This window comes from Molossus molossus, unplaced genomic scaffold (genome assembly GCF_014108415.1).
Source record: "Molossus molossus isolate mMolMol1 unplaced genomic scaffold, mMolMol1.p scaffold_m16_p_1, whole genome shotgun sequence".
NCBI lineage: Eukaryota > Metazoa > Chordata > Mammalia > Chiroptera > Molossidae > Molossus > Molossus molossus.
This window is the reverse complement of record NW_023425344.1, coordinates 208,998,478-209,142,656: the sequence shown is the minus strand read 5'-3', so window position 1 is coordinate 209,142,656 and position 144,179 is coordinate 208,998,478. Positions and strand designations below refer to the sequence as shown.

Sequence of the window (144,179 nt, the reverse complement as noted above, 5' to 3'; positions counted from 1 at the left end):
GAAACTGGTTACCATCTCATGAATCAACACATTTAGCCGCTTTTCACCTTCTCCATAGCTCTATCACATGCTATAGATCTTCGTTTAGCACTTTCCGGAGCAGCCTCACAGAAAGATTGGCAAAATTTCTCTCCTTTTTCTGAATGTACCGCATTGTTGATTCATTAGCATTGAGCTCATAGCCAGCAGCACTAAAAACTCATGCCTGAAAAGAGCTTATCTAGCACGTGCATTCTTCCATCAGCCTTCTTTGCTTAGGACCACAAGACAGCACCTTAGTACTACACTGGGGGGCCTTTTAAAACATCAACATCACCAATAAAAAGCAGAAAAATGCAAAATAATGTATGCTAAATAGACCACCAAAAGAGCACTTGTCTTTAGTATGAAAGTGTTTCAACATTAGCTGGAAATGTGTGTGTCCAGCAATTCAAATTTTTCACCACTCTGCACAAGTCCATGAATGATCAACTGTACAAAGAAAATCACTGAGTTTTACTCTTTAAAAGTGAACTTTATAGTACGCACATTTTTAAATTATAGCTTAATAAAGCTGTTATTTTTTAGAAACTCTAAAAAAGAAAAATAACAAGTGTTTCAGTGGGTCGTTCTACATGCAGCATGAAACTCGACTATTTGTGCCTTCTTTTCTCCTATATATCCTGTGAAACAAAAATACCACTCTGTTCCATGAGAAAAGAATGAGACTGGCTAGCAGAGAGAGGCAGATGGAGAAGAAACCCAGAAAGAAGAATTCCCAGGCTCCTTACGGTGCTCCAGCCCTCGTTTCTACCCTCTTGAGGCCTACTTGTCCAACTCCTTCTTTGATCCCACTATAATCAATACCCCCTTTTTGCTGAAGTTAGTTCAAGTAGGTTTCTATTTCTTGCAATGAAAATAATTCTAATTAATACTGTCAAAGAGAAGACCACAGGCCCAAAATGGCATCACTTGTGCTAAAAATCTACCAGTCTTAGATTTAATACTTGACCTAATTGCTGTTTTAACCTTTCCCAGAAATATGTTAATCAACCAGTCTGGAATTTTCTGGTCAACACTAGTAAGTTACTCTGTCATATAGGGCCTCTCCATCCTGCACCGCCCCCACCCCCCCATAAGAGGCAATCTGCATGATAAAAGCCCTGGTCATTCCCTTCCCCTAAAAGATGTCCTAATCTAAAAGTAATCCTTAGTTTTCTTTCATTAGTAGCTCCCTTGTCCAACCCTTCTTTCTATAAAAACCTTCCATTTTGTACAACTCCTTGGAGCACTCTTCTGGTTGCTGGATGGGATACTGCTTAATTCATGAGTAACTTAATTAAGCCAATAGATCTTCAAATTGACTTGGCTGAATTTTGTTCTTTAACAATATAATAGATTTTTAGAGAAGTTTTTGGAATCTTTTTATAATAAAATAAATGAGTATAATTATTGTTGTTGGCAATGTTGGATTTCTGTTCATAAGTTTGGCAAAGAGAATTCAGAGCCAAGAACTCTATTGCAAAAGGAAGTTTATTTAGCAAGCAAAGTGGAAGTAAAATAGAAGAGAGGAATCATGTGGGCTGCTTAGAGAGTTGCTTTTGCCTTTTATAAAGAAAGTCACAAAGGCAGAAGAAGTGAGCCAGATGGGCTGCATGGACTCAGGAAACAAGTTACAGAGGCAAAATAAGGACCCTTGGAGATAGATTCAGGGGGTTAGCCCAGGATGAGCTCCCACTGCCCACTACTCCCCTGGTTGCAAGTTTTGTGGGAACCTTTAGAGCTTAGGAGAAAGAAAACAAAGATACAGATCTGAAGAAAGAAGACATGAGCATGCTCTAGAGAGAGAGTACACACTGGGTTCTTTGTCTTAAGGGTTTTTATCTGTTTTCTAAAGGTGGGAATTTTAGGGGTGGTCTCAGGGGAGGATCTCAGTCATTTTGTCTGGTTTTGCTGCTTTTCTGGGCCTGGATCTGAAACACAACTGAGACCTAGATGTCATCTCTAGTTTGACCAAAACTCTGTCTCTGTGGTCAACAGACCCAAGGTTTTGTTCCTAAGATTATTTGATGCTGATCAGAATCTCATTATCCTAAGGACTTAATGCTTAAGGAAGTGGTCCTACAAGAGAGAAGGAGGAAGATGAGTCAGGGTGCTGGATGAGGCCAATTTGAATCAGCTATCTGTTTCAGTTTCCCCATTCCATTTGCCAAAGAATTTTCCTAGCTTCTTACTATCCTGCCTCAATTACTCTTCAACTAGAACTTGGATATAAAGATGGTTGTGAATCATCAGACTAAATTTCTTGAGGGCAGGAATATTATCTAGGTCATTGGAATACCCAAAATTTAGACCTGCCATTCATTCCATGTAAGGAAAATGTTGAAATGTAAGTGCTGAGTGGTATAAGGTATTTGTTACTGTAGATGGTATATTACAATCCATAGAACAAGCACTCCTTTGTGAATGGTAACGGCTTGGTTTGTGGTCCTGGCTCTATCACTAACTAGTTATGAGACCTCTGTAACAAAGAGATCAGAAAAATAATCATTTCCTAAGGCCTTCTGCAACTCTGTTATTTTTGTTATGTAAATTAGACATATTTCTTAAAATAGTTCATACTCTATTGATGATCTTATTGAACCCCTCCTTTGTGGCCATCAAAAAGATAAATGCCAACTCAGGCTGGCTCAGCCCAGGTCATGCAGATCAAGTCACAGTGTCTAAGAGCACTATTCCCACTCTCAGCTGAATTAGCAAGTCCCTTTAAGATTAGAATTGATAATGTAAGTGTTATTTTGGTGGAGAGACCATCAGGATATTTTTATTTTAATAGGACAAAAAAGGGAGAGTAAATTTCATTCATTTTCTTCCCAAGGCCCCACGGAGCTTTCCCCAGGTGATCTAGGCCACTAGCAAGTAGCAATGGGGAGGGGGAGGGTGGAGCAAACTGTAGCCTGAAGCAGAATCACCCAGAGAGCTCATTTAAAAACAGGCTGCTAGGCTCCACCCCAGAGTTCCTAATTTAATAAGTCTCAGGAGAGTCTGAAATCTTACATATCTAGCCAGTTCCCAAGCACCATGAACCATTAGTTGTTGGTTCAGAGCTACTCTTTGAGAACCACAAAGGTGGAGAAGCTCAAGTAGTCAATACTTGGAACCAGGTTATATTGTCTCTAAGAGGTTGTCAAGTTGGAATGTTATTGTATCAGGGATTGCCGGTGAAGAGAGCCTCCATAAAGGTTTTCTTTGTGGCCTTCACCTTTCCTATTTTTAGCTTTCCTAGAGAGGTAGGGAGCTTCTTCTAAGAGCTTTCTAAATTATTGGGTGTATCTCCTTTCAAAGTCCCATGACATGACAATTGAAAGAAACCTGTTCCCTCTTGAAGCATCTATCTAATTGCTATGTCATATGAGAATAGTTCTTTAATGAAACTGGGTATGTTGAAGCCTTACATTAATGTTTTATGCCACATCCTTTATCAAGTAGTGACTCTCTTCCCCTTAGGTTAATCAGTCTTCTTGTACTACTTTTTGAATGCCTAGGGGCTATGGAAAAAGTAGACATCTAAATGTAAGGGCCACAATGCATTTACATTGCACCGTAGAATTAAGGGTATAAAGTAGAAAGCACAAAGATGGCATGTGGCATTAGTAGATCACGAACAAAATTGTATCAGGGTGTATAAGGGGTCACATTTTGAGAAGGGAATCATGGATAGCTTCATAGCATGATTTTTTATTTGTCTTAAGCCTTTGAGCTTCTGGCCCTTTGTCACTTTCTGTTTAATGCTTTTTATGGTAGTAGTAATAATTAATTAATGTAACATTAGTGGTATAACATTGTCTCTCTAAGAAATAAAAAGAGAGCTAGCTGCATAGGACAGGAAAAAGTGAGGGGCTAGTTACCAAATGGGAATTTGGAAGTGATAGTAGGCAACGGGTTACCCACAGTAGTTCAGTAGAACTCTCTTCTCTCACCTTGTTTCCTCTCCTTTCACCACACACACACACACACTGGTGCACACAGACCTCCACCCACACTGCCCCTTTTTCAGCTTACTCATGGGCTAAGTTAGCTGTGCAATTTGCAATTTTAGAAAGAACACAGAAGAAGAGCATAAAAACAGGTTGCTCACCTTATAATTTGGAGCTTCAGAGTTGTTGAAACTAACATACTTGCAATGCCACTGGGACTTGCATTTCCAATTAATATTAGAATAAATAGCACTGTGCATACTAATCTCTTCAGTATTGCAAAACAGACACAGGTGAGAACATGTGAACTCCAAACTGTGATACAACTTTCCATTCGATATGTGTTTAGTTTGGTTAAATACAAGTTTCTGATCATACTTGAAATTGAGATGGAAGGAAAGTATCAAAATTTTAGCAGCGGGTCAGGAAAAAGGGTACCTATACCCAAATTATTATATTATAAATAAGTTTTAATGTGATCTCAATACACAATACTATGAGTTTCTTATTTTATTTAACTACTTTAGTATATTTTATTTAATAAGTCAGAGTAGAACAAAAGAGACTATATTGTGATATAGTTCTGTTTTTCAAACCAAGTGAATGATTTTTCAGTTTCCTTTTCATTCCAAATCCTAGGACACTGCACCAGTGTAACTCTATCTTTTATTTAAATGATTGTCTGAGGCATTATTATCATACTTGCTAATTGCTGCTGGTGCTTAGGCATACTGGTCCGTTCAGAGCTAAGCTTCCCTTTTATACAACATCCAAGAAAAACATTTTTTTAAATTATTTAGAGATCAAAGACTGTGGCAATGGAATTGAGACTCTGGTAATATTAGCATGAATATGGATATCAATGTGATATAATAGGAAGTACAATATTAAATTTTGTTGTTAGCTATGAGACTTTAAATAACTCACTTCAAATCTCTGGGTCTTAGTTTCTTCATCTACAAAATAGAGTGATTGGACTTGATCAGAGGCTCTGAATTAGAATAGGCATCAGAATCATCTGGAGAGCTTCTACAACCGTTCGTGCCCAAGTCTTATCCTCCAGACCTCTCCATCTGAGGCTCAGCAGCTACATTTCTGAAAAAACTCTCTAGATCAATCTGGATGGTCGGGATCCTCCCTCCCTACCCCCCAAGTCTAAAATTCTCTAAGGCTATGAAATATATCTTTCATTTAATCTCAAAGTAGAGCTGATACCATTGTAATTAGCTAGTTATTAATAACAGGAAAAGAGCAAAGGAAGGCCAGACATTATAGGAATGTCATTTGAGCAGCTTCACCAGGAAGCTGCAATTTCCCACTCCCCAGGGAACCACCAGCCCATTCCCTGAAAAACTCTGCGGAAAGAGTCCAACAAAGGGGAGAGAGACACAAGCATATTGAAGTTGGGGCAACATAGGAAGGTAGTTGCCTGTCAGTCAAACCTGGAAACAGAGGTCATTGGCCAGAATAGGTAGGGCCACTGCAAGCCTGGGAATACATAATCCCCTAACCAAAGGAGTTCACTCTCTTGGCTGTCATGCATTCGTCCGTGTGGCCCACGGCCATGTGGACCTCGCACACAGTGGACTGACGGACTGCAGTGGGGAATACAAACTAAGCCAGCCTTATGCTGAGCTAGAGACTGCTCCAATATTGGCAAAAATTCTGGACACTGGCTTTGGTTCTAGCCCTATTGAAGCCACAGCTACACTTCTTCTATGGTGGGGCAAGGGAAAATGGGACCTTGGAAACTCAGGGGTGTAATTCCACATAAATAATCCTTCCTGCAATATCTCATTCTCCCATGCAAGTCTCAGAAAACTCCTTTTCTCAGGATATCACAAGAAGCCCACTCCCACTAGCAAGGACCTCTCTCTACTGATAGAGACAAGGACCTCTCTCTACTGATGACAGAGCCAAGTAAGAAAAGCATTTAAATCAGTTCAATGAAAACTTAAATATTTATTAAACAAAGATGGCTTCTTATCTTCTTCTGGTTGAAATCTTAGAATTTCAAATTCCCAGAGAATCATAAATGTAGACTACCCTCAGAGTTTAAAGTTAAGATATGATTTTATATTCTTTTTAAACTTTCAAAACTTTAATGACCTTGACACAATCTGTTTCAATACTGGAATGTCCTTAAAAAAAAAAAAAAAAACTTTGTTCAGAAAAAAATAGTATCGTTTCTAGCTTGGAAAGAGTCATTTAATCATAATCAACATAACATTTGTAAAATGCCCATTTGTGCCTGACACAATGCTAGAGGATACATAAAACAAATGAAAAAGAAATAATTGCTGTTTTATGAAAATACATTCCAAATCAGTAGCATAAATAGCAAACCTTGAAGGTTTTCATGATTCAAGGTATAGACTTTTCTTTTGACCCATCATAGATTTTTTATTTTCCAAAGCACTTGAATATTCATTATCTATTTTTATCCAGAAGGCATTTATCCAGAAGGTATATTTGAAATATACTCAGAAGGCATTTTTACTCTGATTCTTTTTTTTAACTTATCATTATTGTTCAATGTATTACAGATGCCTCCCCCCCTCGTTTTTCCGTTTTGACCCCACTCCCGCCCCACACTATTGTCTGTGTCCATTGATTATCCATATATATTCTGATTCAATAAATAAAACTAAAAATCAGATTAGATCCCTTGTCTTCTCTGAGCAATTTGAGTTCAGAAAATGTGGATGATCTTTGTGTCCCCAATGCCTACCACGCTGCCTGGCATAAAGTAGGTGCTCAATAAATGCTTGGATAAATGATCGGCCAGTGTGGCTCAGTAGAATGAGTGTCATCCCATTGACTAAGGGGTCCTGGTTCAATTTCCTATCAGGGCACATGCCCGGTTGCAGGCTCAATCCCCAGTGGGGTTGTGTAGCAGGCAGCCAATCAACGTTTCTCTCTCGCATTGATGTTTCTATCTCTTTCTCTTACTCTCTCTCTAAAAAATCAATAAAATATATTTTTTAAAAAATGTTTGGATAAATAAATAAATGGATGTGTTGCCTCCTTTCTCTGGCCAAGTCTCCCAGGGAAGGGTAAAGAGAGCAATCCAAGCTGGAGTCTGCCTCAACTGCTCCGAATTCTCACATGGCATTACTGGGAGAATAAGCATCTATCCTTCCTGGTTCGGGGTTCCTGATTTCTAGGGTTTCCTTCCAAGTGGTAATGTAGTGAAAAGACCAGGTAAGACACTGCGGATATGCAACCACATGATTTATTATTTTTGCTGACTTTCAAGTCAAGGATTCTTTTCATTGCCTCCTGGGGCTGATCCAACCTCACTGGCCTTGTGTAACAGCTACAGAAGCTACAACTTCTGAATAGTTCCCAACTGCTATCAGCTGTTTACATCATCTTTGTATGCAGGGGGTCTAACATAGTGCCTAGATTTAGAATCAACGGGGTTTTAATAACTGTGTGTTAAACTGAATTGCAGAGGCTTCTGTGTCTAAAATATATGGATGCTTGGTTCTCATGCTTAGAGTTTCTGACTTAATTGGTCTTGAATGAGGCCTTGCATTAAAATAGTTTAAAGTTTTTCAGGTGATTCTAAGGAGCACTCAATGCTGAGAACTATTGGACAGACTTCACACACACTCTCCGTATTAAGAGGGAGATGAGTGGCTCATCGAAACCACAGGTGTTAAAAAGAGAATGGTACGTAATAGAACATTTCTCTATGATGTAGTAAGAATTCAATGAGTAGAAAGAGAGGATGCTACAGAGAGAAATGAACAGAGTTGTCACTCCCTTTATTTATACCCCTCAATGGCATCACATTGCTCCTGTGATAAGATCCAAAATCCTTAGCATGGCCTACAAAGCCTCCACAAGACCCCAACCTGGCTCTCTAACCTCATCTGGGCCTACCTCTTCCTTCACCTCTTTGCAGAAGCCTCTTTTTTTTTTTCAGTTCTATAGACCACCAGACCCCTTCTCACTTCAGACTCTGCCAGCTGTTGTACCCTCTTTCTGGAATAATGCTCACTCCTCATCCTTAGTCCCATCCCACCCACGCAGCCATCCCTCTGCCTTGCTCACTCCCAGATGCTGTTGAAGTTCACAGTTGAATGTCACTTTGTCAGGGAAGAATGTTTTCCTCGACCCTTCAAGCAAGAGGTTATGTGTTCTTAGCGCCTGTCATGGCACTCATCATAGCTGTCATCGATTATATATTTGATTAATTGCTCAGTGTCTATTCTCTGTGCAGGGCTGGGATGGGATCTACCCTATTCACCTCTCCACAGGGCTCTGCTTCTGAATCATTCTGTAACTTTGGGCATATCATTTAACCTCTCCAAGCTTCAAGTTTCTAATTAGTAAAATGGCCATATCAACAGTACCCATCTCATAGAACGGCTGTAAGAATTAAATGAGACCATTCCTGCAGAAGGCTTGTGGCCCAGTGCCTGTCACGGTAAGTGCTGACAAAAATGTTAAGGATGATTGCTCTGTAGAAATGTTTAGCTTAGATGTGGTTCCAGATGACTTTTTAACGTTCCCTTCAAACTCCATTTTACAATTGTATGATGTCCCACAGATTTCGATTTTAGGGACTAAATAAATATTAGCTCCTTTCTTCCCTTCCAAAATCTGCAACTAAGTAAGAAATAAAACACAGGAGACAGAAAATCTGTTAAGTTTATAACAGAAAAAAAAAATCCTATTGGATAATGTGACTTTAGATAGAAGCCAAAAGTGCTTATAACAACACCCCCCCCAAACTGAATTCACCCCAACTCCAAAATAGCAGGCCTCTTCCTAGAGGTAGGGCTGCCTCAGTAGGCCAACCACAAGGAAGAGCAGAGGAAGTGGGCATCTTGGAGATAGTTTGGATCTGAAAGATAAACCCAAAAGGCACAGAGCCAAGCAGATTTACCAATGAGCAAAGTTATTTTATTTCCCTGGAGGAGGAGAGAGTGAGGAAGCAAATATAAAAGGGATGCTGGCAGGCCTGCCCTTCTGGGAAGGAAGTGGACACAAAGGCTCCACATGGAGATAAGGAGGAGTGGGGAATAAGCGCCCTCTCCCCCATGATGCCAGTAGAATGACGCTTTTGACAAGGTAATTACAAAATTTACTTTGAAAAATATCAATTCATAGTGCACTGCTGGTGGTATGTCTAATAATAGTAGAAACAAATTTGGTGACTTCCTTGTTTATCTTTGAAACCAGTTGTTGTCTCTTTGTGTCTATATGTGCAACAATATTTGAAGATAACATCAAAAGTCTAAATTTGAGGCCTCTCATGAAGCTAAGGCCCAAGCCTACTCTAGACTCCCACTCTGTCCCTTCTTCTAGAGATACCCTGATGTGCAACTAGTGCAGGTCTGTGACCAGTTTTTCACCTGTTGCTACCAAAATTTTAAAAATAAGTTATATAACTATTATTTTTAGTGAAACTAAATGTATATAAGGCCTTAGTAAGGCTAATCACATAGTTTTGAAAACCATGGACTATGGAGAAATGAATCCAAATACTACCATTACTAACTGTGTTACATTAAACCATTGCCTCTTTGTACATTAATGTCCTCATTTGTAAAATGGGGATAATAACAGTATCCATCTTACAAGGATATATGAGTAAAATGGTACATTCAAATGGCTTAGAACTGCACCTCGCACATGTTCGATAAATGTTAGCCACTATTCTTCATCTTGAAAGACTATTCTTTATTCTGAAATTATAGCCACCCTTTAATTTTGGTATTCAAATGTCTTTCTTCATGGTATTATTGCAACAGTTTATAGTAAATCTGTTTTTTAATTTCCTTACTTGACAAAATTTGCAAAAAAGTTGGCAACCTTCTTTTTGTCCTTCCGACTTTTATTTTGAAATCATGACAAACGTATTTAGAAACCACTGAACTAGTACACTACCTCCCATTCTCCTTTGTTTTTAGGACCTTAAAGGTAAAGAGATAACAATATATTTTTTTATAATTAAATATGTTTTAGAATATTAACAACTCTCCTGCCCTTTTATTTATATAATTTGCCTTTCTTGCAAATTACCATCCTCTCAAGGTCCTGTTGTGGTATTTCACAGGGGTCTGGAGGGCTCTGTCAAATGATCTGTGTATTAAACAGTCTTTACTCCGGGGCAATGATTCCACCTATCTGCCTTCCCTTGGCTTTGTGCAGTGATGCATTAATGATGAGCACTACTCGATGATGATAATGTCTGTGTTGACGATGATTCTAATACTCTCCGTGGCTTGCCTTGAGGCAGTAGAGGCACTGAATGCACAAACCATTCCACTTGATTGACTGAAAGGCAGTGGAAGAGACCAAGTGCAAACAAACCTCATGACCGTATGAAATCGCTGTCACTCTGACGGTCACTAGCCAGGAGGTTATCAAACAAACATATAAGTCTTTGCTTCAAATTAATATGTAAAAGTACCTTTTTTTTTTTAAAGAATCTTTTATTATTAAAATAATCTGAGCTCACCCTGGCCAGTTTGGCTCAGCGGTTAGAGCGTCGGCTGGTGGACCAGAGACACCCGGGTTCGGTTCCTGCTAAGGGCACATACCTTGGTTGCAGTTTGTCCCTGGTCCTGGTTGGGGTTGTGTGGGTAGCAGCCAGTTGATGTGTCTCTCTCACATCGATGTTTCTCTCTCTCTCTCTCTTCCTCCCTCTCTCCCTCCGGCTCTATCTGAAGATAAATACAAAAAAATGTCCTCAGGTGAGGATTAAGAAAATAATAATAATAATAAAATAGCTGGGCTCTTCCAGCCTGTTCCTTCAAGCTACCTGTGAGCACCAGGCACATCTCTGTGAGTGGGCAAAGGAGTGATGCCAAAGGGGCAGTCCCTTGTTTGTCTGAACTCTTGATTTGCCTTCCCTGGCAACCCTGTTTGAAGAGAAACAGGGAGATTAGGGAGATGCCTGGCTCCTGGGAATGTGACGAATGACAGTTTCCATCAGCATTTATCTCTACTTGGCAAAAATAAGGGAAGTCCGGAAAGGGCCTCTGTGAAAAAGGTTGGCAACCACAGACCATCCTGAGCGGGGCCTTCAGATCCAGTAATATATGTGAATTATCCAGCATGACCCGATAAACAGCCTGCCAGCTGTGAGGGAACTAGAATTTAATTTGCCTTCACTGAAATAGGAGCAATCACTGAATGACCAAGCGATTTCTATGCATTGTCTTTGATCAGTACAATACCCCTCAGATGAATATGAATACCCCGGTTTCATGGTTGAAGAAAACCAAAGATGAGAACGATTTGGTCATCTCACAGTTGGTAAATGGAAGGGCCTTTCTGGCTCTGAAACTCAGGCTCTGGCCCTTGTGCTAATTGACCTCCTATTGTCTGAGTAACACCAGGTAAGGCGAGACTGCTCTCCCCAGGATGGGGCTGTGTTTGTGAAACTGTCTTTCTAATCAACCTCTGCCTAGAAATGTCTCTCAGAAAGAACCACCCCACTAGGGATTCTCAAGTGTTTGGCTTATTTGCTCCTGTCATTTTTCCAAAATCTAAAGCTGGGAATAGTATGTGTATTTGTTTCAGTGCATTAATTTCCTCTTTGGTCTGAAGTGACTCATCCTAACTTTCTCTTCACCCCAGGAAAGGCTTCCAGGCAAGCTTTGTTAACTTCGGCCGGTCATTCTTTTTTTTTTTATCCTCACCCGAGGACATTTTTCCATTTTTTGTTCAGGTAGAACGGGAGGGAGAGAGAGGAACAGAGAGAGAGAAACATCGATGTGAAAGGAAAACATCGAGTGGCTGCCACCCGCACAACCGACCAGGGGCACAACCGACCAGGGGCACAACCGACCAGGGGCACAACCGACCAGGGGCACAACCGACCAGGGCCGGGGACAAACTGCAACCGAGGTACGCGCCCTTAGCGGGAACCGAACCCGGGTCTCTCAGGACCGCAGGCCGACGCTCTAACCGCTGAGCCAAACCGGCCAGGGCCAGTCATTCCTTTTGCTAGTAATTCTTAAGAAGCCATCTGAGCCCTAGACGGTTTGGCTCAGCGGTTAGAGCGTCAGCCTGTGGTCCAGAGAGACCCGAGTTCAGTTCCCACTAAGGGCAGGTACTTCATTTGCAGTTTGTCCCCGGCCCTGGTTGGGTCATGCGGGTGGCAGCCACTCGATGTGTCCCTTTCACGTCAATGTCTCTCTCTCTCTCTTCCTCTCTCTCCCTCCCGCTCTATCTGAATAAAAAATGAAAAAATGTCCTCGGGTGAGGATAAAGAAAAAAGAAGCATCTGATTCTAAAGGTGTGATCTGCTGGCTTGTCACCTAGAAAAATGGAAGCGTAGAAAAGTATTTATTTTATTTCAATTAACTAACCATCAGTGATGGTAGGACTACAAACAAACTACAAAAACTGAAAAGTTTTTATGGCGTTATGTTTAGTATCCAAAATATATTATCTTTTTTCTGTTTTAATTTTACTTTTCATTCACAGTTTATATTTAATATTATTTTTGTATTAGTTTCAGGTGTATAGCATAGCAGTTAGACAGGTATATACTTTACAAAGTCTTCCCCTTGATATTTCCAGTATCCACCTGGCCCCATACATAGTTATTACAATATTACTGACTATATTCCCTAAGCTGCACTCTACATCCCCATAACTATTTTGAAACTACCAATTTGAACTTCTTAATCCCTCCTCCTTTTTCACTCAGCCTCCTGACACCTCTCCACTCTGGCAATCATCAACTGTTCTATGTATCTAGGAGTCTGTTTCTGTTTTTATCATATCTTTTTCAATAAATAAAGACAAGCAGAGGAAATTGGATTATAGCTTAAATGTCTATATTTGGGTTCTACTCCCAATCTTGCCCCCCCACCCCCACCCTAATAACCTTAACTAAAGTCCTGATGTCTGGGCAATAATATATCAAAGGGAGGTCCTAGGGGTTGGCGTTTGGGTCCAGAATCTAACAAGAGCGGAGACCTGTGATCAGGAAGGCAAGGGAAATGGTGCCAAAGTCCAGAATCACAGCCAGCCAATCACTGGGAGGGATGGCTAAACAGATGCAGGTGCAATGAGACAAGCTAAGCCTAGTAAGGAGGCATTGAATCAGCTGTGGGCAGGGCAGGCTGGACAGTGGGTGCCTGAGAATATTCTAGGTGATTCCATTTGCACTAACCCTGGCCCACTTTGCTGGGTCAAAGGGGGAATGAAAGGATCTAACTATGTTGGAAGATATTAGAAGACTGTGTTATGGACTGAATGTTTGTATCCCCCTAATATCCATTTGTTCACATCTTAACTCCCAATACGATAGTGGTAGGAGGTGGGGTCTTTGGTAGGTGATAAGGTCATGAAAGTGGCACCCTCGTGAGTGGGAGTAGTGCCCTTATAAAAGAGGCCCAACAGAACTCCCTTACCCTTTCTGCCATGTGAAGACACAGCAAGAAGATGGCTATCTATGAGTCAGGACAAGGTCCCTCAGCAGCCATTGAATCTGCCAGTGTCTTGATCTTAGACTTCCCAAAATACTAAACTGTGAAAATAAATGGCTGTCATTTAAAAGCCACCCAGCCTATGTTATTTGTGTTATAGCTGCCCAAATGGATTAACATAGGCTTTTTACAGCTTTTGTACTAAGACTATAGTTAATAAGAAGATGCACCCAAAAGCCATTATATTAGGATGAACTTTGCTTGGTACTTAAGGAGTATGCCAAATAGTAACTCTTGAAAATAAATTCTGACTGCATTTCAAAATGCAAGAAACAGCACGTTTGCATGGTAGGGACTTTCCAAGAACACTGAAGAGAGTCCACTTCCCTTATCATATTACATGACCTCTAACCAGTCTTGCTCAGTGTCTTTGAGCCCACAGCACACACCAAGCACTGCATAAAGCAAATCTGCTTTTCTGTTCCCTGTAGCAGACCGAGCCTGGGAAACCCTCATCCCCTTCCATATGTCTCAACCCGTCCTAACGGTCCAGCGAAGCAGCTGGGTTCCATGCCTGTCTCTAAGTGATTCCTTCTGACGACAGCTCTGCATTTCTGCTCTTCACATCCTTGCAGACCCTCTCACACATCAGCTCACTCTGCCTGGGGACACTCCTTTAGTTGTCCCTCCCTCACCTGATTTGTCTCAGCCTTTCAGGGGAGGGGACGAGAGTACCCATTCCTTTACCTGAACCATGGAGTGGTTATTCTAGCTGTGAGAAAGAGGTAAAAATCTCTCCCCTATAATTTTCTTAAATTCCACTTTAAGTGTGTTAAACATTGAGCTACCCCTACTACCCTCTTTTAAAAGTGAAATACTCCTTTAGGACAAAGACTTTTAGCATGAATGAATTTATCTCATTTTTCTACCCTGTTACAGAAGAAACCAGGATAACAAAAGCAACACCAGGAAGAGAAAGCATTAAAAGACAGGAAAAACAAACAAAAATAGAAGCACCAGGCAACATCACTCCTTTCCATTTTCACTGTTCATATGGACAACATTGGACTTTGGAAAATGATATCCTATCTTAGCTACATCTTTGGAATGAAAAAGTCAAAATAATTTACAGGTTTATTATTGCTGTCGTGTGCCAATAATCAAGTATTAGATAGAGACTCATTATTATTGGTGTAGGCAGATAATATTTTGAAATATTAACCAGGATTTCTCCCCCACTTCCACCCCACTCTTTACTTCTCACCCCACACCTAGTATAGTTGATCCTTGAATAATGTGGGCGTTAAGGACACACACACACTCAGTTGAAAATCCATATGTAACTTATGATTCCTCAAAAATTTAACTACAGTTGGCCCTTCGCATCCATAAATTCAACCAACCTCGGTTGGTTGAATAAGCTATATGTAACTGTAAATAAACTGTATTCATTGAAAAAAAAATCCATGTATAAATGGACCCACACAGCTCAAACCCATGTTGTTCAAGGGTCAGCTAATTCCTGGTACCCCGGTACCCTTCCCTGGGCCCCTCAGATAGGATCTTCTTCATTCATTGTCTGGGAGGAGCGCCCAGGGGGCCTGCTAGGACCTGTTTCCGCCCACTCAGTCTAGCGGTGAGGGAGCAGAGAGGGCCGCACAGTCTCACCCTTGCCCTGAAGGCCTGAGACATCTTCACAGAGTTTGTCATTGTGGTGCTGGAGCTGAACAATGCTCAACATACAGCTGAGAGAGGGCTAGCAGGCTTGAGGTGGGGACAAGGGGGACACAATCGTGACTCCTTGATCAACTATCGAATATATGATGGGAATATAGTCATAGATGCTGAATTTGAGAATATAGAAAACAATCATAAAAGGTCATAACTAGAATTAACCTTAGCTCAAATTTCTCATATTACAGATGAGAAAAGTCAGACCCTGTGAGGTTAAAGGGTATCCAGAGGTCACGTGTCTAATTAGTGGTTGACCTGAGTTTGGAATCCAGGTTTCCTAACTTCCTGTTCCATACTTACACCACTCCTTGATTCCCACGTGCTGCTCTTTGCTAAACATCTTGAAACACATACGCTTGCCCTGATCTCTGTCAACAGTACCAACATTTTTTCTTTTATTTCTATGAAGGACACAGTTAAGGACAACTGGGATCAGCAGGGCCCACTGTACCCACAAAAAAGTAAGAGAAAGTTACTATAGCCCAAATATTCTGTTTTTTCATATCTAGAGTTCTGCCTGGGAAAAGTTCTGAAAAATACTTTCATGCAATAGTAATAAACAATAAAAACTATTAATTAGCTCTAAAGTGACTTGAACACAGCTGATGGTCTGAATGACAGCAGACCTCAGTGGGGGAAAGGGTAAGCCAGCATTGCTTCACCATGTCCTTAGTGAGTTCTGGGGAACATGGTTAAAGCACGGGAAGTAAACAAGAAATCTAGGTAGGAAAGGGGGGGGGGTGCTCAATGTTATTGCCAATTAAACAGAATTGTTGTTCAGTTCTTTCTTTGAAAAAGGAAACAATATGCATGTCTATTTAGAGAATTGCATCTTCTAAGAAGGTTGCAATATTTTGAAAAGCATGTGCCAGAAAACTCTTTGCCCTGGGAGTAAAGCCAAACTTAAGGAGGCCTCATTACAGTAGGCTGGCTCTGCAGCGAAGCAGGCCCATTAAAAATGGATGGCACAGTCATTCTAAGGAGGCTGAGAAAATTGTTCCCCATGGGTCACAGATATTGAGAAAAAAGAAAAATAAAGCACTTTCTGAACATGGAAATGGCCTAATTCTTGATGCTAATGCCCCCTAATTTTTGTGGAAAGACAAAGTTTCTTTAAAAGGACACCTCTGTTCAATTTGAAAATGAGTTCTGGGCTGTTGTTGTGTGAGACCAATTTATAGAGTCTCATGGTACATTAGCATCATTTATCGGGCAGCAAAGTCTACTGAGAGAAAGTGTAATGGATGAAAGAAGTCAGTTCATAATTCAGTACTTTCTCATGGGTTTTTCCAAAGCTAGATCTCCAACAACATACCCGCTCAGACCATTTCTGGAACTGTTCCCTCATCTTGACAATTATGGCAAGCAAGCTAGTCTTTAATCCTTCCTATACCCCACTGACTAATTAATCTTCCTTTTTTTTTTTTTTTTTAAAGGGAGGGAGCTGAGATGATGTTACTCTCCTGCTAAAAATATCTGTCAATGTCTTTCTGTTATGTACATATAAATTCCAGCCTAATGAGCATGGTCTTCCAGGTCCTCTCACAATCTGGCACAAAATAACTTCCGTTGGCACAAAGTTATATGCAATTATTATTTTACTTTATATTTTTTGTTAATGTGCCAAATGAACCCTCTATCCTATTCTTTTTTTCTTTATTAATTTTTATTAATTTTAGAGAGAGAGGAAGGGAGAGGGAGAGAGGTAAAGACATTGATGAGAGAACATTGACTGGCCGCCTCTTGCACACTCCTCACTGAGGATCAGGCCCACAACCTGGGCATGTGCCCTCACTGGGAATCGGACCGGCAACCTCTTGAGCATGGGTTTATGCTCAACCACTGAACCACACCAGCCGGGTCCTTCTATCCTATTCTTTTAACCATTTTTTAAGTTTTCATTTCCTCTTCTGCCAGGTTTCTGATAGAGGCTTATTAATTTTTCCAGTCTATGACTAAGAACTCTTTACCTATTAAGATTTATAATCTTATGTCAGTCACATGCATGACAACTTTTTCAGAGTTGGTTGATGAAATTAACCCACTGGTGATTTAGAAAGATAGAATATTTATAGTTTAATTGATCAGGCCAGAGTTTGTCTTTCACACAATTCATGTCTAGAATTTCTCTTTGGAAGATTTCCCTGTCATCCTCTGCCTTTTTTGTTTTCTACCAGATTCATATGGTACTACCAGTTTTTTGTTTCCAGTTACTTCATACATTGACATTGACTGGTCTTTTTTATTTTTTCCAAGATACCTTTTTAAATTTTTATTTATTTACTTGTTTATTTTATTTATCTGTATTGATTTTTAGAGAGAGAGAAACATCGATGTGAGGGAGAAACATTGATCGGTTGCCTCCTGTATGTGTCCCAAATGGGGATCAAACCCATAAGCTGGGTATGTGCCTTGACTGGGAATCAAACCCACCACTTTCTGGTGTATGGGACAATGTTCCAACCAACTGAGACACACTGGCCAAGGTGACATTGACTGGTCGTAAGAATTCTGTGCTTCTACCAATCTAACAAACTATTGGGGATTTACTGGGTTAATGAAAAAGCTATCATTGTCCTTCTGGATCGCAGAGCTTCCTTGGTTTGTGTTCAGGGTTCCCCAGCTGGGCCTGGGCCTTAAGATTTTTGAAACCTGGGTGAATGAATATAAGTGAGGAAGTTGTCATTTAAGAGTTACAGGTTCTTTTTTTACCCAGAAGTAGAGACTGTTTTCTTCTCCTTTGCATGAGACTATTCCTTTGTTCTTGGGTAAAACTATTAAGATGTTTTTACTTCTGACTCAGACTACTAAGTCTTCAAATCAGAAAACTCCAAGGAAGTTGCACTACCTTAAAACTCATTTAGCTCTAAAGGGGTTCTCATAGTTTTCATGATCTTTGAGGAAGATGAGAAGTTTGTAGGTACCAAAGAATCTCCTGGGTCCCTGGACTCCTCAGAAGATTTCAGAGCACTTTGAAAAGTGTTTTCAGTTTTAGTTCTTAACCCCACAGGTTGTGCCACTGGTATTAAGAAGGCCAGCAGTATTTTTTTTTATCCTTATCTGAGGACATTTTTGCATTTATCTTCAGATAGAGCAGGAGGGAGAGAGGGGGGAAGAGAGAAAGAGAAACATTGATGTGAGAGAGACACATCGTGTGGCTGCCACCCACACAACCCCAACCAGGGCTGGGGACAAACTGCAACCGAGGTACATGCCTTTAGTGGGAATCGAACCCAGGACTCTCTAGTCCATGGGCTGAAACTCTACCACTGAGCCAAACTGGCCAGGGCTAGAAGGCCAGCAGTCTTTAGCAGGGGAGAGGGCAGAGTTGCAACAAGGACTCCTTGTCACCTAAAATTTGGGCTGATGGCCTCTCCAATGAGTTGCACTAAAGCAGAGAAGTCAAAATGGGATTATGAACAGCTCCAGAGAAGACAACAGGAGCAATTACAGGCCCTTTGAAGACTGAGGTTGAGGCCCTTTTCTTGACCTCTGTGTGAACTGGCCAACAGTTCTGAGAAGCACAAGGTTAAGAAACTGAGGAATTACAGGACTCGTTGAAATGTAAGTAAATAAGGTACTTATTATAATTAATGTACTTAATATAAATAAATAAGATGCTGAATACCGCTGCTTGTACTTCATAAGACTTATGGATGGATTCATGAAAAGAAAACAAAGGCAAAATAATAATAATAATAAGGAAACCTTTTGAAATATAGGAGGGTCTTCTGTTGCCGTGTGTTTGCTATCAGCTATGGCAGGTGACAATAGCGGGAGGCTCCATAAGAGCTTTTATATACTTTATCTCATTTTGTCTTAAAGAATCCTCACCACAACTAAGTGAGGTAAGTATTGTCATTATTCTCACATAACTGATGAATCTGAGGCTCAAAGCTAGTCTTTGACGGGACTGAGAATGGAACCTACGTGTGACTGCAACCTTTGTGTTGTTTCTATAATAACTGTAGGTAGTGGTTTTATTCAAATATGCTAATTAACTAGGTTGATATGGAAAAGAAAAACCTCTAACACAGGTGAGAGTAATCAATACTAAACAATATTGTTCTCCATTTTTGATCCTTGTTTTGAAAGTTATTTTTAAATTACAAATAACATTACAAATGTGACCTGATCACATGAAGTTCAAATAACAGAGAATTTAAAGTCCAACATCATTTCTTCCTCACCATCCAGAAGTAACTACATGGATAATTTGTAGTAATCCTTTCAAACTTTTACCAATGATATACATAAATGTACATGGATATATGCAAATATGTGTATGTATTCACGTAGAACGTGGGTTTGTTTGCATTTTTAATGTAAAAATAAAATCAAACCACAAATCATTTTTCTGTAACCTGCTATTTTTACTTAATAGTATGACTTAGAGACCTTGCTGTGCCAGTATATTCTTTTTAACTGCTCTTTGCATAGATGTGCAATTTGTTATTTACCCATTCTGCTATTTTTATTCCAATGTTGATATTTCCTACTAGGGACTGTTTTTTATTGTGTTTGTTTGTTTTCAAAACAGACATAATAGAGGCAGACACACAAGGAAGGCCATGTGGTGATGTAGGCAGAGGTTAAAGTGGCAGGGCTGTACACCAAGGAGTGAACGCCAAGAACTGCCAGCAACCATCAGAAGTTAGGAGAGAAGCACAGAACAATTTCTTCCTCAGAGCCTCCCGAAGGAAGCAACCCTGACAATACTTTGACTTTGGACTTCCAGTATTCAAACTATGAGAGAATAAATTTCTGTTGTTTTAAACCACACAGTTTGTGGAAATGGTAACCCTAGGAGATGAATACACTGTTCCCCTATATCTTCATTAAAATGAGCTCAAGAACACCTGTGGGTTAGTTTCTAACCTGGAAAAACAGTAATATGAATGACAAGATTTATTATTTCTAACTTGAGAAGAAAAGCAATATGAATAATCAGATGGACTGTTTATAAGGTATTGATGATTAAGAATTTGTTTGAATCTGAAGCACTGAACTTAAGATGAAAGAAAGCTATAGATGCAAGGCCATTGTTACTCATTTCTTTTCATTTAAAATACAGGTTGTTTAATCTTGAAGAAGATTAAATTTCTGAAGAACTTTGCTTTCCTACCATCCTATTTTAATTTATTAATGATATGACCATAGTGGCTGTCTAGTATTGTTCAAAAAGCCAATGAGAACTGTGGAAAGGGCTGTGGGCTTTTGAGTCCAGAATCTGTTCAAGCTGAAACCTTACATTCAAAATGCTGACTGTGTAGATAAATATGCTTTCTTAAGCAGCAGTTGCAAAAACAGCGAATCAATTCCACCATTCAGTCTTTTAAAAACTCATCAAATTATCCAGAGGTGGACTAGTAGAAATCTCTTTTGAAACATAGCTTTTTTTTTCTTTCCTTTTTCACTTATATGAAAGTCAGAATAGACTACACACATACCAGATGGTACTTCTAAGTCTTTCTCAGCACAATACTATGATTATATTTTATTGAAGGCCCATATGAGTTACATACTTTGTGACTAAATAAAGGTGTACTTTCAGTTTATCTCTGGGGTGAAATAGGAAAAACTCCTGGAGCATAAAAAGTCATCAAATGCAGCTACAATGGATGTATAATGTGAACCTTACACCAGCCTATGCTATCATCTAACTCACTTTTTTACAATGAAAGTTCAGGAATATTGCCAAATCTTCTCTTCATGATAAAAATAACTTAATGAGGATTCTGTGGCTGCCTTCATAGAGTATGCATCAATATTGTATTGATTTACATTTTCTTTCATTTAAATGTATACCTTTGATAACCATTGACCTTTATTTCTAGATAGAATATTTTAAAAATTATGGGGTTTTTATAAGTACAGTTTTGTGGGCAGACCTCTTACAAATCTTTAAGTAAATGCATTTGATAATTCTACATTCTAAGTTATTTCAACATAAAAAACAAAACACCCATTATCAAGATAGCACTAAACAATAAATATTTGTTGAGTGAATAAACAGAAGTAGAAATTACTTTATTCATTATGTACTCCTATGTTATTTCTGCTCACCTAGCTACCTTTTGATTGTAATTTGGCTTCTGCTATTGTTCTGTCATTAGCAAAAGAATGACGCCTGTTGTCATTCTGGCATTACAATTATATTCCTCATCAGAACTAAAAAGTTGGCATTCTGGGTTTATTTAAAGACACCTCTAGACTGTGAGTGCTTCACTGTATGGCATAGCAAAGTACCTGAAACTTAGTAGACATCTAATACATGTCACAGAATGCTCCCTGCTTCAGTCTAGGTTATCATCCCATTTAGTCTGTGCACCAAAGAAGATACTCTATGTGTCCCCCTAAAAATTCACATCTTGGAATCCTAATCCTCAAGGTGATGGTGTTAGAAGTTAGGACTTTTGGAAGGAGATTAGGTCATGAGGGCCCTCATAAAAGAGGCCTCAAAGAACTCTCTATCTTTTTCTGACATATGAAAACCCAGTGAAAAGATGACCATCTCTTAACCAGAAAGCCCTCACCAGACATCAAACCTACTAGCACAATGACTTTGGACTTTCCAGGTTCCAGGACTACTGTGAACAATAAATATTTGTTGCTTAGTTTAGTTTATGGTATTATAGTAGGCATTTAGTTTATGGTATTTTGGTATAGCCAGAGGAACAGACTAAGACACTCATTTTAAGAAACTGGATAAATAGTAATACTAAAAATAAAAAGTGAAGTGAAATGTAAAATGTAATGGATGTCTTATCAAAAAGGAGACACAACAGATGGGCATATGGTTATATGAGTGTCCTCTTTCTTCATTCTAAATATTCCATTACATACTTTAGGTAAAGCCATTTCAAGTGTAGGTGTGGGTTATTGGTTCAGAATAAATTACATGGCATAAGGCTACCCCTAACATTTTTATCCATGTAAAACTGGGTTAAAATGAACAACTGGGAAAATTTTATGGAGAAGAAAATGGAAAGATGGCACAAAATTGCACCCTGTAACTTTGGAGAGGTGGGGAGGGGAGGATGGCTGCTGTTGTGAGCCCCTGCCATATGCCTAATGGGGAAGGAAGGATGGCAGGATGTGCAGAAGAGCTGCTTCAGTCTTTTATAGTACAGACCAGCTGGCTTCGCCTCTTCTTCTCTCCTGCACCACGAAGAACGCCCTCAGGTTTAGTTCTACACCCACCTGGTTATTGCAGCAGCATGGATCAATCATACTTATTTGGGTTATATGAAGGGGAGACTTGGTCTTGGGGAATTGGTAAAATTTAATAGAATGCTTTACACATAACCACAAAAGTTCAGATAACTGTTGTGTCAAATGCATACACTAATGATATAGTGGTGAGAAGCCACCTGACACCTGTTCCAACAGGTGGGCACTGTAATAGAGGAACACTTCCCCTCTCTTGTCAGGATTATATGACTTGAAAGATGCTCTAGAAAGCAAAAGTAGGAGAATAGTAGCAGGAAGAATCAGATAAAGAACGACTTTAAAGTAGAAAAGAAAGTTGAGAGCAGCTTTGTGGACTTTGCCTTGATATGGCTAAGGAATAAGAAGGAAATTAACACATATAGTTAAGTGAAACTAGATATTATACTTTCAAGTATCTTCTATTCTTTGTCAGCATGGGACTGACTACTTGAATCTATTCTTCTAGCTCTAGCTCACATTCAAGGGGCAGAAGCAACACTGATTTACATCTCTCCTCATCAAGTTCTATACCAAGATAGGTCAGGAGTGAATCTGGTGTTCTCTTCTACCTGTGGTTTGTTTGAGATTTTTTTGTTTTTGTTTTTTTTTTAAATTATCTTTGAAGATCAACATCTTCAAGAATGATTATGCTACCTAAAACAGTGTGGCCTTATGCAATGGACCACAAGATAATCTTCTCAATATTACCTAAAAAGCACAACATTTAAACAATGGAAACTTTCATCCAATACACAGCAGGAAGTAACTTTTTTTTTTATAGAGGATAATATTCATTGATGGAAATTATACTATACTCAATAGTTAAAGTTTGGCTAAAGTAATCTGACCAGAGAGCAAACAGGTAGGTTACATTTCATCAAGAAACCTAAAGGAGGCCCTGGCCATGTAGTTTGGTTAGAGCATCATCCCAATGCATAAGGTTGTATAGGTTTGATCCCCGATCTGGATACATAGAAGAATCAACCAATAAATGCGTAAATAAATAGAACAACAAATCAATGTTTCTCTCTCTCATATAAATAATTTAACAAAAATTAACCTAAAAAGGTAGAGATGTTTTAAATACTGTGATATCGCCTGGCCGGTGTGGCTCAGTGGCTGAGCATCGACCCATGCATCAAGAGGTTGGCAGTTCGATTCCCAGTCAGGGCGCATACCCAGGTTGTGGGCCAAATCCCCAGTGTGGGGGGAGGGCATGCAGAAGGCAGCCAATTGACGTTCTCTCTCATTGATGTTTCTCTCTCTCCCTCCCTCCCTTCCTCTCTCTCTCTCTAAAAAAAAATCAATAAAGAAAAATAATTAAATATTTTGATATCCCTTATTTTAAACTCTCTTTATAGTACTTTTCACACTGTACTTTAATGTATCTGTTCACTTTTCAGTATCCCCCACTAGGTTCTAAGACCCTTAAAGAAAGAACTAAGTCTCTCCCATTTTCTTTTGCAACAGAAACTAACACAGGGATGCCTGACATATTGGTGATCATCAAAACACTAGAGTGAATGCTTTCATCAGTAGTAAATAAATCAAAGCTCATACCCAATTTTATATTGTGCACATTGTCAACAGAAAGACAGGAGAAGAAGTTGATAGGCAAATAGTCAGAAAGCAGTATACATGGAAACACAGACTCTGATCTTAGATGCAGAAATCCAGTCCATGAACACAACTCTGTGTCTGCCCACAGGAAGCAATGCCTCCCCCCCACCCCACCCCAAACTCATACAAAGACACGTATAAGCTTGAGACTGTCCTGCTTTAAATAACTACTTAATCTGACATGTTAGATCCCAGCAATAAAAACTGTCATACAAATCTGATTCCACCACAAAGGGGGGGTGGGCAGTGAATATTGTCTGATCTTAAATTAAGAACACTGAGGTTGGAGATTTTCTCTGGATTCTCAACATAAGTTGATAGAGTTATAAAATAAAACATTTTTTGTAATATAAAAGAACCACACAGGGGAGCCTCAGCATCCCACCTGAACCCAGAAAATGAGTTACAAAATCAGACATACATAAAGAACAGAAAGAAACCTTGAAGGTCACAGAATTCCATTGCTAGAAGAGACTTTAGAGATCATCTAATTAAATGACTTTATTTTACAGATGAGAAACCCCAAAGAGATCAAAGAGATAAGTGACTTGCCTGTGGCTAGTTAGCAAGAGTTAAGTATAGAACCTAGTTGTTTTCTGGTTTTCAATCTAACGATCTTTCAATCACAGCTGGCTGGACTTGCCAGCATTATAATAAAGTGTGTACCCACTATGTGGGAAAGGTTGAGGCATACAGACTTTGTCACCATCAAGGGCCTTACAATGAGGTTGAGAAAACAGGAGCCCTGGCCAGTTTGGCTCAGCGGTTAGAGCGTTGGCCTGCTGTCCAGAGAGACCCAGGTCGGTTCCGGCTAAGGGCAGGCACGTTCCTCCGTTGCAGTTTGTCCCTGGCCCTGGTTGGGTGGTGCCAGTGGCAACCATTCACCTCCATGTTTCTCTCTCTCTCTTTCCCACTCTATCTGAACAAAAATGGAAAATGTCCTCGAGTGAGGATTTAAAAAAAAGAAAAAAAAAAACAAACCAGGAAATAAATATTGAAAGAGAAGCAATAACATGAAGTGGCATATAAAGGGAGGTTTAGACTTGGGTTTCTGAGTGGGAGTGGTGACGCCAACGATAGGAATTGGCAGGCAGGAGGAGTGGGGCGGAGTGCCTTCCCCTGAGCTGACAATTCTGGAAGGACCAGAACCAGCCGATTGAGAAGGTCCAGCTGAGGCCGCAGGTGTGTCTAGGGTCACAAAACCAAGGTCAGGAGAATCCAACTACCAGGGCCCGATTGCTCCGTATCAATCTGCTGTCCCAGATTGCAGGACTGGTGTGAAGCCTCTCCACATTTGGGCTCTGGCCCCCAGAAGGGCGGGCGCCGAGGCAGCTGTGCAAGGAGCAGAGAGAGGAAGCAGACGAGAACTGAGGGATCCGGAAAGCCGCCCGGTGCCCTGAGCTGGGTGGCCAGATGGCCTGAGCTGACCCCGAAAAGGCCGCTAGAGGAGAACCAGGCACAGCTCGCCCACGGCGCGCGGAATGAGCCGGGGCTTCCGGGGTGGAGCACGCGGCGGAGGGGCGGGGCCAGGGCCAAGCACCGCCTACGTCGGGCTGCGTGACAATGGGGCGGGGGCGGGGGGCGGAACGCGGCGGCGGCAGCCGCGAGCCTCGGAGGGGCGGAGCCACCGCCGCTGCCGCCGCAGCCCCGGTCGGGATTTGAAAGATTAAAACGTCCGGGTGGAGAGGGCGGCGGCGTTGAATGTGTTGCGGAAGCGCAGGGGGCCACGGCTCGGCGCGGGGCCGGACAGCGGCAGCGTTTCCACAGCATGAATTACCCGGGCCTCGGGTCCCCGCGAAGCCCCGAGCATAACGGCCGGGGCAGCAGCGGCGCCACCTGGGAGCTGGGCTCGGATGCGGAACCGGCGTTCCGCGGCAGCGTCTGCTGCTTCGACCACCTGCCCAGCGGGGACCCGGACGACGGCGAGGTGTCCCTGGCCCTGCTGCGCGGGGAGCCCGGGCTGCACTTGGCGCCGGGCGCGGAGGATCACAACCACCATCTGGCGCTGGACCCTTGTCTCAGTGACGAGACCTATGACTTCAGCTCGGCCGAGTCCGGCTCCTCACTGCGCTACTACAGCGAAGGCGAGAGCGGCGGCGGCGGCAGCTCCTTGTCCCTGCACCCGCCGCAGCAGCCGCCGCTGGTGCCGTCGAACTCGGGGGGCGGCGGGGCGGCGGGAGGAGGTCCCGGAGAGAGGAAGCGCACCCGGCCCGGCGGCGCGGCCGCCCGGCACCGCTACGCGGTGGTGACGGAGCTGGGCCCGGAGGAGGTGCGCTGGTTCTTCAAAGAGGACAAGAAGACCTGGAAGCCCTTCATTGGCTACGACTCGCTCCGCATTGAGCTCGCTTTCCGGACCCTGCTGCAGGCCACGGGCGGCCGACCCCAGGCCGAGGACCCGGACCGTGACCATGTGTGCGGCCCGGCCTCCCCCGCGGGCCCCGTCTCCAGCTTCGGGGTGGACGACCACGAGGACCGCGTCTGCGGCTTCTGCCCTCACACTGTGAGGCAGGAGCCCGAGATGGAGCAGCTGGTGAACATCGAGCGGGTGTGTGTGCGGGGCGGCCTCTACGAGGTGGATTTGACCCAAGGAGAATGCTACCCGGTGTACTGGAACCGTGAGTAGCCGGCCGGGGGAGGGAGCGGGACGGGCTGCCTCTGCGGGGGCCGACACGCACCCGGGTGGGTTTGGGACTGGACCCTCGCGGAGGAGGAGGCGCGTGAGGCCTGGTGTTCGGTAGGAGCTGTTTGGAGACTGTGCCCGCAGCGACGGCAGGTGGAGGGTAAACAGGCTGATGGCACTATCCAAGCTGCGTGGGGTCAGGAGGAGAGGATACTGCTGGGGTAGCGTCTCCTGAGTGAGGCGGTGCTTCTGCCATCCCCCGGAGACGATCCAGGAACGGATGCCCAGCCCAAAGGTTTAATTTCGTGATTCTACCTGAGCTTTGTCCACCGGGGATCTGATTCGGTCTCATTTACCCAGAACTGCCTGTGATTTAAATAGCAGCTTGTCCTCGAGTGGGAATGTTGGAGAGGATCTGCTCGAGAATCAACAGTTCAGTTATGGATTTGGGTACAGAATATTAATCCCCGGCAGGAGAGGAAAAGAGATAGGTTGTTCCCTCCGGGTGCTTTCGGGAGAGGTTCAAGTACTGGGTGAAGCAGTTCTGGCAAGTGCATCCGTTCACTCTATGGAATACCTGTTTTGTTTTGTTTTGTTTTGTTTTTTGTTTTGTTTTGTTTTGTTTTGTCTCTTAGGCCCTTGTTTGCATATTTTTATTTTTGTCTCGACTTTGAAAAATTATAAGGCCTGTGCCTTGGTTTCCTCATCTGTAAAATACAGATATCCACCTCATAGGGTTGTTGCAGAGATTAAATAAGATAATACACCTAAATGGCTTGAAACTGCTTGACACATATGTGTGATATGTGTTAACAGTGGGTCCTTATTCATTAGAAAACAACACAGTTAGGTATATATTAAGGAGGAAGGCTATTAGAAATATCTGCCACTGCATGTAGCAGAACAGGTAGTATTCTATAGTAAAAGAAGCTATTGGTCACCAATAATTTGTAATATAGTTTTAATTTTTAGAGCCCAGTGCCCTAACTCACACGTCCTCATTGATTATTAGGTCCTCCATGATATTACAACATTCTGCCTTCTATTAATTATATATTGGTGACTTAGCTTTCTTTCTATATATTTAGCATCTATGGGCAGAGTCCATCACCTTTATCTCGTACTGTTACAGGGCTTAGTGCAGTAAATATTCATTATGTAGGTATTGAATTGTGTAACTGATTCAGATAATATAGAAATAGTCATATGTTAAGTGTGAGTCACTATAATAGCAATTATAATGAATAACAAATCCCCAAATAAAATAAGCATAGTAAGAAATTTAATTTAAAATTAAGATGGCATTGACGGCCCAGTTGGTGTGGCTCAGTGGATTGAGCATGGTCCTGTGGACTGAGAGGTGCCGGTTGGATTCTGATCAGGGTACATGCTGGCGTGATCCCCAGTAGGAGGTGTGCAGGAGGCAGCTGATTGATATGTCTCTCCGATGTTTCTGTCTCTCCCTCCCTCTCTCTCTCTCTCTAAAGATAAAAAATCAATAAAAACATTAAAAAAAAAAGATGACATTGACGGCATTCACCATTTTCATAAGGCCAGATTGGTAATGGGATCTGTCACGTCACACACTCCTTTTGACTATAAGCGTACTAAGGACAGGATATGCTGTATTCACTCATTTATTCAGCTGTTTCATTTTACTGACTATTTGTATGTGCATAACCTAGTACTCTTGTGAAAGCATTAGGAAAGGTGGGAAAAAGGACAATTCTTACCCTTCAGGAGTTTTCCACTTAGTCCTTTCGTCAGATGACCTAGACGTCACTATAGATATTTTTCCTTTGAAGGTAGAAATACAAGGACATAGTGGAGCCAGAAAGCTGGATAAAAATTCAGGCATCCTTGGAGAAGGGACTAGAAACCAAGAAATGAATCTTATCCTTAGGTCATCTGAACTATATTCACCTAGAACACTGTGTGCTCTTTTGGCTTATGATAAAATAATTAATGCATGCATAATGCTTTACTATTTACAAAGCCATTTTTTTATAGTGATAAATTGATACTAACATTCTATGTATGAAGAAGTGGGCCCACTGAAATTAATGAACTTGCCCAAGGTCACACAGCTAGAAAGTGGTAAAGCAGTTCATAGTCCAGTGTAGTCAGTGTCCAAGGAGCATTTGACCCACCAAAGGGTGAGGTAGGGAAAGCTTCCCAGATAATGTAAGACTGAGTCCTAAATGATTAATTTATCGGGCAGAAGAAATGGGGAGATGGAGAGAAAGTAATTCCAGGTTGGGTAACATATGCAAGGACACAGAAGCAAGAAACTACATGGCATTTTGAGGAAATTAGGGCTGCACAGAGTAGATTTAGGATTTGACCACAACAGAGGCAGAGGTGTTGGATCAGGGACCGGAGGAGCTTGAGAAAAAGGAGCACCTGTGTATGAATGGCACATTTGGGAAAGTAGCTAGAAAAAGAATAAGGTTGGTCCTGTCTGGTTTAGCTCAGTGGTTAGAGCATCGACCCATGAACCAGTGAGTCATGAGTTCACTTCTTGTCAAGGGCACAGACCTCGGTTGCGGTTCATCCCGGCCCTGGTCCGGGTCATGCAGGAGGCAACCAGTCGATGTGTCCCTCTCACATCAGTGTTTCTCTCTCCCTCCCACTCTATCTGAAAATAAATAGAAAAATATCTTCGGGTGAGGATTAAAAAAGAAGAAGAAGAAGAACAAGGGTGTATACATACACAGTGCTAAGGAGTTTGGACTTTGTTCTGGAAGTAAAGGGGTATCAATCAGTTGAAGACTATTACTTAAGTAATCAGTGACAACACAAAGGTTGAATTGGGGAGTTGGAGACTATCTTAGAATGCTAATATCATAAATCAAGTGAGAAACAGTGAGGACCTACAAATATTAATCTGGAAGGAAACAGTCTTCTTGAACAGCAACACCTATTTTGACTTCACATTAGCATTTTCTTAATAGTTTTCTGCAAGACAATCCTGGTGGGTGTCCAGGCCTTCATATGAGCTACAGTGAAAATATAATAGTGCTTTTGCTCCATAATTTACCACTTCTCACCGAATCCCATATAACTTTGGTCTAATTGGTTCTTCAGGTCCCTATGTGTTATGTTTTCACACCTTCTCTGGAGGATTCATTCCCAGTCTGATCTCTTCAGCCTTTCTTGAAATTGAAGGACTCTTATGATACTTGGCAGCTTTTGACTTTTGTCCCATTTAACTTTTTTTAAACCTAGAGGCTTTCTGAATAGTGGTAATGAAAGGAAAAACAGAAATAAAAAAAAATAAAAAAATAAACCAACAATTTCCTGCAGAGAATGGTGGAAGCATTCCAGTGGCCATTTAGACCTTTGTGACCTGAGTCCATTGCATCTGAGTGTCAAGGCCTACAAATTATCTGTGTCTAGTCTAAAAGAAAGATGTTGATTTAAATTTATATTTACTCTTCCTTTTGAACTCTTAGTTGCAGATAAAATTTGAACCAATTTAGGGGTACATGAATCAGAATGGGGACAGAAATCATTTTCTGTCGCTAGGAAGCGAATATTACATATGAAAAAAATATTAATTATGGGAAATGTATGTTTATTTCATTGTCTGCTCAGTTAGTTTTCTGACTGCATCTGGACATTTTAGATAAAACTGATCACTGCTGAGTAATGCCTAAGTGAACTCCCTTGCTCCATGTGTTCTTTCTAAACTGCTTGTAGCTACCTGATAGGCTTGTTTTGAGAGTTATGTATAACATGCTTAGAACAGTGTGGTTGGCACAGAGTACTAAGGGTTAACTATATCTGTGTGGATCTCAGGAAACTTACTTGTAGAAACTCAGGTGAAAGTTAATAAAGCTGATAAGTGCAAAATTGTACCTCATCACAGGCAAAAGAATGTAAAAATATTAGCAAGAAAGTGGACAAAGCAATTTAGTAGTAGCTACGAAAAGGCATATAGAACGTTAATAGAGATATTTGATGAGTTTAGAATAGTTTCATAGCTTTTCTGATAATATGTGCAGTGTGCACTAGGGAGTATGTAATATCCATCCCTTGACTAAGTTTATAAGGTTATTTAATTGACCAAATATTTATATGTATATGTAGTTGCCAGAAGCAGTCATTAATTATAAGCCACAGATTTCTTTCCTTCCCTTTTCTCGTGTATATATTATAATTCTAAACCATTTTAAGTTTCAGACACTTAAAAATTAGTCTTCATAATGTATATTTAAGAGAAAATAATATTCCTAGTAAAATGGGGTAAAAAAATTACGTTTTTTTTCCTGTGAGTACCCAAATTATATTATATTTATTAACTTGGCATAACTTTAACCATCCTTTTTCATTCAAGACCCAATAACCTTAACAAGTAATACCTTTTTTTAAATCCTTGCCCAAGGATGTTCTTAATGATGAGAGAGAGAGAGAGAGAGAGAGAGAGAGAGAGAGAGAGAGAGAGAGAGAAATATTAGCGTGTGAGAGAAACATTGATAGGTTTCCTCCCATATGCACCCCAACCCAGAATGGAACCTGCAACCTGGGTAGATGCCCTGACAGGGAATCAAACCTGCCACCTCTTTGTTTATGGTACAATGCTTCAAACAACTGATCACATCAGCCAGGGCTAATTAATAATTGTTTATGAGGCACAAGTGCATCATGGGAAAGTAATGGAGTCCAAGCTGGTAGAAGGTGCTCTTTCTTGACTAATTTCTGCATCTAGTAAAACAGAACTACAGGGAATAGAGACCAAGGATTGACACGCCTGACTGAAAAAGTGTTAGAGACTTTTATCTCTTATTCTTTTTAATTGTATTACTATCTTCCATTAGCCCAGACTGGAAAGCAGCTTTGGGTGGCACTAGAATCCTGGCTGCTAGGATTTGTGGAACCCTGGCAAAGTCTTCTGAGAACTCCATTCTAGATCAAGCCTGTGGTAGAGAGATTTTTTCATTGGCCTCCTGTGAAATAGCACAAGGATATGAATGACTAGTGAGTGACACGTGTGGAGCACTACCTGACCAAGGCATTCAGGACTTTTCTTTCCCTTTGCAATGTACATTAGTTTAAAAACTCATCGAATGTCAGTCATTGATCCACCTTGCTTGTGTATGGCTCAAATGTAAAATTGCATGTCGTGCAAGTGCTTTACATAAATGTTCAAAGTATTATGGTTTTCTTTTCTCCATCTGTTGCCTCCTCTTTTCTTTCCTCCTCTACTATTTTGTCATAAAAGAGACCTTTTGTACTCCTCCCTCTTCCAAATTTTATTTCCTGGGACTTTTATCTTCACATCATGCCCTGCAGTTTTTGCTTTGCTAAGTAAGATCTTTGATGTTTGGAACCCTAGGGCTTATCCTTTCCTATAGAGAGCAAGAAAAAGCTGGATGTGCTGGTCACAGAATCCTCTGAGAATTATGGACATTGAATGAGGACAGTAGGGGGATAGAAAGGAGAGAAGGAAATGGGGGATGTATTCACAGGAAGCCTATGATGAAAATTATTGGCAGAAGAGACGGGGAGGTAGGCAGTTCTAGAATCCCTGATTGTGCAGGAATCTGATTTAAAACCTTTATCTTTTCATGAGTGTGATGGAATTTAAACTGTGCATGTTTTCTTTTATCAATGAAAACGTCAACACTAATGAAGGATATAGATACAGTCTCTTCTTTTTTGCCACAATACAATCCTAAAAGCCCAGTTAAAAGTGGAACAAGGAAGTCCGACCAGTGTGGCTCAGTGGTTGAGCATTGACCCATGTACCAAGAGGTTGTTGGTTCAATTCCTGGTCAGGGCACATGCCCAGGTTGTGGGCCTGATCCCCAGTGGGAGGCATGCAGGTCAGTTGATGTTCTCTCTTATCGATGTTTCTATCTCTCTCTCCCTCTCCCTTCCTTTCTCTCTCTAAAATCAATAAAGAAAGTGGAACAAGGAAAATCATTCTTTATAGCCACTATCTATAACCTATAATTCTACTCTTGTAAGTCTGCCTTAGTAAAGGGAAATTGTGCTCACAAAAAATATTGAATCACTGACAAAGGAGTGGATTAATGGAATGAGAAGCATAATACAGATAATTTTTGATACCCGTGGCTAAGGGGACAAGTGAAATTCAAGATGGTGAAAGGTAGGGATTGTCTGTGCCAGAGAACTAAAGAAAAACAGTAGAAATATTTATATGATCATATAAAAATAATTGTATTATGTATTGCTTCTAATTTTACCAGATTTCTACACAAGAATAAATTACATAGTCATTAATATTTGTCTTATTACATATCTATATCTAGATGATCTTTATAATCATTGCACTTGTATGGGCAAATAAAATCTGTTGAATGACTGTTGGGGGCCAGGCCAGCCTTTGGAAATCATATGGTTATTGGTACTTCTGTACGCTGAGATTGCAGATATTTGGAAATCTTAGAGAACTATAAATTCCATCTGAATGGATGGCTTTTTCAAATAGCTGAGAATTAATCTTTTATATGCTAGAGTATAATTTTAACTATATGAATGAAAATCTCTCTAATATTACTAATTCTCCCTTGGGCCGCCTCTCAGTGAACCATCGTTCTAAATATTGATTCAGGGTAGCCCTTGAGATACTCGATACGGGACTAAGAACTGGATGAACTATGCTAAAACATAAGACTTCTAAATCATAGTCCATGAAATGTGCTGCTCAGTCAGGAACTCTAGCTGATGCACAGCAAGCAGAGTTACTTCTGAGCCTCAGTAGACATAGTTAAAAGCAATCCCACATTGTATTTTACTTCTTATTACAAATGAACAACTTTCAATTAGTATTTTATTGATTGAATCTGTTATTTCCATCTCATTCTATAGAGTTACTTCTAGGTGGGCCCAGTGTATCTCACGTCACCTGATTCACCCACCTAAAGTTTTTACCTCTGTAAAAACTTGCATTTTAACATCTGGTATCTATTTTAACATTAAGTAACTACAAATTTATGTTTTGGAAAAGAAATTATTTGCTATAAATCAAAGATAGTCATTGGAAAGAGAGAGTCTACTTCAGAGAGATTATTGAAGACCACTCAAACTGAGGAAAGCACAGAATGGGTTGCTCAAACACTTTCTGTGGCACTGAATAAGACAGGTCTACCTCTCTGTAAGATTTATGAACAGACACAAGCCTTTGCTTGACATTTTCATTGCATAGCTAACCACTCTTAACTCTTCTAATTTAAGATCACTACCACCACTGATGGTTCTGCTCTTTACCTTTCATTAGAAAAAACTGGGACCCTATATTTTAAAATATCTTTTTTGAATATGGTTACAGTTTGTTTTTAACCTGTTTACTATTTAGCCTGTTACTTTATGTAAACTACATTATTATACTTTTTTTCTTTTTTTGTAGAGAAGGATGTAACTGTACCTCACATATAATGAATATCCCTAATCTTGGAATACTGGTTTGTATTGTTTCGAATTCTGATTGCCCGACAGGATTCTGTCTTTTATGGACAGATATAGAACCCATCAAATTGTATGGCAGGTAACACATAAAGGGTGAACCTAGTTTACATTTCTTTTCAAATCAACTCTTAACTTACCTCAGCTCATCAATTTCATCCCTGCCACCTGCATTTCCATTCTTACTGGTTGTTCTAGAGAGGCAGCATGATGTAGTGTTGATGAATGTAAATGACCACTGAAGGCAGACTGTCTGGGCCCAGATTCCAGCCCTGCCACATACTGTCTGCTACTGGGCAACTTAAGTTCTTTGTGCCACAGTATCTTTTGTAAAATATGGATAATAGTACCTACCTCTTAGGATTGTTTTAATAAATGATACTTAAAGATCTTGAAACATCCCATGATAAATAGTAAACTATATATAACAGTTAGTTGCTATTAGTGCTTCTTCATTTGCCTGCCTCTTCTGTCCTTTCAAATTTATAACCCACTTCACGTTCTTGGCTTTCAACTCTCGTATTTCGATTTGTTGTCTCTTTTACTGACTTAGCATTTTCTTGGCCTTAACTTTTGGTAATTGACTCTCAATTAGGCATAGTTCTAGAACCCCTATAACTGTTGCCTGCTCTTGTGAAAAACTGTGATTGATTTTTGCCTAGCCTTTCAGGCCCCAGAAAGAGCTGTGCTGTTTGGTTTCTTCCTGGCTTGGACACAGAGGAGTGCGCAGTGAGTCTCTTACAACTGCCTGTGGGAAAGGAGACATTTTTTTCATATAAAAAGCGTTCTAAATTCTTGACCATCTACTTTTTTTTGGTATGCAGATTCTGTCACCAGATTTGAGGAGGTACTGACTTTATCCCAAAAGTTCATTTAGAGCATTTCTAATCAGCTACCAGGACTTTTGATAAAATAGATAACTTTACAGCTTTCTAAAAGACTACTCAGTTTTCAGTGGAGGCAGAGCCAGTAGCATTCTTGGCTTTCTGTCATGTTGGCAGGACAGAAATGGCCCATAATTCCCCTTATAGTGGAGACCTCAGCATGAAGACTTTGAGGGATTTCTCTTAATTGACCTGCCCTTGAACCAGCAGTGGTAGGAATAACAGTTGTGTTCTGGCACCTGGTGCAACATCTAGCTTCAAATATCAATCTACCCCTTAGTCCAGGGATCTGAAGCTTTGATTTCCTTGTCCAGCATTGGCAAGAAAAGCCAAGTGGACTCAGAGAACAGATCTTTGTTGTCAAATCCCTTTGTTTGAATCCTTTATTTACCTTAGCCATATGATTTTGGGTAAGTTATAATTTCTCTGTGGCCCAGTTTCTCTCTTGTAAACGGGGATAATAATTCTTGCTTCATGGGGTTATTATAAATATTTTATTAAAATACACATATGTAGAGCACTTAGTATGATACCTGGTTCAATAAGTGTCAGTTTTTGTTGTTTTTTTATTTAAGCCCGGCTGGTATATTGGCCCTTAAACTAGAAGCCTATCTTGAAAGAAATTAAAGTTTGTGGTTGACCTGTTTTATTTGTGAAAAAGAAGAGTGGGAATCTATGGCTCTACCAAAATTACTTCAGCCTAAATTTGATGACATATATACACATAACATATATTCCCCACACCTTCCCTCTCCCTCTTTCTTCTACTTACTTTCTCTTCCTTTCTTCCTGTATGTATGTGTGTGTGTGTGAGTGTGTGTGAGTGTGTGTGTGTGTGTGTGTGTGTGTGTGTGGCCCCTGAGAGTTCTGGGAATCACGAAGTATCACAATTCAAGCTCCTTGATTACTCTTGTATATGCTGAGTTTGAACAAAATGAAGACCTTTCCAGGTAGGGCCAGGACAGTAAAATACTCTTCAACCTCTGAATTGTCTCTCCTTGATTCCTGCCTATAAAATGGCATCCTGTCAACCAGTAGTTTTCAGATTTCATTGAGCCTGACAGTCAAGGGCAAGATTGGGATATTACATTCAAGATATCTGAACCTGGAGCCTAAGAATCTTCCTTTTCAATAGGCATCCCAAGTAATTCTGATTGCAGGGGATTATAGACCTCACATTAATAACACTTGTTAGTTCATTAATTCCTCCCATCTAAATGGCTCAAAACTGCTTCATTTTGAGTTGTTTCCACTTACACTCAGAGAATACCAGTTTAGCCAGTCCAAGCTTGCATTTTAAAGCTCTTCTAGAGCCCTGGCCGGTATGGCTCAGAGGTTAGAGCGTTGGCCTGCGGTACAGAGAGACCCGGGTTCGGTTCCCGCTAAGGGCACGTACCTCGGTTGCAGTTTGTCCCTGGCCCTGGTTGGTCGTGCGGGTGGCAGCCACTCGGTGTATTCCTTTCACATCGATGTTTCTCTCTCTCTCTCTTCCTCTCTCTCCTTCCCACTCTGTCTGAACAAAAAATGGAAAAATGTCCTCACGTGAGGATAAAAAATAAAAAAATAAAAAAAAATAAAGAGCTTCTAGAGGAACTAGCTTTCAACCCACACATTGGTATCTTTATTTCATCTGTTTCTCTTTTACCTACCTGTTTCTTCTCTATCCTTCTTTTTTTTTTTTTTTTTTTTTTTTTTTGGTACGTGCCCCTAGCGGCAACCGAACCCGGGACTCTGGTCCTCAGGCTGATGCTCCAACCACTGAGCCAAACTGGCCAGGGCTGCCCTTCTCATTTAAAACTTCTATATCCTTACTGAATTTCTGTAAAATTATTCTAGTGATTATTAAGATGAAGTCCTCCAACTATAATTGTGGGTTTGTTTATTATTATTTTAGTTCTATTAGTTTTTATTTTACGTATTTTAGAGCTCTGTTATTAGGTACATACACATTTAGGATTGTTATATCCTTTTGATGAAACAATGCCTTTATTATTTTGAAACGTCCCCCTTTATGGTTTATTTCTTATATTGAAGTCTATATTGATACTAATTTAGCCACTCAACTTTCTTTTGATTGGTAATTTATGATGTATCTTTTCCTGTCCTTTTACTTTTAAACCTATATATGTCTTTACATATTTGTCAATGGTTCCTTTTTAAAATCCATTTTGACAATCTCTGCCTTTTATTTGGTATTTTAGGCCATTTACAGTTAATGTGATTAATGCTGCTTGAGTTTAAATTGACCACCTTGCTCATTGTTTTCTATTTCATTCTGTGTTTCTTCCTTCCCTCTTCTACCGCCTTCTTTTGGATTGAGTGTGTGTTATGATTTTTTAAATTCTATTATTAGCTTTGAATACTTGTTAATTTTGGGGGGGTGCCATTGTAAATATATCTTGTGTGCTGGATTTTGTAACATTCCTTTAATATTGTTGGGCTTTGTTCTAGTACACAGTTAAGTTATTTCACATTAGTTTGATCCTATCAAAGCTTTTTTTTTTAAGCTTTTTTTAGGGTGGTCAAAAGCAGCCTTTAGTTTGGGGATAATTTATTCCTACAACTGAGGCAATAATATCTTTCTGAGGACATTACTCAATGCTCCATGGATTAGGTCTTTTTCAGTCTGGCTCATTGGAATTTGAACTATTCCAAGCCTCTATGAGCTCTGGAGATCGTTCCACCTACTCCTTTCCAGTGTCGTTTTCCCTGGCCTCAGGTTGATTTGTCCAGTGTGTGCATAGGTAAGTATTCAACCAAAGACTAAAGGGAATTCCTCCAGAGATCTACAGCATTCTCTTTCTGTACAGCCTTCTACTTTGCAGTATTTTGTCCCAGAGTTTAGCTACCTTGGCCTCCTGGCCTCCCTGAACTCTGAGCTGGTTCACATCTGAGCAAGACCTAGGCTCTGTTGGGTTTACCTCTTCCTGCACTGCAGGCTGGAAGCCCTAGGCACTGTTCTCTTCTGCTTGTTGTGTAATATCTGAAAATTTTCTAGTTGTTTAAGGTGGGACAGTAAATCCAGTATGTGTTACTCTGTTATGGCTATAAGTAGAAGTCTGTCCGTCCCATTTAGCAAACTGATTTACTGTCTCCATTCTTGGTGGTCTTGCCTATTACTCTCATTTCCTACAGCCTTCCTGCCAAGAATGTTAGAATGGACAGTGATAACACCTTTAGAGAACTAATATTCATCAAGTAGCTATTTGCCATACAGTAGAATTGGGATGTCTTCTGCAGCTGCTTTAGTGGGGTGTAGGATAGAAGCGTTTGTTAGACTTGTACCCCAGAACTCTTTGCTGCTGCCTCTTTTTGTCTACCAAACCAATTGCTGCATTTAATTTCTCATGCTTCCTAGTCTCCGCCTTTCTTTTTCTTTTATTTTCTATAACTCATTATAAAAAAACAGACTGTTAAGGATCCCTGTTTTCACGTCACAGGACCCACCTTTTCCTGATACCACCAGAAAGTAAATCAGGATTAACCTGCTAGTCACAGTGTGTCTATAGTGAGCTCATCTGCAGATCTTAGCTTCTATTTAGTTTTTGATTTTCTAACCGCTTCTCCCGTTATTAAAGTGTGAGATTTTTATTTTGGAAGAGATATCAGGGGGAAAGAGAGTTTAGCTAAACCAAATGGATGAGGATTCTAGACAGCTAGTTTTCATATAGTCAGATTTAACCACCGCATGTGGTTTTAGAAACTTTAAAAGATATTGTGTAAATTAATACAATGCCACAATTTTGAATAGGATTTTGTAATTTACAAAGTGCTTTCATATACATGATTTTATTAATTCCTATTATAACCCTGAAGTGAGATAGAATATCCTCATGTTACAGATGATAAACTGAGGCTCAAAGAGGTTAAGAAATGGAACTGGAATTAAAGCCTATTCCTTCTGAGTCCTTAGCCAGTTTTCTTTCTCCTGTGTACCATGTATGAGCTCACAGCTTATGCCACCTGAGCAGATGTGAAGATTATATGCCAACAGTACATGATATCCTGGATTACTTTGTAACCTATGTAAGAATTGCCTACTTTTACTGCTACTTATTCCTTCTAGTTGATGATTTTCTAAATATATGCCTCAAATAAGTTTCTTGTGACTTTAGTTTTATAAATAAATATTTTCCTCAGCTACTCTTTACAAGTTTTTGCTTATGCTTGCTGGCATTCTGAATATTTTTTTTAAATCAGTCCTGTCTGTAGCTGTAAACAACTGGACTACATGTTTGTTTGTTTGTTTGTTTGTTTGTTTGTTTGTTTGTTTGTTTGAATCATCTCCTGAGGATATGTTTCTATTTCTCTTCAGGTAGAATGGAAGGGAGGAAGAGAGAGAGAACATAGATGTGAGAGAAACACTTTGACTGGTTATCTCCCACACGACCCCGACCAGGGCCGGAGATGAACCACAACCAGATATGTGCCCTTGACCAGAATCTAACCTGCAACCTATTGGTCCACAGGCCTACGCCCTAGCCACTGAGCCAAATCGGCCAGGGCTACATGTGTTTTATTTTATTGTTTATTTTTTAATATTGATTTTTAGAAAGAGAGAGAGAGAGACATTGGTTTGTTGTTCCACTTATTTTTGCATTCACTTGTTGCTTCTTATGTGTACTCTTACCAGAGATTGAACCCGCAACCTTGGCGTATCAGGACGAGGCTTTAACTAACTGAGCTACCTGGCCAGTGGCATTCTGAATTTTAACTACACAAATCTTTATCTCCTGTTACTACCCTGTTCCTCTTTTTCACAAAAGATTTTCATTTTTCTATTACTTTTTTCCACAAATATTGTCTAGTATATACTAGGTAAAAGAAGGGAGTGAACTACCTTGAGTTTACAAAAAGCTTCCCAGAGAAATGTATGCTTGATTTGGGTATAAAATAAGGGTGTTATTGGCAGAGAGAATGGCATGTTTAAAGGCTTGGAGTCATGAAGGAGGACTCATGCACTTGGAGGACTCCAGAGATTGTTTGGCAGGAGCATTGGGAATATGGTAGAAAAGGGTAGAAGAAGGAATAGGTAGTCAGAGTCTAGATCAGGACAGGCCTTTTCATACTGAAAATTTAAATTTTATCCTATGAGAGTGAAACATTGGAAAGTATAAAATGAGGAAATTACTTTGATCAGATTACATTTTGAGGTTATTTTGGCAACAGTGTGGAACATAAATGGAAAGCTGTAAAAGTGATTTAATAATCAGGGAAACTAGTTAAGGAGTTGTTGCAGGAATGCAAATGAGAAACTGCAAGCGATACTCCAAATGGTTATTGGAGGGGTGGAAGTAGATGGTAAGGAAGTAGAATATGTGTGCTATCAGTGCAGTGTGAGTACATGGAGGGGTAGTCCAGGTTGTCCCTATAATATTTTTAACTTGGGCAGATTGTGGAGGTTTCCCATCCAGGTTTATGGTCGCAGAGGGAAGCTAAATAATAGTTTATTTTGACATACTGCATTTAAGGTGCTTATTGCATATCCAGCTATAGAAGTATCTAGTAGGTGTTTGCATATTTAGGTCAGGACCACAGAAGAAAACAGCACTGAAATTAAAGATGTAAAGATCTTCATAATTTAAGCCAGTGGTCTCTAAAATGGGGTATGTAAACACTCTGTTAAAGGTGTTACAATGAAAATGTTTGAATTTATATTTACTTTCTGTTTCATTCTTTCACGTGTTTTATTTCTGTGTTTTATAATGTATAAACCATTTTAGAACAGTAATACATATGCATAATTTATATATATGGGAATGTACTCAAAATATTTTTGGAACTTACTGATTTAAACTGATTAGTTACTGCTGAGCATTTGTTTTACGATAATAACCTGGAGGACTTTTTTTAAAACATACATTTCTTGCCCAGTGGTGTGGCTCAGTGGACTGAGCATCCTCCCATGGACTGAGAGGTCCAGGTCAGGGCACATGCCCAGGTTTTGGGCTCAATCCCCAGTAGGGGACGTGCAGGAGGCAGCCAGTCAGTGTTGCTCTCTCACATCGATGTTTCTATCTCTCTCTCCTTTCCTCTCTCTCTCTCTAAAAAAACAAATCAATAAAAACATATTTTTAAAAAAATACTGGCCAGTTTCTCAGTGGTTAGAGCATTGTTGGCCTGCAGATGAAGGGTCACAGGTTTGATCCCTGGCCTCAGCTGCGTCATTCAAGAGGCAACCAATTGATGTGTTTCACATCAGTCTTTCTCTCTCTCTCTCTCCCCCTCCCTCCCTTCCCTCTATCAAAGAATTAATGGGAAAATATTCTCCGGTGACGATTAAAAAAAAAAAATCACATTTCTGAACCCTATCTCCAGAGACTATGGATTTATTGTGTATAGTAAGGCAGTTGAAAAGTCCATTTTAGAACCATAGGTTAAAACTGTGGAAGATTTGGAGAGTATAGAATGAGAAGCTAGCAGAGAAGATAAGATAGACCGTTTGAATGACACTGCTGATTCTATTTATTTTTTTTTAATCCTCGCCCAAGAATATTATTTTTCTATTTATCTTCAGATAGAGTGGGAGAAGGAGAGAAAGAGAAAGACATCGATGTGAGAGAGAGACATTGATTGGTTGCCAGCCGTACAACCCTGACCAGGGCCAGGGAACAAACCAAAACTGAGGAACATGCCCTTAACCAGGATTGAACCCACAACCCTTTGGTCTGAGGGCCGATGCTCAAACCGCTGAGCCAAACCAGCCAGGGTGACACTGCTGATTCTAGATGAGAAGATAGGAGAAGAGAAGATGGACAAGTCTGAATGACATTGCTGATTCTAAAAGTTCCAACTATGTTCATTCATTTTTTTATTTTAATAATCTCATAGAATATTCATAGTCAATATTGCATTGATTACAGTAAGCTAAAATTAACATTAAAAATTTTAAAGTCTCTTATAATATTATATACACCATTTTTGGCACAGGTTTCTCTCCCACATCTATGCAGATAATATGCAGCATTTTTTTACTATCCAAGTACCTAGAGATAACTTTTTCCCTAAGCATGTAAAATGCTGCATTGCCTAGAACCACCAAATATTAAACTTCCAAGGGTCTCTGGTTTAAAGCCTATTTTCCATTTTAAAATGTAGAATAGAACTTGCTAACAACATCTAAAATCTACCTTCTATGAATTAAAATTTGAAAAGAGGTGAAAATGTTATGTGAATGCCTAAAAGGATTATGTAATGAAAACTTTTGAGGATTGTTAAGGGCTGAATTGTGTCCCTTTAGCAAACGCATGTGTTGAAGCACTTACTGCCATTAACTTAGAATGTGGCTATATTTGGAGATAGGGCCTTTAAAGAGATGATTAAATTTCAATGAGGCCTTGTGAATAGGCCCTAATTCAATCTGACTGTTGTCCTTATGAGAAGAGGAAATTTGGACACCCACAGAGCTACCAGGGATGCACATGCACAGAGAAAAGACTGTATGAAGCCACAAAGAAGGTAGTTATCTGCACTCCAAGGAGAGAGGCCCCAAGAGAAACCAAACTTGCCGACACTATGGTCTTGGACTTCTAGCTTCTAGAACTGTAAGAAAATAAGTTTCTCTCACGCCCTGGCTGGTTTTGCTCAGCGGTTAGAGCTTTGGCCTGAGGTCCAGAGAGACCCGGGTTCGGTTCCCGCTAAGGGCGCGTACCTCGGTTGCAGTTTGGCCCCGGCCCCGGTTGGGGTCGTGCGGGTGGCAGCCACTCGATGTGTCCCTTTCACATCGATGTTTCTCTCTCTCTCCCTCTCTCCCTCCCACTCTACCTGAACAAAAATGGAAAAATGTCCTCGGGTGAGGAGAAAGAAAGAGAGAGAGAGAGAGAGAGAGAATAAGTTTCTCTTGTTTAAACCATCCAGAATATGGTATTTTGTTATGACAGCCCTAGCAAACTAATACAAGGACTGTAAACCACTTATGGAACTTTATAGTTACACTAATGAAAAACTAATATGTTCAGGTTTTAAAAATCTGTGGCCTTGGCTCTTGAACCAGAAGAAGCAAACAATATTTAAGGTATAATGACATTGTCCGAACTTTCTCACCTCTATAAAATTGGTTTAAACTTGGTGAATGGTAGATATTATTGCCTAAACATAATTTACTATTCTTAGTGTTACTGTTACTTTCAAATGTGAGCAAATGTATTGTTTGAGGTATAGATATTTCTTTCATAAAATAGAATTTTGTATGATTGCTAACTATTAACCCAGTTTTTCAATTATAACATTATAGACAGACTAACTGATGATTAGGATAATGATTTATTTTTGTCATACATTATACCTCCAGATTACAGTTCCTGTCTAGTGAATGAGCAAGTATTCAGGTATTCAAATGGAAAGTAACATTTTGATATCTAGTTTCTAATTTACTACCTTTCATTTCATTGACCAGTTAAACATTACGTTTTATACATGTTTTTACTTTGTCCCCAACCTTTTTTTTTATTTTTTTTATCCTCACCCGAGGATATTTTTCCATTTTTGTACAGATAGAGTGGGAGGGAGAGAGAGGAAGGGAGAGAGAGAGAGAAACATCGACGTGAAGGGACACATCGAGTGGCCGCCACCCGCACGACCAACCAGGGCCGGGGACAAACTGCAACCGAAGTACGTGCCCTTAGCGGGAACCGAACCCGGGTCTCTCCGGACCGCAGGCCGACGCTCTAACCGCTGAGCCAAACTGGCCAGGGTGTCCCCAACCTTTTGAGAGCTGTAAGTTTATTATGTTTAGTTATTGATTTTATTATGAAATATCTCAAGTATGTCTCAAGTCTAGATAATGTAACCCAATCAGTAGTACTTCCCCTCACTTAAGAAGTTAATCATTACAGATATAATCAAAATCTCTTGTGACCCTTCCGATTCCTCTTTCTTCAATCTAAAAGCAACCACCCTCCTAAATTTACTGGACACTTTGGTTGTTTGCAGGTTTTTGCTATTACAAACATTTCTGTAATAAAAATTTTTATATACATCTTATTGTCCAAATGTGCTAGAATTTCTCTAGAATTATACCTAGAAAAAGAACTGCTTCATATTCTACCTCTGATGATTACCCATCAATCTGAGCACATTTTCATGTTACAGGTTTATTGACTATTTGGGTTTCCTCTCTTGTGAAGAGCCTGTTATATCAGAGTCCAATCAGGAGACAGAAACCACACAGTAATTTCAACTGAGAAAGTGTAACATAAAGGAATGAAGTAACAAGGCAAAGAGAACTCTGAAGAATACAGAAATAAAAGATGCAGGTTCCGGTCACCACTGGTAGGACTAAGATAGAGCACCCAAGGAAGAGGCTATTTCTTCTCAAGGCTGAGATTCTGACCTCATTGGAGAGTGTGTCAGTGGTCATAATGTGTGGCAGAGTGGCAGAACTCCCCACAAGCGGCCTGAGGGGTTGCAGGAATAGACCAAGAAGAGGTGCCCAGCAGATGACATTCCACTGTGAAATTGCCTATAGGGTAGTGATGCTGGGGGAGCTAGTTGCCCATGGGAAGCTGCCATTGCTGTTAGCACCTGGGCGCTGCTGAAAAGTAAAATTCATATCCTGTAAGAACCCAATAAGGTGAGAACACTGGAACCAGAAAGAGAAACCCCTTCCTCTGCCATTATAGAGGATGGTTTGGTAGAAATAATTAATTAGTACATTAGTCACATACTGTCTTAAGTAGACCACTGTGGGGCTGATCTGGGACCTTAGCCATCATTTATAGCATTAATTCTACAAGCAGTATATTCAGAGTTCCCAGGTATTAAGTTGACAACATACCTTAAGTATGAATGACTAAGTATTTCTCTTTCTACCGGTTTCATTTCCATCTTCCTTGTCTCTCATTATGTCCTTCCTCTTTTCTTGTGTCTTCTACTTTCCTTATATCTAATCTTTGCTGATTTCTTTCTCTCCCGAACACCAATATTTCACCATTCCTGTTTTCCCTTACTCTGTGATTTCTTCCTCTTTAAGTCTTATGTGGTCAGATATGCTCAGGAAGTTTCTAGATCAGCAGTGAATTATAGGCATGCCTTGGACCCTAAGTGGGTAAAGCTGTAGGGGCATAGCTAAGCTGAAAGAAAAGGGTCAAGATTTCCTCTCTATACATATCATATATGCACAATATAATGTAGATTGAAATAGTTCTTGAAAACAGCCATTTAAAAATCTTATAGCTGTTCCTTCTGCTTTCGGGTGTAAGTGTAATTTTTATACATAAAACCTTTATTGCCAAATTTCCCTTATTTGCATATAAGAAACCGGCTTTTGCCTAAATGAAGGAAGTGATCATAGTGGAAAAAATGGACTTCACTATTGTTTTCTAGTCAAGAAGAACCCACATTTTTCTTTTGATTCCAGTAAAGTCCTTTCTTTTATCATGATTTGGCTGAGAGTTACAATTAGGATAATGACTTAGTTATTTTCTGATAAGCAGGTGGTAATGATAAGTTCTAGTCTTTATATTAAGTTTAAGGTGACTTTCAATGAGTGTGTTATAAATTTTTTAAAAAGTAATACTTTGTTAATCTAGTTCCAACATATTGGTTACATCCATTACTCTGAAAAGTTTTTTTCTGGTTTCTGCCTACGTAGTCTGTTGTGTAATGTGATAGGACATTTTAAATATATATCTATGCAGGTCCATATCGGTTAGCATGAGGTTCTGCTTATATATGTTTAAAAATGGCAAAATAACAGGCACCTTCTGTTACTCAGATTTACAACCTTTGTAAGTGACTTGATCCAAGAGAGCTTCAGGAGCTCAAGACATAGGTGGCAGAAAATAAAGAGGGAAAGTTCTGTTGTATTCTTTTACCCACATGTAATCACATAACCAAATCTAGTTGCACAAGGAAACTAGAAAATCTTTTAACTGAGCATATTGCTGCCTTGAATAAATTCTTCTGTTACAAGGAATAGAGGGAGAATAGATATAGGAGGGGCATCACGCAGTTTCTTCCAAAATATGTGATTTGTATTTTTCCTGAATGTATTAGGGTTCTCCAGAGGATAAAAGGAATTATAAGGAATTTGCTCATGTAGTTATGGAGGCTGGCAAGTCCAAAATCTTTAGAGGTGATACCCTAGTTTGAGTCCAAGGGTCAGTAGGCTGCTGTTAAAACCAGGTAGAGCCAGTGACCTTATTCAAAGCCCTTCAGGCCAGAGAGGTTAATGTTCCAGTTTGAAAGCTACTAGGCAGAATTCCCACGTATTTGAGGGAGAGTCCCGTCCCCCCCCCCCCCGCCCATCTGTGGGGAATATGCTTCAAGACTCTCAGTGGATGCCTGAAACATTCCCAACCCTATATATACTGCTTTTTTCTATACATATTATAACTATGATAAAGTTTAACTTATAAGTTAGGCACACTAGGAGATGAAGAACAATAACTAATAAAATAGAACAATATAACAGTATATTGTAGTAAGATTATGTGACTATAGTCAATCATTTCAGGGGGTCCCTTGCTGAAATATTTGTATAGGCTCAATGCTTTCTGGCATAACTTATTGCCATCAATCAGAACACGTTTTTTGTTCATGTCTTCCACCACGAATTTAATGCTTTTTCACATTAATTAAGCATTTACCACACACTGTGGCCGTAACATTTGCAGTCTGAAGTGTGATAGCAAAATTAGCCTGAATTCTTTTTCCTCCTTTGCAATTTCACAGATAGAAGATTCATTCTTATGGAAGATGTTAGCAACCTCAGCATACAAATTTTTTTTTTTCTTTATGAAGTCAAGAACTTTTACCTTTTTACATACAGAAAGCACTTTACTGGCTTCTCTTTGGCATAACTGAATTGCCAGCATCATTTCTCTTGTACTTTGGGGACATTCTTCAGTAAAATAAGGGTTACTTGAACAAAAGCACTAGGTACCATAACAATCAATCTTATAACCACGATGGCTACTGAGCGACTAATGGACAAGTAACGGGTACAGCATGGATACACGTGAGATTTTATCAAACTACTCAAAACTGTACAATTTAAAACTTAGGCATTGTTTCCTTTTGGAATTTTCTACTTAATAGTTTCAGACCATGGTTGACTGTGGATAACTAACTGAAACCAAGGAAAGCAAAACTGAATAAGGGGAGAACTACTGTAAAACTAAATGTATATTATAAAAACATCAAACATTATAGGAATTTATAATATAGAAAGTTCCTTATATTCCTACCTCCCAGAAGTATGTGTTAATATTCACTTAATTGATTTTTCTTCACTTACTTTCAGTACATATACATATATATGTATGTGTGTGTGTATTAACAAAAACAGGATTCTCCTCTTTATACATAAAAATGTATGTGCACTAATATACAATTAGTTCAATGATTTCCTTTTTTTAATTTTTACTCTGGGCTAATTCCATGTCAGTAAATATAGACCTACTTCTGAACATAATTTCACTGTGGATGTATTATCCACTTACTCATATTTTGATTTATTCAGTGAATATTTTTAACACCCATGTGCCAAGCAACATATATATTCAATCCTTTTTTGGTAGAAATTTATTTAGGTCATTTGTTTTCTATTATAACAATGCTGAGTTATACATCTTTGTACTCTACCTTTAGACATTTTTGCAAGATGTCTATATTTCTAGAATTACTCTGTAAAAAAGATACCAGTGTTGCCCTGGCCTGTTTGGCTCAGCGGTTAGAGCATTGGCCTGCGGTCCAGAGAGACCCAGTATCAGTTCCCGCTAAGGTCACGTACCTTGGTTGCAGTTTGTTCCCGGCCCTGGTTGGTCGTGCGGGTGGCAGCCACTTGATATGTCCCTTTCACGTCGATGTTTCTCTCTGTCTTCCTCTCTCTCCCTCCCACTCTACCTTAACAAAAAATGGAAAAATGTCCTCCGGTGAGGATAAAAAAAAGAAGATACCAGTGTTTTAGGTTTTAAAAGGTGTTTCTAGCCCAGAGTTTCTCATCCTCAGCTCTGTTAACATTTTGGGTCAGATAATTCATTGTTGCTCTAGGCAGGGTGGGGTGGAGTGGGGGGAGCTGTTCTGTGCATTGTAGGGAGTTTACCAACATCCCTGACGTAGATGCCAGTAGCACTACTACCGCCACCACTTCCCAAGTTGTGACCATCAAAAATGCCTTCGAACATTGCCAGATGTCCCCTGGAAAACAAAATCACCCTGGGTTGAGAACCACTACACTAGCCCTTCTCTCTTTCCCTTCTCCCATGCATCAGGGACAGTCTGGCATGGGGTTGAGTGAAGAGGTATCCACATGAGAAGCAGCCTAGCATGGGATAGTGGAGGCCAAGTGGGTGAGGAGGGCTGGCCATAGGGATAATGGGTTATTGTAGGATGTGGGGTTAAAAGTGTATAAAAGCATGAGAGCAGCCTGGCATGGGGTATTCTGAGCCTGAGCCCGGGTGAAAAGGGTGTCTGTATTGGAGAGGGGGCAGTCTTTTCCAGTTTAAAACAGAGAGTTCTTCATTTGTATGATTGAAGGCCCATTTGGGATGGTTTCCCAGCATTAGAGCTTGGTCCCTTTGGAGATCTGTTATTGGTTTGATAATATCTATTTTAGCATGTAATTAGGGATTTGTTGGCTGATATTTCCATTATTTACAATTGTTTTAATGGTAGAAGTAACTAGACCAAGAACATAGTTCACAGCTACCTGATGCTCACCTGCTAACACCTGGCAAGTGCTTTAACTATAAAAATAATCCCATCTGTGTAGATGACTCTTACAAACATAACGCTAAGCCAAAGAAACCAAATAAAAAAGTAAAATTAATCTGTGGTGCTAAAGGTTAGGATTATGTTTACCCTTGGTGAGGGTTGAAGGGTAATACCTGGAAGAGAGATGCAAGAAGGAGGCTTCTGAAGTGGTGATAATGTTCTCTTTCTTGATCTGGGTGTAGTTAACCTGTAAAAAACCATTGAACTATATGCTTATGAACTATATGCTCTTTTCTGTATTGTCATCCTTTAACAAAATGTTCATACACACAACAACCCAAATCTCATTTTCTTATTCTTGGAAAACAGTCAGACTCTTTCCTCTGAATCAGATAATTATCATAAAATAGAATATTGATGGATGACACGCCCTACAGCATGAACCTGCTTAAATAGATAAGGAAGCATGGCTCAAACTGAGGGAGGCCCAATTTGGAGCACTAATGAAAGTGTTCAGTGTACTAACCCTACCAACCAGTGGGGTAATGCAGAATGAGATGTATCTTGTTCAGCAACATTCAATGTCCCTTTATTGAAATCATACTTTATGATAGGTACTTATCTTATAGAAACATTGTACCTCTATCTGAGGATCCCATAGAAGTGAAGAAAACTAAATAGAATACAGAAAGATAAACACTGATAGGTATGTGCAGAATTAAGTCATTGGAATCACTTTGGGATGGTGATGAAAAGCTTCCTGAAGAAGATAAGTATAAAAGTTAGCTAAAGGAAGACAATAGGGAAGAGCATCCCAGATGGAAGGAGCAGTACTTGTAGGATATAGAAATACAACTCAGCATAACACATTCAGGGAACGGTCCTTCTTGACATGGAAAGCACAGGGCCATCAACATTATGTCCCAGAGCTTGCTCTAGTGCCTGGTTCATGGTAGACATTCAGATATCAGTTAGATGAAAAAATACCTAAAGTAGCATCAATATGTGAAGAGGTATTCCAAGGAAAGATCATAAAGAGCTTATAAATCAGAGTTATCTGGAGTGCAGTGAGGAGTCATAAAAGAATTTAAGTATTAGGCCCAGCTGTTGTGGCTCAGTAGATTGAGCATTCTCCCATGGACTGAGAGGTCCCAGTTCAGTTCCCTGCAGGGGACAGCTGCTTGATGTTTCTCTCTCTCATGGCTGCTTCTCTCTGTCTCTTCCTCCCTCCCTCTCTCTCTAGGGAAAAAAAAATCAATAAAACTTATTTTTAAAAAAGAATTTAAGTGTTAGGATAACATTTGTGGTATTTTAGAAAGGTTCTCTGACAACTCTAGAAAAGATGGATTGAGTGTCTAAAGAGGAGAGAGGAAGATAGGGGAATCTGTATGCGAATGCACTTATACATACATAAGCTTGTGAGTAGGCATTTGGTAGTGGTGGTGAGTCATACAGTTGGATATTAGTTTAGAGAGAAAGTTTCTGAAATAAAACAGGTTGAAATGATAAGTATGAATTCAGGCATTGATTGTAGGCCTGATGGATGAGTAAGGGATGAGGGTGATTTAGGAAATACAATAAACAGTACTTAGTGTCCAATTGTTGTCATAAGAAGCATTTGAGAAGGAGGCATGTAGGATGACTCCCAGATTTCTTTCTTGGGTGACAGTCTAAATACTACTGTCAGCACACCAATCGCTGATAGGGGATGCAGATGGAATAGCAGGTTTGTGTTCTGTTGTGTTTTGTTTTCTGCCTGAACCTAGTGTCTTCCATAACTATTTGCCATTTTGGCAACTGTTGATTATCTACTAGGAGATATTTAATTGGCTGGATATTTGAGTCTGGAGTTTAAGATAGAGACCTGAACCAGAAAGATGTAGTACTTGACAAGATACTGGTAGCCTTTAAAGTTTAGGTAAAGTTCCCAAAACATCTATCAAGAGAATACATGTTTAGCCTGGTCCATGTAGCTCAGGGTTGAGTATCGACCCATGCACCAGGAGGTCACCCGTTCGATTCCCAGTCAGGGCACATGCCCAGGTTGTGGGCCCAATCCCTGGTGGGGGCATGCAGTAGGTGGTCAGTCGATGTTCTTTCTCATCAATGTTTTTATCTCTCTCTCTCCCTCTCCCCTCCTCTCTAAAATCAGTAAAGAAAAGAAAAGAATACATGTTTAGATTAAGCCCAAGAGAAGAAAAGAGTTGGGAGTGCAGATACACTATAAACTTGTTTTACTGCTTTTAAAAACTTCCATGAGTTTGATAGGGAGGGATGGTTGGCTCTGGTTTGTACGTCTCTATTTTAAAATTACCAACACAGCCCTGGCCGGTTTGGCTCAGCAGTTAGAGCATCGGCCCGCGGACCAGAGAGTCCCGGGTTCGGTTTCCGCTAAGGGCATGTATCTTGGTTGCAGTTTATCCCCGGACCCGGTTGGGGTCGTGTGGATGGGGTCGATGTGTCTCTCTCACATCGATGTTTCTCTCTCTCCCTTCCTCTCTTCCTCCTGCTCTATCTGAAGATAAATGCAAAAAGAAAAAAAAATGTCCTCAGGTGAGGATAAAATTACCAACAACCCAAATAGCCTATATTTCTTGGGCAGAGGGTTAAAAGGGGACTTTCCCTGTTTGAGAATGCAGGTAGCATTGTGTAGTAGGAAAAGCTTGAATGAATTTTGGAGTCAAACTTTGGTTGGAATCTTGGTTCTCATTTTACTTAGCTCTGTGCCTTTGGGCAAGTTACTTAGTTTTACTAAGACTCAGCTTATGCATTTGGAAAGGTAGGATAATTGTAGCTGTCTTTGAAGACTACTGTTAAGATTAAATGAGATAAGCTTTTGGGTCTGGAAGATAATGGCAACTGTTGAAATCTAAATCTTTTCATTCATACTCCTAAAAAATGGGAAGACCAAAAAGGACCCCCCCACACACAAACACGCACCCCACACATAACTCACACTTTCAGTATTACTACAAGGTAGACAATACCATGAATTTTAAATTACCTGTGTGCAAAGAAACAACAAAATAGCACTGGTTCTTTTGTTGCTACAAACCTCTAAGTCTGGAGAGTGGAGCAAGGAAAGGCTTAAGAGACTGAAAAGAGGAGAGGAGATCATTGATTAAAATAAAGTTCAGACAAAATCACCCTCAGAAAGAAAACTTCCCCCACACAACTGGCAAAATATGAACAGGGGCTTGGGACTTAGTGATTAATAGCACCAGCTGGAGGGAAGGTGTGCAAAAATGAGAGGGACCAGAAGTAGCAACATCAGAGAAACATTCCTTCTGGGAGAGAAGACAGAGAAAGTATGGTGCCCCTTGAAGACCTGACGGTGAGAGGAGAGAAGGAAGGAGAACATTCAGGGTCTTAGGAAAATGAAAGAGAAACAAGGCACACAAATTCCACCCCCCCACCCCCACCCCCTACCACCATGACATCATCCATTAAAGCTGCTGCTCTTACTGACATGCAGAAGCAAATACTCTTGAACTAAGAACTCTATCCATAAAATTCTCAGGAATAGAAATAAATCATATGCCATACAAAGCTACTTTAAGAGTAATACAGAAAATGTGAGTTAATGCATTTTCACTGATAAAATTTTTTCTCCGAAAAGCAAACACAAAACAAAGGGAAACTATATTATAACACTCCAACCAAATAAATATCCTCAAACTTTTGGACATACTCCTAGAGGCATTAATGTAAGAGGCTTTGATGAAAGAAATACCAAAAGAATAAAATGAGATACAGAGAGAAGCAAAAAGTTTCAGAGATAAAATCGTTTAAATGCAGTAATGGCAAAGGAAGACCCAGGATACTTTTAATTAGAGTCCCTGAAGAAGAAAAAGAAATCAATGAAACAGAACTAATTTTTAAACCATAATCAGAAATTAGAGAAAAGCTGAAATCTACAGATTAAAAGGGCCCATCTTAGACAGATTGATCCAAAACAATGAACTCCAGTCATAAACCATTAGATTTTAAAAACTGGTTAAACTGTTACATTTTAGACCAGTCATCGTGGCTCAGTGGTTGAGCATCATCCCATGCACCAAGAGGTCACCTGTTAACTCCCAGTTAGGGCACATGCCCAGGTTGCATGCAGCTTGATCCCTGGTAGGGGGAGTGCTGGAGGCAGCCTATCAATCTTGTTTCTCTCTCATCATGTTTCTTTTTCTCCCTCTCCCTTGCTCTTTTTCTAAAATCAATTAAAAAATAAAATAAAATAAAATTTTTATAAACACATACAGCAGCATTTAAAAAAAATCAAGGAGCCTGGTAAATGTGCCTCAGTGGTTGAGCGACGACGTATGCACCAAAAGGTCACCAGTTTGATTCCTGGTCATGGCACAAGCCCAGGTTGTAAGCCAAATTCCCAATGGGGAGCATGTATGAGGCAGCCGATCGATGTTCTCTCTCATCAGTGTTTCTATCTCTCTCTCCCTAAAATCAACAAAGAAAAAAAAATTTCAAAAACTCAAGCAAACAAAATTCAAGCTAGCCAAGCTGTCTGTCCTTCAGGTATCAGGGCTATAGATAAACAGTTTTGAACATGAAAGAATTTAGGAAATATTTAATATATTTAGTTGCAGATCCAAGACTAAAACAGTGGTGATAACATGGGTATAATTGTTATATTTTCTGACAATGTAGAAAGAATAAAATTTTTAAAAAGTAAGTGAAAGAGAGAAAAGAAAAAATGGAATAAAATCATTCCCTATTATATAATTAATAAGTGGAATTAGAGGATACCATTTAAAGTGGGCCAGATAGTAAAAGGTTAAGTAACCAAAAGAGAGATTTGGGAAACTCTAAAATACATATTATGTGCACACACACATGCAAAAGTAACCACTAAAACAAAAAAGGCAAAAAATTGCAAGTAGAGAAAGAAAAAGGGTAAATATGAATAATAAAAATGGTAATTATAAAATTCAGAGTTTAAGCATATCAATCATCAATAAACTTAAATGGGCTTAATTCACCTATTAAAAGATAAAAATTTTTAGATAACTTCATAAAGTAAAACCCAGCCCTATGCTGTATACAAGAGACACATTTAAACAGTGATTTAAAAGGTTAAAAACAAAGGGATATGCAAAAAAATATCACAGGCAAATGGAAACAGTCTGACAACAAAGGTTGCAATTTCAATAGACAAAGTAGAAACTAGGCAAAAAATTGTTAAACACAACAGAGTATACTTTAAAAAAAATCATCCCCTAAGGGTATGTTTATTGATGTTAGAGAGAGAAGGAGGGAGGGAGAGAGAGAGGGATAAAGAGAGAAACATCAACCATTCGCCTCCTATACTGGATTGACTCTGCAACCTGGGCCCTGATAGGGAATAGAACCAAAGACCTTTTGGTTTACTGAATGATGCTCCAACAAACTGAGCCTCTGCAACCTGGGCCCTGATAGGGAATAGAACCAAAGACCTTTTGGTTTACAGAATGATGCTCCAACAAACTGAGCCACTCTGGCCAGAGTATACTTTTTTTTTTTTTTCTTTTTTAAAAATATTTTTTATTGATTATTTAGAGAGAGGAAGGGAGAGAGAGAAACATCAGTTGGCTACCTCCTGCACACACACACACACCCACCCACCCCACTGGGGATCGAGCCCGAAATCCATGTGCGCTGATCAGGAATCAAACTGGGACCTCTCAAGTCCATGGGACAATGCTCAAACCACTGAACCATGCTGGCCGGGCCAGAGTATACTTTTTAATGTTAAAAGTCATAATTCACAATCCCATTATAATATTTTTTAATTTCTTATGTACCAGATAATACAGCAAACACCTAAATCTAACAGAATTGCTCTAGCAGATTACAGTTAATCCTTACACAACACAGGAGTTAGGATCCTTACCTCACGCAGTCAAAAATCCATAACTATTACTTTTGTCTCCCCCAAAACTTAAGTCATTGTCTACTGTTGATCAGAAGCCTTACTGATAACATAAACATTCAATTAATACATATTTTGTATGTCATATGTATTATTATATACTAGTGTTCTTACAATAAAAAGCTAAAGAAACTATTATTAAAATCATAAAGAAGAGCAAATACCTTTGCAGTATTTAAAAATTCTGTGTATAAGTGGACCCACTCAGTTCAAACCCATGTTGTTTGAGGGTCAGCTGTATAGGATAATGCAAGAAGAAATAGAAACACATAATAGATGTTGAATACATCACAGTACAAGTCTGGTACTTCAAGCTGTTTTAGGACCAGCTAGATAATTTCCTATCCCAAACCTGAAATTAGCCATTTCTTCAAGGACTCTTGGTTTCTTCTAGTGGGAAATGATATTTAGAGATCACAATCTTTTTAAATATGTTTTCTTTTGATTTTTTAGAGAGAGAAGAAGGGAGAGATAGAAACATTCATGTGAGGGAGAAACATCGATTAGCTGCCTCCTGCCTGCCCCCTACTGGGGATCAAGCCCTCAAGCCTGGCATATTCCACTGGGCCTCACTCAGTCCATGGAACAACGCTCAATCCACTGAGCCACGCCGGCCAGGCAAGATCACAATCTTCATATCAGGAGTGCTCACTTATACTGGATTGGTCTTTATTTCTAGGCCTTATCGGTGAAAGCTTAGGACATTTTTAAAAGAGAAAATGCATCATCAGTTCATGGTGACATTTCTAATTTAAATTTAAATTATAGAGTTTTTATTTCTTTGACTTATATTGTATCTCCTTTTTTCTTGTGCAAAAAATCTGGTTCCTAATGATATTAATCAAGTTAATATAGTCATCTTAGCCTACAGTTTCAAATTAACAATACCAATATTATACAGTTATTAACAATTAAAACAGTGTAGATACTGTAAAAGGTTTAAGATATATTTACATTTTTTATCCATAGCAAATATTCTAATACATATGTACGAATTACTGTTTTAAATAAATTATTTGAAATAATTTCTGCACATGTGGTTAAACCATCAATTTGCAACATAAGTTCATTTGTTTCATTTTGGGGGCTTTGTTATTTCCATTTTATTTTCACTTTATCTTTTAAAAAAATTTAAAGGATTCAAGATAGCTTAGGCTGACAGTTTGTTTAAATAAATAAATAGTACCAGGCTGGTGTGGCTCAGTGATTGAGCCTCGACCTATGCACCAGGAGTTCACTGGTTCAATCCCCAGTCAGGGCGCGCACTGGGGTTGTGTGCTCGATTCCTCATAGGGGGCATCCCAGAGGCAGCCGATCGATAATTGATGCTTCTATCTCTCATCAATGTTTCTATCTCTCTTTCTCCCTCTCCCTTTTTCCTCTCTCTAAAAAATAAATTTAAAACATTTTTAAAAAATTAAATAAATAGCAACTAAAAGTCTAAGGCTTATAGGAACAGTGTTTTTTGTTTGTTTGTTTTTTGGTTAATCCTCACCTGAGGATATTTTTCCATTGATTTTTTAGAGAGTAAGGGAGGGAGAGAGGGAGAGAGAGACATCAATATGAGAGAGACACATCAATTGGTTTCCTCCCACACGACCCCAACAAGCTGGGGATTGAACGTGCAACTGAGGTATATCCCTTGACTAGGAATTGAACCCAAGACCCTTTGGTCCATGGGCCGATGCTCTAACCACTGAGCAAAACCAGCCAGGGCGGAACAGTGTTTTAATCAAAGCATTTAGTTATTCAGGGAAGTTTTCTCAATTATTTTCTAAAAATTGAGGAACTTACTATAATTAAAGGTTTCAGTGATTTCAGTATAATAACTGGGAGCCTATAACCTCCAAGGTAGCCCTAAAAAGTGTACACACACACGTTATTACGAAACTACTTCTGAGAGTTTTATAGCAGTATTTTCTTTTTCTTTTTTTTTTCTCTCACCCAAGGACATTTTTGCATTTATCTTCAGATAGAGCGGGAGGGAGAGAGAGAGGAAGAGAGAGAGAAACATCGACCTGAGAGAGACACATTGACTGGCTGCTACCCACACAACCCCAACCGGGGCTGGGGCTGGAGAAGAACTGCAACCGAGGTACGTGCCCTTACGGGATCCGAACCGGGACTCTCTGGTCCACGAGCTGACACTCCAACTGCTGAGCCAAACCGGCCAGGGCAATAGCAGTATTTTCTAACACATTGGAACTCTCAGAAATCTTGCATGAAACTTGTCTTAACCCCTTAGCCTCCTAATTTTGGTTATTCAGGACCTCAGTTATATAGATAACTGCTCATATATCTTTCCAATACCAAAGTAACTTTATTATGTAATATTTAATATAAGTAAAATTATATGCTGAAAAAATTATATTTTATGGCTTAAAGTATGAAATTTAAAACTTTAGTCATGAAAGTCTGTTTTTGGTACAGTAGTAGCAAAACATAAAATTGTAATTGTTGTGTCTCTTTACTGGAAGTTGGATACTAAAATGTATAATTCTGCGATTTCTCTTTTTAGAGTCTGATAAAATACCAGTGATGCGTGGACAGTGGTTTATTGATGGTACTTGGCAGCCTCTAGAAGAAGAAGAAAGTAATTTAATTGAGCAAGAACACCTCAGCTGTTTTAGAGGTCAGCAGATACAAGAAAGTTTTGATATTGAAGTATCAAAATCCATAGATGGAAAAGATGGTAAGACCAAGTAATACATTTACTATGTTATGTAAACCAAGTAAGTTGTTGATAAAGTTTAGAGTTGTTTCTAAGTTTGACATCATAGTTTAGGAGTGTTTGAATTTATAAAACTTATTATTTTAAACATTTGATAATTATTTTAAAATTTAAAATGTCTATGAATTTCTGAACTGTCTCGCTTTTTATTTTACTTAGTGTGTATGTTTAGTGGCATAACATGATTTACTATAAATGACAAATTGTCATAATGCGCTCTCTGAATTTGTTCTTTTCAGTAGTTTTTAATTATCAAAGAAAATTGAACTTACCAAAAGATCCCTTGTCATGATATCAAAAGAACAGTTTTGTTAATCTTTTAAGATGCGTTCTTTTTCTGAAGTTGAAGAAAAACTTTAATTTCTTTTGTGTAAGTATATCTTAGATGTCTCCATATCGATAACCAACTTTTAATTTTAAACAATCTACTTTTTACATTTCCCTATTCAGCATTTGAATATGTATGTAATAGTTTAAAATATTTATATAATAGCCAAGATTAATAATATATGTTTTGTAATGTCTATTCTTCAGTAAAATTCAAAATATGTGGTAAATTTAAAAATACTTCTGTTGTTCCATTTACTGCAGGCAGTGGGATCAACTATTCTGGTGAGTATAACAGTACAGGTGAATTAGAATGTTTAGATTTCTCTTAAGTTTTTTTTTTTTTTTAAGCGTTTCTTCATCCATGCTTGCCTTTATTTGGGAGGTTTCTTGGCAAGCCCATATAAATCTGTAAATAAAGTGATTTTTTTCCCTCCCCTCTTAAACATCTCCAAAGCAGAAGAACTCAATATTGATCAAGTAATTCACAGAATGCAGTTCGAAGAAATGAAGTATATGGTTGGAAGTACTTGTTTACATAACATAATTAATGATAAAACATTAAGCTTTAAATTGGCTTATTTTTTTTTTTATTAGTTATAAGAAACATCCCAAGTCTTTTCTCTGTCCTACTCTTTACTCTCTTTTCTTTCTTCCTGAATACACACACACACACACACACACACACACACACACACCATACACACAGTCATGGATACTGTATAATTTAGCACATACCAAATTAAAATCTCTTTTGTATCTAGTTGATTAAAAGTCTTCATAACTGAGGAAGATTGTAGCTTCTGAATGAATTGGAAATTATCTAACAAATGTATATAATAATAGTTGTCTGTTATGTGCTAGAAACCATACTTAGGATTTTAAATATCTCGTTTTCCTAATCCGCAGAGTCAAATATGTACTTATTTCAGTGTCAAATCCAAGGTCAAGGTTTTTATTTTTATTTTTTTATTGATTTGAGAGAGGAGGGAAGGACGTGCCCCAACTGGGGATCAAACTCACCATCTTTTGATGTACAGGACAGTGCTCCAACCAAGCCATGTGGGCCAGAGCCAAGGTCAGGGTTTTTACATATCAATATATAAAGAGCAGTTTTTACATATCAATATATAAAGTGCAGTTCAGTATCTATAGATCAGAGCTCTGTGTACATTCCTGCAAATTGCTGTAGAAACAATACTTTGTCAGTTACAGCACAAATAGTCAATTTTATATATCTGTGATCTTTTATTAGTGACTGAAGTATTTTGTAACCTCTCATCACCACTACCAAAATAAACCAAAAGCCTACTTTATAGTATTTGAAGGACTGACCTTTTTATTATAATTTCATTGCTATTGGAGAAGGCTGAATTCTGGATTTTTCCCCTTTCTATTAATTCTCCATAACAAAACCAGTTGACTCGTCCAAATTCTTTACTATTTTAAGGCATGAAAAAAAAAAAATAACCACCAAAAAACCCAACAACTTAGAGGAGAAAAAAAGATGAGTATGAATAATAAAAATATAAGTAGATTGTTTCCTATTCTCAATCTGTTTCCAAAACAATTTTTTTCCACTTGCCAATTCAGATTGTGGAAGTTCATTGTCAACTCTGTTTCATCTCTAGATTCCCATCTACTTGGAATCTTGTTTCTGTTACAGTGAAAATTAGAATTTCATGTATCCTCTTATTCTCCTCCCTATTAAAAAGTTAAATGTAACCCTGGCCAGTTTGGCTCAGCGCTTAGAGCGTCAGCCCAGTCAAGGGCACGTTACCTTGGTTTTGGTTTGTCCCTGGCCCTAGTCCGGTTGTGCGGGAGACAACCAGTTGATGTGTCTCTCTCACACATCTATGTTTCTCCCCCTCCTGCCCCCACTCTATCTGAATATAAATTGAAAAATATCCTTGGGTGAGGATTTTTTTTAAATATTAAATGTAGCGCTGGCTAGTGTGGTTCAGTTGGTTGAACAGTAGTCTCCTGCCCCAAAAGGTCACCAGTTCAATTCCTAGTCAGGGCACATACCAAGGTTTCAGAACCCAGTCCAGTGTGTTCAGGAGGCATTTGATAGATGTTTTTTTTTCTCTCTCTCTCTCCCCCTTCCCCTCTCCCTTTCCCTCTCTCTAAAATCAATAAAACACTTCAGTTCTCTTCAAAGTACCCTTATTTTATGAGCCAGTTACCTACGTCTAATAAAGAACATGATTTATTTGTGTGAGTAGCATTATACCTTTGAGTGTGTATGTTGATTCTAGAGTATCAGTGTAGGATATTATAATTTTTTTTGCTAGCTTTAAGGATATACACTGAGTGGTAAATTCTAGTTAGTAATAACAGGAAATTGTTAAACTGTTAAAATGCTTTTGCATGGTAATCTTTCAAAATGATGATTCTTTGAGGTTCATTAGAAGAAAAATTTACTTTTTAAAATATACTATGGCATATCGGCAAAATATCAGTGTGTTTTATTAACAAAGATTTTAAGTTCACTTCAGTATATATACTGTTGTCTTGAATTTACAACCATTTTAGTGGTTATTCAGTATATGTAAAACATACATTTATGTGTTAAGATGTGACATTTGACTTTGAAGATTATGGGAAGTTTGGTGGTACATTTTAAAATTATCACTGGTTAAGAACATTTGCTGTCCACAAAGCTGCTACCATTACTACCACTGTGGGAAAAATAACTCAAATTTACCACAACTACAAAGATTTTAAAAATTATAATCTTATTTTGCTTCTTACCACTAGGCTTCTGAAATTTCATATTTCATTAATTTGCGAGGAAAAAATAACCTTTGCTACCTAAACTTTCTCATATATATATGATAAAGCTTTGATTATTCTTATTATCAAAAGATTTTAATGCTTTCATGTGCAGATAATACTGTGTGCCAGGCACTTTTGTGAAAGAAATAGACAGGGTTTCTATCCTCAAGGAGTTTTAAGCCTATTGGGGAAGGCAAAGTCTACAGATGAGAACAGTTACAAAGAGAAAGTATAAGATTATATTCTAAAAACAGAGTTGGTGTAGAGAGAGTTGGTGATTACAGTGCAGTGGAGTCATTCAGGTGAGGCATTCTGGAAAAATTCCATTTAATAATTCAAACCATTTTAAAATATAATATTTAGGAACTCTTATTAAGTGCTGTGGGGAATTTCTAAGAAACTAAATAGAGTTCTTGCCTCGAAAGACATTAAAATAAAATATTCATTTTTCTTTCTGACCTTATCTGTATTTTGGTTAGGGTAACTATTGCCACAAGTTTATTGGATATGTTTAATATATTCTTCTTATTAATTTTCCTACTAATTTCAAAGTAAGCACTGAATTAGATTGGTGAAATAGATTGTGCATAACTTTTTTAGCACACAAATAAAAATTTGTGATTAAGATATACTTTAATCTAAATTTCATTTTTTCTGAGAGTTAAAATAAAAATTATTACCTCACCTCCTAGGCTAGGAGACATTTATCTAGAAGCCAAACAAATGAAAGCCTAGAGTTTCACTGGGGATGAATCAGAAAAATAAAATAAGGCCTCCAAGTAAGTAATTTTGTAAATACTTCAACGTAGTACTAGATTAGTGTTTTATTCATTTTATAATTGATATAAAGCAGAAATCAATAAAAAACAAACAAAAAAGTTTAACTGAAAGGATTAGACCTACACTTTACTGTGGCCAAAAAATGCATGCCCACAATCTGAAAAAAAAAACAACCCTCAAATTGAGGGACATTCTGCAAAATAACTCTTCAAAGTGTCAAGGTCATAATTAACTAGATGGAGGGAATCCTTTCACAGTGTATATCATCACCACAATGTACACTTTAAATATTTTATTTGTCACCTGGCCGGGGTGGCTCAGTGGCTGAGCGTTGACCCCTGCACTGAGAGTTTGCCAGTTCAGTTCTAGTCAGGACACATGCCCAGGTTGTGGGCCAAATCCTCAGTGTGGGGCATGCAGGAGATGACCAATAGATGTTGTCTCTCATCAGTGTTTCTATCTCTCCCTCCCTCTCTCTTCCTCTCGAAGTCAATAAAGAAAAAAAATTTTTTTAATTAAAAAAAAACAACATTTTGTCAATTATGCCTTAAAACTGAAATTTTTTTAAAATGTCAGAATCATGAAAGACTAGGAAAGATTAAAGAATTTTTCACAGTTTGAGGAGACTAAAGAAACATGACAACAAAATGCGTCATGGTACCCTGGATTGGGTCCTAGAACAGAAAAGGACATTAGTAAGGAAACTGGAAGAATCTGAATAAAGTCTATATTTTAGCCCTGGCCGGTTTGACTCAGTGGTTAGAGCATCAGCCTGCAGAGCAATGAGTCGCGGGTTTGATTCTGATCAAGGGCACGTACCTTGGTTGCAGTATGTCCCCAGCCCTGGTCAGGTCATGCAGGAGGCAAACAGTCCATGTTGCTCTATCACATCGATGTTTCTCTCTGTCTCTCTCTCACCCTCCCTCCCACTCTATCTGATAATAAGTAGAAAAATATCCTTAGACGAAGAATAAAAAAATAATAATAATAAAATAAAGTTTATATTTTAGCCCAGGTCAGTTTGACTCAGCAGTTAGAGCATCGGCCTGCGGACCAAAGAGTTCAATTCTGGTCAGGGCCATGTACTTCAGTTGCATTTTGGTCCGCAGCCTTGGTCAGGGTGGTGTGGGAGGCACCCAGTCAATATGTCTCTCTCACATTGATGTTTCTTTCTCTCTCTCTCTCTCTCTCTCTCTCTCTCTCTCTGTCTTCTTCCTTCCCTCAGGTGAGGATTTTTAAAAAATGAATGAAATCTGTATTTTAGTTGATAGTATTGTACTAATGTTAATTTCTTAGTTTTCATAACTACAATACCTATACCAACAATATAGGGAAAGATGGATGAAGGATACTGGTAACTCTGTACTATTTTTGCAACTTTTCTGTAAGTCTGAAATTGTTCTATAATAAAAAAATTTTTTTAAAAAGACAGTAAGCCCGGCCAGTGTGGCTCAGTGATTGAGTATCGGCCCATGCACCAAGAGGTTGCCGGTTCGATTCCTGGTCAGGGCACATGCCCAGGTTGTGGGCCCGATCCCCAGTGGGGGGCATGCAGGAGGCAACCAGTCGATGTTCTCTGTCATCTGTGTGTCTATTTCTTGCTCCCTCTCCCTTCCTCTCTCTCAAAAATCAATAAGAAAAAAAAATTAAATAAGAGACAGTAAAAGAATAAAAATAAAATAGTAAAAACCATTTAATTAAAACCCTGCCAAAAACAAAACAAAGTACAGATGGAACAAAGAGAACATAAATGGGAAACAAGAGACCTAAATGTATCCATATCAATAACTACAGTAAATACATATAAGAGAACTAACAATCCAATTGAAAGGCAGAGATGGACAGATTTGTTAGGAATGCAGAACCCAACTAAATGCTGTGTACAGAAGTCACTATCAATATAATGTCGCAGATGGGTTAAAAGTTTAAAAATGGACTTTTTACTGTTCAAGCTAAATTGGGGTGCTATGAAAGTACAGGTATTAGTGGATCTGTAAGGATTTACAACGTTTAACGTTTGGCATGTAAAATTGTATCATTCCTATCACTGTTGCTGGGTAAGGATATCCCAAACATCAGTATAGAATTTCAAAAGTCAAAAAGTCTGGGGGCCCTGGCTGATTTGGCTCAGTGGTTGGAACATCGGCCCACAGGGCCCACAGACCAAAGAGTCGCAGGTTCAATTCCAGTCAAGGGCATGTACCTCAGTTGCAGTTTGGTCCCCATCCCTGGTCAGGGTTGTTTGGGAGGCAACCAATCAATGTGTCTTTTTCACATTGATCTCTCCCCCCCGCCCCACTCTGTCTGAAGATAAATGGAAATATATATCCCCTCAGGTGAGGACTTAAAAAAATAGACTGGTACAGGAGAGGGGGGGTCAGGTGTTGGAGAATTCCCACCATCTAGTTCTTAGTTATTATTTAATTTTTATAAATTTATCAAACTTAATTTCTCTGAAATCCAAGATTGCCAGGAGTTTTCTCATTACATCTGGCAGGTTTGAGACGTGCAGGCTTACTTCCCCTTAAGCTAAGGTTATCCAGGTTGCCCACTTTTTTTTCAGTCCTCACCAGAGGATATATTTTTATTGATTTTTTAGAGAGGAAGGGAAAGAGCCCTGGCTAGTTTGGCTCAGTGGTTAGAACCCATGGACCAAAGAGTCAAGATTCTATTCCCAGTCACTGGCACGTACCTCGGTTGCAGGTTTGAGCCCTGGCTGGTCAGGCTCATGCAGGAGGCAACCAATTGATGTATCTCTCTCACACAGATGTTTCTCTTGTCTCTCCCCCTCTCTTCCTCCCACTCTACCTAAAAATCAATGGAAAAATATCCCCAGGTGAGGATTTTTTAAAAAGAAAGAGGAGGGGGAGAGAGAAACTGATGTGAGAGAGAAACATTAATCGGTTGCCTTCTGTACCCACCCCAACCAGGGATCTAACCCACAACCTATGTATGTACCCTGACTAGAATCGAACCCAAAACCTTTTTGGTGTATGGAACAATGCTGCAATCAGCTGAGCCACCTGGCAAGGGCCAGGTTGCCAGCTTTTTTTCTTTCCTTTATTGATTTTAGAAAGAGAGGAAGGGAGAGGGAGAAAGAGATAGAAACATCAATGAGAGAGAACATCGATTGGCTGCCTCCTGCCTGCCCCCCCACGGATACCGGGCCCACAACCTGGGCATGTGGCCTGACTGGGAATCGAACCAGTGACCTGTTGGTGCATGGGTTGACGCTCAACAAGTGAGCCACACTGGCTGGGCAGGTTGCCAGGTTTTATAAAGGAAAAAGTTATGGAGTTGTTTCATTCTAGTGACATTAACAATTGATACTCTATTGCTTTCAGAATTATATATTGAAGAAAGTTTCTTTTTTTAAATATGTTTTTACTGATTTTTTAGAGAGAGGAAGGGGGGGAGAGAGAGAGAGAAACATCAATCAGCTGCCACCTCCTGCCTCTTACTGGGGTTGAGCCCAAAACCCAGGCATGTGCCCTGACCGGGAATCAAACCCAGATCTCTCAGTACACGGGACAATGCTCAATCCACTGAGCTACAAAGGCTGGGCTGAAGAAAGGTTTTTTTCTTTTTTTTTATCCTCACTAGAGAAAAATTTTCTATTTATCTTCAGATAGGGAGGGAGGGAGGGAGGAAGGGAGGGAGGGAGGGAGGGGAACATTGACATGACTGGGACACATTGACAGGTTGCCTCCCACACGACTCCGACCAGGGTTGGGGATGAACCGCAACCGAGGTACGTGCCCTTGACCAGAATCAAACCCATGACTCATTGGTCCATGGGCCAACACTCTAACTGCTGAGCCAAACCAGCCAGGGGAAGAAAGAGATGAATTATAGTAAAGAAATTTATTGAAAATACTATATTTTATACTTGAAATCTTTTATTTCTGTGTAGGACTATAATAGATAAAAGAAAATTTTTATTAAATGTTAGCATCTAAAATGTTAGCAAATGTTTCACTTGTATATTGAGTTTATATATACTTTTGCTAACATGAAGTAAAAATTCCTAACTAAAACTTTATTTAGAAAAAAAAGCTAATGCTTTCTGGCACTTGAATTTCTTTTAACCGTGATTTCTGTTTGGATTGATAGTAAACCCTTTTTGTCTCTACTTTTATAGTACTTTGGGTTAAAAAAAAAAAAAAAAAAAAACTCTCTATGCTAACAAGATGTAACAAAGAGAGCAAATGACTTTCAAGTGAAAATAAAAATTAAATTTGAGAAGGTAAAGAACCAAGTTTATTTGATTTTGTAAAACATAAATAAATAAAAAAGGTCAAGAACCATGTTTATTTTTAATACATTGGCATGTTTGCCCTTTTTTAAAAATTTCTAATTTATACTGTTTCTCTAGAAAGGAAAGCCTTTCATTTAAGTGTGGTCATACAGTTCATATGTTTTCCATTAGTTCTCTTTTAGTAAATATGAAATTGGTTCGTGTTAGTTTTACTAGTAGATTTAGAAAATCTAGGTTTTGTTTCTTTGAGTAATAAAGTCTCAAATCTATGCCAGTTTGATCTGCTTGGATATGTTAGCTTTTTTCTAATGATTTTTTGCTTGTTTAAAAATGTTTTGTACAAGTGGTACATTTATTCTTCAGTAACTGACCAGAAGGCGCATTAACAAAGAAACATTTTCAGTGACGAAATTGTTTTGGTTGTCATTTTTCACCCCCTGTGACAATGGAATGCTCGTATAATCTTTTAATCCTAGTCTACAATTTTTGTATAGCCATATAATACTATATAGTTATATGTAGTTAAGTGCCTTGTCAGCATTTGTTACTTATGGTTATTGCACACATCTTTAAATATACTTCGTCTGTATATGTAATGGATTTTTAAATATTTCTAGTACTGTACAACAGGAATTAAACATTTTCACAGTATTTAACCTTCAACTGTCACGTTAATGTAGAAGGTAGTGAGGATGAAAACCAAATGTATTAGAACAAATTTGAACTAAATCATAAAGGTTCTGTGGTTCGTTAGCTATTAGCAAATTGATTTGTTAGTTCAAGTGGGTTTTAAAATAATGCTTTTTTAAAATATTAAAAAAATTATTGATCTATAACTAGCAATCAGGGAAAATGTTGACTTTAAGGTTATCTACTGATTTGCCAAATATCAGTCTGTGTCCAGCTGTACTCTGTAGAGTCTGTTTCACGCTTACAAGATGTCACAGCATATATTTTTACTAATTACCTTTTTTTCATTTTTCTATCACTAATAAATCTTTCATTATTTTATCATTAATAACCCAGTTAAAGCTCTGGCTGGTTTGGCTCAGCGGTTAGAGCATCAGCCCGCAGACCAGAGAGTCCCAGGTTTGGTTCCCGCTAAGGGCACGTACCTTGGTGGCAGTTTGTCCCCAGCCCTGGTTGGGGTCATGTGGATGGCAACCAGTCAATGTGTCTCTCTCACATCGATGTTTTTCTCCCTCTTCCCCTCTCTCTCCCTCCCGCTCTATCTGAAGATAAATGCAAGAAAATGTCCTTGGGTGAGGATGAAATAAATAAATAAATAACCCAGTAAAGCTTCCTATTTGAATTTGAATTTTTTCAAGTTTTCAGAAGTCTTTAACAACTTGAAAAGAGTGGTGAAAAGGATATTGTGTTTCTGTAGGAAGGCTGCATTATATATATTTCAGTGGTCGAAAGCATCTAGTAGAATGTATATGTGGTATCTTCTCAGGGAAGCTGAATTAGTTATTTAAAATATTATTTATTGCATTCTCAATTTGCTCATCAGTTGTTAGCTGTCATAGCCACAAATTTGGCGAGAGTAAATAACCTTAGGATTGTGAAGATGGGGATTACAGATCTCTTGCACATACAAAAGTGCTGTGCTCTCTTTTTTCATTCTATCTATACAGAGACATTAAAAGTGGTGATTGCATAGTTGTCTTTAACTGATACATGTACATATCATCTTTGATAAATTTAGATATCATTTGCCTTTTTTCAGTAATAGTAGACAATATATTTGATAAACATTAAACTAATATTTTGCTTCACTGACTTAATTAGAAATTACATAAAGCATTTAGAATAATGTTTGTCAAATACAACTCATTTTTTAAAGTTAATAAAAATAAAAAGGCAAAATAGAAACCTCATTTAAAATTTACTTTGAAGCTCAGTGTTTTTGCTTTCTTAGTTGTCTACCACCTCCCTCCCTTCTCCCTCCCTTCTCTGTTCAAATGGAGAGGATATAAGGAGAGTACAGATGCGGCAGGTCTTAAACGAAAGCGTTCCCAAGGTACAGTAATTGTAGTTTTATTTCTCCATGTAGTTATATTCCGGCTTAAAGCATTTAGTTGCGTTTAGAGCATTCAGTTGCATTTAAAGCATAGAAAATTATTAGCATTAGTATTTAAAGCATAGAAATGTATACATTTTATTATTTTGTTTAGTGTTAATTATAAATGGTATAAACATTTGTAAATGATGTGTATAGTCCAATAATGGGATATTCACCAATATTAAGAATGAAATTTTGTTGGCCTAACACTGTTCTCTTAAGATCTTGATCTTGTAGTTTCAATGTTTTAACCATGTTGCTCAAAACTATTTTAACAAAAATGTGGGTTAGAAACATTAGAAAGAAAGGCTTAAAATAGTGACTTGGGTTGAACATAGAATTAGAAAAGTAAATAATTGTTAAACTTATGCAAAATATTTCTTTTATTTATGAAAAGTTATTTTATTTAAAAAGCTGAATTTGTACCTTGTTGAAGCTATTATTAATGTTTGTTATGTTAATTGCATCTCGGTCTTATGGTCTTACGTTCAGTGTTAGTAATGTGTCCTAGCAGGTAAGTTAAATATAAATTGGTTTCTCATAAGATTTTTAATTACATTTGTAACATAACTAATAAGTACATTTTTCTGGAATGGAGTTACTTTTCTGTGTATTCTAGTAGGAAATAAGTTTACATAAAAATATCTTAGGATTTTAGATCTTGAACAAGGCTGTGTCTTTTATATTTAGCTTGAGATTATTTTTAGCCTATCTTCAAATCAAATGAGGTAGACTGTGCCAGTAACTAGCTTTGTGTCATCACTTAATCTCTTTGTACCTCTGTGTCTTTATATATAATGGGAGATAATATATTGCTTAAAGAAGATTTTAAGAAAATAAAACAGGTATAATGATTTTAAGGTGCCTGATTTCCTGAAGATAGGTATATGAATTGTTCTTACCTCCGTACCAGAGATAGAGAAGAAACATTTAAGTTCTTAAAAATATAAGAATTATCAAATTATGAATTGGTAGACATGTTATGATAATTTTCTTGATCCATTGCTTCCACAAACATTACTAAATTTGTGATACATGTCAGGCACTGTGTTAGGACACTATGTTTGGTACTAGTGATACAAAATGATCAAGACATAATCCTTGCCTCACAGAGAATATGTATTTCTGGAACATATAGGTTTGATTTTTTAAAAACTCATTTTTACCAAGCATATTGCAGTTATAGAAATACAGTAATCTTTCTGATTTGGACATTCTTTGATTTCTTATTTAAACATCTTTCAACTTTGAATTTCTGTTATGGTGTGCAATATCCAGTGATAATTGACTTTAGTATCCATTCCAAAATAACTTGTAATGTAATAAATTAGATTATTTTCTGCCCAGTTTAAAGGTAATATTTTTCCCTGCGAGTCTTGTTTTATTTTGCACCGAGTGAAATTTACACAGATCCAAAAATAAAATCAACAGAAAAAATGGACTTACGTTTCTGGGTCAAAGCTAATGAGGATGTTCATTCACAAAGATCTGTGTCTCTTAGGCCTAAAGAATAGTACATCACCTGGGAAGGCAGTACTTTAATCATCAAAGCACATTAACTTCATGTTAAAGGTTAAAATTATGGAAGTTAAGCCACTAATTCCATGTTGTTACAACAACTTGTCATTTCCTATACCATTTCCATGGTTAGTCATTTATAAAATAAAGTTCCTGTCCATTACTTGCTTCACATCAATACGTGTTTCAATGAACTGAATATTTATTGAACTAAATTCAAATATGGATTAAAAAATCTGTATATTATAATTTTTCATACAAATGAAGTTTGCCTTGGAAACCTTCAAATTAGCTTTTCCTTTTTGCAACAGCTATTCATAGTTTCAAATTGAGTCGAAATCACGTGGACTGGCACAGTATGGATGAAGTATATCTTTATAGTGATGCAACTACATCTAAAATTGCAAGAACAGTTACCCAAAAACTGGGATTTTCTAAAGGTAATTGTTAAATATTACTATCATTTGTCAAAATTTGGGGAATCTCACTTTTTCCTTATATTTAGAATAGGCTATTCAGATTCTATGTTTTTATTGATATTTTTAGAGGGAGAGAGAGAAACATTGATGGTAAGAGAGCAACATTGATTGCTGCCTTCTGCATGCCCCCTACTGGGGATGAAGTCACAACTCGGGCATGTGCCCTGACCAGAAATTGAACTGGTGACCTTGCGGAGCATGGGATGATGCTCAACCCACTGAACTACAATGGCCAAGGCCAAATTATATTTTTAGTATGTTTTAAATATGTATTATATTTAATGACAGTTACTGCCCTTTTAAATGAAACTTTTATTAAGGTGATTGAGTTGACATGTATTCATTAATGAATAATTATATATTTAGAATGATCTGACAAGATTAGTAAATGCCTTTTATACTTGTAAAAGCATAAAAGCAGTCAAACCCGAGGTACTGGTATGACAATAAAACATAGCAATGGAAACATAGTATTAAGGAAGATGAAGACTGAAATTTTTCCATTGGATTTAATGAAATGGAGGTCATTGATGATTTAGATGGATTGAAGGGGCAGAAGCCAGAGTGGCGTGGGTTGAAACTTAAGTACAAGGTGAAGAAATGGAGGCAGGGTTGAGAGAACTCTTTAAAGACATCTGACTAAAAGAAAGAAAAGAGGAAATGGTACCTGGGGATGATATGACAGCATTATCAAAAAATAAAGCATTATCAAAAAATACATTTGAAAATTTTTTTTCAAGTGATACAATTTTATTATCTCTTCTTTATGTTTTCTTAATTGATGTTGGGGTTTTTTTTGTTTTTGTTTTTTAAGAGAGAGAGAGAAGGGGAGAGAGAGATGGAAACATCCATGTGAGAAAGAAAAATTGATCAATTGCCTCCTGTACACCCCTTACTGGGAATCGAGCCCACAACCTAGGCATGTGCCCTGACCAGGAATCAAACGGGGACTTCTCAGTCCATGGGACAATTCTCAATCTACTGAACCCATAATAGTTGGGCTAATAGCCATTTTTAAATTTATTTGATAACAGGTGTGTTTGAACATTTTTTTTTTTTATCCTCACCTGAGGACATTTTTGCATTTATTTTCAGATAGAGTGGGAGGGAGAGAGGGAGGAAGAGAGAGAGAGAGAGAAACATTGATATGAGAGACACATTGGCTGGTTGCCACCCGCACAACCCCAACAGGGGCCAGGGATGAACCGCAACCCAGGTACATGCCCTCAGCGGGAACTGAACCTGGGACTCTCTGGTCCACAGGCTGACGCTGTAACCGCTGAGCCAAACCAGCCAGGGCTTTGGATGTCTTTTTATATGTTCATTAGTCAGTTGTAGTTGTTTTCTGAATAACCTTATATCTTTTTCCTGTTTTGCTACTCAAACAGTTGTCTTTTCATTTTTTGATAAGTAAGCTCTCTTTGTATATTCGGATAATTCACTTAATGTGTGTCATATTTTGTAAAAATTTTCCCAGTTTGTCATTCATCTTTTATTTTTGCTTCATGATTTTTTTTATAGAGAAGTTTAAAATTTTTTTGTGTTCAATTCTTTCTTCCTTCCTTTTATTTTTCCTTATGGTTTCTGGCTTTGGTGTTCTATTCAATTTAGCACTTCATATCAGAGCCAACCAATATATAGCATCTTACAAATTTTATCTCTTCCCAACCCAGTGAAGTTTTTTTGTAATATTTTCTTTTCTTCTTTATTTCTTTCAATATACTATGAGAGTGCTATTATTTGAATAAACAGTAAACTTAGAATCATAATTTTTTTACAGCATCAAGTAGTGGGACCAGACTTCATAGAGGTTATGTAGAAGAAGCCACATTAGAAGACAAGCCATCACAGACTACCCATATTGTATTTGTCGTGCATGGCATTGGGCAGAAGATGGACCAAGGAAGAATTATCAAAAATACAGCCATGTGAGTCCTTTGATGAATATATTCCCCATCTAGTCTAGAATCTAGACTATGTTTCTCACTATCTTCTTTCATCTTTCCTTCCTTTTTTTAAGAGTCACTCCAGATAATCACAATCAAGTTATTCAATAGAAATGCCTGCTTGCCTAATCAGTATGTGAACATTTGAGAACTATGATAGTGATGCTTGGAGTGTAGGATTGTGTAAGTTTACTGTAGAAAAGGACAGTATTTTTAAATTTTATTTATTTTTAGAGAGAGAGGAAGCGAGAAGGAGAGAGAGATAGAAACATCGATGAGAGAGAACATTGATTGGCTACCTCCTGCATGCCACTAGGGGTTTGGCCCACAACCTGGGCATGTGCCCTGACCGGTAATCGAACCGGTGGTCTCCTGGTGCATGGGTCAACGCTCAACCACTGAACTACACTAGCCAGGTGAAAAGGACAGTATTTTAAGCAAATGTATTGTTTCAGAGTTTATAACAATCAGGGTCCTCAACCTCATCACTATTGACATTTTTGACCAGATAATTTTTTGTTATGGGTGGCTGGCCTACCTGTTGTAAGATTCCTAGCAACATTTCAGACCTCTACCCACTAGATGCAAGTAGAACCCCTAGCTGTAATAACCAAAAATATCTCCAGACATTGCCAAGTGTCCTGTGGAGGAAAAAATTGTCCATGGTTGAGTACCACTAGTCTAAATGAACTGTTTTGGGGTTTTTTTGTAAGTTCAGATGATAACACACATACCACTTCCTAACTATTATGTTATAATGAAATATATAAGAATTGTACAGCCATCAAAAATGAGTAAGTGAGCCATGGCCAAGTGGCTTAGTGGATACAGCGTCAGCCTGCAGACCAAAGAGTCTCGGGTTTGATTCCCAGTCAAGGGCACGTATCTGGGTGCAGGTTTAATCCCCAGCCCCAGTTGAGGTCATGCGGGAGGCAACTAATCAATGTGTCTCTCTTACATGGATGTTTCTCTCTCTCCCTCCCTCCCTTCCACTCTCTCTAAAAAAATCAATGGAAAAATACCCTTGGGTGGCAATTTTGAGGATATACAATCAATAAAATAGTATAGTTGACTCTTGACTCATGAACAGCACAGGAGTTAGGGGCTCTGACATCCTTTGCTGTTGAAAAATCTGTGTATAACTACAATTGGCCCTCCATGTAGGAAGATTTCCAACCACCAGTTGATCCTTGAACTGTTCATGATTTAAACTGTTCAGGTCATTTGAAAAAAATCTGCATGTATGTGGAACTGAGCAGTTCAAACTGGTGTTGTTCCAGGGTCAACTGTATTGTATTGTATTGTAAATAATGCATTTTTAAAATATATTTAAAATGAAGAAAGGCTATCTAACAATTAGTATTGGGATAGCTAGAAAACAATTATGGATAAAAATAAAATTGGGGCATCAGCCTGTGGACCAGAGAGTCCCAGATTCGGTTCCCACTAAGGGCATGTACCTCAGTTGCAGTTCGTCCCCAGCCCCAGTTGGGGTCGTGTGGTTGGCAACCACTCACATCGATATTTCTCTCTTTCTCTTCCTCCCTCTCTCTTTCCCGCTATATCTGAAGATACATGCAAAAATGTCCTTGGGTAAAGATTAAAAAAAATAATAAAAAATAAATAAAGTTGGGTTTATTTTTTATACTAAGATAAATTTCAGTTAGATCATATTTAAACATAAGAAATGAAACCATACAAGTACTATGAATTTAAAAAATAAGGTTGAGGGGAGTTTGAATTCTGCAACTTAGTTATAGAGAAAACTGTCCTAACTGTGACTTGATCCAGATGCAATAAAGAAAAATATTGATAAATATTAGGTTATCTCAAAAAAGCCATATGGCAAAAAAATAAAATAAGACAAACTAAGAAAAAACATGTGCAACATATATCACAGATGAACAATAATATCCCTAATATATATAGAACTTCTAAAAATAAAAAGAAATAATGTCTGACCACCTTACAGAAAAATGGGCTTAAAGATGTAATTATAGTCGTCCCTCGCCACTTCGCACTTCGACTTTCGTGGCTTCACTCTATCGTGGTTTTTTCAAATACTATACTAGACTATATTAGAAAAAACCGTGATAGAGTGAAGCCGTGAAAGTCGAAGCAGGAGGTGGCAAGGGATGACTATATATAAATAAAAGAATCCTACTTCATGGAGACTCATTTATCATGGTAGAGTCTGGAACTGATTAACTGTGATAAATGAGGGCTGTCTGTAGACAGTTCCCAGAAAAGGAAAAGCTCAACTATGCTCATAAAATGTATATTAAAATTACATAAGATGCTATTTCTTGACTATTAGATTAGCAAAAACCCAAAATTTGACGGTATACTCTTTTGGCCAGTCTGTGAGTAATAGGCATTTTCATGCTAGTGAAAAGCAAAGAAGGAGAGAGAATGTGGCAATTATCTATCAGAATTGTATATGCATTTGTCCTTTGACCCAGCAAACTTCTGAATCAAAGATAATATCAGCAAAAATAGCCCAGTCGGTGTGGCTGAGTGGATTGAGGGTCATCCCATGGACTGAGAGGTCCTGGTTTGATTCCCAATTAGGGTACATGCACAGGTTTCAGACTTGATCCCCAGTAGGGGGCATGCAGGAGGCAGGCAAATCAATGTTTTTCTCTCACATCATTGTTTCTATTTCTCTCCCTTCCTCTCTCTCTAAAAAATCAGTCAAGGACCTGGCCTGTTTGGCTCAGCGGTAGAGTGTCAACCCGTGTACCAATGAGTCCTGGGTTTGATTCCAGTCAAGGGCATGTACCTAGGTTGCTGTTCAGCCCTAGCCCTGGTCAGGGTCATGCGGGAGGGAACCAGTCGATGTGTCCCTCTCATAGAGATGTTTCTTTCTCTCTTCCTTGCTCTCCCTCTCTCTCTACCTGAAGATAAATAGAAAAATATCTTCAGGTGAGGATAAAAAAATTTAAAAATAGCCCGGCCAGTGTGGCTCACTGGTTAAACGTTGACCATGCACCAAGAGGTTGCCAGTTTGATTCTCTGTCAGGGCACATGACCAGGTTGTGGGCCTGATATACAGTGGGGGGCATGTAGGAAGAGGCCATTCCATGTTCTCTCTCATTGATGTTTTTATCTTTCTCTCATCTTTCCTCTACCTCTAAAATCAATAGGAAAAATATTGAAATAAAAATTAAAAATCAATTAAAAAAACATATTAAAGATAATATCAGCAAAATTACAAAAAGATATATATGCAAAGGTTATTAATTGCAGCATTGCATGTAATAGGATTCTACCCAAATGTTTAACAGTAAGAGACTGCTTGATAAATTACAACTATTTAATATATGATGATTGCCCTGGCCGGGTCAATTCCCAGTCAAGGGCTTGTACCTGGGTTGCAGGTTCAATCCCTGGCCTCGATCAGGTTAGTGCAGTAGGCAAACGATCAGTGTGTCTCTCTCACATTTATGTTTCTCGCTCTCTCTTTCTCGCGTCCTCTCTCCTTTTCTCCCTCTCTCTCTCTTCTCCTCTCTCTCTTCCTCCCTCCCTTCTACTCTCTCTAAAAATCAAAGGAAAAATATCCTTGGTTAAAGATTAACAAAAATAGCTCTGGCCGGTTCGGCTCAGCGGTTAGAGTGTTGGCCTGCGGTCCTGAGAGACCCAGATTTGGTTCCCGTTAAGGGCATGTACCTCGGTGGCAGTTTGTCCCTGGCCCTGGTTGGGTCATGCAGGTGGCAGCCACTCTGTGTGTCTCTTTCACATCGATGTTTTTCTCTCTCTCTCTCTCTCTCTCTCTCTCTCCTCCCTCCCTCCCTCCCTCCCTTCCTCCCTCTCTATCTGAACAAAAAATGGAAAAATGTCCTCGGGTAAAGATAAAAAAAAGAGATTAACAAAAATATATACATATGATGATAAACTGTGCATTTATAAAACACAATGAAGATATCTATATTTTTATGGTTCTTTGAAAAGAGTCACAAAAATGAGAAACCTTTAGCTAGACTGACCAAGAATAAAAAGAGAAGATTCAAGTGACTAAACTCAGGAATGAAAGAGGAGACATTATTATGGAACTTACAGAATTCAGAAGGATTATAAGGGAATACTATGCACAATTCTATGTCAAATTAGATAATCTAGATGAAATGGACAAATTTCTAGAAAGACACTAACAAATCGATATGGTAATAAGCAACAAGAAATAGAAAATCCAAATTGACCTTAAACAAGTACTAAGCATTTGAATTAATAATCAAAAAACTTTCTTCCAAAAACACAAAAAAAGCCCAAGACCAGATGACTTCACTGTGAATTCTACAAAACATTAAAAGAAGAATTAGCATCAATTCTTCACAAATTCTCCAAAAAAATAGAAGAAAGAAGACTTCCCAGCTCATTCTATGAAGCCAGTATTTCTCCAGTGCCAAAAACAGATAAAGATCACAAGGGCGGGGGTGGGGGGACGATGACTAGAGACCAATTGTCCTTAAGAATAAAAATAAATATTACTTATGGACACACAAATTTTCAGCAAAATACCAGCAACATGTAAAAAGGATTATACACTAAGGCCAGTGGGATTTATTCCAGGAATGCAAAGTTGGTTCAACATTTTAAAAAATTAAACAAGAGTACTACACCACATTAACAAAGAAAAAGGAAAAATAAACACATGGGGTTCAACTAGAGATAGGAGAGAATTTCCTCAGTCTGATAAAGGGCATCTATAAGCCCACAACTAAAATTGTACTTCAACAGCAGAAGACTGGAAGCTTTCTCCCAAGATCAAGAACAAAACAAAAGTATTCCCTCCCACCACTTCTGTTCAACCTTGTACTGTAAGTTTAAGCCTGGGCAATTAGGCAAGAAAGAGAAATAAAAGATATCCAGATTAGAAAGGAAGAAATAAAACATGTCAACTGTTTGCAGATGATATGATCGTATATATAGAAAATCCTAAGGAATTCGCGCGCGCGCACACACACTATTAGAGCTAATGAACTCAGCAAAGTTACAGGATACAAGATCAATATACAAAAATCAGTTGTATTTATACACTAGCAATGAACAGTCTGAAAATTAGCCCTGGCCAGTTTGGCTCAGCGGTTGAGCGTCGGCCTACAGACCAGAGAGTTCTGGGTTCGGTTCCCGCTAGGGGCATGTACCACAAAAAAAAAAAAAAAATCTGAAAATTAAATTGAAAAAGCATTTCCACTTAAAATAGAATCAAAAAGAATAAAATACTTAGGAATGAGTGTAACACAAAAAGTTATAAGACATCATTGAAAGAAAATAAATGGAAAAGGCAACCCATGATTGTGCATTAGAAGATTTAATGTTGTTAAGATGGCATTACTTCCCAAATTGATCTACAGATTCATCACAATCCCACCTGTCCTTGCACAAAATGACAAGCTGATCCTAAAATGCACATAGAAAGGCAAGGGACCCAGAACAGGCCACACTATCTTGAAAAAGAACAAAGATGGAGAACTTACGCTTTTCAATTTTATAACTTACTACAAAGCTACGGTAATTAAGACATTGTGTTGCTGGCTGGTATAAAGATAAACATAGACCAATGGAATAAAAGTTCATTGATTTTTCCACAAGAGTGCCAAAACAATCCAGTGAGGAAAGAGCACAGGGACACCTAGATATTCACATGCAAAAGAATACCTCACATACCTCACACCATATACAGAAATTAATTCAAAATGAAACAACCTACATATAAAAGCTAAAACTATAAAACTCTTAAAAGAAAACAGCAAATCTTCATGACCTTGGGTTAGGCAATGGTTTCTGAGATATGACCTCAAAACTAGAAGCCACAAAAGAAAAAAATAGATATATTGGATATTGTCAAAATTAAAAACTTTTGTTCTTCAACGGACACTATCAAGAAAGTGAAGCCCTGGCCGATTTGGCTCAGCGGTCGGAGCATCAGCCTGTGGTCCAGAGAGACCTGGGTTTGGTTCCCACTAAGGGCACGTACCTCGGTTGCAGTTTGTCCCTGGCCCTGGTTGGGTCATGTGGGTGCAACCACTCAATGTGTCCCTTTCACATCGATGTTTCTCTCTCTCTCCCCCTCCTTACTCCCACTCTATCTGAACAAAAAATGGAAAAATGTCCTTGGGTGAGGATTAAAAAAAAAAGAAAGTGAAGACAACCCACGGAATGGGAGAAAATATTTGCAAATTATATATCTGATAAAGTCTAACATCTAGGATATTGAAGAACTCTTATAATTCAACAGTAAGAAAAATAACCCATTTTTTTCAAAAGTAAAGGATGTGAATAAACATTTGTACAAGTAAATATACAAATGGCCCATGAGCACATTAAAGAGATGCTGCCACCAAAAAAAAAAAAGCCTAATACATATGCCCTGGCTGGTGAGGCTCAGCTTTGTGTTGTCCTGTGCTGCAAAAGGTTGCTAAGGAGACCATGGTTGAACTTGTGCTGGAGGGAGTAGAAACATTGGTTTACTTTTCAAGAGAATTAGACTTAAGAAACTAAAAGAGAATTCTGTTATCAATAACTTGCAGCAATTTTTTATAAAAGATCAAATTACAGTAAACCCATCTTTTCTTCATACAAGTTTACTGTCTTTTCAGTCTGTCTATTGATATGCAAACTTTTATAACTGATAATGAACAGTGAGAGATTTTTAACTAAAGCTTTGAAATATGTTTTGTCATTAAAAAAGAATGTATTATGGGAAAAGGGTGCTACTACAAAGGAATTTGAGGGGATGATAGAAGTATTTTTTAAAGACACATTTTTTAATTAATTTTTGTTACAGATGTTTCTCTTTTTTCCCCCATAGACACCCTCCTCCTGATCCTGCCCCCTACTCTCCACAGCATTGTCTGTGTCCATTGGTTATGCATATAAGTTTTTTGGTTTATCTCTTCCCTTCCCCCCCACACCCCTCCTCTGAGTTTTGCCAGTCTGAAACTTACTTCTTTCTATGTCTCTGAGTCTGTTTTGTTCATCAGCTTATTTTGTTCATTATATTCCACAAATAAGTGAGATCATGTGGTATTTCTATCTCTGACTGGCTTATTTTGCTTAGCATAATACTCTCCAGGTCCCTCCTTGACGTCTCAAAGGATGAGAGATCTTTCTGACAGCTGCATAATATTCCATTGTGTATATATACCTCATCCAGCTTTTTGTTGAATGTGTTACAAAAGATATTTAGTCAAAAAGACCAAAGCCCATGTCCTCATCAGACTCCTCAGATTCTTCTTTGCTTCACTGTCCTTCCTCAGCTGGACAGCAGTGGTGGAGGGGGCAGGACCACCTGCTGGTGCAGCACTAGCTGCTGGGGCAAGGGCTACCAGCTCCTACATTGCAGATGAGGCCCCCAATATTGACATTAGACAGAGCCTCTGCAAACAAGCCTGGCCAGAAACAAACATTTACACCAGTTGCTTTAATGAGAGTGTTGATCTTACCCTCCATCACCGTCACCTCATCATCGTGCAGGATAAAGACCAAGTAGAAGCAGGCGAGCTCCCAGACAGAGGCCATGGGGTGGGCAAGTGCTGGGTGAGCACTGCCAGGAGCAGTGCTAGCTTCCAAATGAAGTGAGGGCCTTACCCCAATTCTGCCTTAACTTTCTTTTTTTTTTTAATTTTTTTTTTTTAATCCTCACTCGAGGACATTTTTCAATATTTTGTTCAGATAGACTGGGAGGGAGAGAGAGAGAAACATCGACGTGAAAGGGACACATGGAGTGATCGTCACCCACACAACCCAACCAGGGCCGGGGACAAATTGCAACCGAGGTACATGCCCTTAGTGGGAACCGAACCTGGGTCTCTCAGGACCGCGGGCCAATGCTCTAACCACTGAGCCAAACCGGCCAGGGCTGCCTTAACTTTCTTGAAAGGACCGAGCACCTTACCGGCAGCTGGGGAAAAGGGCCAACAGAATTAGTCTGTATCTTGATTGTGGCGGTGTTATCCATGAAATCAGCAGACATTTGGTGCTGTCCAAAACGTCCATAGAAACATTTGGTCCACACTCAAAGGTTCTTGATATTTGCTTCTGTCTAGAATATCGCAGACTTTGGTTCATGCTGACCCATCTACCTAACCCATGTACCATGCATGACCAGGTAGGCTACCTAGGCAAGAAGGGGTATTATTGGCATACAGCCACAACACAATTATTGGATCCTGTAAACCAAAAGCATAAATAAATGTTATGGTCTATTTAAACCCAGCAACATTTTCTTAATCATGGACATTTTGGACAGGACCAAGGATATGAAGGAACATTTGTCATGGACGAAATATGTTTTGAAATAAACTATTGTATAGCATAGTGGTAATTGAAACATAATTGGATGTAGTTATAAGCAAGTGTAACTGTTATAATTAAGGACATTTTATACCATATAAATACATTTTGTGAAGTTACTCTGGTAAAGTTTTGTTTTGTTTTGTTTTTTAGGATGAGAGAGGCTGCTAGAAAAATAGAAGAAAGACATTTTTCCAACCATGCAACACATGTTGAATTCCTGCCTGTTGAGTGGCGGTCAAAACTTGCTCTTGATGGAGGTACATTATATTTAAAAATTAAATGATTTAGCCAATGGCAACAAAGTGATGCTCATTGGGAACAAGGGTCTCTAATTTAGTTATCTTGAAGTATATTCATTCTACATTCTAGAGTACTTAAGAAAATAAAATCCATTAATTTTTAAAATAGTTATATATCGACATGTCATTTTGGAGCACCATATAGATTTCACAGATAGCAGTTTTCATGCATGCCATCTGTGGATTAGGGGGAGCAGGAGTGGGTGGTATGGGGAGGGAACAAAATGTTCTCTAAAGTTTTGGAACAAAAAAGTAATTTGTCAACATTTTTAGAAGTCTGGTACACTATCCATCGCACTGTGGAGCCACCTATCTTCTCAATACTATTAAAACATGTTGTCACAGTTCCGTACAAGCTTATATTCTCTTCCTAATAATTTTCGTTTCCTGTATTTGGACGACAAAATACCAGGTTTTTTGTTTTCTCTTGTTTTTTCTACATTTCCTGGGCTGGTAATATTTAAGTAGAATCATGTTTATTTCCTTCCTTGAAGAACTTTTAGCCAAAATATGCATATCTTTACACAAAATGTATCCTTTCAATATGAAAGCCATTAAAATAGAATGTTTAGGTTATTTATATAATCTGGAAAATAAGAGAGTTGTGGTACACACAGTAGCAGCTGCCATTTGTGGAGCCTTTACTGTGTGCCTGGATCTTTGCAGTTCATTTCTCATGGAATATCTCATTTAATTTTCTCACAAATCTATGAATACCTACTTTATTTTCTCTATTTTGCTATTAAGGAAACTGAAACGCAATAAAAGGTGAATTTAACTAAGAATAGCAAGCAGAGTCTAGGTTTATTTGATGCCAGAGCCTTTATTGATCACATTGCTAAACTGCCTCACCCTATATAAAAGTAATTGCATTTGTACATACCAGCAAAATTAGAAATAGCATAAAAAACATTAAGTTTTTCCCTAGCCAGTGTGGCTCGGTTGGTTGGAGCATCATCTAGTACACCAAAAAGTAGCAGGTTTGATTCCAGTCAGGGCACATACCCAGGTTGTGGGTTCCAACCCTGGTTGGGGCACAAACAATCAATGTTATTCTCTCTCTCTCCCTTCCTCTTTCTAAAATCAGTCATACACACATATATATATTTCCTAGAAATAAATCTAATAAAGTATGTACATTTATATTAAAAATGAAAAAACTGTTACAAGATATTAAATACAACTTAAATAAATATAAAGATAATTTTCTTAGATTGGATGACTCAATATCCTAGAGATGTTAATTCTCCTAAATTGATTTATAGATTTTATACAATTCTAATCAAAATCCCAGTAGAGTTTTAAATGAAACTAAAGAAGCTGATTCTAAAATTATGAATAGAAGAGCAAAGGCCCCCAAAATAGCCAAGATACAGAACAGAGGGAGGGGTCATGTTCTAGTAGATAGCTGAAGTTATTATTGAACTTTTTAAATTAAAACAATCTAGTATTGGCACAAGGATAGGCTAGTGTACCTGCACATAGTTTGAAAACCTGATATATGACTGAGCTGGCATTGAAAATCATTGGTGAATGGATGGCCTATTCCGTAAATGGTGCTTGGTAACTGGTTATCCTGGGGGGGGGAGGGGGGCGGGGAGGAGTAAAAACCATCCCTACATTACATTCCAAATGGATCAAAGACAATATATGAAAGTCAGGACTTTTTTTTTTTTTTTTTTTATCCTCACCCGAGGACATTTTTCCATTTTTTATACAGACAGAGTGGGAGGGAGAGAGAGGAAGAGACAGAGAGAGAGAGAAACATTGACGTGAAGGGACACATCGAGTGGCTGCCACCGCACGACCAACCAGGGCTGGGGACAAACTGCAACCAAAGTACGTGCCCTTAGCGGGAACCGAACCCGGGTCTCTCCGGACCACAGGCCGATGCTCTAACCGCTGAGCCAAACCGGCCAGGGCGAAAGCCAGGACTTTTAAAAGTATTAGAAAAAATATAGGAGAATATCTCCTTAAGACAGAAAAATACAACTACAAAGTAACATGGATAAATTTGATTAAAATTATCTCAATAGACATAAAGAGTGAAAGACCAACCACAAACAGGGAAAAGATGTTATAACAAAGCAACAGATATAAACATGAAAGTTTTAATATCCAGAGTAAAAATAGAAAACTTAAATGGAGAAAGATATATCATATTTATGTGTTAATTTTTTTTTTTTTTTTTTTTTATCCTCACCTGAGGACATTTTTCCATTTTTTTGTTCAGGTAGAGTGGGAGGGAGAGAGAGGAAGAGAGAGAGAGAGAGAGAAACATCGACGTGAAAGGGACACATCGAGTGGCCGCCACCCGCACGACCAACCAGGGCCGGGGACAAACTGCAACCGAGGTACATGCCCTTAGCGGGAACCGAACCCGGGTCTCTCGGGACCGCAGGCTGTTGCTCTAACCACTGAGCCAAACCGGCCAGGGCTATGTGTTAATATTTTAAATATATATTTAATATACTATATATAATGTACCTCTCACTAGTCTAGCAAGGAAGGACATGCAAATTAAAACCATAATAAAATATCGACACCCATTAGTTTGGCAAAAATTTAAGGTGAGGCTGTGCACCAATGAGAATGTTTAGCAGTGAGGATTCTCATTCACTATTGGTGGGAATGTAAATTGATACAATCACTTTGGAAGACAATTTGACATTATCTTGTAAAGTTGAATGTGTATGTGCCCTATGACACAGCAGTTTCACTCCTAGATATGTGTAACCTAAAGAAAATCTTACACATGTGCACCAAGAAACATGTATAACAGTGTTATTAGGAGCATAGTTTATATTAGCAAAAGAGCTAGAAACAACCCAGATGTCTTTCAAAGGAAAATGGATAACTTGTTAGATATGTATAGAATGGAATGAACAGATTACAGCTGTGCGTTAGCATCGATGAATCTCAGAAGTGTAATACTGAAGGTGAAACAAACCATGAACAATAACTCAATGTACATAGTGTTTGAAATAGACGAAATGAAATAAAATATTTAGGCTTGGTACATGATAAATGGTACATAATTGACTAAAATTATTAATATAAATGGACATAAAGGAAATTTATAAAGAAAAGCAAGAGTGTGATTAACAAAAATCTCATATTGGTGGTTACCTCTGTGGGAGATGTGATCATTTAGGGATATACTGTGGGTTTCAGAGATGCTAGGTAGTAAGAACATGTCTTCCTTTTTATGTCATTCTTTCAGCTGCACATATATATTAAATATATTCTTTTATCTGTATGTGTCTTTTTGGAAATTCATTAAAATGACATTTAAACTTTTTGTATCAGCAAGGTAGTCGTACCTTTTTTCACTTTTACAGTTTAAAAATAGGCACCGGCTATAAACATGTTGTGCTACCCATGAATAGCCACAGTATTCCCTTTTAAATCTTTGAATACACTTCTAGCTGTTGCTTGAATCATTGCATTCCAGTCATTATTAGATTGTATAAAAGTGGAAAATAAGTAAAAATAAAATAATTTAAACCAACAGTGAAGATAAAAGAAATTGTGCTAGACTAAAAATATTAGTCTCGTGCCCACCTTATGCTTTCAAATCATGATATTCATCCAAGCATAGGACTTCTTTGTGTTTCTATATGAAATGCAAATTTTTCTGCATCTCTAATCATCTTATTTGATGTTTAATAGAGTTGTCTTCCCATGGTAGAATTTCCACAGGTTAGCTGTAACTCACAGAAGGCTACACATATTTGCAATGCAGTTTATGTAACAGATTTTTTATAAAAGTAAATTACGCCAGCTTTATCTTGTTTAGTGCAAATACCCATTGCCAGTTTGCCTTCGTGCATATTTGTAATTTGACATCTCTTCCTCATAGTATCTTTGTTTCACTAAAGATAGATAAATGTAAAGTTAAAATAAACTTTTTAATTTGTTGTTTGCCACCAGTGCCTCTGGGCATTCCACATGGATATTGCCAGGCTCAAGGTGGATAGTCCAAACAGGAAGAGAAAGGAAACAGAAAAGAAAGCATAGAAAGAATGAAATTGTGTCCCTTAACACTTGTTCCAGGAATAAGGTGGCCTGGTTTTGCTCTGGGTACATCATGCAAACGCCAGTACATACAAAATATTGTTGGGCTTTATAGATTTGATAATGGCCTTCATCCTTTAATGTTCCTTCTTTTCTCATGTTCCCTTTTGTCTTTCGCTGTTTTTCCTCACTATATTTTGCAAGAAGGAAAGGATCATTCGATCCAAAACTAGTCTTGAATACTGAAATGTTAACTTAAAGAACTGTTATTTCAGGGAATGTAAATTTTTTCAGTTTATTTTTTCCTTAAAGTTGGTATCTTCTGTAAGTTTTGTTTGTTTGTTTGTTTGTTTGTAGACACTGTTGATTCCATTACTCCTGACAAAGTACGAGGTTTAAGGGATATGTTGAACAGCAGTGCAATGGACATAATGTATTATACTAGCCCACTTTATAGAGATGAAGTAAGTATCATGATTATCTTGTTGCTGTTGGGTATTTTTTAGTGATAGGGTATGTGTTCTGAATTTTAACATTTTATGTTCTTTTTTTTACAAACAAATGAGAAATTACAGGAATCCATTAATCTATAAATAGCCTGTATTAATAGTGAATTTGATCATCTTCAAACTGCACATTGGGACCCTTAATAAAATGAATAATCTTGGAAGTGGAAGATTGATTAGAAAATAGCTCTCTGAAAAATACAGTTTTCATAAATCTGATTAATCAGATCTATGATTGTTATCCTCACAAGAGTTTGAGAGAGAAATTTCCTTCAAATTATTTGTATATAATAGACTTGCTTTTATTGTCATTTCTGTAGTGGATTTGTATAATTAAACGGTAATGTTACCCTGGCTGGTTTGGCTCAGGGGTTAGAGTGTCAGCCTGTGGACCAGAGAATCCCGGGTTCAGTTCCCGCTACGGGCACATACCTCGGTTGCAGTTTGTTCGCGGCCACGGTTGGGGTTGTGCCAGGTGGCAACCACTCGATGTGTCTCTGTCACATAGATGTTTCTCTCTCTCTCTTTCTCCCTCTCTCATTCCTGCTCTATATGAAGATAAATGCAAAAATGTCCTCGGGTGAGGATAAAAAAAAATGGTAATGTTGCTTATGTATCACAAAAGATAACCCTAAAGGGAATAAGGGCTGAACATTTATTTAGAGGGGTAAGAGAATTTCTACCAGTGCATTTTGTCACTTTATTGGTAAGAAAAAAGAATTCTTTTTCATAAGAATAACCTTTTCAGTTACCTAACATGTATTAACTTGTTTAATCCTGCTCAGAACGCTGTGAAGTAGATATGATTAGTATCCTCATTTAAAGGATGGAGAAAGGAGTGCAAGGAGTAATTACCACTAGAGCTGCTTTGTGCTGCTCCAAGATGATCCATTTCTGATTTTGTTCATTCAAAGTCATTCCCTGACTTCATCCAGGTTATCCTTTTTTTTTTAATCCTCACCTGAGGACATTTTCTTTCCATTTTTTGTTCAGATAGAGTGAGGAAGAGAGAGAGAGAGAGAAACATCGACGTGAAAGGGACACATCGAGTGGCTGCCACCCGCATGACCAACCAGGGCCAGGGACAAACTGCAACCAAGGTTCGTGCACTTAGCAGGAACTGAACCTAGGTCTCTCTGGACCGCAGGCCAACACTCTAACCGCTGAGCCAAACCGACCAGGGCCAGGTTATCCTTTATATAGCTACAGAAATATGTTTGGTTAGTTCCCACAGAAACTTCTTCTCTTCTGGCTACCATCCCCTTAGGACTTTCCTTCATTCCTGTTTCTATATCTCCTCATCACTATATACCAGTATTGGGCAAGGTCTCCCTTGATCTGATTACAATAGTAAAAGAAGCTGCAAGGCGAACTGCCCTTCTGGACCTAATTCTAGACAAAGAAGGCCTGGTTGGTGAAATGGAATACTAGTAGTTTACATATTCATAGTTCTTTATAGTCTCAAGGACATTGTTAGCTATGCCTTAAAATTTAGGAAATTGAACTATAGTATTGCAAGTGAAACCAATGAAGGAAAAAAAAAGAGAATGCTGAAAGCATATTACTATACATACACACACCCCGTATATGCCTTAGACACACATCATTGGTAGTACTCCTAAGAAGGTATCCTGAGTGTTCAAGACTAAAACATGCTGAGACAGGTAATGATGAGGGTTTTTTAAATTTTAAGTTGACATTCATAGCAACAAAAACTAGAAAGAGAGAAGTGTTAGACCCAAAGCTCTGGCCATTGGCTAATGATGAATAAGAAAGTGGTCACTATTTTGCTCATATAATCTTTAAAGATAATCATCCTCAGAATGGAATTAAATAAATAAAACAGATATTTAGTAGAAAGAGGAAAATGGAAAGAGAATATCCAGTGTTTTAAGTTAGTTCTTTGATTCAGTTGGATTTCATGGAAAAGCACTGAGAATTTGTGACTTGAGATTCATTAGCAATCTTTAGCAATATTTCCCAAATATCCCTAATTAGAACAATCACTTGGGGTGCTCATTAAAAATGCAGTCATAAAAGAACCCCATAGAGGAACCTTGGAATTTAGAATATTAAGGTGAATTTATGATTTAAAAATATGTAGGTGTATATAGATATAATCTACATATTTGAGTGCATATTGTTTACACATGCATATAGTTCCTAGTTCTGTGCACTAAAAGGGCCAAGAAGCAGACATCCCAATCTAATGAGCATACCTAGTACCCAGATCTTCTTCCCTAATATTCCCTACCAAGAAGAACTAGAGTTACTTGGGAAAAAATGGCTAGTTCCAGGGCTGGGACAGGATAGGTACAACTTGAAACTAAAACAACATGTTATGACAAAAAGGAGGAAAATGCTCAAAAGAATGATCAGGCAGGTCACAAGGTGAGGAGTCAAATTTAAAAAGCAGATCCCTGTCCAGCCGATGTGGCTCAGTGGATTGAGCATCGTCCTGTGCACTGAGAGGTCACATGTTCCATTCCCTGTCAGGGCACATGCCCCGACTGTGGGCCGATCCCCAGTAGAGGGCAGGCAGGAGGCAGCCAATCAATGTTTCTCATTGATGTTTCTATCTTCCCCATTCCTTCCTCTCTAAAAAATTAATTGAAAAATATTTTTTAAAAATAAAATAAATAAAAAATCAGATTCCACTGGCCAAATCTGGAACACTTTGAGCACAAAATAATTATTACTTATAATAAGGAATTAATACTACTTTTAATATAGAATTATAACAAAGATAATAAGGGAATTCTAAATAATTGAAAAATTTATAAGTTAATATCAATTATATAGAGATAAACAAATGGGGGAAGGGAAGGGCTTACTGTTCAGTGTGGAGGGAATACTGGAATTGTAAACTCCTCAATTTGCAGCGGTCATGGTAGGATCAAATAAAAGAGGACTGGGCAAAAATCATCTGGATACTAAATTGAGGGCAAAATCTTGATGAGAACAGGATGTCTGCATGGTCTTAATGTGCATTCTTACAGACTGCTTATTAGTTTAAAAATGAGAAAGGGTATACAGTGGGGAAATGAGGCAACACCTTTCCTGGGTGTTACTGAGGGACACTCAGGACGCAGCATCATTTATGCAGTATTCCAGTCATGAGGGTACATCAGACAAACATAAAAGGAGGAAGTTCTCATTAAAAAGTAGGATGGGTCTGTGTTCTTTTAAAATGTCACTATCATAAAAAAATAAATAAAATAAAAATGGCTGTGGAAAATGTTTCAGATTAAAGGAGGCTAAAGAGACATGATAGCAAAATACAACATCACATCCTGGACTATGTTCTGCACTGGATGGGGTAAATGCTACAAAGGATATTATTAAATCAACTGACAAAATTTAAATGTGGATATTCAATTTCATGAAATATTTTATCAAAGTAAATATAACTACAGTGGGGAAGAGAATATTCCTAAGTCTTAGAAAATATACACTGGAGTATTTAGGTGTGAAGGACCATGACATATGTAATATATTCTCAAATGTATTTTTTAAAGTGTGTGTGTGTGTGTGTGTAATAGACATAGAACAAGTGATAAAATAGGCTAAAATGCTAATAATAGGTGAATCATGGGTTAAAAAGTATATGGATGAACATTGTACTATTTTTATTTTTGCAACATTTTATAAATTTGAAATTATTTTCAAATAAAAATTAAGAAAATGACACGTTCCCAGGTCCATTTCCTGGAGAGTCTGTCAGTGGGTCTGAGGTAGAGCCTGTGTGTTTGGTTTGTGTTTTGAGCAGTTCCCCAGGTGATACCATCAGAGTTTAGGAAACATTGCTAAGGCATTGTGAAGAACAAAAGAAAAGACAAACTTAGGAGGCAAAAATTGTTCTTAATTTTAAAAAGGAAAACTCATTCTGCAAATCAAAGTCCATTTAGTACAAGAGTGGTATCAGGCAGTATTTTAGAATAAATTATTTTCAACAGTGTATGTTTTCCTAAGGAAGTTGTGATGAATAACAGCCAGCAGTTCTTTAGGATTAATTCACACCTGGTGAATGAACCTTGACTGGTTGATTAATAGGCATATAAAAGCCTTTTTCTCTTCCTCTCAACCTTTGGAGTCAAATAGATGGAGATTCCAAACCTGCCACTTAACTGGCTATGTGATAGTAAGTCAAATTTCTCACTTTTTCAGCATCCTCACTTATAAAATGGACATAAAATACGTGCTAGATAAAGGTTGCCATGCAGATTAAAGATATACATATATACAGGGTGGGGCATAAGTAAGTTTACAGTTGTGAGTACGTGAAGCACAGAGTTTACTCTTGTATTATTATTTATTAATTATTATATTTTCCATATGAACATTATAAACCTACTTTTGTGCCACCCTATATATAAAGTTTCCAGTACAATTCCTTGTCCTTAGATTTAAATCTTGTGATTAAGTGTATATCTATCTTTATGTATTTCAAGGGCTACCATTAAAAATACAAGGAATAGCCCTGGCCGGTTTGGTTCAGCGGTTAGAGCGTTGGCCTGCGGTCCTGAGAGACCCGGGTTCAGTTCCCGCTAGGGGCGCGTGCCTCGGTTGCAGTTTGTCCCCAGCCCTGGTTGGTTGTGCGGGTAGCAGCCACTCAATGTGTTCCTTTCACATTGATGTTTCTCTCTCTGTCTCTGTTCCTTTCTCTCCCTCCCACTCTACCTGAACAAAAAAATGGAAAAATGTCCTCGGGTGAGGATAAAAAAAAAAAAAAAAAATACAAGGAATAGACTAATTTTTTTTTAGTTCTAGAAAGTGAAATAAGTATCAGTGAATAGAAAATATGGAAAGGAACACATTTGTTTACTTATGAAGAACTTTGTAATAACTAAAACTGCCTTTAAAAAAATGAAAGTATTGCCCTGGCCTGTTTGGCTCAGTGGTTAGAGCGTCCGCCTGCGGTCCGGAGAGACCCGGGTTCGGTTTCCGCTAAGGGCATGTACCTCGGTTGCAGTTTGTCCCCGGCCCTGGTTGGTCGTGCGGGTGGCAGCATCTCGATGTGGCCCTTTCACATCGATGTTTCCCTCTCTCTCTCCCTCTCTCTCCCTCCCACTCTGTCTGTACAAAAAATGGAAAAATGTCCTCGGATGAGGATTAAAAAAAAAAAAAAAAATGAAAGTATTGCCCTGGCTAGTTTGGCTCAGCGGTTAGAGCGTCAGCCTGGGGACCAGTGAGTCTGCAGTTTGATTCCCGTCAAGGGCACATACCTCTGGTGCAGTTCATCCCTGGCCCTGGTCAGGGTCATATGGGAGGCAACCAGTCCATGTCTGTCTGTCTGTCTGTCTGTCTCTCTCTCTCTCTCTTTGCCCCTCTTCCTCCCACTGTACCTGAAGATAAATGGAAAAATATCCTTGGGTGAGGATTTAAAAAGAAAAGGAAAATATCACAAGGGGAAAAAATTGTAAATAATGTGAAGTGATGGGTTTTAAAAGCTTTATTGTGCTAATCATTTTATAATATATACATATATCAAATCCTGTTGTATATCTTAAACTTATATAATGTTATATGTCAACTATATCTCAGTAAAACTGGAAAAAAGTTTTTAAAAGAAGTGACCATTGTAGAGTAGAGGTACTCGCTGGGATAGATGCTGAGCAACTTATTAGGGGTGCTACGGAAGGGACTCCTCCCGTCACAGCAGTTTAAATCAGTCATCTCCCAGGTCCCTTTTCACTTGAGATTCTGAAGTGCTCATGGGAGGATTCTAACTCATGCTTGTGTACATAATCATAAAAACATCATAGTTAGGGGGAAAGTTTTGTGTATAAATCAGTACTTCTCAGGTCACTCTTTCTGAGGACCAGTTTTTAAAACAGAACTAATATCACACTTTCAAAACATCATTAGAGAGCACTTGGCCCTTACTTCAACCTTAAATAAAGTAACATGAAAAATCAGAGAACTGCCCTGGCCGGTTTGGCTCAGCGGTTGGAGCGTCGACCTGCGGCACAGAGAGACCCAGGTTCGGTTCCCGCTAAGGGCATGTACCTCGGTTGCAGTTTGTCCCCGGCCCTGGTTGGTCGTGCAGGTGGCAACCACTCGATGTGTCCCTTCACATCGATGTTTCTCTCTCTCTCTCTTCCTCTCTCTCCCTCCCTCTCTATCTGAACAAAAAATGGAAAAATGTCCTCGGGTGAGGATTAAAAAAAAAAAAAAAAAAAATCAGAGAACTATGTCTTACACACAACTGAACACTCTTTTCAAGGCTTTAAAAATGAAGAATTATAAAGAAAATTGTCGTGGCAGTATTTTGCCATTGTTTTTTGAAAATTGTTTAATTGAATTCTTTTGTAACTAAGAAACATATTGTAATTTCTAAAAAGAAAATTATTTAATTGCTATATATGACTAAAACCCTCATTAAAATTTCCTGAAGCAGGGACAACAAAGGATTAATTTATATTTGTCAGCCATGTTTTATGTGTTTGGATTTTCTCTTAAAAATGCTAGTTTTTTTCCCCCCTTTTGGATTGATTTTCTTCATAAATTTTAACTTTTGAACAATGGTTATGAGATTTAGAAACTCTGAAGCTTTTGAAAAGCCATCTAACGCCTACTTTGTAAGAGGTTAGCTGACTTGATTAGATAATATTGTAGAGCTAATAAAATTAAGATTACAAGAGATATCATTAATCTTGGTCCAGATATCCCAAGTGAATATACTTGGTCACCAAGGAATCCTAGCTAGGAGAATATAATTGGATCAGAAGGAAGAAAGGAAATCTAATTAGAAAAAAACCTAACCAGAGTAGACTTTTTGGATACAGCATAGAGGTGGATTTTTCCTTGTGCTGCTGAGAGGGTGATTTATAAAAGCATGTAGAGGGGTTGGCATTTTTAAAAACAAACAGATTAGGTACCTTTTGCCAGAATGCTTAAATATATATCTTTTAGTGTTTCTAGATTTACACGGTATGAGTCTTAAAACCAGGCCTTCAAAAGTAAAAACTATAAACAAATGTTGCTTTTAAAGGAACTTATTTTATCTAAACATTAGCTTTTTCTGCACCTTTAGATTGTAAATCAGGAAAATTACAAAATCTTAAGAATTAGTTGATATTCTTATCAAAGCCAAGTCATTATATTATCAAAACCAAAACATTACATTATAGCTCACTTTGAATAGAGCATGTACTTTCATATTACTCTGCCTACTCCTGAAACTATTTTGACTAGAATTACCTACAACCCATGTCTTTTTTTTTTTTTTTTTTTATAATCCTCAGATTTTTCCACTGATTTTTAGATAGAGTCAGGGTGGGGGAGAGAGGGAGAGAGAGAGAAAGAGAGATCAACTGGTTGCCTCCTGCACAACCCCAACAGGGACTAGGAATCAAACCTGCAACCAACATACATGCCCTTAAGTGGGAATCGAACCCACGACTCTTCAGTCTGTGGGCCAACACTATAACCACTGAGCCAAACCAGCCAGGGCTACAACCCATGTCTTAGAAGGTTCTTACATGCATTTGCCACTAAATCAGTAGTTCCTAAAGTGTGGCCCCTAGAACTGCTGAATCAGAAACTCTGGGATGAAGCCTAGTGATCTGTATTTCACAAGCCCTCCAGATGATTCTGATGCCCATTGAAAGTTAGAGAATCATTGCATTAAAGCATGGGATTCTTTTGCTTTTCCTCAGAAAAAAATGAAAATGTCCAAATAAAGTAAAAAAAATGTTCATCCCTCCCCTAGAGAAAGGGCAGCTTATTATCCTTCCACATGCTACCAGCTCATCTTGTCCTTGTTTCCTTCATTGGCTAAATGTATTTCATCAGACCTAATACATGGTTTCAGTGGCTTTAACCGAACCCTCATTGTTGCTTATAGAGCTCTGTGATGTCAACAATCAAAGAGAACACCATGCCTTTGTTCATGTCACTGCTAATTCTGCTACACTCAAATGATTTTCAGCTTATCAGCAGGTGGAGAATGTTCAGTAAATGGAGTCTATGTGTCCTTGAGACAAAATAATAAGATTGAAAATGGAAGCAACACATAACTAATATTTGTGTGTTGGAATGACAGCTGGCATAAGAAGTACTGAAATGAGAAATTGAATGTGAAGCAGGAGCTTTACCATTAATTGTAGTCAGCAATGATCCAAGAGTAGAGAACTGCCTTAAAACTCAGTTAGGGCTCAGTATGGATTTGAGTAACAAAAGAACCTTAGTCTTCTGCCTTTAAGGCATATTTCAGTAATGTGTGTTAAAGCTAACTTTCAAAGAAAACAATTTTACAAATAAAAATGTCTAAGATACTTCCCATATTACTAACCTCTAAACCTTACAAAGCTCTGCTTTTCAGCCATATAATATAACTTTTTACCCATATCTATATTAGCAACTTTGGAGAATTTTGGAATATCAAGCAGATCAATGTTAGCTTTTTCTTTAATCATACAGTGACATTTCATTATATCATTCTTTTCTAAACTCATAGTATAACAACATATATGCTATGTTAGTATACCTGTTATCAGATATGGCCTAAAAACTACAAGGTACAAAAATTTAGAATTGCACATAAGTTGCAACGAAGAAGAAATTTCCAGGGGCTCTTTGAAAATCTTACTGGAATTTACATGGAACTTTTTTTCTTAATCTGTGGAACTGCTGGCTCATATAGTTGGTTTAAGGACTATGAAAGAATCAGTGTGGGTAATATCTGCCTTATTCTTTAGTGATAATATGGATTATAATAATATATAATCTTCATTTCCTGCAAAGTTTTTAAGCACCTGAGTTAATTTTAATAACCTAGTAATGTACATTTTTCTTTCTTAATGTATTTGAGTTTAGAAATAAAGTTTATAATAGTCAGTGATTACTCTAATATGATAATGTTCTCTTATTTCAAACAGCTAGTTAAAGGCCTTCAGCAAGAGCTGAACCGATTATATTCCCTTTTCTGTTCTCGGAATCCAGACTTTGAAGAAAAAGGGGGTAAAGTCTCAATAGTGTCACATTCACTGGGATGTGTAATCACTTATGACATAATGACTGGCTGGAATCCAGTTCGACTCTATGAACAGTTGCTGCAGAAGGAAGAAGAGTTGCCTGATGAACGATGGATGAGCTATGAAGAACGACATCTTCTTGATGAACTCTATATAACAAAACGACGGTAAAATACCCTAGTCTCTTGAAAGAATTTAAAATGTCTTCATGGAGTTAGGCTCAGCGGTAGAGCATCAGTCCGCCAACCAGTGAGTCGTGGGTTCAATTCCAGCCAAGGGCATGAACCTCGGTTGCAGTTCATCCCCGGCCCTGGTCAGGGTCATGCAGGAGGCAACCAGTCAATGTGTCTCTTTCACATCAATGTTACTGTCTTTCCATCTCTCCCTCCCTCCTACTCTATCTGAAAATAAATGGAAAAATATCTTCGGGTGAGGATTAAAAAAATAAGAATAATAAAATGTCTTCACGGAATTATTGGACTTCTTAGGAAAACTTTAAGATTTTCATGATAAAGGAAAAATACATTGTTCAGGGTACAAAGATTATTAGATAACATGCCTAATCAAGGAGAGATTGTTTTCATGCTAATTACATGCATTTTCCTATAGCATAAAATAAATGATTTGCCATCTGCCTCTTTTTCCTTCTATCTATCATTCACAGTTTATTAGGAGTGAAATCTAAAATTTATTCCAAGATGAGTCACTATGTAGAATTCTTATTGAAAATGTTTATCAATTTGTAATCCTTTGTAGTTTTACTAATCTTAGGGATGGGCCCTTACCTTTCTTACTATTCTAGAAATAGTTTTCAAGCCCTTTTTTTCTTGGCAATTCTATTTTTGACAGATTTTATAATTATCTGATCATTGTAGCCTTCCAGACACTATTGTTCAGTTTGCTACATCCCTATCTTCATTTGTAGTTACGTGCTCTTTCTTCTTTGTCCACTTAATGACTATCCAATCGATTTTATTTTATTTTTTAAAATGTGTTTTATTGATTTTTTCAGAAGAGAGAGATAGAAACATTGATGTAAGAGAGAATCATCAGCTGCCTCCTGCACACCCCCTACTGGGGATCAGGCCCACAACCTGGGCATGTGCCCTGACCCAGAATCAAACTGGGACTTCTCAGTCCATGGGATGATGCTCAGTCCACTGAGCCACACCAGTTTGGCTATCCAATGGAACAGTGATAAGTCACTTATTTTGATAGTTAGCATTATATAAAACATCAATTAGGTTAACTAAAATTTTTACTCAGGAAGCCTTGGGTTTGTTTTAGTCTATAAAAGTTGTTTAAGGATTTTATTTAGAATTTTATTAAGTACCATAGGCTAGATATATAAAGTTTACTATGGCAAAATAATTGATAGTTTTGAAAGAAAATGTCATGTTGTCAAGCCTCAGAACAGCATTATAAAATCCAGTAAAAAAAAAAAAAATTTAAACAGGCTTATAAAATGAACTACACCATTTTTCTTTTTAAACTCATTGAATGTATTACAGATGTCTCTCCTTTTTTCCCCCCTTCTTCCCACTCCCACCTCCCTCCTGCTTTTCCCACACTGTAGTCTGTGTCCATTGGTTATGCATATATGCATAGAAGTTCTTTGGTTTATCTCATCCTGCCCTCCCTCCCCCCTTCCCTTTGAGGTTCATCAGTCTAACAACCAATTTGAACTTAATCCCTTCATCTTTTTCACCCAGCCCCCAGCCCCCCTCCAATCTGGCAACAACAAAAGTCCTCTGTATCTGAGTCTGTTTCTGTTCTGCTTGCTCATTTTGTTTATAGATTCAATTGTTGACAGATATGTATTTATTGCTACTTTATTGTTTATATTTTTTTATCTTCTTCTTCAAAAAGACCTTTCAACATTTCATATAATATTGGTTTGGTGGTGATGAACCCCTTTAGCTTTTTCTTGTCTGGGAAACTCTTTATATGGCCATCGATTCTAAACGATAGCTTTGCAGGATAGAGTCATCTTGGTTGTAGGTCATTGCTTTTCATCACTTTAAATATTTCTTGCCATTCCCTTCTGATCTGCAAAATGTCTTTTGAGAAATCAGCTGACAGCCTAATGGGAACTCCATTTTGGACCACACCCTTTTTAAAACTTAGTTCTCTTGTTTATTAAATGTAAGTAGATATGGAGCATTGTAATGGGGGGAAAATGAAGTAACCCAAATGTTCACTAGCAGAGAAGGGTTAAATAAACTGATTGATTTGTATGATGGACAATTACACAGCTGTTATAAAGATTAAAGTAGATCAGGAGGAAGTGAAATGAAAAGATCTCTAAGATTCATTATTAAATATAGAAAGAAGAAAGACATAGAACAATGTATATGATGTGAACATTTGGTGTGACTTTTTTTTTAAGGTATACATATATATGCTTTTATTTACCTCACATTTTACTAAAGAATCCACCAAAAAAGCTACTAACAGCAGGTATTATGAAGAGTTGGGGTACTTTTACTAATCTTTTTTAAACTTATATAGATTTTCTGTATTACAGCAGGTAATTATTAAATACTGTCAATAGGGGTTAATTTGAGAGATTAGATTAAATAATGGGCGTTTAATTTCTTCTTTATACTTTAGTGAACTTGTGAGTATCTAATATTAATGAATTATAAATACAAATGTGTACATAATTTTATACTACCTTTCTAGGCTAAGGGAAATAGAAGAACGGCTACATGGATTGAAGGCATCATCAATGACAGACACACCTGCCTTAAAATTTAAGGTAAGGAAAGCCCTGGCCGGTTTGGCTCAGAGGTTAGAGCGTCGGCCTGCGGTACAGAGAGACCCGGGTTCGGTTCCCGCTAAGGGCACGTACCTCGGTTGCAGTTTGTCCCCGGCCCTGGTTGGTCGTGCGGGTGGCAGCCACTCGATGTGTCCCTTCACATCGATGTTTCTCTCTCTCTCTCTTCCTCTCTCTCCCTCCTACTCTCTCTGAACAAAAAATGGAAAAATGTCCTCAGGTGAGGATAAAAAAAAAAAAAAAAAAAAATTTAAGGTAAGGAAAGACTAATGAGATTTTCATGATCTGTCTCACTCTTTTTTCAAACAGCATTTGAAGCATAACATTAGGATTCAAATGAAATCTAAATTATTATTTTTTCAAATTAATATTTGTTGACCCCATACCATGTGTTGGACACTGCTAGTTTATAGATTCTACAAAGGAAAGAATGGGCAAGATAGTTCCCAGCCCTTAGGATATATAACAGTGTTATTGGTGACATTAGCAGTACGCAGAATGATGGAGTGTGAGAAAGAGGTTTTAATTTTGGCTGTAAAGGATTACGAAGGAATGACATTTGTATTTGTTATCAGTAAATTGGAATGTTGCCAAGTGGAGAAAAGGAAAAATGCTATTCTGTATAAAAGAATAAAAAGATGTGGAGGGATATAACTTTATAGTATCTCCAAGAAACACAAAATAATCTTGTGTAGCAGGGGGGAAATTAGAGACAGATCTGGGAAATATTTAGTATTAGAATTAACAAACCCTAGTGACCAGCTATTTGTGGGTGGTAAGAAAAAAAGCGGAAGTATATCAGTAATTATTCTAGGAATGGAAAGCTGGCATTTTGATCAATGAAAAGGGTGTAACCAAAGCACAGGATGGGATGGGATACATGTGGTTTTGGAGCAGGAAGAGCAACCCAGTTTGGCTAGAATGTACAGGATTGGCAAGGGGGCTGTGGAAGAGTAGGAAGAACTACAAATAAAGAACTTATATCTGAAATGGGCAATGGGAAGCTTTTCAGGGTTTTTGAGCATCAGAATGGAGCCGTCAAAAGCAAAGGTTTAGAATAATGAAAGTGGCAGAGAGATGTCAACCTTCACCTGACTGTCGAAAAGAACATAGCCTATAGCTGAAAAATAATTTGTTTGTATTGTTAAATGGAGTATGGCACACTCGTTTTCTACTGAATATATGCCCATGTCTAGTGTACTATATTTTCTCTTCTTAAGATCTGTTTTTGTTTTTTTAACCACAGGAACTTAATATACAGAGTAAGTAATGGAAAGATACAGAATTTTTTTTAAATAGTAAGAATTGGGGGGAACACTTTGTAAAGTATATGATTGTTTAATCACGATGCTATACACTTGAAACTAATACAAAATAATATTGAATGTAAACTGAGGATTTAAAAAAAAAGTGTCGCCCTGGCTGGTTTGGCTCAGCGGTTAGAGCGTCGGCCTGTGGTCCCCAGAGACCCAGGTTCGGTTCCCGCTAAGGGCACGTACCTCAGTTGCAGTTTGTCCCCGGCCCTGGTTGGGTTGTGTGGGTGGCAACTACTCGATGTGTGCCTTTCACGTCGATGTTTCTCTCTCTCTCTCTCTCCCCCTCCCACTATATCTGAATAAAATATCAAAAAATGTCTTCGGGTGAGGATTAAAAAAAAAAAAAAAGTGTCACATTACTAACATTATTACTAGAAAGTACACACTATAATTATATATTGTAATATAAAGTCATGTAGTCTAATAATATGGATTTTAAGTTATTATTTAATTACTCATTGAGGAAAAGTTTAGAAATCTGAAGTTTAAAAAGGAGTATCTGATGAATTGGAAAATTAATAGTTAGGACCCCAGAGTTCTACAAGAAACAGAAATCTTTCTGTGCCTATTAATTGGCAGATGGATATACTTTCAGAATATAAATGTTAGATCTATTACAAGTGACTAATGAACTTAAAAAAATAGAAAAATAGGTATTGACAAATTTTGTTTTAGAGAGTGGGAACTTTGATTCTGATCATGAGGTTTTGCTACTAATTATTTATGTAACATTAGCCAAATAATTCAACATCTCTGAATTCGTCTGTTTGGTCATCTCTGGACAAGGAGGGTAGACTAAATGTCTAAAGCTCTTTTCATCTTTAAAATTCTTTCATGGATGTAGATATCACTAAAGCAGTCATTAGTCTTCTCTGAGAATATTCCTTTGTTTGTCTATCAGACTGTAGACCCATCATAAAGAAAGAAAAGTTGTTTATTCCATGGATTGAACAATTTAACGAACATGGTGGGTGGTGTGCCAGACCAATGCAATAAAGCATTTTGCTATGGTGTACGTGTGTGTATGTGTTTTCACCTGTGTATATTAAGCAGAAAGGATTTATATAGCTTTCTCATAGCTCTTCTATTTTTGTATCTCTCTCTATTCTTTATTTTTCCTCACTTTATAGAAGGAATAACCTTAATTTTTTTTCAGAAATTGATGCTTTTATCTGTGTCACTGTGATTTCAAATGTTTTTTCTTATTTTTTTTAACACAAGTAAATTTTCTTCAGCCTTCAATCCTTTAGAAACAAACAAAAACTTTCTTAAATATTCTTTAACATTAAGGTATTTCAAAATATATATTCTGTTTTTTTCATTTGGATAAAAAGAATTACTTTAAAGGCTTTGTGGGGAAGGGATTAAAGATATATAAAATTGGAGACAGGGACACTGTCACAGTATAGTCCAAATGAAAGGTAATGAGGTGAAATGTTAGAATCTGTTGGAATGAGTTTTTAGATGTTGGGGATGTGAGGGAAGGATTAATTAGATGGTCTCACTCATCCAGGTATGGCACATTTGAGAGAGGTAGGGTGGATTTAGGAGGGAAAGGTATTCTGTTCTGTATGTAATCCATTCTGTTGACCACCCTATTTTTCTTGAAGCCCTCTCCTCCCTCGGCTTCCATCATAACACTTTCCTGTTTCTCTTTCTCCTTTCACTCTCCTTTTTATAGTTTTTCCTCCTTTGCCTGAGAATCAAATGTAGATATTCCTCATAGTTCATCTAAGCCATTTTATTCTGTGCACTTCCTAAGCAATCTTACCCATTCTCTTGGTTTTACACGTCACTTCTATAACACGTAGACTTGGATGGTGACATATTTATCTCTTGTCCTAAATTTTCAGTTCCCTAATAGATATGTTACAGATACCTCAAACTTATGAACAAAAATAGAATTTACTTAAGTTTCCTGGTAACACATTGAAAAAAAGACATAGGGGAAGATATTTAAAAAGTGGAAGCATATACCTTGTTCATGGATTGGAAGAATTAACATCATTAAAATGTCTAGCCCAGCCAGTACGGCTCACTGGTAGAGCATCAACCCATGCACCAAGAGGTCGCCAGTTCAATTCCCAGTCAGGGCACATGCCCAGGTTGTGGGCCCGATCCCCGGTGAGGGGCATGCAGGAGGCGGCCAGTCATCGATGTTCTCTCTCATCGATGTTTCTATCTCTCCCTCTCCCTTTCTCTCTCTTTAAAATCAATAAAGAAAGAAATATTTAAAAAAATAAAATAAAATGTCCATACTACCCAAAGCAATCTATAGATTCATTGTAATCCCCATTAAAATACCAATGACAGCCCTGGCCAGTTTGGCTCAGGAGTTAGAGCATCGGCTCGCAGTCCAGAGAGACCTGGGTTCGGTTCCCACTAAGAGCATGTACTTCAGTTGCAGTTTGTCCCCGGCCCTGGTTGGAGTCATGTGGGTGGCAGCCAGTCGATGTGTCTCTCTCCCGTCAATGTTTCTCTCTCTCTCTTCCTCCCTCTCCCCCTCTCGCTCTATCTGAAGATGAATGCAAAAATGTCCTCAGGTGAGGATAAAAACAAATAAAATAAAATAAAATATCAACGACATATTTCACAGAACTAGAACAAATACTCCAAAAGTTTATATGGAACCAAAAAAGACCCCAAATAGCCACAGTAATTTTGAAAAGAAAGAACAAACTAGGAGGGATCACAATACCGGATATCAAGTTATACTACAAAGCTATTGTAATCAAAACAGCCTGGTACTGGCATAAGAACAGTCATATAGATCAATGGAAAAGAACAGAGAACCCAGAAATTGACCCAAGACATTATGCTCAATTAATATTTGACAAAGGTAGCAAGAGCATACAGTAGAGTAAAGACAGCCCCTTTAATAGATGGTGTTGGGAAATTTGGACAGCTACATGCAAAAAAGAAAAGAAAAGAAACTACCAACTTACAGCATACACAAGAATAAATTCAAAATGGATAAAAGACTTAAATGTGACTTGTGAATCCATAAAAATCCTAGAAGAAAATGTAGGCAACAAAATTTCAGACATCACACACAGCAGAATTTTCACTAATACAATCAATGCCTAAGGCAAGAGAAACAAAGGAAACAATTAATGGGACTACATTGAACTAAAAAGCTTCTGCACAGCAAAAGAAACAAACATCAAAATGGAAAGGGAACCCACTGTATGGGAGAGCATAATTGCCAACGATACATCAGATAAGGGGTTAATTTCCAAAATATGTAGAGTATTCATACAACTCAACAAAAGGAAGACAAAGAACCCAATTTAAAAATGGGCAGAGGACCTCAAGAGACACCGCTCCAAACAGGACATACAAATGGCCAAGAGACATATGAAAAAAATGCTCAACATCACTAATCATCAGAGAGATGCAAATTAAAATGACTATGAGGTATCACCTCACATCTGCCCTAATGGCTGCCAACAAATTATCAAACAAGTGCTGTCGAGGATGTGGAGAAAGGGGGACTCTAGTACACTGCTGGTGGGAATGCAGACTGGTACAGCCACTATGGAAAACAATATGGTATTTCCTCAAAAAATTAAAAATGGTACTGCCATTTGACCCAGTGATACAACTTCTAGGAATATACCCTAAGAAGCCTGAAACACCAATCAGAAAGAATATATATACCCCTGTGTTCATAGCAGCACTATTTACAATTGCTAAGATCTGGAAACAGCCCGAATGTCTATCAATAAATGAGTGGATTAAAAAGCTGTGGTACATTTACGTAATGGAGTACTATGCATCTGTAAGAAAGATCTCTTATCCTTTGAGACGACATGGAGGGACCTGGAGAGTATAATGCTAAGTGAAATAAGCCAATCAGAGAAAGACAAATATCACATGACCTCACTTATTTGTGGAATATAATGAACAAAGTAAGCTGTTGAACAAAATAGACCCAGAGACATAGAAGTAGGGTTCAGACTGACAAACCTCAGAGGAGGTGATTGAGGGGAAAGGGAGGGAGGAGATAAACCAAAGAACTTATATGCGTATATGCATAACCAATGGACATAGAAAACAATGCTGGGGGTGTTGCAGGATGGGAAGGAGGGTGTCAGTGGGGATGGGGGGGAGAAGCATCTGTAACAAAAATAAATTATTTTTTTTTAAAGAATTTTCTGTTACAATTAATGAAATCACTAGCCTGCCAGTCAGCCAGAATAAATCTTATGAATTGTCTCTGACTCATTCTTCATCCCCATCTCCATTCATTCATGTTGATTCTACCCTCTCCTCTCATATTTTCATTTCTGAATGGACAGCTAGTCCTGTCTGGATTCAGATTATTTTTTACCTAAACTCTTTCAATAGTTTCCTAAGGCTTCAAGTCACCAGTCTCTCAATTTTCCAGTTTAGCCACAAGCTACTACCAAGTTTACTAACCTCCTAAAACATGTATCAAATCCTATTCTACTTCACTACCTATAAAATAAATTAAGTCCATCTTTCTTAATCAAACAGCCAAGGTTCTATAACATTCTCTCTCTCCAACCTACATTTTCCCTGCACCCTATTTTTTAACCATGTCAGACTGTTATAGTTCATGTGGTTTCATCGGTTTGGAATATCCTTTTTCAGCTCCAGTGTCCCAACCCCAACTGTGGACATTCTTTTCGTCTTTTTTTGGCCTATGAAAAGGTTTCTTCTTTTGTAAAGCCCTCAGAGTTGGAATTAATCATTCCTTTCTCTGTTCTTTTTTGTTGTTTTAATCCTCACCCGAGGAGAGAGAAAGAGAAACTTTTTTTTTTTTTTTTAGATAGAGTGAGAGGGAGGAAAAGAAGGAGAGAAACATCAATGTGAGAGAGACATATCAATTGGTTGTCTCCCACATGACCCCGACCAGGGCAGAGAATCAAACCTGCAACCCAGGAACATGCCCTTGACCGGGAATCGAACCCATGACCCTTTGGTCCAAGGGCTGACACTCTAATCACATAGCCAAACTGTTCAGGGCTCTCTGTTCTTTTACAACAGCAATTTTTCAACTGATGTGCCACATGAATTCTTAAAACATGCAATACCTGACTATTAAGGCCCTGACCTCTCTTCCCTTAGATTGTCAAATGAATGACAACAGCCAACACAATAATAGCCATCCAGTGTGAATGCATCAAAATTATACCTATTTTTTGTCAGATCAGCAAAAAATACAATTAATTTTTAGTGTGCTGCAGAATTTTAGTAATTAGTCTGTGTGCCATGAGATGAAACAGGTTGAAAATCTCTATCTTATAGCATACTTTCCTTTTCTTATGCATTTATTTTATTCTGCGTTTCACACAAGATTGTAAACTCTGGGAACAGAAGCTCTGCCGTATTCATCTTTATATCCTCCATAGAACCAAGTATATTACTTCACAAAATAATAGTAGCTTGATGAATCTTTTTTTTTTTTTTTAATCCTCACCCGAGGACATTTTTCCATTATTTGTTCAGATAGAGTGGGAGGGGGAGAGAGAGAGAAACATCGACGTGAAAGGGACACATCAAGTGGCTGCCACCCGCATGACCAACCAGGGCCGGGGACAAACTGCAACCAAGGTACGTGCCCTTAGCGGGAACTGAACCCCGGTCTCTCTGGACCACAGGTCGACGCTCTAACCACTGAGACAAACCGGCCAGTATTGAATCTTTGATTAGTGTATAGAAACACAACAAAATTATTTCTTCTCCTTATCTTTCTCTTAGTCTTCATTTTCTGTTATATTTAAAGATATGTTTAAAATTGTTCCTAGAAATAGATTGTGTAGAATAATTAAAGATTGGCATACATTTAACAAATAATGCAGATGTCAGCTAGACAAAGTTCATAGAAAAAACACATATATTTAGAGATAATTTGTTATATCTATTTTACCATATGTTATATTTTACCCAAATTCTGTTGAAAAATACTTCACCATTTTTAAAATGTTTAATGACTTTATTATTTTAGGTTGAGAATTTCTTCTGCATGGGATCCCCACTGGCAGTATTTTTGGCATTGCGTGGCATTCGCCCAGGGAACACTGGAAGTCAAGATCATATTTTACCCAGAGAGATTTGTAACCGGTTACTGAATATTTTTCATCCAACAGATCCAGTGGTGAGTTGCACTTATGGACATTTTTCTCTTTATATTAAATTGTTTCTAAAAGAATCTATAAGAAATCGAACAAGGTACCACCAAATTAATGAGAAAGTTCATTTATCTGATTGTATTTGCATAGGTTCATATTTTTAAAACATTTGTGTTTTGGATGATGTAGGACTCAGGAAATAAAATACCTTAGAGATGACCTGTTAATGTACTTGTAGAATAAGAGTATAATATGAAAATATTATCTTGAGCCTGACTGGTGTGGCTCAGTGGTTGAGCATCAACCCATGCACCAAGAGGTCGCCAGTTCGATTCCTGATCAGGGCACATGCCCAGGTTGTGGGCCTGATCCCCAGTGGGGGGCATGCAGGAGACCGCCCATCGATGTTCTTTCTCATTAATGTCTTTATTTCTCTCCCTCTCCCCTCCTCTATCTCTCTCCAATCAATAAAGAGAAATTATTTAAAATATTATCTTGATAATTAATACAATGGACAGGAATCTTCTATACTTTCAAACCATAACCTGTTGTAATACCAATAACCTAGCAATCATAAATTTTGAGAATCCCACTTTAAATACTTTTTCTCTGGAGTATGCTACAATATTAAAATGTGTTCAGTAGATCCTCTTAGAAATGAAAATACTAGTATTATGTATTAAACATGAAAAAGTTTGTTTTAGCCTGGTAGAATTATAAAATTTTGGGTTTTTACATGTTCTATCGTTTATATTATAAATAATTTTTATAATTTTTTTTAATCCTCACCCGAGGATATTTTTCCATTTATCATCAGATAGCATGGGAGGTGGAGAGAGTAGGAGAGAGAAACATCGACGTGAGAGAAACACATCAACTGGTTGCCTCCCATACAACCCCAAACAGGACTAGGGACGAACCACAACCAAGTTACATGCCCTAGACCAGGATCGAACCTGAGACTGACTGATGCTCTACCTGCTGAGCCAAACTGACTAGGGCTGTAAATCCTTTTTTTTTTTTTTAATTAAAAGAAAAAAATTTTTTTCCTTATTGATTTGAGAGAGAGAGGAAGGGAGAAAGAAAGATAGAAAGAAACATCAATGAGAGAGAACATCAATTGGCCACCTCCCACATGGCCCCCACTGGAGATTTGGCCCACAACTTGGGCATGTGCCCTGACCAGGAATCAAACTGGCAACCTCTTGGTGCGTGGGTCAATGCTCAACCACCGAGCCACACCAGCCGGGCTATAAATAATTTTTAATGTAAACACTCCAAGGGTCTTGCATCCAAGTAAACAGTTTCATGTATCATTTTTCAGATGAGAAAAATGCTTCCTTAAATCCTTTGTAGGAGAAGGCTAGATATAACTAAATTTAAAATAAATTATTTTAAGTCTCATTCTGAAAAGTAACTTTATATAATTGTGTAAAGTCTTTTAAAAGATTGTAAGCTAGTATCAAATAAATATAACGTTGACTAGCCACTGGAATTTTAGAAATTTTCCCATATGTTAAAGAATCAAAACTGCTATATTAAAGAAATAAATTTAACTGAACTGGAATCTAATACAAAATTTAAATACCGACTGCACAATCTTGGCCAAGTTCCTTCAGAGACTGATGCAGATGATAATATTTACCTCATAGGGTTTTAGGATTAAGTAATATTTGTGGAAACATTTAGCTATATGTTCAGTATTTCATTAATATACATTCATTTTACTCATTCTCTTTATAACTTGAAAGTGAACTTGAGTTCATAGGTGAACTCTGAGCTTTCAGTGTCCTTTGTATAATGTTAAAGTTTATTATAAAGGAGGGTTCCAATCTACTTTCATTAATATGAATTTTTTTATTCATTTTATAAATTTTTTTGTGATTTTTTTTTAAATAATGCTTTTTTAATGTTTATGTCAGAACTGTGGTAATTTGTTTTTACAAACGTTATCTGTTATTTTCAACCTCCTCTTGAGGTAAGAAGTGCTATCTCCTTTCTACAGCTCAGTAAACTGAGGCTCTGAAACCTTGTGACTTGGTGTCATACACCTAGGTCATAAGAACAGTCTTTACTGCTTCAACTTTGTTTGTGAGACTAATATAAATCTGTTAGGTGATATCAGGACATGATAAGAATGAATTTATTTATCTGAAAAAATTAATGGGTACTATATTTTTTATAGTCCCATCATTAAGGAAGTATTAGACCAACTACATATTATTAAGGGTAAACAAATAGGAATATATGTTAGAAATACCAGGTTTTTAAAAATTCCCTAAGGTCTGCTGAGCATGAAATAGAATAAGAATAAATAGAGTTTACTAAAATCCAAGCCTTAATGTTGTGCCTCTTTGAATTTTTTTTTTAATCCAGGCTTATAGATTAGAACCGTTAATACTGAAACACTACAGCAACATTTCACCTGTCCAGATCCACTGGTATAATACTTCCAATCCTCTACCTTATGAGCATATGAAGCCAAGCTTTCTCCACCCATCCAAAGAACCTACCTCAATTTCAGAGAATGAAGGCATTTCAACAATACCAAGCCCTGTGACCTCACCAGTCTTGTCTCGCCGACACTATGGAGAATCTATAACAAATATAGGCAAAGCAAGCATATTAGGTAATTTCTCTTTAGTATTCCTTATCAATGAATGTAAGTACTTTTTAATATACAGGCATTAAATTTGGAGTATTTGGAAATATTTTATGTATTACAAACCATCCAACAGTTAATCCCCATGTTTAGAATTAACTACCCTCTTGCTGTTTATATTTGAGGGCCAAAGTCCTGAAGTTCTCTAATTAGATTAGATCCTGCAGTTTTCGATTATGAGATAGCTGGATGCACCAAAAAAAAAGGTCTGGGATTAAGACCCTCATTTTAATTTGGCCTTACCACTTCCTGTGATATCTTGGGCAAGTTGCATAGATTTTAATGCTTCCTCATCTGTGAAATGAGGAGGTGCTTGAGGTCTAAAGGTGCCCCTGACATCTAGCTCTCTGATCCATGCCCCAAAAGTCTCTTAAACTGGGTCCTTCTTGAGGGAAACAAGGATATTTAATTTGTCTCTGAATGATTTCCAGTTCCAGCCACAGTGTTTGATGTAGCACTGGAGTTCAGTTATGTGCCACTTGAATTTGTCCATTGCCTTTGGTTACAAGTTGCCTTAATATAAAATACCACAAGATGGCACTATAAATAGGCTTTACCTGCTGGTTTAATTGCTTTTTCACTTGGTCATACAGATCTTTATTGATTTCTTTTTATAACATATCCACTTAACTTCACTATTGAGCATCAATAGTAAATATATGCCCATGTCAATGGCATGGTTCTTAAAGTTTTTAATCTTATCAAATAAATAATGATCACTTGAATAAAGAATCTTTATTCCTTTGTAAGCTATATTTCTAGATTTGGCACACTCTCATTCTGTTATTTAGACCTACAATATAAATTGTAACTTTCTTATGTTCCCACCCTGGAAAAACACGACTAGGGCTTGGTCCCTCTGCCAGTTGGCTGTAATTATGGGTGGTGCTCGTTAGCTTGGTGTGTGGTGTAATTCAGCAGAATGACTGCCCTGTTTTGTGAAATGCAGGGGCTGCTAGCATTGGAAAGGGACTTGGAGGAATGTTGTTCTCAAGGTTTGGACGTTCGTCTACACCACAGCCATCTGAGACATCAAAAGACTCAGTGGAAGATGAGAAGAAGCCAGTTGCCGCGCCTCCTACAACCACCACTCTGGCAACACAGACCTTTCCACATAGCAGTTCTGGCTTTCTTGATTCTGCATGTTAGTTCATACCGTTCCTTCCTTAAGTTTATACTGTATCTTTTTTTAAATTGAGGAGAGCAGAGAGGATTAAGATATTAACACTGGCAGTCAACTCTAAAATCTAAAGCTTTTAAAGAAAAATGCTTTTCTGCTGCTTACATTTTTAAGACTAATCCCAGGTAAATGTGCTTTTACTCTCTGCATTGGTGAATTAATAATAATCAAGGCCTTGTGGCACAGGGATGTTAAGCATCGAGCATAAAACAAATCTCTTTGAGGTAAGCACCCCCTCCCCTGGTTTTTCTAAAGTAGATTGTTTTATATATGGTCTTCTCAGCCTTAAAAATCCATGTAGTTAGTTACATCAACCGATGCTGTATCTACTCTTGATACTTTTTTAAAGCTGCTATACCAAAGCCATTCTGCTGCTAATCCCACTGTTCCCTTTTGTTCAACCTAATTATAAAACCTTCAGTGCTTCAATTAGTATTGGATCCACCATATGGCTTCCAGTTCTATCCCAGCCACCTAGTGCAAAGTAGGTACTCAAGAAATGAGTGAATGAACAGATAGTTATGCCGGACTTGGCATGAGAATGGAGCTATATTTAATTTTTTTTCCAGTGGGTTTATAAGATTTAAAATCTTAAATTGTAAAACTGTAATATACTTACTTCATATATATTTACTTCCAAGGATCTAGACTTGACCCTCACTCTTAATTGTCCAATAAAATAAGACTAAAAAGTCAAATCCTATTTTTCCATTAGCTTATATATAAGGAAATGTAGATTCTAAAACTAGCTACTTCCTTTCTATAACTGGGAAGAGGAAAACTTTTCTTTAAAAAATTTTAAACATTATATTTTAGATACTTAAAGACTTGTTTTCTTACTGTGTCTGCTGCTCTAAATTTTAAAATGACCATGATAAAAAAAATAAAAAAAAAGGCCAGTTTGGCTCAGCGGTTAGAGCATCGGCCTGCGGTCTGGAGAGACCCGGGTTCGGTTACCGCTAAGGGCATGTACCTCGGTTGCAGTTTGTCCCCGGCCCTGGTTGGTCATGCGGGTGGCAGCCACTCGATGTGTCCCTTTCACGTCGATGTTTCTCTCTCTCTCTCTTCCTCTCTCTCCCTCCCACTCTACCTGAACCAAAAAATTGAAAAATGTCCTCGGGTGAGGATAAAAAATAAATGAATAAAATAAAATGACCAGCATTTCCATCCATAAAACTTACTTTAAAAGGAAGTTCAGTTGTGGCAGTCCTGGGGGCTGGGTCTTTCTCCACAGTCAACCCCACTTCAGGGTCTGTGATCCTGGACATTCCTGAGTTGGACATTTCTACTTAGACCAATAGCATTTTTTAAACTTATCTTTGTCTGATTCTGAGTACTGAAATTTTTATAATTGCAAGCCTTTGAACACTGCCTAGAAATTGTATTTTAGACTTTGATATTTTCTTATGAGTTTCTGTACTATTGCTGACTTAAGCTCTCACTCCTACTTAATATCAGGACTGTAATTGTGAGAATACCAAATTCTGTTGTAACATGTAGATGTCAAAAGAAAACTCTAAAATTCTGAGGAAAATCTTGTTTCTCAGAATTTTGTAAGAGGATAGGCAAAAAGTCACAATTCCTTGTAATGTTAATGCACAGCAAAGATGCTAGTAAGTAGCAGGATGAAGGAGAACAAAGAGCAGCATCGGTAGCCCAAGAGAACGGGTAGTGAAGACAGAGAGAGAACCTATAGGATCTCAGAGAGGGGAACTACTTTTTAGTGTTTTTTTGCCCCACTATTTAACATACTAATTTTCAAATGATAAGAGAGAAATCTATTTCTTCTTTTAGGACAACAGCGAGTGAGGTGCTTAGCTGTATTGCGTCATTATATTTTGATAACTTAACAAAACACATTTGCTGTCATTCGTACATATAAGTTTGTTGTTGGTTCAAATGGTTAATTTCTTGTCAACTATGTACTCAACTAAATATGAACTAATCATGAATCTTTATGATAGAGCTGTAATTCTAGATATAGATGTAACTATTAAAATTGGGCAACTACTACTATAGTAGAATTCTGCCTTTTAAATCAAATCCTCAAGATTTGCCTTACTAATTATTGGACTTGCTTCAATAATATAGCCTTTTGTGTTATCCTGATTTAGACAAATTGCTTAAGTCTTAATTGCTATTTTGGCTATCTCTCGCAAATCATAAAACTTCCTTAACTCTTCTTTTTGGAATCTGGTTGTGATTAGGTAATTCTGGCTTCCTTCCTTCTTTCTGCTCACCCCGATGGCCTCAGTTCTTCTCTCTAGCCTTTATTCTGAAGCCACCAGCTTTGAGTCTCTCTCTCTTTGAGGGTGAGATGGACACAGACTCTGAATTCATGATCAATCAGGGTTCTCTCTTTGAAGAGGAAGTGCTATCATTTGTCATCAAGTTAACGCACTCGCTATTCTTCATCTCTTTTTAAAAAGGTCTAGGCTTATTTCCATTGGTTTTAGTCTTTCATTTCTTACGCTCCCCTGTGTTTGTAACCTATGAAAAGGAAAGATCTGTTTCTTTGAGCATTGTTTTGCCTCTAGATCAGAACGTAAATGAACTATATGCTTTGAGGAAATCTGGATGTTAACAGATTATGACCTTATATTTCAAAATTAATTAGACTTACATTTTCCATGAACAAACTCTTCACAGAAATCAAACTGTGTGCTTCTTTATATATGCTAGGTTCATTGAGCTTATTTGGGAAGTACTGTTCTAACTTTCGGCCACTGCATCATTGAAGGCCATTTATAACTATCAGCCAACACTTTACAGCATCTTGTGTTTTTTGTGTTTTTTTCCACAGATTTCAGACTTCAGGAGTCATTCTTTAATCTCCCACACCTTCTTTTTCCGGAAAATGTAATGCAGAATAAAGATAATACCCTCGGTATGGTATATGTCAGGAATAGCATTCAGAATACTATGAAAATGATCTACTTAGAGAATTCTTCTGCACATTGAAAAATTGAATCATCTCTTCTATGAAATTGGCCTATAGACTATTTTATATGTACTTTCTTTCTGTATTTTCTAATCTTAAATGGCAGCAATCCTGAAACCCAACTGTTGATTAGTGCTTGTGTGCTAAAATATATGGTACTCCTATACACTCCTACAAAGAAGGAACCTTTTAGAGAGGGGAGAAAAGCATAAGCCGTTTTTCTTCTCTATTGTCCTGAAGGCTTCACAGAAGTTCACTATACTTCTCATGTTCTACACTAGATGTGAAAGATTTTCTTAGCATAAAGGACTTAATCATTTCTAGTTATTTCTAGTTATCAGTAATACTATCACTTAGGGCTGTAGGTATGCCATAGCTGATATCTGATTTCAATACAAGTATTTGATATTCTTTAAAGGGATGGGTTTGCTTTAAAAAATTAGTATTATTGGATGCAAGAGCTATTTTCAGTCTTTAACTTTCAGAAGATTCTAAATATCATGAAGGATTAATCTTAGCATTTTAAATTATTTTTATCAATTAACTTCTCATTCTTTTTTCCATAACTCCTTCCTTTTTTCATTTTTAAAAGTACAGTGAATCTTGTCTTTAACAAAAGATATGTTACAGGTTTTTCTTTGGATATTTTAACCATATCTAAATTTACAATTCTGTATTTAACTGCTAACCTTCATACATTTTTCTTTCTTTTTTTCTATTTTCAAAACAACTCTTAACTTGATACAAGTTTTAAAACTGTTTTAGCATAACAAGCTGATTTGGGTTTTAGTTTCTTTTTTCTCCCTAGCCACAGTTTTGTTGATCTAGCTCAGTGAATTCCCCTCAAGAAATGAGCTTGTAACAGTGCTTACTCTGGTCTCTTCTCATGTAATTGTTAGTGACTTCCACAGAGAAATAATTCAGTTTGTGCTTTGTGCGTACTTAATTGGAGAAAGGAAAAGTAGTCCACTCTTGTCCTGCATTCAAGCAGCCCTTAGATCCACTATCATCAAACCATCCCAGCTCTATAAGCCATTAGACCACTAATCATAACCACACCAAACTGATTCAGTTAGTAATATGTATATGGCTTCTGTTTTCTCTTCCTTTGTTTTTATTCATTCTACAGTTATTTACTAAATATTTACCATGAGCCAAGATACCAAGGTAGGCACTAGAAAATATACCAAGATGAAACAGACTTAAGTACTGCTCCTAAAGATATTAAATGCTGGTGTGGAAATTAAGTATTCTCCAGAGGGCATATATTCTAGTAGGAAGGTAAATAACTATATAGCTACATAAATAATTATAATAAGTGGTAGAATATGATGAGTACACAATGGAGGTACAGGTAAAGGACTCCGTCAGTTCTAAGGAGTGAGGAAATTATTTCACCTGAAGAAGCCATAAAAGGCTTCATGGGAGTAGGGTTTAGACATGCAGAGATGAAAACATTGCAGGGACGAGAAACCACGTAAGCAAAAGCACAGCGGTGAGATGCATGGAGTATGTAAGAAGCCAGAAGTTCGTTTTCTTGAGAAGTACCAAGGATGAGTAGAAAGGGGAGTAGTTCTGAATATGATTGGAAAGGTTTCTTAAACTAGATTGTAGAGGTTCCAACAAATCTGGCCATCTCCTGGAGCTCTTTTGTGTTCAAGATTCACGCAGAGAGTCTGTATTTACCCACATTGCCCGCCTTTTTAAGTCTCTTTCAGGGCAGATTAGTGTTGGAAAGTTTTTTTTGGCAGAAATGACAACTGGTTATAAAACTTGTGTTAGAGGTTTTTTTTTAGTTACTTTTCTCAAGTAAAAGATGGTTAGAGAATATTCCAAAATGTATTTGGAGATGTGATAATTTAAAAAATGTAAATGTCCCTTGAGTGTCAAATACCTGAGCACATGAAATGTATAGCCCCTCTGAGGCAGCACAATAAGACATGGTTGTAACAAGAACACTGAGCATGATCTTCCTTGGCACAGATGAACCTTTCACCAGTCATTTAGAAACACAGTTTCCTTTACTAGTACTTCATTTTTTTCAGTGTCTACCTGGAGCCAAAAATAATGCAATTATGACCATAATTATTAGTTTAAAATAAGATAATTTTTAATATTAATTTTTTTAAAAAAATTATTTCTAGAGAAGATGTTTACTTTAAATAGTAGTAACCTAGTCGGTTAGTACACATTATAATACTAAGGTACTTTCTTTCTACTCACGTGTTACTTTTTTATACCACATCCACATGGACAAGCCTTGTGCACGGAGGCGTCCCTGGCAAAAGCGCCGTGCTGAGGGCACATGCCCTTCACACCCATGCAGGTTGCAGATGTTCGCTTAGGGGAGGAGGGGGGATGCGCTCCTGTGCCTGACTCCCAGGCAAGAAAATAATCCACATTCGATTTAAAACGTGTAAGCAAACTGTGGATGACTGTTAAAGGCCAACGTTTTTATTTTTATTTTTACTTCTCTTCAGCAGTTCAGGAATCTCATCCTTTTCTTTGTGAACAGACGGGTTCTAGCACTTAGGCACTCCAGAAAGAGAGAGAAGGACAAAGTGATGATTTTATATTCTCCTTTCTCTTTGACGAAATCAGTGCGAGAAACGGGGAAACTGCCAGCCTGTGGCTGTTACCCAGCCTTCGTGTGGTGATAGAAATGGGTCCGAGGCAACTCCATGGAGGTTTGTGCCCACTTTGGCCAAGAACACATCTCACAGCACATAAAGGGTAGAGCAAAGTAGGTTTACAGCTGTTTGGAAAATAATACAATAATTAATAAGTACTAATACAAGAATAAACTTTCATGTACTCACAACTGTAAGCCTACTTTTGCCTCACCCTGTATAAAAGGGTGCTGTCATGTAGAACCTCAGTCCCTTGGGAAATCTGTGAACCAAATACACAGGAGAGAGGAGATGAGACATAGGCCCATCTAATTCTATCCATCCACCTACAGAATAAACACAGATGTGAGGTTAACCACACCAGCAGCGGTAAACTGTTTAAGGAAGGGGAGAGGCTAACGGTTTCATCAGGTACAAGCTGGCTACCCAGATCCATTTCGATAGGGACAAATTAAAATAAATAGAAAGGGATAGGGAGGGCCAGTCAGTTAACAACACTTATTAAAGTCCCTCTAGGTGATAAGAATAACAAGGGCATATAAGAGGATAACGAATACATTAGGGATTTTAGTGTCTAGTATATGAAAGGCAGTGTTGCATGACAGTAATTGCATATTAAGAATAAGTTTCAGGTACATAGAATTAAAGCAGAATCAAATAGCACTTGTTATAACAAGAAATATCTCACTTCATTTGCCTTTAAAACAGTAATTCAACTTAAGACTATTGGATAAGTGAGACATTCTACAGTAGCATTTGAAAGGAAACGGTTAGAAATTATTTGGTGGTCTTCACCCATCTTTTCTGTTTCTCCTTTTATTTCTTCTTATTTCTTTATAACTAACTTCACCTTGACTCTTCCTCATCGTGCTTGAGAATTCGTTTCCTCTTTTTTCACCTTCCTGACTGTTGTGCCAGGATGTAGCCACAAATCTAAACAAGCATCCCATGGAACACAGAAGGAAAAGATGCAGACCTTACTGCTCCACAGCTCTGCATACGGATTTCAACTATTGCTGACTTGTGCATTCGCTTATTATAATTTAAATGAGAAAAATAATCGTTTTTTAAAACCTTAAAAAGCTTGTGTCATACATCTTAAAAATAGTTTAGTAACCTGACTGGTATTTTATACTGAAGTGTAAACCTTACTTGAGGACATATAGATAGATCCATGGATAGTTCTTGTCAGAAAAGAACAACTGAATAGAAAAATAACAACTGTAGCCCTGGCCAGAGCTCAGTTGGTTAGAGCGTTGTCCCCATGTGCCAAGGTTGTGGGTTCAATCCCCAGTCAGAGCACATACAAGAATCAACCGATGAATGCATAAATAAGTGGAGCAACAAATCAGTGTCTCTCTTCCTCCCTCCCTCCCTCCCCCTTCTCCCCCTCTTTTTCTCTCTCTCTCATAAAATTTAAATTTGAAAAAAAAATAACAACTGTATATGCATTTTAACTAATCAAATAGTATTGTCCCAAAATAATTGTTTAAGTATTAGCTAAACATTTACATGAACTTGTTCTCTAGAGTGATATGGTTTCCTAAATGCAGTTACACAATTTCCAGTGTAAAACAAAACCCAACTTTTTCTCCAACTTCTTCCTTAATTTTTGCCAGTTTTTACTTTTCACATCCTCTGTCTGTTCTGGACAAAGAACAGACTTTGAGTATCTGAGTGGTAGTGATTTGGGAGGTTTTTGTTTTGAAGATGGACCCTTCAAAATACTAATGGTATGGCTCACTGGCAATTTTAAAGGAGTCCTTGAAGATCAAAATATTTTTCTAAGTGTTTTTTTCTTGAAGGATTTATTAAATGAATCAATTGAAATTCTCCTATAGCCTTTATTTGTTAAAGTGATTTTTCTGTAACAGGTATTCCAAGGATTTTCTGTTAATTTTAGAAAAGATTGTATTGAATTCACTGAATTGTTTGAGTGCGGCACTGTTATAAATGAACTCCTTCCTCCCATGGACAGCACTCTTGCTCCCAGTTTAACCTTCCCAGCCACAACAGACAGACATTGAGCATGTGTATGTTCCAGGCGCATGTTAGGCCCTGCTGACGGGACACAATCTAGGCTGTCTTGGAGGAGTTCAGCCAAGTGGGAAAGAAAACACCGTGGACTGTAAAAAGATGGCTGTCCTCCGGCGTACCCCACAGAGCCGGTCGGTGGCTAGGGCCTCCCGGGACGAGGCCGTCGGGGAGTGGCCTGGGCACTCCCACGGGCACGCCGGCCCGGCCCACAGTTCCGCACGGCTGCTGCTTTCCTTGTTCTACAGATCACACACGAATCTGAAGTGGGGAAGCCAGGATTTGAGCCCAGTTTCTTTACCCCAAATATACTCTAGGATACCAAGTGAATTTTTTTGTTTGTTTTCTTCCATTGTTCTTCCATGTTGACCTGGGCACAAAAGGAAGGACTCCCCAAATAGGATCCTGAGTAATAATATTCTTTTGAATGTTTTTTCCATACAATTAGAGTGGAGCGTCACTTTTAAAAATATAGATAGGTAGGTAGGTAGGTCTGTCATTACAAGAATCACTTCTGTTAGCTAAATTTTTATCCTCAACTCTAGTTAGTCTATATAGAACCTAAATACTGACTGTATTATAATATTGATTCATTTGTTTGGTTTTCCTTTTTTTTTTAGTGGAACTGGATCACAGAATTGATTTTGAACTCAGAGAAGGACTTGTGGAGAGCCGCTATTGGTCAGCTGTCACGTCACATACTGCCTATTGGTCATCCTTGGATGTTGCCCTCTTTCTTTTAACCTTCATGTACAAACATGAGCACGATAATAATGCAAAACCCAATTTAGATCCAATTTGAACTCTTGAAGGACATTAATGGCCCAATACTGATTTTTTTTTCTGTTAAAATGTGTGTGTCAAGATACAGAGATTTCAGGTTTAAGTATGTTTCAGTTTTGTTTAGAGCAAGAAATGTTTGAATTTAAAAGCACTTTATTTAAAAAACGAAACATTTTTTCAGTCCAAAAGAAGTTATTTACAGTTTTCATCATTTTAATTATGAGTCTGATCGAACCCCCTGTAGAAAATCAAGCAAGACCTGGAAGTAAGGAATATTTGGATGAACTGCAAGCTTATAAATCACAATCTCATTTCTCCCAAATAGAAAAGGCACACTAATGTACTAACCAGATCTTATAAATCTGAAATGGTCAAGATCTAGTGTACTCTGTCTAAAGATCACAAGGTGTATCATCGTCTTAGATTTCTAGGAAAGCTTCCATTTCCATAATTCCTTTGAAAGAAGAGTATATCAGATCTAAGTGTTTTGAATTTAACTTGTTTAGCAAAACTAATGCTAAAAAAGAAATTATATTTGAACTACTGTATTTATAATTTATTATCTCTGACAAATTGCTTTATTTCAGTATATGAAGCATTACTTTTTAAAAAATGTTTTCTTTGAACAATTTAAGAACCACATTTATTTTCCATAGTGTTAAGACCCTTTTTTTCCCCAAAAAACTTCATCTTTGTACTCTTCAGATGAATATATAGACACTGTGGCATATTTTGATTAATTTTTTTTCATTAAAAACTTGTAGTTTCACACAAATTAACACTAGTTGAATTATTTTGAGAAAAAAATAGAACTTTTTATTGTGTCACATGTACCTCAAAGAAAGCTAAAGTTTTCTAAACTTAACAGAGTACTCCATAATGAGTACACTTCACTAACTTTATTAGAAAATTCACTAAACTTCTTTGGAGTCAGGAGTATGACAACTGTTTTAAATACAGAAACATCTATGTGCCAAACAACATATATAAAGAGATGGAGTGCCACTAACCAATGTTAAAAGTGTTAAGAAAACATGATTGAGACATAAAGGCACAACAGATCAAAATTCCAAGGCATTGGAAGAGTTTTCCTCAGCTGTAATTATTTCCACAGTGCTTTTCATCTGAGGAGCTCAAAGTGCTTTAAGATTCAGTAATCTATGTAGCAGCTCCTTAAGGTAAGTAAATGAGTGTTATTCTCATGTTACATGTTAATACACTAAGGCACCAAAATATTTAAAGTGCCTTGAATTAGATTACAGAGCAAGTCTGAAGAGCTCAGATTGAAGCCAGACTATATTCTTTTATATCACTGACTAATAATTCACATGTTTACCTCTTAGTAGTTTCAAACAATAATAATAACAAGTTTCAATTCATAATTTGGAGAGATGACTGCGAAGCCAATATTTTACTCTGCTTGTGTTACACGTTCTTGGGTTCTCACACCCACATCCAACCCCCACTTCTGAGTGGCTTCCACTAGGTTCCACTTACGGTGCTGTCTTCACCTACCATGCAGGCATGTCTCTCAGCTTCCAGTAACCATCAGACTGGTGCACAGTTGGCCAGTTGTACATCTCACCTCCTTCCTTTATGAGACAGAGGGATCTGTGGCTTACTTGTAGGTTTTACTCAGCACCATCAGTCCTCTTGTCTGTTGTTGGCCTTTCATTGAATTTGCACAACATAAAACACTTCTTTTTAGTGTTAAATAGACTCCAAGGCTCCATGACCAAGTCTGTGACTAAGAAACCCCAGCTATGAAAGGCCTTGGATGAGATCTTGGCAAAGCTGAAGTAATCTCTTTTGAATTTAGAGATTCCTGTGAACTCAGGTCATTTTCATACCCTGTTTATTTCATGGGCCTAAATTAGTTCTCAGGAAAATTGAACTCATATCTCATATGACTGTTATTAAATGTACTTGAGCATACGTCGCTGTAGGTGGCATGACACTCGCATGCCTAAGAGCTTTAAGGAATTTATTCTTAACCACTAGAATGTGAAGGGCCTTTTTACCTGAGAAGAAAGTCTGCCAACCCTTTTAATTCAATATTGAGTAAAAAGAAAATTATATTTCCATTACTGGAGGAACACATCTGCTTCCCTATTTTCATATTGAGAAAACAAAATCAAATTTAACCACATGGAATTTGAATTCTTGAAAAGAGCAACATTCAAAACCCCCTTTTCAAAATGCCAGGTGTTTAGTTTTCACGTCATGACTTCATCAGTAGAGATGGCCACTTGGACTCGACGGGACCCTTGCTTCCAGGTCTCTGCGTTATCATGGGATGTACTCGTACACACCGAAGTAATAGACAGACTGTCATTCTGGCTTGATTTAGAAGCTGAGGCATTTACTGAGTAACATTTTGCAACTTTATTCCAGCAAGTACTAAATTGGCCAAAAAGATTTGTTTTTGATACCATTAAAATTTTATTCTCTATTTTGTGTGCATGCTGTGATGATTCTTCTGAGTGCTGGTCAGATCGCCCACTTTTAATCCAGTTAAGTTCCCAAAGGCTATTTAAACTTCAAATAAGGACAATGTATTGGATTAAATTTTGCTTTATTTTTACTTTAAAATTAGCCTTTGCTAAAGCCTTTTTATTCGTTTTATTAATTTTATTATTAATTTCATTATTAATTTTATTAGTTTATAACTTTATTTTCAACAGTAATTACACTTATGTTATCATCCAGTGTTACTGTGTTTTAGGACATAATTACAATATGTACTGTTTTCCGGTAACTACTCCTTTATATGTGAAGCAAGCCATAGGAATGTTATGTTTTATTTCTTTCTGTTTAGCAGCATCTGTCAGCCTTTGAAAACTCTCACACTGAACATGTTCTACGGAAGCCCTCGGGCAGGGATGTGTAAACACTCATCCTCATTCTCTTCCTCTCTGTGTTCTGTGTGGGCTGAGGCATCCTGCTCTACAAGGCGTTGATTCGACACACCACACCCCAGCTTTGTGTCCCCAAAGAGCAGACAGGAAAAGGGAAGTCATCAGTGCAGTGACACCGCGGTGCCACCATGCACTCCAGTGGGTCAGACACACCCAGAGACTTCACTGTACGCCTGTAGTGGAGGGGAAATTGTGGAATTGCTTTACAATTAGTTAGGTTGGTCAATATGTCTGTCTTTTCAGCTACTCATAAGGCATTGGGACAATTGAGGAAGCTATTTGGAGTGTATGTTTTACTATTGTTTTTGAATAATCGTTTGTTGGTATGGAAATGGGGGTAAAAAAGAAGTGTGATATTAAAGAAGGGCCAGAGCATGCCGACTGGTTTGGCTCCGTGGTAGAGCTTGGGCCCATGGACCAGTGAGTCACGGGTTCAATTCCAGCCAAGGGCACGTGCCTCAGTTGCAGTTCATCCCCGGCCCTGGCCTGGGTCGTGTGGGAGCAACCAGTCAGCGTGTCCCCTCTCACGTCGATGGTTTTCTCTCTCCCATTCTATCTGAGGATAAATAGAAAAATACCCTCAGGTGAGGATAAAAAAAAATAAGAACGGCCAGGGCAGAGCTAAAAAGAGGATGTGGCAATCAGACACTGGAGAAAGAACTAGAACTTGACTAAACTGTGTGACTGTTGGATAGTTGACTTCTGTGATTATTCTCAAATTGTCTCATCTTTACTCTGCTGCTGTCCTGGGGCTTCAGCACCTGCCAGAAATCGGATGGTACTCTGGCTGAATTGGAAACACATGCATTGAATATTTTTGTGGTTAGGTATGGGCAGTATATATAGTTTGCTAATGTTTATAATCGTTTACCTACATGAAAATTTTTTGTTGTACCTACAAAGAGCACATTTGTCAGGGAGCATCCCCAATGAAGTCTTTCTTAGCTGTCACCTCTAGGATGGGTCAAGGGAACTCCCACACTGTCTCCTTAATTTCTCCTTTTGCATTAGTCAAGAGGAGAAGGAAGTTGCCAAGGAAATGTTGATAGTATTGAGTTTAGAGTAGTATACAGAATGGCAGGATATAGGATTCATCTTAGAGATCTCATATTTATATATCTCAATATATATATATACATATATATTTTATATATGTATATATATATATATATATATATATATATATATATATATATATATATTTTATTCTCAACCGAGGACATTTTTCCATGAGAGAGAGAGAAACATCGACGTGAAAGGGACACATCGAGTGGCTGCCACCCGCACAACCAACCAGGGCCGGGGACAAACTGCAACCGAGATACATGCCCTTAGCGGGAACCGAACCCGGGTCTCTCTGGACCAAAGGCTGACGCTTTAACCGCTGAGCCAAACCGGCCAGGGCAAGATCTCATTTTATAAATGTTGGTGCTGGAATGGGAACAGCCCAGGTTATGTATGTCCTGTTCCATACTTTAGTGGGTATTTGTTTTTGTTTTGTTTTTTTATCCTCACCCAAGGACATTTTTCCATTTTTTATTCAGATAGAGTGGGAGGGAGAGAGAGAGAGAAACATCGAGGTGAAAGGGACACATCGAGTGGCCGCCACCTGCACAACCCAACCAGGCCTGGGGACAAACTGCAACCGAGGTCCATGCACTTAGTGGGAACCAAACCTGGGTCTCTCTGGACCGCAAGCCAATGCTCTAACCGCTGAGCCAAACCGGCCAGGGCTGTGGTTATTTTTTAATCTTAAAATTTCAGTGTTTGTACAAATGTTAGAGGTCATCTAGTCCAACCCTGTTTTAGTTTTATGTGAGCGTTTAGATAGCGTAAAGGCCATGAAAAGCATAGTGGAGGGGCGATTTAGGTTCAGCCCACAGAGTCATTGAAAGGCTGACTACACAGCAGACGAGGAGGGAAGCAGTGGGGTCTCTAAGGACGAATATTAACAGCAGACTTCTAGAGCCAGAAGGGGTAGAGAGATTATTTTCCAAAGCACGATCTACAGATGTTAACGGATGTCATCTCAGTACAGTGGGAAATGCCACATTTAAAAGATCCCTCGAGAGCAAGGCTTTGGGAGCCTTTGATGCAGCAAGCGCAGTGCGAATCTGCTGCTGTGGGTGGACGGAGGGCGTTGCTGAGCTTATTTAAACCAGACTTTTTAAAAGTTGATATATACTTTGAGAAATGTGATCACATCTAATTTCTTATTTTACGGAAATTCATCCCTTTGTGTGATTACTTCATTTGACAGATGGCCGCTCCCACCCCCTAAGATCATATGGCCAGCCAAAGACGGGTCACAGTTAGAACCTGTCCCAATTCCCAGCTCTGTCTGACACCTCACTGCCTTTCCTCCCCCTAACAGATAGGGAACTCCTGAAGGTAGAGACTGCCTCTCTTGTTTTTTGTTTTGTTACCATCCTCACCCGAGGATATTTTTCCACTTGTCTTTAGATAGATGGGGGGAGGGGGCAGATATTGGTGTGAGACACATCGACTGGTTGCCTCCTGCACAACCCTAACCAGGGCCAGGGACCAAACCATAACCAAGGTACGTGCCCTTGACCGGAATCGAACCCGAGAGTCTTTGGTCTGCAGGCCAACGCTCCAACCTCTGAGCCAGACCGGCCAGGGCTCTGTTTTTTGTGCCTCCTCCATCCTTTCCCCCAGCCCTCTGTAACCTGATGCTCCAGATGCTGCAAACTCAACAACTGTCTCTAGGCTCGAGTTCCCTGGTGGGTCTCCTTTGTTCCCAGACCCTCCAAAAAGTGCCCTACCTGGTCTAAACAGACTTCCTTTCATGTCCAGGTTCGGAGTACCCAGGAAAAAGGGAAGCAAGAGCATGAAAGAAAAAAAGAATATCCAAGAAACATTTGTTAGTTTTTCACTCTGGTCACCAACACAAAGGTGGGGAAACAAGTTGCTCAGTTCTTTCCATAGTGCATATAGAGCCTTTTATCCATTTACCACAAGCAGGTCCCTCTTAAGACAGTGCCAACATAGGTTAACTAATAGAAATGTTAAATCCTAAGTACTACACGTTTTTGGCCAACAGGAGAAAGGTTTTGCTGCTGCTGTTGGTGTGTGTATGTGTTCTCCCCAAAAATAGTCTCTTGGCAAATCATTAACATGGACTTTTCCTCTGCCTTTGTGTGGAAGAGGGATGGGAGTGTGCTTAGCATTGTCTGTTACCTTATGGTTTTTCGTTTACATGTGACAGGGTGCAGCTTGCTTCCTCCCCGCCCTTCAGTTGTTAGGATCTGTTGGAAAGCTATTCTTGAGGAAGATTACATCTGGGCTCCTTTGGAGTAAGATGGAAAACAAGTGTATTAATGCTTCACCTTGACTGCTTTCTCCTGGAGACATCAGAGGTTGCTGAGCGTCATTCGTATCTTCCCTGCCTGCACCCCCACCCCCTGCCGCCCCCGCTGCTCTCTGAAAATGGTTGCTTTCCCGTGCGCTTCGCGTTGGAAAGGCATGGCCATTTTCTGGTTCTAAGGCCGTCGTAATACATACAAACTCTGCCAGCAGGAGCCGGGGCAGCTGTTGCTTTGTGCTCTTAGGTACATTTCTCAGAAGCAGCCAGCACTGTCTCTCCTGAGACCCTCAAGATCTTTCTTTCCTCAGCTCCTGTGACTTCTTGTGGTCCCTCTCCTTAACAGTACTGCGCTTTGTCAGTGACTGTCCTAACAACTAAGAAAGTGGCCTTTTTCCTTTCCTTTCTTGCCTTTCATTTTCAGTCGTCAAGGCAGGTTCATTTCCTCAGACTCCTGAGTTTTACTGAAGGATTATTTCTCTTTTGTCTGCATGATCAGTTTGGATGGCAATAACAAAACAAGAACCCATAACTTTGATTTTAGAATTGTTCGGGTTTCATATTTCTCAGTTGGAACTAGTACATGCACACTGAATAATTTTAAGGCGGTGAGAGGTAAATGGAGTTTTCTGGATTACAACTGTTTCTCTAGCTAAATTGATCCATTTATCATCTCAGTCACCAAGAGAAAGTAATTGTGCCTTATAGTAAACAGCCTCCGAGGACAGGCTGGCCTGAGCATTGTTAGGAACAGAACTTCCTGATCCTGTGCAGTTCACGGTAAACCTCCCCAAAAGTTCATGAACGATGAGTGGCGTGAAACCCACCTATTCATGAGCTGTGGGCACCACACCTGTTAGGAGGGTCGGTGGCCGTGGTGGCACACTGGCTCCCTCGAGGACATCAGGCATGAAGTACTCGTGCGGAAAGATCGGCACGTTCTGATCTCAGCCTGGAGTCAGGCCTGACTTCAGTCCAGGGTTCAAAACATGGCGCAGTTCTCAGGCTAATCTGAATGTGGGGTGACGAGTAGGAAATCGAGCCCCAAAACCCATGTAGATTGAGACAATGCTACATCTCCATTTATCTTCCTGTTCCCCACCCTCTGGCTGGTGCAGAGTTGCAGTGCTTAGGTAGAATCCATTCCCTGAAGAGGTATGATTAGATTGGAAGATAAATGACCAGGATGTAGGGACTACGTGTAGAACTGAGGGGACAATGTGTGGACAGGAGAAACGGCAAACGGGAAGGGGAGACTCAGTGCACGGTCATGCTAGTTGGACAGTTTAGACAGTTCGGAAGTTAGCTGTTTACTATAAGGCCCAGAGCTGTTTCTGAGAAGAGGGTAGGGGGACAGTTCTGATTACAGTGTTCCTTCGGTCGAAGCCCTTTGACAGCTGCATTTATCACTGGAAGTTCCCCACAACCTAGTCCAACCCAAGTCCAGCCTGATCTGCCCCCGCCTGTCTTCAGCAGTCAGACTTCTGTCCCAGCAAATTGCATGCCATTCACCTAAGAGTGCATTTTCGTTGTTGTTGTGGTTACCTGTTGTTTTCACCTGCCCAACAAACTATTTCTCCTTTGGGTCTCCTCCCCGTCTCCTTATGAAATGCTGCCCTATCCCTGTTCACACCACGTGGCTCGAATAGGGCTGCCAGTCCTCTAGAAGCATGTCTGCAACTTCCCTCACCCCTGGCTAAACTCATTTTCTGCTTCGTGTAAGTCCCTATGGACACCGCTCAATCCCAGCACTGTGTGCACAGCCAGGTGGTGAGTACCGTACCCCCACCCCGTGAGCTCAGAGGCGGGCACGTGGCCCAACCGAGCCCAAGCAGCCGCCTTCCCTGAGACTGTATTTGCTGGCCCTGGAATGCAGGTAGCCTTCTATGGCTAGTAAATATAATCCAGGGGCACGTGGTGTGATACGAGCATGGAGCCACCTGTGGCCCAACTCCTTCCCTTGCTCCCACAACGTGGATTGTGTCCACCTGCAGTGGGAGAGCAGGGAATTCACACACGTGGACAGGGCAAGAGGTCTGGGGGCTGAAGCTGACGCTGCCTGGATTTCCCAGTTACACCCTTTTATTAGCATAAGATGGGTTTCTATTTTGAGATGGGTTTCTGTCTCCTGGATCCAGATGAGTTCAAGTTAGTAATCATCTGAACAAAAATAATCTCCATATCTCATGGAAATTCTTTGAGGACAGCGTCTCATGAAGCCTTTCTTCAATCCTCTGACGCCGCTAAGTGCTTGTGAGCCTCCTGTCCCCGCGGTCCAGGCTGCTGCAGCGCACGGAGCGAGCTGGATGGCTTATGACCACGGCGCCGGCAGGTACGGCGTCTGGCGAGAGCCCGTCTGGCTGCAGGCTGTCTCCTCACTGCAGAGGACACGGTCTCTCTGGGGTCCTTTTCATAAGGGCACTGATCCCATCCAGGAGGGCCCCACCTTCATGACCTAGTCACTTTCCAAAGGCTCCACCTCCAAACACTGTCACATTGGGGATCAGGTCTCAACCTGAATTTGGGGAGAGAGGTTCAGTTCATAGTGCCACCATTAATGATGTCTACCTTAGTAGTTGCACTGCACTCTTTTTGCCTTGATTTGGGGTTTGATTACAGGTCTCATTCCGACTCATTGACCGCTTCTTTAAAGGTGGGGAGCATACCTTAGTCATCACTGGACCGTCTACAGGGCATCACGTGTAAGTGCTTCAGTGTATTCAGTTATGTGTATCTGGACTGATGCAGGGGTGCTAGGTGCTGGAAATCGCCTTGAATTTAAAAAGATAAAAACTTGCTTTCACGGAGTTCACATTCTTGGTGGAAAAATTATTTGTCCAAACTTCATGGAAATTGCTGAACTGGGAGAGGCCTGGAGAAAAGGCAAACTACCTGGAACCAGACAAAAGGAACTTCGCTTTTTTCACAACCTAAGAAAGCAAAATTAAAATAGCTCTTAAGGGTGAACTTGAAAGTAGAGCTTGGCTGTACTGTTTTAAAAGACCGATTGTTGTACCTGTGCCAACTGAAAATGCCTGACTTGGTATTTAGGGTTCCAGGCACTCCCCAACCTGTGCCCCATGGCAACTTGGTGACCGTGTCCTGCAGAGACCAAGAAGTATTTCCGTCTTTCCGTATGCCGTTCCCTAAGTGTAACTGAGCATGTTCACAGCTCTCTACCTTTGCACTTGCTGTCCTCTCACCCCAGAATTCAATCATTTCCCCCCATTTACTGAACTTGCACTTATTTTCAAGTAATCACTGCACTCACAGTTGGGTGCGGTCCCCGTGCTCGTGCAGGTCCGCCCCACTGCGGACTGTTTTCTCTACACCAGACAGTAATGAGTTCCCTCTGCAACAGAAACATAACAAAAGAAAAAGAAAAAAGATGGGGTTCATGGGAAGTGAGAGTTGGTCAATTAATCTGCCTTTGTGAGAGACACTATATTTTGTTGTGTTTTGTTTACAAAGAGGGAATGCATTCAAAGTTTCAAATAGCCATTAACTTTGGACCCACAACCTTTTTGAGGCTCAAAATCACCAATTTGTACCTACATGTAAATACACCCCAAGATCAGTCCTTCCACAAAACCTTTGCCTCTGATGGTTGACTGACCACGTGTTGTACTAAAGATGACTTCTGTGGGAAGGAATACTCCAGCACAGCGAAGAACAGGAGTATCTGAGAGTCAGCACTCACACAGGTAGTGCGAATGGGATGTTACCTAGGCGTCCTGTTTGGGGCTGTCTGAACCCCCTGCCCAGAGTAACGCCAAGTTGGAGGACATTTGTTTCTGACACCTCAAATCCTGGGAATTTTTCTCAATTTTTCTCATGATTATAAAGATTTGCTACTACCACGTTTCAAAGGTTTCTCTGCTCATTTTCCTCTCTGAACTAAAAAGGTTTAAGAATTTGTCCGGCCAGTGTGGCTCAGTGGTTGAACATCGACCCATGCACCAAGAGGTCGCCGGTTTGATTCCCGGTCAGGGCACATGCCCAGGTTGTGGGCCTGATCCCCAGTGGGGGGCATGCAGGAGGCGGCCAGTCAATGTTCTCTCTTATTGATGTTTCTCTCTCTCTTTCCCTCTTCCTCCCTCTCTCTCTCTCTCATACCAATAAAGGAAAAAGAAAAATTTTTTTTTAAGGATTTAAGGATTCATCTACACACATAGGGGTGGAAGCCAACTAACTTGCCAAATCGATCACATCTTCAATCGTGTGGCTTTTGTTAAAGTCGTTAACATTGACCAGTTTGTATCTAACAAGACTGGCGCTGTTCTAGGTGCCTTAGATGTGTTTCCTCATTTAATGGGCACAGCGCCCCAGTGAGGTAAGTATTGTAGTTAGGCCTTATTTCTCAACAAGGAAACCAAGCGAGACACAGAAAGGTTTAATCAGGTCGATAGACCCTGGCCACAGCTACAAGGCAGTGATGGCGCGGCCGTGGGTGGGCCCTCTGCGCTCGCCCTCAGCAGCGTGGGACCACATTCCAGGTGGGCTCAGGACCAGACGCCACGTGTCCAGACAGAGGCCTGAGAATTGTAACGGAGTCAGAATTCTAGCTAATTCCCCTGCTCGTGGTCTCGATTGCTGGGAAAACAACCACAGTGCTTGCAAGTGGGATAGAAACGAGCATATTTCATGAGAAGAAGAAACTAGTGATCACATCCTGCTTTGCCTTCTTCAGGGCCATGAGCACAATGGCTGGTGTCTTGACAAGTGAGTTGCCCAATGAGTGTAATCATATCTGTGTTCCTTTCAGTACAAACAGCAGCTAGATATTCTTACCTAGGAGTAAAATAGTCCTGGAAATGGTCAGTCCACCTTCCCTAGGTTTAAGGAGGTTGAAAAATACCCTGTGTTGTAATCTGTCATAATCACTCTGTCTTTTCCAGAATTCAGACCCCAAAATCTTTCAAACAGTTCTCTAGAATAATTAATATATATAAAGGCACTAAGGTTCTTAGCTGTACAGGGTCACTAGGGAAATAAAGAACTGTTGTCGAGAAACTAGAATTCCCTTTAAATCATGGTTTACATTTTCAGAGGCTTGTCAGACTCAGGGTTCTACTCATCGGAGACTTGCTGAGGCCTTTGACCACAGAACTTAATAATAAAGTCAAATGTTGGGACTCAGGAGCACAGTCATGTTTGTAAAAAGTATGTCTCATATGACTTGGTTGTACAAAATCTTATTAATATAAGAACTATGAAATTTGTGTTATTTGTCTCGACTTGAAAATGCCATAGGCCTAGTTTACCATAACAATATTCTTTTGCTACTCATTTTACCTCACCTTTCATTAATCTCTCATGTATAAATAGTTAATATTTATAGCCTAAGGTGTTGCCATTATAGTGAGAACAAAAGGCCAGTGATATATGACACCTTCACCACTCTCAGTTCAGAGAGGTTCAAGTCCATGACTTTGGCAACACTTCACGCTCAACACTTCATGATCAACCAGTGAGATCACTGAATCAAATAGCTATCCCGTTCACAGCTCATCTTTATACTTTTATAGCTGGCTTTTACAACCTGGCCTCTGCCTTGATAATTAAATGTTTCATCATTCATATGCCTTTAACTTCACTGCTTAAAACTTGCCCCACATTTTTGCTTTTAGCCTTTGTCCTACTTTTTGGTATGGCACCGAACAGGCTGAGCATTCAGTGAACTATGCTATTCAGATTCTTGCATAACATTCTAGTTCGGAACACAGTAGTCTTTTTGTTACACGGAACCAGCTAAGGAATGTTCTCATTTATGTGGTAGCAAAAACCTCAGACGTTACCTATATCATACTGCTATACATTTAAAAAATATGTTACTTATGTAAGCTCTTAATTACACATCGCATTGAGGAGAAAAGTATGGACAACAACAAAATTATGAAAACAATACTTGTTTTGAAAATGTAATCCAAAAATGCACGCAAACGTATGTCAACACCTACGTGTGTCCTGAGCAATTCAGTAACTAATGCATATTTCCCCATATTAACCCAACTAGGCTGCTGGCAGGAAGTGCCCAGATTGCTGCAGATAATTAACTGTTTATCAAGTCTTGGCTGACCTTTAGTGAGTGGCCATTTGTCAAAGGTGGCATAAAGAGAGCTGTTAAATCCATTACATGCTTATGAACAGGCTTGGCGCTCCTCCAGCTGCAATGCCAGTGTGCCCAGGTATGTAACAGCATTCGCATAGAACGTTCTCAAGATCTCTGCCTTCCCTAACCAATCACAAACTGCCGCTCCTGCCTGCACCCGGAGCCAGGGCTTCCTGAGCACGAGTTCAGTAAAGAACTGCAGTGTGTCTACAAATTATAGTCCTAGCCCGGCCCGTGTGGCTCAGTGGTTGAGCGGTGACCCATGCACCAAGAGGTTGCCGGTTCGATTCCTGGTCAGGGCACACGCCCAGGCTGTGGGCCTGATGCCCAGTGGGGGGCATGCAGGAGGCGGCCAATCGATGTTTCTATCACTCTCTCTCCTTCTCCCTTTCTCTCTAGAATCAATAAATTAAAAACAAATTTTTTTGCCCTGGCCAGTTTGGCTCAGCCGTTAGATCATCAGCCCATGGACCAGCGAGTCCTGGGTTCAGTTCCCGCTAAGGGCACGTACCTCAGTTGCAGTTTGTCCCCAGCCCCGATTGGGGTCGTGTGGGTGGCAACCACTTCAATGTATCTCTTTTACGTCGCTGTTTCTCTCTCTTCCTCCTTCTATCCCTCCCGCTCTATCTGAAGATAAATGCAAAAATATGTTCTAGGGTGAGGATAAAAAAGAAAAAAATTTCTTTTAAATTAATAGTCTTAAAACCCATGAGCAGACAAATGCCATTGATCCCAATGTCACATTCAGGAAGTCACTGGTCCAAGCACCATATTCAGCAAATTCCCAGGCATGACCCAACTTGCTAGAAAACCAAAAAGGAATTCTGGGAAATAGGCCAGGATCCTGGGTGTCATTGTACAGCATTCAAGCCAATTCTGGTTTCAAAATTCTTTTGAGATTGTTACTCAGTGATTGAAATGCATTCAGCAGTGCTTGGCCACAAATCAGAATGTAGGAGACACACTGCAGAATCGGGCTTGCACAGTGCTAGCTTTTTGCTATGAGAAAATCTAATCCTGGTAGAAAAGTTTGTTTTGTGTTTGAATTTGCATAAAATCTACTGGATATAAAACTGGATTAGGACTTTCTATCAAACGTAATTAGGCTAATGCCATTATCTTGTGCCTTCCCTGTTTTCAAAGATGCTGTGAAGAATTAATAAGAAAGCACTTTGTTTAAGATGTTATAAGCAAAAGGAAGACATGTTCGCTTGTTTGTGTTTGTTTGTTGTTTGTTTTTTGAAGCCAGAAAAACTTTCTCCAATTCATATAGAAAAAAAATAGACAAGAATAGCCAGGAAATATCTTAGGGAAAAGAAGAGTAAGACATAGCAAAAAGTAATAGTGTATGAAGAGACAAGAGAGACCAGTGGAATAAACTCAGAAGAACGAGGAACACATCAAATAGTTGTGTACATAAAGAGAACTGAGCTGAGGAGTAGAGAACCCTAGAGCCAGGGTTTGGGATAGAAGCTGGGAAAAGGGTCTCCAAGGGATATGAAACCAAGCAACTGTCTGTCAAATTTGCCAAACACACAGATGCCTGCGTGGATGATAATTGAGTGGGAACAAGGGGGAAAGAGCTGATGTTCCTCACTTGGGACAAAGCAATGCAAAATAGTAAAAGCATGTGGTAAGGCGAAACAATTGATAAACAAAATTAATTCTCCAAATCCTGAGGTGATTGGAAAATGCCTCAATTACCCAGATTTCCCTGAGGAGGGACACACAAGCTCAAACTCATTTCCTTTGCATTTCAAAGGAAAAAGTAATCCCATGGCACCTGGGTTCTACCTCCCTCCACTCAAGACCTGCACAATGAGAGTATGAAATTAGCAATACGTTTCTGTACCAACAGCATCAGCAGGCACTCGGGGAGTGCTCAGGTCCCCCATCAACCCTCCAAGAATAACATCAGAGGTTTCAGCGAACCCAGTCTCCAATTCTTAGTCCCGAAATCATATTTCTGAGGACTTTCCTGAGATTTTTTTTTTAAATACTTGCTTCCTCCAAATAACTTCCTAAGTATTTACTCATAAAAAAAACCTTTCCATGGTATTTTTCCTAGTACTTTTCTGAATCAGTTTATTGACATTTAAATCTACTGATCTATTTCAAATTTATATTGGTATATTTGAATCCCACCAGAGTCTCCAAAAAATAAATTTATATTGATGTATAGAGTGAAGATTTTTGTGTGTTTTTTTTTTCACATACTCAGTAAACTGATGAAACATTTTTATTGAATAATCAAGCCTTCCCCTATTTAATTAAAATGCCACTTTTATCATGCTAAAATTATTCATATATGAGTCTATTTCTGGATTTTGGAATCTATTCCATTGACTTCATTCACAAAGCACCTGTTTTGATAGTTTTATAATGTTATGCTGTCTCGTAGGGCTGGTTTTCCTTCATTGTTCTCTTTTCTTTAAAAGTAAGGGTCTGGGTTATTTGAGGGGTGTTTTGTTTTGTTTTGTTTTCCACTAAGAACTTTAAAATCAGTTCTTCTACTTCTAAAAAACTTACCTTGGTGCTTTCATTGACATCATTAAATTTCTAGATTATTTGGGAGGAGGTAGGCATCTATATTGATATTAAAGCCTCCTGAAATGAATGTGCTTTTCCAGTCAAGTTTTGTTTTGTGTCCCTTCAAGTTTTTGAAAGTTTTATTTGTGTAGATTGCAAACATTATTTCTTTTATCCTGAAGTAATTTGTCCTTTTTGTGACCATTATATATGTATGTATTAGGCTGACCCCTATGAAATTGTCATTTCTGTAAGTCAAAAAAGGGTTAGTTAAACATTGGCAATCATAGCTCTCCTAACAGGAATACTAATGATTTTTTAATATTTACTTTGTTCATAACTATCTTAGTGTTGTTCGTCATACTTTTTCAGGTGATTTTCTTGAGTTTTTCAGATGTCTAATTATATTACTTATAAATAATGATTAATCTTAATTCTATCTTTAAAATTCAATGTTTATACTTCTTATTTATCTGTTGTCTAATTGTGGAGGCCATGACCTCTAGATGATGATGTTTGGTTATCATGGTAAAGGCAGACATCCCAGTATTTCCCTGCACGGCATTGACTTTCTGGTTATATCATATGCATGTGATATAATATATTTATACCTATATTATTAAGCATTTCAATCAAGAATGGTGGAAATTGTCAAATTCTTTTTCAGCATTTATGGAAATGATCATATGATTTTTCTCTTTTTATTATTTTATTTATTTATTTATTTATTTTTATCCTCACCCGAGGACATTTTTTTTCCATTCCATTTTTTGCACAGATAGAGTGGGAGGGAGAGAGGAACAGAGAGAGAGAGAGAGAAACATCGATGTGAAAGGGACACATCGAGTGGCTGCCACCCGCACGACCAACCAGGGCCGGGGACAAACTGCAACCGAGGTACATGCCCTTAGCGGGAACCGAACCCGGGTCTCTCCGGACCGCAGGCCGATGCTCTAACCGGCCAGGGCGATTTTTCTCTTTTTAAACACTCATATGGTGAAATATATAGATAAATCTCCTAAGATGGAATTATCTTTGAATTTCTTATATGAATCTTTATCAAGGTATGCTGTTGTTTCATGTGATGTTGACTCTGTTTGCTAATACACTCTCTGAGGTCTGTGCACTCATACTCATAAGGGCGTTGGATCTGTGCTCTATGTCTTGTGTTACCATTGTTGAGTTTTGGTATCAATTATAGGCTGGCTTCATCATGAGGCCCTGCAGGTTTTTCTTCTTCTACATACTTTTAGAACATTTGGTGTCATCTAGTCTTAAAAAGTTGGTAGAATTTACTGGTAAAATCACGTGACTATTTATTTGTTTATTTTTGTAGGGAGGTTGACAAAATTACACATTTTTCCCATAGTAATTGCTGTGTTTTGATTGTCTCTTCTGGAGATGACATTGCCAGTTAATATTTTACTAGAAAGACATCCATTTTGTGCGTTAAAAACTTTTTTATTTGCATAGAGCTGAGCAAAATCAACTTTTAGAAGTCTTTTCATGTCCCCTATGTCTGTGGTAATTAATCCAATTTATATTTTTAGTGTGTGTGCTTTCTCCATTAAAAATGGCTTAATTATTAATTTTGTTGGTTTTTAAATTTTTTAAAAGGGAAGGAATTAAATTTTAGTGAGGAGAAATGGAATGAAGCTCTTAATTTTTTTTTGTCCTTTAGGTAAATATAATTATAAATTCAACTATCTTGTGGTTTTTTTATTTTTGAATTGTTGGAAATTAATTTTTCCTAAGCAACAAATTTAATATGATAATTGGAGTAAAAAAAGATGCTGTTTGTATTGACTTTCTTTAAAATGACCTTCCTCTGTTCCCTTATTTCTTAATAAATTATTATACAGTGGGTCAAGCTATAATCTGAAGATCAGGAAAAAATACATCCTTACCTACTCTCCCTGCCAAAAAGTTGCATTATCTATTCATTTTTTAAAATTTGTTTTTATTGATTTTTTTTTAGAGAGAGAAACATCCATGTGAGAGAGAAACATTGATTGGCTGCCTCCTGCACGCCCCCTACTGGGGATCAAGCCTGAAACCCGGGCATATGCCCTGACTGGGAATTGAACCAGGAACTCTCAGTCCATGAGACAACACTCAATCTGCTAAACCACACCGGCCGGGCTTTAGCTATTAATTTAATTCTTTAGCAGCATAGCAGATATTCCTTGTTTGTGTGTGGTTTTGATATTATGATGAACTGATTAGTTCTACTTCTTTCCATTCAATTCAATCTAACAGCCTTTTACTTTGTGCTTGTGACTGTCCTAAGCCCTAGAAAGAGAAAACCCATTAAGCCAAGCGTTCTTCTCCCCACCGCTCCCAACCCCCACCTAAAGGAGCTCACAGCCTATTCTGTTGGTACAGATTGCTCTACTAGCCTCAATCAGACTTTGCAGAAATATGTGTCAGAAGACAGGACAGGGAGAAGGGGGAATGGCTTGACCCAGATTATTTGCCATAACTAAAAACAAGAAACAAGAGTTAAGCTGGTTAATATGCATGCTCAGTAGTCAGAAAGATTCTCGCAGCAGCGTTATTTGTAGAAACCCTCAGGCGCCTGAATGGAGCTCTTGTCTGGCTCTCTAAATTCTGCCAGAGCTGAATCCCAGGCTCTTTCCCAAGGGGAAGCCCTGGTCCTGCGTGCTTCGCCAAGGATAGTGGAAGGTGGAGAGGCCTTCATTTCTCCACTTCTCTTTATTTTTGATGGTAGTGGATTCTGAGAGTGGTAGAACCAGTTTACATACAAGCTTGCAGAAGAGTTTAATTACCTTCAAAGGTTTTTGATTTCTTGCAAATGCAAAATATCCTCAAGTATTTTAATTCTTACATTCCACATAGACATTGGAAGAAATATGCAAGTAATATGTGCACAGATAAGATACATTTATTATTACTTACTTGAAATAGCCAATGCAAAATAATCAACATTCTTCTCTTGGACACTCTGGGAATAGACGTGGCCTTAGATTGATGACGATGTGGCGAGGAAAGGCCAGCATTTGGGGCGTGTTACTCATTTGAACTCATTGGAACCCAGAAGGCAAAGCAAGAACACAATAGAATACCTTTGAAACATTTCAGTGGATTTAGGTTTTGTACTTCTTCCATGATGGAAATGGTGAGTCACCTGGAGTCTCTGATAGAAGTAGTTCCTTAGTTTATGAACACATTGGGTAGAAGATATCTACACCCTGTGAATAAGTGCCCCTAAGAGGAAAGTGTTTTCTAGTCTAGTTGGAGCCCAGGAAATGGTCCCTCCGGGATCATTCTTCTAGGGATAGAAGTTAGTGTCCAAACAACACTCATTTCTCATCCTTGTCCCATCTGGAAAGCCTCTGCTCTCACTTTCTCTCGCTTCTTGTAATACCCACACAGAGCCAAGAACGTGGCTGGGGGATGTGGTTCTATTTTTAAGGCCATTTTGCATCTGTCTTTGTACCATTACACTTTCATGAAAGTATTGCATGGTAACATAACTCCAACTGTGCACATTTTAACGTGTCCCTGTCTGCATTAGCATAAAACCCTTGGAGCAGTCAGATGTGCTCTCGCTGCAGTTAACGGGAGCAGGACCATGAAGAAGTCGGCTCCGGCCTTTGTCCTGCCCACTGCACCACTTTATTGACACCCATTGCGTCACAGTGCACTGAAATTCCTACGTCTCTTTCACGTTAATTGCCAATATCCAGGTCTTCTCAGCTGAGATTTGGATCCTGAACTCAAATATATAGTACTTGTAAAGGCCCAACAGAAGCCAACTATGGTTCCTTAAGCAGAAATGAAATGTACTGGATGGGTATCTGACAGCTTCTAGAATCAAAGAAAGGTGGAAATGGATCAGATAGGACAAGGGAGGCAAAGCTCAGATGACTTGCCACCGCAGGAACAGGCTGCTCAGGACATGGCACTTGCCAGAAGGTCTTCACCACCCCATGGCGGGCATCGGCACCCCTGAGTACCTGCCACCCTGTGCTGGGTTTTGCTGTCACTGGATGTACACCTCGCCCTTGCAGACTCCCCTCCCTGCGGAGCCACCCTGAAGAGTCCTTACCTGACCTGAGCCAGGTGGCAGCATGTGATGGGCTGTGCTTAGGTCTCATCCTGGCTCATGCTCCCGGGGACATAACTACCCATTTTTCCTCCGTAGTGGAGAGGCCTGCTTCCCTATTATCCTCTTAGGGTTCCTCCCAAATACAGAACGCTTTCGGACACTGGGCAACCCAAATTATAAATATCTACTATATGTACATTTTTATTTTGTTAATTTGAATTTACCACGAGAATATTTCAAGTCATGATTCACTCTCTCATCCAGTTAGATACTTTTCATTCCCAAGGTTCTATTGCTACACACTTTTTCAGCTAGTCTTTTGAGTTTCTCTAGACTCAGTCAAAGGACTGCACACATAGGGTCAGGACTAAGCATTGTGAGCAGGCTTCCCTCCGGTGTGAGCCAACATGAATCTTCAGAAAATGGTTGTCCAATTAGCTATGATTCTTCCGATTGCCTGGTCGCCCAGTACACACACCTCCATCCTGCCACTGAAATAACAGATACTAAGAAAAGTTTTTGGGTTTTTTTGGGTTTTTTTATCCTCACCTGAGGACATTTTTCCATTTTTTGTTCAGGTAGAGTGGGAGGGAGAGAGAGGAACAGAGAGAGAGAGAGAAACATCGATGTGAAAGGAACACATCGAGTGGCTGCCACCCGCACAACCGACAAGGGCCGGGGACAAACTGCAACCGAGGTACGCACCCTTAGCGGGAACCGAACCCGGGTCTCTCAGGACCGTAGGCCGACGCTCTAACGGCTGAGCCAAACCGGCCAGGGCACTAAGAAAAGTTTTATCAAATGCCTTATAAAAATCGAGATACACTACATCTCCGCCTTATCTACCAATCTATTAAAACTTTCAATTTTGCTAGTTAACAGGTTCTGTCCAGTGGCCACCAGAAGAAGTACAGAGATCATAAAATCAGAGAACGAGGATTTAAAACATAACTTTTCTAAATGCACTAAAATATAAATGGAGATTGAACATGTTCACTTTCCAGCTTATAGGCAACTTTATATAGACTTGAACATTTTCTCCAGTTGTTTAATAAAAGTGAAAGAGAAAGGTTTTTCCTGCCACCGGATATAACATTTTTATACAAACAAGCTTAACTTACACCACTGCTTTTGGTGGAAAAGTGCAGAATAGTATGCACCTTTTATGAAGAAAAGTGTAATTTACAATATTGAGTGAGAATGTTACTGCTGATTTTCTTTTCCAAAGTGTAGAATATGCTTTGATTTATAGAATTCATTTTTGACTCCAGTGATGGTTCTTTTACAGACCAATAAAATGGCTGAACATTTTCACGAATAAAAGTGTGACTGAATCTGGATTTCTGATACCTTGTTGTCTAGGGGGTTATATTTTACTTTGTTGCTTTTAAATTCAATGCAGAATTTTAAAAACGAGAAAAATAAATAAATTCATTTTAAAAAATAAAACATAACTTTTCTTTTCTTTTTTTTTTTTATCCTCACCCGAGGACATTTTTCCATTTTTTTGTTCAGGTAGAGTGGGAGGGAGAGAGAGGAACAGAGAGAGAGAGAGAAACATCGACGTGAAAGGGACACATCGAGTGGCTGCCACCCGCACGACCGACCAGGGCCGAGGACAAACTGCAACCGAGGTACGTGCCCTTAGCGGGAACCGAACCCGAGTCTCTCTGGACCGCAGGCCGACGCTCTAACCGCTGAGCCAAACCGGCCAGGGCAAAACATAACTTTTCTATTCGTCATGTCTCAAAGATAAAGGGAATTAGAAGTAAACTATTGAACTTTGGGAAATAAATACTAACTGTACAGTATTATATTTCTAGTTCTCTTTTCTTTGTATGTGTTTTGAACTGACCTCAGTAGACCAGGTGTAATGAAGGAGCAGGAGGGGAACCTTCATGCTCACCAGGGAAGTGAGCCCGAGCGTTTGCACCCACATGGCATAGAAAGCTCGGCTTACATTTTACTGTAAATTACTCGCAAATACTGTAAAAATTTGAAATTATTTAATATAAAAATTACCTTTAACATTTAAAACACAGAGGCCATTAGAGGCATAGATATGAAAAGAGACCTCTCAATGCCCAGTGAAATGAACCCATCATTTTAATAGTAAAACAAGTATTTACCACCAGATGCCACGGATGTCGATAACTAATTGCCAAGTACGGCTCTTAAGCCATCCACATTACTGATGATTTTATCCCAGTTTAGATGCTTAATCCTGATGGTTAAATAATTCTAAACTCAAAAGGATTCCTCTCCCCACCCCCAAGAAGAAGATACAACCTCCAACTGGACGAAAGAAACCCGGTACAGGATATTTAACAAAATCTCGGAAGAGCGGAGCCCAGATGTACAGCTGCATGTTGCCTCCGCTGACTGTCTCCTCCACCCCCTGCCCTCAGCTCAGTCACAGACAGAATGGTGGGAAGACACAGTTTCAGCCTCAAACTGTAGAATAGACAGGAGAACAAACTGGTTCCAGAAATGGATAGAGGAAAGGCAAAGAGAAAGGAAATTCAAAGAAAATGTGAACAGAGTGAAAAAAAATTTTTTTCAAAGCAGTTTTACAAATATGGTTGCTCTTTTTTTTTTTTTAACAATTCAAAGAAAGGAAAAAGATCATAAACACAATAGATAAATGGCTCGACTTAGAATAACCCTAGAAATAAAGAAATTGCCTACAAATGCTTCATACCACAAACTAATATTTTAAGGACATGAATTAAATTAAGAGCTCAAATCCCCTGTGGATATAAAAAAAGTAACAAACAAATCAAGCTGAAAGAAAATGAGCACAAAACAGCAGAGTTACAAAACTAATAAAGTAAAAACAGCAAGGAAACAGTAAGAGCTAAAACTTGAATTACTAGCATAGAGCAAAGGTTTTCGTAATCCCAGTAAATGTAGGTTAAAAAAATAACTAAGAGAGCCCTGGCCGGTTTGGCTCAGTGGTTGGAGTGTCCACCTGCAGTACAGAGAGACCCGGGTTCAGTTCCCGCTAAGGGCATGTACCTCGGTTGCAGTTTGTCCCCGGCCCTGGTTGGTCGTGCGGGTGGCAGCCACTCGATGTGTCCCTTTCACATCAATGTTTCTCTCTCTCTCTCTTTCTCTCTCTCCCTCCCACTCTATCTGAACAAAAAATGGAAAAATGTCCTCGGGTGAGGATAAAAAAAATAAAAATAAAAAAATAAGAGAGTAAGTAGAAAGAATGATGTAGGTAATGGACACTAAAGATTATCTAATATAATCACCAATGGTGTCCCTGAAATATTAAACCCATCACATTAAACAGAAATATTCAAGAGACTATCCCTGAATCACAGAAAAGTGAATCCGCAGAGTTAAAAAACACATTGCATTTCAGAAAACAGCAACATGGCAGAATGCCCACTGCTGAGACACATGTTGGCCTCCCTACTGAACTTCAGAAGTCAAAGATTTCTTCAGGCATCGAGACAAGAAATATCGAATCATCTGCTGGGGATGGACTGACCTCAGAATTTAATACCAGAAAACAGGAGCAATGACTAAAGGAGTGTAACCCAAGAATATCTTACCTCCAAATACATCGTCATTCTGGTATATATGCAAAACAGACTTTCCCAAACACACAAAAATCAGGAAACAGCACCCATGAGCTTCTCTCAAAAAAACTACTTGGTGATATCCTGGCATTTAAAAGAATTAAAATAAGAAGAAGAAAAAAAGGCACACAGAAGCCATATAAAATGGCTTTTGGTGAACCCCAAATCTGTTTAAATGTAGACCAATGCAAACTGTTGGACTGCCACTAAAGAGAAAGCTAATGTTACAAACTCGTCGATATAAAAATAAAGTATAAAAGTTGGGGAGAGCAGAAATGAAGATGGGAGAATGTATCAGAATGTTGTCTCCATCTTTTATAGAAGGGGTCAATCAATGTATGAAATCAAAACATCTGGTTCAAAAATACGTCATGACTTTCAAAATTTCTTCTTTTTTTTTTACCATTTTTTTAAAAATCTTTATTGTTGGATGTAGAATGCATTACAGATGTTCCACATTTTTCCCCCATTGACCCCCTACTCCCCACTCCTGCCCCCCTCCCTCGTTTTTCCCACACTATTGTCTGTGTCCATTGGTTATGCATATAAGTTCCTTGGTTTATTTCTTCCCACCCTCCCAACCCCTTTCCCTTTGAGGTTTGTCAGTCTAGCAATGAATTTGTACTTCTTAATCCCTTCACCTTTTTCACCCCTTCCCCCAACCCCCTCCCATCTGGCAATCAACAAAATGTTCTCTGTATCTATGAGAATGTTTCTGATCTACCTGTTCATTTTGTTTGTAGATTCCATTGTCGATAGATATGTATTCATTGCCATTTTGTTTGTTCATATATTTTATCTTTTTCTTCAAAAAGACCCTTCATCATTTCATATAATAACGGTTTGGTGGTGATGAACTCCTTTAACTCTTTCTTGTCTGGGAAAGTTTTTATATGTCCATCGATTCTAAATGACAGCTTTGCAGGATAGAGTAATCTTGGTTGTAGGTTCTTGCTTTTCATCACTCTGAATATCTATTGCCATTCCCTTCTGGCCTGCAAAGTTTCTTTTGAGAAATCAGCTGACAGCCTAATGGGAACTCCCTAGTAGGTAACTAGCTGCCTTTCTCTTGCTGCTTTTAAGATTCTCTCTTGTCTTGAACCTTTTGCATTTTGATGATGATGTGTCTTGGTGTGGGCCTCTTGGGGTTCATCTTGTTTGGGACTCTCTGTGCTTCCTGGACTTGCATGTCTGTTTCCAAGTTAGGAAAGTTTTCTGCCATTATTGTTTCAAACGGGTTTTCGATTTCTTGTTCTCTCTCTTCTCCTTCTGGAACCCCCAAGATGCTAATGTTGGCACGCTTGAAGTTGTCCCAGAGGCTCCTTACACTATCCTCCTTTTTTTGGATTCTTTTTTCTTTTTGCTGTTCTGATTGGGCGTTTTTTGCTTCCTTATATTCCAAATCAATGGTTTGCTTCTTGGATTTACATACTCTAGTATTGAATCTGTGTAAATTATTCTTTATTTCAGTTAATGCCTCCTTCAATTCTGACTGGTACTTTTTTATGCTCTTGAGGCCCTCATTAAGTTCACTGAGGTTCTCACTGAGTTCATTGAGTATCTTTATAAGCAGTATTTTGAACTCAGCATCTGTTAGGTTGCTTATCTCCATTTCGCTTAGTTCTTTTCTTGGGGTTTTGTTCTGTTCTTTCATTTGGGACCTGTTTCTTTGTCTCCTCATTTTGGCTGCCTCCCTGTGTTTGTTTCTCTGTATTATTTAACGAGTGGTATGGGGCTAGCTGAGACCAGATGCTGCTCATTTGAAAGAATTTAGGAAAACCTGAAGCAGGATCCAAGACAGGCCAATCCTATGGTTAAGCAAGTGGCAACAGCTTGGGTGGGCCTGAAAGTTGGGGGGGGCGGGGCGGGGCCTCAGGGAGTCAGCAGGGCGGGGCTACCAGTGTGAGCCAGGTTGCTGGAGTCTCAGATATGGCGACTGTCTGCCGCCCCAGGGAAGGGCTCACCAAAGGAACAAAGGCCTCTGACAGCACGTCTGTCCCGGAGAAAGCCCCCTCTCCAGCCCTCACTCCAGTGCCAAACAGCTCAGTTCTTCCCTGTATGTCTCTGGTGCCCCTCGAGCTGCCTCCCCTCCAAGCTTAGAGGGAGAGAGTCTGATAAGTCCGTGCGCGGGCCCTTTAAGGAGCTGCCTGGGACTCCAGCCGCTTCAGCTTCCCTGAGCCTCAGTTCCCGCTGGTTTTTCCAGCCAGAAGTTATGGGGATTCTCTTCCTGGCACTGGAACCCTGAGCGGGGCACCTGGTGTGGGACGGGGACCCCTCAGTCCTCAGGAAGGACCTTCCCAGCCGAGGTGTCCTCCTGATTTTTATCCGCCACACGTGGGTGTGGGACCAGCCCGTCGCGCCTCCGCCCCTCCTACCAGTCTCGATGTGGCTGCTGCTTTAATTCCGTAGTTGTAGGACTTCCATTCAGCTTGATTTCAGGCGGTTTTGAATGATGGTTGTTCTGTAGTTTAGTTGTAACTTTGATGTGGTTGTGGGAGGACATGATACCGCGTTTACCTACGCCGCATTCTTGACCGGAAGTCCTCAAAATTTCTTCTTAAAAAGATCTTTTAGGACCTAATATTTCTTATAAAGAAGAAAAAAGTTATTGGAAATTGAACATTTCTTTCCATTTCACTTCAGTTTTGTTTTCTGTTAAATCAATGTTGTGTTCTATGAAATCCAAGTAAAACCAAATTGAATAATATTATTTGTTTGATAGTAAAGGGGCTTTAATGTGATGATATCACACCTTTGGGGTTAGGACAACATAGGTGAATATTAAATATTGTTGATCCTCCCTTCAGAGATGTACATTTTTGGCCCTGGCTAGTTTGGCTCAGCAGTTAGAGTGTCAGCCCGTGGACCAATGAGTCTCGGGTTCGATTCTGATCAAGGGCATGTACCTCCGTTGCAGTTCATCCCCAGCCCTGGTCGGTTTGTGGGAGGCAACCAGTTGACATGTTTCTCTCTCTCCCTCCCTCCCACTCTATCTGATCATAAATGGAAAAATATCCTCGGGTGAGGATTAAAAAAAAAAAAAAGATGTACATTTGTTCCATTGTGTTCATATCTACTAAGCCAGTGGCTTCTCTTTTATTATTATTATTTTGGGGGGGGGGGGAATGAGGGAGAGCCATCGATTTGTTGTTCCACTTATTCATGGGTTGATTCTTGTGTGTGCCTGACGGAGATCCCTCCCGCAGCGGTGGCCTCCTGGGATGACCCTCTACGAATGGAGCTGTCCGGCCAGAGCTCGCCAGTGATTCCAGATTATGCCTTATTTACATGAGCATAGACATTTGACCAAACTCATCAAACTGTATTATATTATATGTAACTTCATCTTGATAAAATTTACTTAAAAGATTTTTTTTTTAATTATACCCCCTTGGAGTCTGCATAGAGGAAAGGGAAGAAAAGAACGTGAGGTGGGTGGGCAGGCTTCCCCTCCCCCAGCTCCCACCTGTCTCTGCTTAGTTAACCTGGGCATTCTGGCATTTACGTCTTTCACTCACAGTCTTCAACATAGGGCTCCGCTGCTTTAAGGGAGGAAAAAAAGAACACTACTGTTTTGTTTTGGTTTTTTGTCCTCACCCAAGGACATGTTTTCCATTTTTTGTTCAGGTAGAGTGGGAGGGGGAGAGAGAGAGAGAGAGAAACATCCATGTGAAAGGGACGCATCATGTGGTTGCCACCCGCAGAACTCAACCAGGGCCGGGGTCAAACTGCATCCGAGGTACTCGCCCTTAGCGGGAACAGAACCCGGGTCTCTCTGGACCGCAGGCCAACGCTCTAACCGCTGAACCAAACCGGCCAGGGCAACACTACTGTTTTTAAAGCTGATGTCACTTGATCAGAATATAAACATAAATTGTGTACAGCTGTAGGTGTCAGGGAGGAGGAATAAGCATAACCAAATACTTCCAGTGAGTTAAAGGTAAACTAATATTGGAAACATTTCTGAATGAGACACACATTTCTGCTTTTCAGAGTAGCTTCAACCCAGTCCTTCCCAGACAGAGGGTGTGCGGTACTTCTAGATGTGTGAATGGGCCTCTCTGGGGCTTGGACAACCCCTGACTCAGCCTCCGTGGCCCTCCCCCAGCCCAGATCAAGTTACCAGCAGGCCCAAGCCAGGGAGCGGCTGGCTGGGGTCCTGGCGGCACAAAACCTTTTCAGTTTTCCTAACAATTTTTCCCCTCATCCTTACGATGTTTTGGCAGCTGTGAGGCCTCTTTTTCAACTTGCTTTCAACTGGCCTATGCTTCAGCCACAGGGGAGACCCAAAACCCTGCAGAACATCCCGGAATGCAAAGCATTTGCAATGAGTCACAGCTGCAGAGGTGCCAGCAAGGACTGTTCCAGACAGAGGGGGAGGGAGGGAGGAGGGCCAGTGGCAGCAGCTGCAGGGCCTGTGTCACAGGCTGGACTCGGACCGTGGCAGTGGCTGGAATGAGGATAGAAAAAAAGGAGGAATAAAGCTGCATGGGGACCACTCCTCTGAGGCACCCTCCCCACCTGCTCGGCAAGGGGCAGTCAGCTCTTCTGACCACATTCTCCAAATCCGAAACATTTCACGGGGGAAACCACCTTCTGGAACACAGAGGATTGCAAGTTGGCTCTTGGAAAATGATCCCTGACTGTCTTCTAACCAACAATCATAAAAGGCTCAGCCCACTGAGCTTTGCAACACACTATTTTAAGATGCCCTTTAAAAATGCAGTGGGCGTTCGCTCGTTCTGTGCCAGCTGAGGGGCATTCACGGCTCCTTGCTGCCTGAGGGTACTCCTCCCTAAGTCCCGGAGAGGGCATTTGATGTCAGAAACTTTCCTTTAAGTTTTTTATTAACTATGAATAGAGGATACATTTATGATTTTCATCTAAAGTATTTTAAAATCTAGAGAATGCGAAGTAAGTCTCTCTCTCACTTCTGCCCCCAGGCCCGAGCTCTCCATCCTGGAAGCAAAGACTGTTACTGGCTTCTTATGTATTTTTTCAGAAGTGTTCTTTGCATGTTTAAACATGTCTGATATATGTAAATTGTTGTGCCAATAACATATATTATACAATGTTCCATTCTTTGTTTTTAACAACCTTGGGAACTGTTTCATATTAGTACAAATAGAACTCCCTCATTTATTTGTTCATTTTAACTAGATATTTAATCAGTAACCTGTTAATACACATGTTGGTTATTATCAGCCTCTCCCTATTACGAACTGTGCTTCAATGAATACCTTTATTTTTTTAATTATTTTTTTTCTTCTTTATTGATTTTAGAGGAAGGGAGAGGGAGAGAGAGATAGAAACATCGATAAGAGAGAACATTGATTGGCCACCTCCTGCATGCCCCCCACTGGGGATTGGGCCCAAAACCTGGGCATGTGCCCTGACCGGGAATTGAACCGGCGACCTCTTGGTGTATGGGTCGATGCTCAACCACTGAGCCACACCGGCCGGGCCAGTGAGTATCTTTGAACATATATCATGTACAGGTACATATGTAGGTAAATTTTCTAAGAATGGAATTGCTATGTCATATTTTGATAGTTTATCAAATTGCCCTCCATAGAGATTATACCAGTTTATATTCAAATGCATGTGAGTGCCTGTTTCCCCTATTTCTTAGCACAGGGTTATCCAACTTATTTACCTTTGTCAACTGATAGGTTAAAATGGTGTCTTATTATCATTTTAACTTAGTTTCTTTTTACTCCAGGTGACCCTGAGCACCTTTATCTGTGTTTGAGAGCCCCTGGGATTTTCCGTTCTGTTCTGTGTTGTCTGTTG

The 144,179-nt window shown here is 38.9% G+C and overlaps 1 protein-coding gene, 1 long non-coding RNA gene and 1 pseudogene across 6 annotated transcripts; 2 read left to right on the top strand and 1 right to left on the bottom strand.

Moving 5' to 3' along the window:
• The first annotated feature begins 25,517 nt into the window (after positions 1-25,517).
• On the top strand, positions 25,518-116,615 carry DDHD1 (DDHD domain containing 1). 5 transcript variants are annotated; one of them, XM_036257346.1, is made up of 15 exons: positions 25,680-26,541; positions 56,956-57,129; positions 57,760-57,780; positions 67,233-67,334; positions 69,206-69,334; positions 71,154-71,301; positions 79,768-79,874; positions 84,291-84,397; positions 93,322-93,584; positions 96,103-96,178; positions 103,487-103,636; positions 105,987-106,239; positions 107,222-107,416; positions 110,256-110,339; positions 115,678-115,874. In XM_036257346.1, the coding sequence occupies exons 1-15, from the start codon at positions 25,695-25,697 to the stop codon at positions 115,857-115,859; spliced, it is 2,838 nt and encodes a 945-aa protein (XP_036113239.1). In that variant the 5' UTR covers positions 25,680-25,694; the 3' UTR covers positions 115,860-115,874. The 5 variants fall into 5 exon arrangements, with proteins under 5 accessions (XP_036113272.1, XP_036113264.1, XP_036113239.1 ...); XM_036257354.1 differs by lacking the exon at positions 57,760-57,780; XM_036257371.1 differs by lacking the exons at positions 67,233-67,334; positions 110,256-110,339 and having other exon boundaries at positions 25,596-26,541; positions 115,678-116,317.
• Positions 78,505-78,840, bottom strand: LOC118627165 (annotated as a pseudogene).
• A 9,656-nt stretch (positions 116,616-126,271) lies between the features above and the next one.
• LOC118624343 lies at positions 126,272-128,272 on the top strand. The gene is made up of 2 exons (XR_004958354.1): positions 126,272-126,416; positions 128,100-128,272. It is a non-coding gene; the product is annotated as an uncharacterized LOC118624343 (long non-coding RNA).
• Positions 128,273-144,179: the final 15,907 nt, after the last annotated feature.

Excerpts from the sequence above, each read along its gene's own strand:
- DDHD1 (XM_036257346.1), top strand. The coding sequence starts at position 25,695 with ATGAATTACCCGGGCCTCGGGTCCCCGCGAAGCCCCGAGCATAACGGC. Across the intron at positions 57,781-67,232 it reads CAGTGGGATCAACTATTCTG|TTGTCTACCACCTCCCTCCC; the intron begins GTGAGTATAACA and ends TTGCTTTCTTAG. Across the intron at positions 69,335-71,153 it reads AAAACTGGGATTTTCTAAAG|CATCAAGTAGTGGGACCAGA; the intron begins GTAATTGTTAAA and ends ATTTTTTTACAG.